The following is a 144179-nucleotide window of genomic DNA, read 5'->3' as shown; positions in this document are numbered from 1 at the left end:
TCTCAGACATGCCAGAACCACATGCCAATGACACCGGAAGCACCTGCCGAGCATGCCGGAAGCACCTGCTCGACTCGCCAGAACCACCTGTCGGACACGCCAAAATCACCTGCCGGCTACGCCACAGCCAGTTGGTGAACACTCCGGAAACACCTGCCGGGCTGGCTGGAACCACCTGCCAGTCACGCCAACATCACCTGCCAGCTACGCCAGAACCACTTGGCGGAGACTCCAGAAACACCTGTTGGGCCAGCCGGAACCACCTCTCAGACGTGCCAGAACCATGTGCCTGAGATGCTGGAACCACACCCCGAACAGACCGAAACCACCTGCCAGACCCAACTGAACCACCTGCCGAGCACGCAGGAACAACCTGCTCGACTCGCCGGAACCACCTGCCGGGCGCAGCGGAAGCACCTGCCGAGCGCGCCGGAGCCACCTGCTCGCCTCGCTGGAACCACCTGCCGGGCCCAGCGGAAGCACCTGCCGAGCGCGCCGGAGCCACCTGCTCGCCTCGCCGGAACCACCTGCCGGGCGCAGCGGAAGCACCTGCCGGGCGCGCCGGAGCCACCTGCTTGCCTCGCCGGAACCACCTGCCGGGCCCTAACCCTAACCCTAACCCTAACCCTATCCCCAAACTCTAACCCTAACCCTAACCCCTAACCCTAAGCCTAACCCTAAACCCTAACCCAACCGTAACCCTAACCCTAACCCTACCCCTAACCCTAACCCCTAACCCCAAACCCTAAACCCTAACCCTAACCGTAACCCTAACCCTATCCCTAACCCTAACCTGACGGACAGGCTGGAACCAGCTGCTCAACTCGCCGGAACCACCTGCCAGACATGCCAGAACCACCTGCCGAGCACGCCGGAGCCACCTGCTGGACTCACCAGAACCACCTGCCTGACAGGCCAAAATCAACAGCTGGCTATGAGAGAACCACCTGGCAGACAATCCGCAATAACCTGCCAGGCATGCAGGAACCACCTCTCAGACGTAAGAGAACCACGTGCCGGACACGCTGGAACCACGTCCTGGACAGACTGGAACCACCTGCCGGACATGCCTGGACCACCTGCCGAGCACGCCGGAACCACCTGCTCGACTCGCAGGACCCATGTGCCAGACACGCCAAAATGAACTGCCGGCTACACCAGAACCACTTACCGGACACTCCGGAATAACCTGCCCGGCATGCCAGAACCACCTCTCAGAAGTGCCAGAAGCACGTGCTGGACATGCCGGAACAACCTATCGGACAGAAAGGAACAACCTGCCGGACACACCAAAATCACCTGCGGGCTACGCCAGAACCACTTGGAGGACTCTCCGGGAAAACCTGCCGGGCATGCTGGAACCACCTCTCAGACGTGCCTGAACCACGTGGCGGACACTCCGGAAACGCATGTCGGGCCGGCCGGAACCACCTCTCAGACGTGCCAGAACCTCATGCCGGACACCCCAGAACCACCTGCTGGACAGACCGGAAACACCTGCCGGACACGCCGGAACCACATGTTCGACTCGCTGGAACCACATTCTGGACATGGCAAAATCACCTGCCGCCTATGCCAGAACCGCTTGGCGAACACTCCGGAATCACCTGTCAGGCATGCCGGAACCACCTCTCAGACATGCCAGAACCACATGCCAATGACACCGGAAGCACCTGCCGAGCATGCCGGAAGCACCTGCTCGACTCGCCAGAACCACCTGTCGGACACGCCAAAATCACCTGCCGGCTACGCCACAGCCAGTTGGTGAACACTCCGGAAACACCTGCCGGGCTGGCTGGAACCACCTGCCAGTCACGCCAACATCACCTGCCAGCTACGCCAGAACCACTTGGCGGAGACTCCAGAAACACCTGTTGGGCCAGCCGGAACCACCTCTCAGACGTGCCAGAACCATGTGCCTGAGATGCTGGAACCACACCCCGAACAGACCGAAACCACCTGCCAGACCCAACTGAACCACCTGCCGAGCACGCAGGAACAACCTGCTCGACTCGCCGGAACCACCTGCCGGGCGCAGCGGAAGCACCTGCCGAGCGCGCCGGAGCCACCTGCTCGCCTCGCTGGAACCACCTGCCGGGCCCAGCGGAAGCACCTGCCGAGCGCGCCGGAGCCACCTGCTCGCCTCGCCGGAACCACCTGCCGGGCGCAGCGGAAGCACCTGCCGGGCGCGCCGGAGCCACCTGCTTGCCTCGCCGGAACCACCTGCCGGGCCCTAACCCTAACCCTAACCCTAACCCTATCCCCAAACTCTAACCCTAACCCTAACCCCTAACCCTAAGCCTAACCCTAAACCCTAACCCAACCGTAACCCTAACCCTAACCCTACCCCTAACCCTAACCCCTAACCCCAAACCCTAAACCCTAACCCTAACCGTAACCCTAACCCTATCCCTAACCCTAACCTGACGGACAGGCTGGAACCAGCTGCTCAACTCGCCGGAACCACCTGCCAGACATGCCAGAACCACCTGCCGAGCACGCCGGAGCCACCTGCTGGACTCACCAGAACCACCTGCCTGACAGGCCAAAATCAACAGCTGGCTATGAGAGAACCACCTGGCAGACAATCCGCAATAACCTGCCAGGCATGCAGGAACCACCTCTCAGACGTAAGAGAACCACGTGCCGGACACGCTGGAACCACGTCCTGGACAGACTGGAACCACCTGCCGGACATGCCTGGACCACCTGCCGAGCATGCCGGAACCACCTGCTCGACTCGCAGGACCCATGTGCCAGACACGCCAAAATGAACTGCCGGCTACACCAGAACCACTTACCGGACACTCCGGAATAACCTGCCTGGCACGCCAGAACCACCTCTCAGAAGTGCCAGAAGCACGTGCTGGACATGCCGGAACAACCTATCGGACAGAACGGAACAACCTGCCGGACACACCAAAATCACCTGCGGGCTACGCCAGAACCACTTGGAGGACTCTCCGGGAAAACCTGCCGGGCATGCTGGAACCACCTCTCAGACGTGCCTGAACCACGTGGCGGACACTCCGGAAACGCATGTCGGGCCGGCCGGAACCACCTCTCAGACGTGCCAGAACCTCATGCCGGACACCCCAGAACCACCTGCTGGACAGACCGGAAACACCTGCCGGACACGCCGGAACCACATGTTCGACTCGCTGGAACCACATTCTGGACATGGCAAAATCACCTGTCGCCTATGCCAGAACCGCTTGGCGAACACTCCGGAATCACCTGTCAGGCATGCCGGAACCACCTCTCAGACATGCCAGAACCACATGCCAATGACACCGGAAGCACCTGCCGAGCATGCCGGAAGCACCTGCTCGACTCGCCAGAACCACCTGTCGGACACGCCAAAATCACCTGCCGGCTACGCCACAGCCAGTTGGTGAACACTCCGGAAACACCTGCCGGGCTGGCTGGAACCACCTGCCAGTCACGCCAACATCACCTGCCAGCTACGCCAGAACCAATTGGCGGAGACTCCAGAAACACCTGTTGGGCCAGCCGGAACCACCTCTCAGACGTGCCAGAACCATGTGCCTGAGATGCTGGAACCACACCCCGAACAGGCCGAAACTACCTGCCAGACCCAACTGGACCACCTGCCGAGCACGAAGGAACAACCTGCTCGCCTCGCCGGAACCACCTGCCGGGCGCAGCAGAAGCACCTGCCGAGCGCGCCGGAGCCACCTGCTCGCCTCGCCGGAACCACCTGCCCGGCGCGCCGGAGCCACCTGCTCGCCTCGCCGGAACCACCTGCCAGGCCCAGCGGAAGCACCTGCCGGGCGCGCCGGAGCCACCTGCTCGCCTCGCCGGAACCACCTGCCGGGCGCAGCGGAAGCACATGCCGGGCGCGCCAGAGCCACCTGCTCGGCTCGCCGGAACCACCTGCCGGGCCCTAACCCTAACCCTATCCCCAAACCCTAACCCTAACCCTAACCCGTAACCCTAAGCCTAACCCTAAACCCTAACCCAAGCGTAACCCTAACCCTAATCCTACCCCAACCCTAACCCCTAACCCCAAACCCTAAACCCTAACCCTAACCGTAACCCTAACCCTATCCCTAACCCTAACCTGACGGACAGGCTGGAACCAGCTGCTCAACTCGCCGGAACCACCTGCCACACATGCCAGAACCACCTGCCGAGCACGCCGGAGCCACCTGCTGGACTCACCAGAACCACCTGCCTGACAGGCCAAAATCAACAGCTGGCTATGAGAGAACCACCTGGCAGACAATCCGCAATAACCTGCCAGGCATGCAGGAACCACCTCTCAGACGTAAGAGAACCACGTGCCGGACACGCTGGAACCACGTCCTGGACAGACTGGAACCACCTGCCGGACATGCCTGGACCACCTGCCGAGCACGCCGGAACCACCTGCTCGACTCGCAGGACCCATGTGCCAGACACGCCAAAATGAACTGCCGGCTACACCAGAACCACTTACCGGACACTCCGGAATAACCTGCCCGGCATGCCAGAACCACCTCTCAGAAGTGCCAGAAGCACGTGCTGGACATGCCGGAACAACCTATCGGACAGAACGGAACAACCTGCCGGACACACCAAAATCACCTGCGGGCTACGCCAGAACCACTTGGAGGACTCTCCGGGAAAACCTGCCGGGCATGCTGGAACCACCTCTCAGACGTGCCTGAACCACGTGGCGGACACTCCGGAAACGCATGTCGGGCCGGCCGGAACCACCTCTCAGACGTGCCAGAACCTCATGCCGGACACCCCAGAACCACCTGCTGGACAGACCGGAAACACCTGCCGGACACGCCGGAACCACATGTTCGACTCGCTGGAACCACATTCTGGACATGGCAAAATCACCTGTCGCCTATGCCAGAACCGCTTGGCGAACACTCCGGAATCACCTGTCAGGCATGCCGGAACCACCTCTCAGACATGCCAGAACCACATGCCAATGACACCGGAAGCACCTGCCGAGCATGCCGGAAGCACCTGCTCGACTCCCCAGAACCACCTGTCGGACACGCCAAAATCACCTGCCGGCTACGCCACAGCCAGTTGGTGAACACTCCGGAAACACCTGCCGGGCTGGCTGGAACCACCTGCCAGTCACGCCAACATCACCTGCCAGCTACGCCAGAACCACTTGGCGGAGACTCCAGAAACACCTGTTGGGCCAGCCGGAACCACCTCTCAGACGTGCCAGAACCATGTGCCTGAGATGCTGGAACCACACCCCGAACAGACCGAAACCACCTGCCAGACCCAACTGAACCACCTGCCGAGCACGCAGGAACAACCTGCTCGACTCGCCGGAACCACCTGCCGGGCGCAGCGGAAGCACCTGCCGAGCGCGCCGGAGCCACCTGCTCGCCTCGCTGGAACCACCTGCCGGGCCCAGCGGAAGCACCTGCCGAGCGCGCCGGAGCCACCTGCTCGCCTCGCCGGAACCACCTGCCGGGCGCAGCGGAAGCACCTGCCGGGCGCGCCGGAGCCACCTGCTTGCCTCGCCGGAACCACCTGCCGGGCCCTAACCCTAACCCTAACCCTAACCCTATCCCCAAACTCTAACCCTAACCCTAACCCCTAACCCTAAGCCTAACCCTAAACCCTAACCCAACCGTAACCCTAACCCTAACCCTACCCCTAACCCTAACCCCTAACCCCAAACCCTAAACCCTAACCCTAACCGTAACCCTAACCCTATCCCTAACCCTAACCTGACGGACAGGCTGGAACCAGCTGCTCAACTCGCCGGAACCACCTGCCAGACATGCCAGAACCACCTGCCGAGCACGCCGGAGCCACCTGCTGGACTCACCAGAACCACCTGCCTGACAGGCCAAAATCAACAGCTGGCTATGAGAGAACCACCTGGCAGACAATCCGCAATAACCTGCCAGGCATGCAGGAACCACCTCTCAGACGTAAGAGAACCACGTGCCGGACACGCTGGAACCACGTCCTGGACAGACTGGAACCACCTGCCGGACATGCCTGGACCACCTGCCGAGCACGCCGGAACCACCTGCTCGACTCGCAGGACCCATGTGCCAGACACGCCAAAATGAACTGCCGGCTACACCAGAACCACTTACCGGACACTCCGGAATAACCTGCCCGGCATGCCAGAACCACCTCTCAGAAGTGCCAGAAGCACGTGCTGGACATGCCGGAACAACCTATCGGACAGAAAGGAACAACCTGCCGGACACACCAAAATCACCTGCGGGCTACGCCAGAACCACTTGGAGGACTCTCCGGGAAAACCTGCCGGGCATGCTGGAACCACCTCTCAGACGTGCCTGAACCACGTGGCGGACACTCCGGAAACGCATGTCGGGCCGGCCGGAACCACCTCTCAGACGTGCCAGAACCTCATGCCGGACACCCCAGAACCACCTGCTGGACAGACCGGAAACACCTGCCGGACACGCCGGAACCACATGTTCGACTCGCTGGAACCACATTCTGGACATGGCAAAATCACCTGCCGCCTATGCCAGAACCGCTTGGCGAACACTCCGGAATCACCTGTCAGGCATGCCGGAACCACCTCTCAGACATGCCAGAACCACATGCCAATGACACCGGAAGCACCTGCCGAGCATGCCGGAAGCACCTGCTCGACTCGCCAGAACCACCTGTCGGACACGCCAAAATCACCTGCCGGCTACGCCACAGCCAGTTGGTGAACACTCCGGAAACACCTGCCGGGCTGGCTGGAACCACCTGCCAGTCACGCCAACATCACCTGCCAGCTACGCCAGAACCACTTGGCGGAGACTCCAGAAACACCTGTTGGGCCAGCCGGAACCACCTCTCAGACGTGCCAGAACCATGTGCCTGAGATGCTGGAACCACACCCCGAACAGACCGAAACCACCTGCCAGACCCAACTGAACCACCTGCCGAGCACGCAGGAACAACCTGCTCGACTCGCCGGAACCACCTGCCGGGCGCAGCGGAAGCACCTGCCGAGCGCGCCGGAGCCACCTGCTCGCCTCGCTGGAACCACCTGCCGGGCCCAGCGGAAGCACCTGCCGAGCGCGCCGGAGCCACCTGCTCGCCTCGCCGGAACCACCTGCCGGGCGCAGCGGAAGCACCTGCCGGGCGCGCCGGAGCCACCTGCTTGCCTCGCCGGAACCACCTGCCGGGCCCTAACCCTAACCCTAACCCTAACCCTATCCCCAAACTCTAACCCTAACCCTAACCCCTAACCCTAAGCCTAACCCTAAACCCTAACCCAACCGTAACCCTAACCCTAACCCTACCCCTAACCCTAACCCCTAACCCCAAACCCTAAACCCTAACCCTAACCGTAACCCTAACCCTATCCCTAACCCTAACCTGACGGACAGGCTGGAACCAGCTGCTCAACTCGCCGGAACCACCTGCCAGACATGCCAGAACCACCTGCCGAGCACGCCGGAGCCACCTGCTGGACTCACCAGAACCACCTGCCTGACAGGCCAAAATCAACAGCTGGCTATGAGAGAACCACCTGGCAGACAATCCGCAATAACCTGCCAGGCATGCAGGAACCACCTCTCAGACGTAAGAGAACCACGTGCCGGACACGCTGGAACCACGTCCTGGACAGACTGGAACCACCTGCCGGACATGCCTGGACCACCTGCCGAGCATGCCGGAACCACCTGCTCGACTCGCAGGACCCATGTGCCAGACACGCCAAAATGAACTGCCGGCTACACCAGAACCACTTACCGGACACTCCGGAATAACCTGCCTGGCACGCCAGAACCACCTCTCAGAAGTGCCAGAAGCACGTGCTGGACATGCCGGAACAACCTATCGGACAGAACGGAACAACCTGCCGGACACACCAAAATCACCTGCGGGCTACGCCAGAACCACTTGGAGGACTCTCCGGGAAAACCTGCCGGGCATGCTGGAACCACCTCTCAGACGTGCCTGAACCACGTGGCGGACACTCCGGAAACGCATGTCGGGCCGGCCGGAACCACCTCTCAGACGTGCCAGAACCTCATGCCGGACACCCCAGAACCACCTGCTGGACAGACCGGAAACACCTGCCGGACACGCCGGAACCACATGTTCGACTCGCTGGAACCACATTCTGGACATGGCAAAATCACCTGTCGCCTATGCCAGAACCGCTTGGCGAACACTCCGGAATCACCTGTCAGGCATGCCGGAACCACCTCTCAGACATGCCAGAACCACATGCCAATGACACCGGAAGCACCTGCCGAGCATGCCGGAAGCACCTGCTCGACTCGCCAGAACCACCTGTCGGACACGCCAAAATCACCTGCCGGCTACGCCACAGCCAGTTGGTGAACACTCCGGAAACACCTGCCGGGCTGGCTGGAACCACCTGCCAGTCACGCCAACATCACCTGCCAGCTACGCCAGAACCAATTGGCGGAGACTCCAGAAACACCTGTTGGGCCAGCCGGAACCACCTCTCAGACGTGCCAGAACCATGTGCCTGAGATGCTGGAACCACACCCCGAACAGGCCGAAACTACCTGCCAGACCCAACTGGACCACCTGCCGAGCACGAAGGAACAACCTGCTCGCCTCGCCGGAACCACCTGCCGGGCGCAGCAGAAGCACCTGCCGAGCGCGCCGGAGCCACCTGCTCGCCTCGCCGGAACCACCTGCCCGGCGCGCCGGAGCCACCTGCTCGCCTCGCCGGAACCACCTGCCAGGCCCAGCGGAAGCACCTGCCGGGCGCGCCGGAGCCACCTGCTCGCCTCGCCGGAACCACCTGCCGGGCGCAGCGGAAGCACATGCCGGGCGCGCCAGAGCCACCTGCTCGGCTCGCCGGAACCACCTGCCGGGCCCTAACCCTAACCCTATCCCCAAACCCTAACCCTAACCCTAACCCGTAACCCTAAGCCTAACCCTAAACCCTAACCCAAGCGTAACCCTAACCCTAATCCTACCCCAACCCTAACCCCTAACCCCAAACCCTAAACCCTAACCCTAACCGTAACCCTAACCCTATCCCTAACCCTAACCTGACGGACAGGCTGGAACCAGCTGCTCAACTCGCCGGAACCACCTGCCACACATGCCAGAACCACCTGCCGAGCACGCCGGAGCCACCTGCTGGACTCACCAGAACCACCTGCCTGACAGGCCAAAATCAACAGCTGGCTATGAGAGAACCACCTGGCAGACAATCCGCAATAACCTGCCAGGCATGCAGGAACCACCTCTCAGACGTAAGAGAACCACGTGCCGGACACGCTGGAACCACGTCCTGGACAGACTGGAACCACCTGCCGGACATGCCTGGACCACCTGCCGAGCACGCCGGAACCACCTGCTCGACTCGCAGGACCCATGTGCCAGACACGCCAAAATGAACTGCCGGCTACACCAGAACCACTTACCGGACACTCCGGAATAACCTGCCCGGCATGCCAGAACCACCTCTCAGAAGTGCCAGAAGCACGTGCTGGACATGCCGGAACAACCTATCGGACAGAACGGAACAACCTGCCGGACACACCAAAATCACCTGCGGGCTACGCCAGAACCACTTGGAGGACTCTCCGGGAAAACCTGCCGGGCATGCTGGAACCACCTCTCAGACGTGCCTGAACCACGTGGCGGACACTCCGGAAACGCATGTCGGGCCGGCCGGAACCACCTCTCAGACGTGCCAGAACCTCATGCCGGACACCCCAGAACCACCTGCTGGACAGACCGGAAACACCTGCCGGACACGCCGGAACCACATGTTCGACTCGCTGGAACCACATTCTGGACATGGCAAAATCACCTGTCGCCTATGCCAGAACCGCTTGGCGAACACTCCGGAATCACCTGTCAGGCATGCCGGAACCACCTCTCAGACATGCCAGAACCACATGCCAATGACACCGGAAGCACCTGCCGAGCATGCCGGAAGCACCTGCTCGACTCCCCAGAACCACCTGTCGGACACGCCAAAATCACCTGCCGGCTACGCCACAGCCAGTTGGTGAACACTCCGGAAACACCTGCCGGGCTGGCTGGAACCACCTGCCAGTCACGCCAACATCACCTGCCAGCTACGCCAGAACCACTTGGCGGAGACTCCAGAAACACCTGTTGGGCCAGCCGGAACCACCTCTCAGACGTGCCAGAACCATGTGCCTGAGATGCTGGAACCACACCCCGAACAGACCGAAACCACCTGCCAGACCCAACTGAACCACCTGCCGAGCACGCAGGAACAACCTGCTCGACTCGCCGGAACCACCTGCCGGGCGCAGCGGAAGCACCTGCCGAGCGCGCCGGAGCCACCTGCTCGCCTCGCTGGAACCACCTGCCGGGCCCAGCGGAAGCACCTGCCGAGCGCGCCGGAGCCACCTGCTCGCCTCGCCGGAACCACCTGCCGGGCGCAGCGGAAGCACCTGCCGGGCGCGCCGGAGCCACCTGCTTGCCTCGCCGGAACCACCTGCCGGGCCCTAACCCTAACTCTAACCCTAACCCTATCCCCAAACCCTAACCCTAACCCTAACCCCTAACCCTAAGCCTAACCCTAAACCCTAACCCAACCGTAACCCTAACCCTAACCCTAACCCTACCCCTAACCCTAACCCCTAACCCCAAACCCTAAACCCTAACCCTAACCGTAACCCTAACCCTATCCCTAACCCTAACCTGACGGACAGGCTGGAACCAGCTGCTCAACTCGCCGGAACCACCTGCCAGACATGCCAGAACCACCTGCCGAGCACGCCGGAGCCACCTGCTGGACTCACCAGAACCACCTGCCTGACAGGCCAAAATCAACAGCTGGCTATGAGAGAACCACCTGGCAGACAATCCGCAATAACCTGCCAGGCATGCAGGAACCACCTCTCAGACGTAAGAGAACCACGTGCCGGACACGCTGGAACCACGTCCTGGACAGACTGGAACCACCTGCCGGACATGCCTGGACCACCTGCCGAGCACGCCGGAACCACCTGCTCGACTCGCAGGACCCATGTGCCAGACACGCCAAAATGAACTGCCGGCTACACCAGAACCACTTACCGGACACTCCGGAATAACCTGCCTGGCACGCCAGAACCACCTCTCAGAAGTGCCAGAAGCACGTGCTGGACATGCCGGAACAACCTATCGGACAGAACGGAACAACCTGCCGGACACACCAAAATCACCTGCGGGCTACGCCAGAACCACTTGGAGGACTCTCCGGGAAAACCTGCCGGGCATGCTGGAACCACCTCTCAGACGTGCCTGAACCACGTGGCGGACACTCCGGAAACGCATGTCGGGCCGGCCGGAACCACCTCTCAGACGTGCCAGAACCTCATGCCGGACACCCCAGAACCACCTGCTGGACAGACCGGAAACACCTGCCGGACACGCCGGAACCACATGTTCGACTCGCTGGAACCACATTCTGGACATGGCAAAATCACCTGTCGCCTATGCCAGAACCGCTTGGCGAACACTCCGGAATCACCTGTCAGGCATGCCGGAACCACCTCTCAGACATGCCAGAACCACCTGCCAATGACACCGGAAGCACCTGCCGAGCATGCCGGAAGCACCTGCTCGACTCCCCAGAACCACCTGTCGGACACGCCAAAATCACCTGCCGGCTACGCCACAGCCAGTTGGTGAACACTCCGGAAACACCTGCCGGGCTGGCTGGAACCACCTGCCAGTCACGCCAACATCACCTGCCAGCTACGCCAGAACCACTTGGCGGAGACTCCAGAAACACCTGTTGGGCCAGCCGGAACCACCTCTCAGACGTGCCAGAACCATGTGCCTGAGATGCTGGAACCACACCCCGAACAGACCGAAACCACCTGCCAGACCCAACTGAACCACCTGCCGAGCACGCAGGAACAACCTGCTCGACTCGCCGGAACCACCTGCCGGGCGCAGCGGAAGCACCTGCCGAGCGCGCCGGAGCCACCTGCTCGCCTCGCTGGAACCACCTGCCGGGCCCAGCGGAAGCACCTGCCGAGCGCGCCGGAGCCACCTGCTCGCCTCGCCGGAACCACCTGCCGGGCGCAGCGGAAGCACCTGCCGGGCGCGCCGGAGCCACCTGCTTGCCTCGCCGGAACCACCTGCCGGGCCCTAACCCTAACTCTAACCCTAACCCTATCCCCAAACCCTAACCCTAACCCTAACCCCTAACCCTAAGCCTAACCCTAAACCCTAACCCAACCGTAACCCTAACCCTAACCCTAACCCTACCCCTAACCCTAACCCCTAACCCCAAACCCTAAACCCTAACCCTAACCGTAACCCTAACCCTATCCCTAACCCTAACCTGACGGACAGGCTGGAACCAGCTGCTCAACTCGCCGGAACCACCTGCCAGACATGCCAGAACCACCTGCCGAGCACGCCGGAGCCACCTGCTGGACTCACCAGAACCACCTGCCTGACAGGCCAAAATCAACAGCTGGCTATGAGAGAACCACCTGGCAGACAATCCGCAATAACCTGCCAGGCATGCAGGAACCACCTCTCAGACGTAAGAGAACCACGTGCCGGACACGCTGGAACCACGTCCTGGACAGACTGGAACCACCTGCCGGACATGCCTGGACCACCTGCCGAGCACGCCGGAACCACCTGCTCGACTCGCAGGACCCATGTGCCAGACACGCCAAAATGAACTGCCGGCTACACCAGAACCACTTACCGGACACTCCGGAATAACCTGCCTGGCACGCCAGAACCACCTCTCAGAAGTGCCAGAAGCACGTGCTGGACATGCCGGAACAACCTATCGGACAGAACGGAACAACCTGCCGGACACACCAAAATCACCTGCGGGCTACGCCAGAACCACTTGGAGGACTCTCCGGGAAAACCTGCCGGGCATGCTGGAACCACCTCTCAGACGTGCCTGAACCACGTGGCGGACACTCCGGAAACGCATGTCGGGCCGGCCGGAACCACCTCTCAGACGTGCCAGAACCTCATGCCGGACACCCCAGAACCACCTGCTGGACAGACCGGAAACACCTGCCGGACACGCCGGAACCACATGTTCGACTCGCTGGAACCACATTCTGGACATGGCAAAATCACCTGTCGCCTATGCCAGAACCGCTTGGCGAACACTCCGGAATCACCTGTCAGGCATGCCGGAACCACCTCTCAGACATGCCAGAACCACCTGCCAATGACACCGGAAGCACCTGCCGAGCATGCCGGAAGCACCTGCTCGACTCCCCAGAACCACCTGTCGGACACGCCAAAATCACCTGCCGGCTACGCCACAGCCAGTTGGTGAACACTCCGGAAACACCTGCCGGGCTGGCTGGAACCACCTGCCAGTCACGCCAACATCACCTGCCAGCTACGCCAGAACCACTTGGCGGAGACTCCAGAAACACCTGTTGGGCCAGCCGGAACCACCTCTCAGACGTGCCAGAACCATGTGCCTGAGATGCTGGAACCACACCCCGAACAGACCGAAACCACCTGCCAGACCCAACTGAACCACCTGCCGAGCACGCAGGAACAACCTGCTCGACTCGCCGGAACCACCTGCCGGGCGCAGCGGAAGCACCTGCCGAGCGCGCCGGAGCCACCTGCTCGCCTCGCTGGAACCACCTGCCGGGCCCAGCGGAAGCACCTGCCGAGCGCGCCGGAGCCACCTGCTCGCCTCGCCGGAACCACCTGCCGGGCGCAGCGGAAGCACCTGCCGGGCGCGACGGAGCCACCTGCTTGCCTCGCCGGAACCACCTGCCGGGCCCTAACCCTAACCCTAACCCTAACCCTATCCCCAAACCCTAACCCTAACCCTAACCCCTAACCCTAAGCCTAACCCTAAACCCTAACCCAACCGTAACCCTAACCCTAACCCTACCCCTAACCCTAACCCCTAACCCCAAACCCTAAACCCTAACCCTAACCGTAACCCTAACCCTATCCCTAACCCTAACCTGACGGACAGGCTGGAACCAGCTGCTCAACTCGCCGGAACCACCTGCCAGACATGCCAGAACCACCTGCCGAGCACGCCGGAGCCACCTGCTGGACTCACCAGAACCACCTGCCTGACAGGCCAAAATCAACAGCTGGCTATGAGAGAACCACCTGGCAGACAATCCGCAATAACCTGCCAGGCATGCAGGAACCACCTCTCAGACGTAAGAGAACCACGTGCCGGACACGCTGGAACCACGTCCTGGACAGACTGGAACCACCTGCCGGACATGCCTGGACCACCTGCCGAGCACGCCGGAACCACCTGCTCGACTCGCAGGACCCATGTGCCAGACACGCCAAAATGAACTGCCGGCTACACCAGAACCACTTACCGGACACTCCGGAATAACCTGCCCGGCATGCCAGAACCACCTCTCAGAAGTGCCAGAAGCACGTGCTGGACATGCCGGAACAACCTATCGGACAGAAAGGAACAACCTGCCGGACACACCAAAATCACCTGCGGGCTACGCCAGAACCACTTGGAGGACTCTCCGGGAAAACCTGCCGGGCATGCTGGAACCACCTCTCAGACGTGCCTGAACCACGTGGCGGACACTCCGGAAACGCATGTCGGGCCGGCCGGAACCACCTCTCAGACGTGCCAGAACCTCATGCCGGACACCCCAGAACCACCTGCTGGACAGACCGGAAACACCTGCCGGACACGCCGGAACCACATGTTCGACTCGCTGGAACCACATTCTGGACATGGCAAAATCACCTGCCGCCTATGCCAGAACCGCTTGGCGAACACTCCGGAATCACCTGTCAGGCATGCCGGAACCACCTCTCAGACATGCCAGAACCACATGCCAATGACACCGGAAGCACCTGCCGAGCATGCCGGAAGCACCTGCTCGACTCGCCAGAACCACCTGTCGGACACGCCAAAATCACCTGCCGGCTACGCCACAGCCAGTTGGTGAACACTCCGGAAACACCTGCCGGGCTGGCTGGAACCACCTGCCAGTCACGCCAACATCACCTGCCAGCTACGCCAGAACCACTTGGCGGAGACTCCAGAAACACCTGTTGGGCCAGCCGGAACCACCTCTCAGACGTGCCAGAACCATGTGCCTGAGATGCTGGAACCACACCCCGAACAGACCGAAACCACCTGCCAGACCCAACTGAACCACCTGCCGAGCACGCAGGAACAACCTGCTCGACTCGCCGGAACCACCTGCCGGGCGCAGCGGAAGCACCTGCCGAGCGCGCCGGAGCCACCTGCTCGCCTCGCTGGAACCACCTGCCGGGCCCAGCGGAAGCACCTGCCGAGCGCGCCGGAGCCACCTGCTCGCCTCGCCGGAACCACCTGCCGGGCGCAGCGGAAGCACCTGCCGGGCGCGCCGGAGCCACCTGCTTGCCTCGCCGGAACCACCTGCCGGGCCCTAACCCTAACCCTAACCCTAACCCTATCCCCAAACTCTAACCCTAACCCTAACCCCTAACCCTAAGCCTAACCCTAAACCCTAACCCAACCGTAACCCTAACCCTAACCCTACCCCTAACCCTAACCCCTAACCCCAAACCCTAAACCCTAACCCTAACCGTAACCCTAACCCTATCCCTAACCCTAACCTGACGGACAGGCTGGAACCAGCTGCTCAACTCGCCGGAACCACCTGCCAGACATGCCAGAACCACCTGCCGAGCACGCCGGAGCCACCTGCTGGACTCACCAGAACCACCTGCCTGACAGGCCAAAATCAACAGCTGGCTATGAGAGAACCACCTGGCAGACAATCCGCAATAACCTGCCAGGCATGCAGGAACCACCTCTCAGACGTAAGAGAACCACGTGCCGGACACGCTGGAACCACGTCCTGGACAGACTGGAACCACCTGCCGGACATGCCTGGACCACCTGCCGAGCACGCCGGAACCACCTGCTCGACTCGCAGGACCCATGTGCCAGACACGCCAAAATGAACTGCCGGCTACACCAGAACCACTTACCGGACACTCCGGAATAACCTGCCCGGCATGCCAGAACCACCTCTCAGAAGTGCCAGAAGCACGTGCTGGACATGCCGGAACAACCTATCGGACAGAAAGGAACAACCTGCCGGACACACCAAAATCACCTGCGGGCTACGCCAGAACCACTTGGAGGACTCTCCGGGAAAACCTGCCGGGCATGCTGGAACCACCTCTCAGACGTGCCTGAACCACGTGGCGGACACTCCGCAAACGCATGTCGGGCCGGCCGGAACCACCTCTCAGACGTGCCAGAACCTCATGCCGGACACCCCAGAACCACCTGCTGGACAGACCGGAAACACCTGCCGGACACGCCGGAACCACATGTTCGACTCGCTGGAACCACATTCTGGACATGGCAAAATCACCTGCCGCCTATGCCAGAACCGCTTGGCGAACACTCCGGAATCACCTGTCAGGCATGCCGGAACCACCTCTCAGACATGCCAGAACCACATGCCAATGACACCGGAAGCACCTGCCGAGCATGCCGGAAGCACCTGCTCGACTCCCCAGAACCACCTGTCGGACACGCCAAAATCACCTGCCGGCTACGCCACAGCCAGTTGGTGAACACTCCGGAAACACCTGCCGGGCTGGCTGGAACCACCTGCCAGTCACGCCAACATCACCTGCCAGCTACGCCAGAACCACTTGGCGGAGACTCCAGAAACACCTGTTGGGCCAGCCGGAACCACCTCTCAGACGTGCCAGAACCATGTGCCTGAGATGCTGGAACCACACCCCGAACAGACCGAAACCACCTGCCAGACCCAACTGAACCACCTGCCGAGCACGCAGGAACAACCTGCTCGACTCGCCGGAACCACCTGCCGGGCGCAGCGGAAGCACCTGCCGAGCGCGCCGGAGCCACCTGCTCGCCTCGCTGGAACCACCTGCCGGGCCCAGCGGAAGCACCTGCCGAGCGCGCCGGAGCCACCTGCTCGCCTCGCCGGAACCACCTGCCGGGCGCAGCGGAAGCACCTGCCGGGCGCGACGGAGCCACCTGCTTGCCTCGCCGGAACCACCTGCCGGGCCCTAACCCTAACCCTAACCCTAACCCTATCCCCAAACCCTAACCCTAACCCTAACCCCTAACCCTAAGCCTAACCCTAAACCCTAACCCAACCGTAACCCTAACCCTAACCCTACCCCTAACCCTAACCCCTAACCCCAAACCCTAAACCCTAACCCTAACCGTAACCCTAACCCTATCCCTAACCCTAACCTGACGGACAGGCTGGAACCAGCTGCTCAACTCGCCGGAACCACCTGCCAGACATGCCAGAACCACCTGCCGAGCACGCCGGAGCCACCTGCTGGACTCACCAGAACCACCTGCCTGACAGGCCAAAATCAACAGCTGGCTATGAGAGAACCACCTGGCAGACAATCCGCAATAACCTGCCAGGCATGCAGGAACCACCTCTCAGACGTAAGAGAACCACGTGCCGGACACGCTGGAACCACGTCCTGGACAGACTGGAACCACCTGCCGGACATGCCTGGACCACCTGCCGAGCACGCCGGAACCACCTGCTCGACTCGCAGGACCCATGTGCCAGACACGCCAAAATGAACTGCCGGCTACACCAGAACCACTTACCGGACACTCCGGAATAACCTGCCCGGCATGCCAGAACCACCTCTCAGAAGTGCCAGAAGCACGTGCTGGACATGCCGGAACAACCTATCGGACAGAAAGGAACAACCTGCCGGACACACCAAAATCACCTGCGGGCTACGCCAGAACCACTTGGAGGACTCTCCGGGAAAACCTGCCGGGCATGCTGGAACCACCTCTCAGACGTGCCTGAACCACGTGGCGGACACTCCGCAAACGCATGTCGGGCCGGCCGGAACCACCTCTCAGACGTGCCAGAACCTCATGCCGGACACCCCAGAACCACCTGCTGGACAGACCGGAAACACCTGCCGGACACGCCGGAACCACATGTTCGACTCGCTGGAACCACATTCTGGACATGGCAAAATCACCTGCCGCCTATGCCAGAACCGCTTGGCGAACACTCCGGAATCACCTGTCAGGCATGCCGGAACCACCTCTCAGACATGCCAGAACCACATGCCAATGACACCGGAAGCACCTGCCGAGCATGCCGGAAGCACCTGCTCGACTCGCCAGAACCACCTGTCGGACACGCCAAAATCACCTGCCGGCTACGCCACAGCCAGTTGGTGAACACTCCGGAAACACCTGCCGGGCTGGCTGGAACCACCTGCCAGTCACGCCAACATCACCTGCCAGCTACGCCAGAACCACTTGGCGGAGACTCCAGAAACACCTGTTGGGCCAGCCGGAACCACCTCTCAGACGTGCCAGAACCATGTGCCTGAGATGCTGGAACCACACCCCGAACAGACCGAAACCACCTGCCAGACCCAACTGAACCACCTGCCGAGCACGCAGGAACAACCTGCTCGACTCGCCGGAACCACCTGCCGGGCGCAGCGGAAGCACCTGCCGAGCGCGCCGGAGCCACCTGCTCGCCTCGCTGGAACCACCTGCCGGGCCCAGCGGAAGCACCTGCCGAGCGCGCCGGAGCCACCTGCTCGCCTCGCCGGAACCACCTGCCGGGCGCAGCGGAAGCACCTGCCGGGCGCGCCGGAGCCACCTGCTTGCCTCGCCGGAACCACCTGCTGGGCCCTAACCCTAACCCTAACCCTAACCCTATCCCCAAACCCTAACCCTAACCCTAACCCCTAACCCTAAGCCTAACCCTAAACCCTAACCCAACCGTAACCCTAACCCTAACCCTACCCCTAACCCTAACCCCTAACCCCAAACCCTAAACCCTAACCCTAACCGTAACCCTAACCCTATCCCTAACCCTAACCTGACGGACAGGCTGGAACCAGCTGCTCAACTCGCCGGAACCACCTGCCAGACATGCCAGAACCACCTGCCGAGCACGCCGGAGCCACCTGCTGGACTCACCAGAACCACCTGCCTGACAGGCCAAAATCAACAGCTGGCTATGAGAGAACCACCTGGCAGACAATCCGCAATAACCTGCCAGGCATGCAGGAACCACCTCTCAGACGTAAGAGAACCACGTGCCGGACACGCTGGAACCACGTCCTGGACAGACTGGAACCACCTGCCGGACATGCCTGGACCACCTGCCGAGCATGCCGGAACCACCTGCTCGACTCGCAGGACCCATGTGCCAGACACGCCAAAATGAACTGCCGGCTACACCAGAACCACTTACCGGACACTCCGGAATAACCTGCCCGGCATGCCAGAACCACCTCTCAGAAGTGCCAGAAGCACGTGCTGGACATGCCGGAACAACCTATCGGACAGAACGGAACAACCTGCCGGACACACCAAAATCACCTGCGGGCTACGCCAGAACCACTTGGAGGACTCTCCGGGAAAACCTGCCGGGCATGCTGGAACCACCTCTCAGACGTGCCTGAACCACGTGGCGGACACTCCGGAAACGCATGTCGGGCCGGCCGGAACCACCTCTCAGACGTGCCAGAACCTCATGCCGGACACCCCAGAACCACCTGCTGGACAGACCGGAAACACCTGCCGGACACGCCGGAACCACATGTTCGACTCGCTGGAACCACATTCTGGACATGGCAAAATCACCTGCCGCCTATGCCAGAACCGCTTGGCGAACACTCCGGAATCACCTGTCAGGCATGCCGGAACCACCTCTCAGACAAGCCAGAACCACATGCCAATGACACCGGAAGCACCTGCCGAGCATGCCGGAAGCACCTGCTCGACTCGCCAGAACCACCTGTCGGACACGCCAAAATCACCTGCCGGCTACGCCACAGCCAGTTGGTGAACACTCCGGAAACACCTGCCGGGCTGGCTGGAACCACCTGCCAGTCACGCCAACATCACCTGCCAGCTACGCCAGAACCACTTGGTGGAGACTCCAGAAACACCTGTTGGGCCAGCCGGAACCACCTCTCAGACGTGCCAGAACCATGTGCCTGAGATGCTGGAACCACACCCCGAACAGACCGAAACCACCTGCCAGACCCAACAGAACCACCTGCCGAGCACGCAGGAACAACCTGCTCGACTCGCCGGAACCACCTGCCGGGCGCAGCGGAAGCACCTGCCGAGCGCGCCGGAGCCACCTGCTCGCCTCGCTGGAACCACCTGCCGGGCCCAGCGGAAGCACCTGCCGAGCGCGCCGGAGCCACCTGCTCGCCTCGCCGGAACCACCTGCCGGGCGCAGCGGAAGCACCTGCCGGGCGCGCCGGAGCCACCTGCTTGCCTCGCCGGAACCACCTGCCGGGCCCTAACCCTAACCCTAACCCTAACCCTATTCCCAAACTCTAACCCTAACCCTAACCCCTAACCCTAAGCCTAACCCTAAACCCTAACCCAACCGTAACCCTAACCCTAACCCTACCCCTAACCCTAACCCCTAACCCCAAACCCTAAACCCTAACCCTAACCGTAACCCTAACCCTATCCCTAACCCTAACCTGACGGACAGGCTGGAACCAGCTGCTCAACTCGCCGGAACCACCTGCCAGACATGCCAGAACCACCTGCCGAGCACGCCGGAGCCACCTGCTGGACTCACCAGAACCACCTGCCTGACAGGCCAAAATCAACAGCTGGCTATGAGAGAACCACCTGGCAGACAATCCGCAATAACCTGCCAGGCATGCAGGAACCACCTCTCAGACGTAAGAGAACCACGTGCCGGACACGCTGGAACCACGTCCTGGACAGACTGGAACCACCTGCCGGACATGCCTGGACCACCTGCCGAGCATGCCGGAACCACCTGCTCGACTCGCAGGACCCATGTGCCAGACACGCCAAAATGAACTGCCGGCTACACCAGAACCACTTACCGGACACTCCGGAATAACCTGCCTGGCATGCCAGAACCACCTCTCAGAAGTGCCAGAAGCACGTGCTGGACATGCCGGAACAACCTATCGGACAGAACGGAACAACCTGCCGGACACACCAAAATCACCTGCGGGCTACGCCAGAACCACTTGGAGGACTCTCCGGGAAAACCTGCCGGGCATGCTGGAACCACCTCTCAGACGTGCCTGAACCACGTGGCGGACACTCCGGAAACGCATGTCGGGCCGGCCGGAACCACCTCTCAGACGTGCCAGAACCTCATGCCGGACACCCCAGAACCACCTGCTGGACAGACCGGAAACACCTGCCGGACACGCCGGAACCACATGTTCGACTCGCTGGAACCACATTCTGGACATGGCAAAATCACCTGTCGCCTATGCCAGAACCGCTTGGCGAACACTCCGGAATCACCTGTCAGGCATGCCGGAACCACCTCTCAGACATGCCAGAACCACATGCCAATGACACCGGAAGCACCTGCCGAGCATGCCGGAAGCACCTGCTCGACTCCCCAGAACCACCTGTCGGACACGCCAAAATCACCTGCCGGCTACGCCACAGCCAGTTGGTGAACACTCCGGAAACACCTGCCGGGCTGGCTGGAACCACCTGCCAGTCACGCCAACATCACCTGCCAGCTACGCCAGAACCACTTGGCGGAGACTCCAGAAACACCTGTTGGGCCAGCCGGAACCACCTCTCAGACGTGCCAGAACCATGTGCCTGAGATGCTGGAACCACACCCCGAACAGACCGAAACCACCTGCCAGACCCAACTGAACCACCTGCCGAGCACGCAGGAACAACCTGCTCGACTCGCCGGAACCACCTGCCGGGCGCAGCGGAAGCACCTGCCGAGCGCGCCGGAGCCACCTGCTCGCCTCGCTGGAACCACCTGCCGGGCCCAGCGGAAGCACCTGCCGAGCGCGCCGGAGCCACCTGCTCGCCTCGCCGGAACCACCTGCCGGGCGCAGCGGAAGCACCTGCCGGGCGCGCCGGAGCCACCTGCTTGCCTCGCCGGAACCACCTGCCGGGCCCTAACCCTAACCCTAACCCTAACCCTATCCCCAAACCCTAACCCTAACCCTAACCCCTAACCCTAAGCCTAACCCTAAACCGTAACCCAACCGTAACCCTAACCCTAACCCTACCCCTAACCCTAACCCCTAACCCCAAACCCTAAACCCTAACCCTAACCGTAACCCTAACCCTATCCCTAACCCTAACCTGACGGACAGGCTGGAACCAGCTGCTCAACTCGCCGGAACCACCTGCCAGACATGCCAGAACCACCTGCCGAGCACGCCGGAGCCACCTGCTGGACTCACCAGAACCACCTGCCTGACAGGCCAAAATCAACAGCTGGCTATGAGAGAACCACCTGGCAGACAATCCGCAATAACCTGCCAGGCATGCAGGAACCACCTCTCAGACGTAAGAGAACCACGTGCCGGACACGCTGGAACCACGTCCTGGACAGACTGGAACCACCTGCCGGACATGCCTGGACCACCTGCCGAGCACGCCGGAACCACCTGCTCGACTCGCAGGACCCATGTGCCAGACACGCCAAAATGAACTGCCGGCTACACCAGAACCACTTACCGGACACTCCGGAATAACCTGCCTGGCACGCCAGAACCACCTCTCAGAAGTGCCAGAAGCACGTGCTGGACATGCCGGAACAACCTATCGGACAGAACGTAACAACCTGCCGGACACACCAAAATCACCTGCGGGCTACGCCAGAACCACTTGGAGGACTCTCCGGGAAAACCTGCCGGGCATGCTGGAACCACCTCTCAGACGTGCCTGAACCACGTGGCGGACACTCTGGAAACGCATGTCGGGCCGGCCGGAACCACCTCTCAGACGTGCCAGAACCTCATGCCGGACACCCCAGAACCACCTGCTGGACAGACCGGAAACACCTGCCGGACACGCCGGAACCACATGTTCGACTCGCTGGAACCACATTCTGGACATGGCAAAATCACCTGCCGCCTATGCCAGAACCGCTTGGCGAACACTCCGGAATCACCTGTCAGGCATGCCGGAACCACCTCTCAGACATGCCAGAACCACATGCCAATGACACTGGAAGCACCTGCCGAGCATGCCGGAAGCACCTGCTCGACTCGCCAGAACCACCTGTCGGACACGCCAAAATCACCTGCCGGCTACGCCGCAGCCAGTTGGTGAACACTCCGGAAACACCTGCCGGGCTGGCTGGAACCACCTGCCAGTCACGCCAACATCACCTGCCAGCTACGCCAGAACCACTTGGCGGAGACTCCAGAAACACCTGTTGGGCCAGCCGGAACCACCTCTCAGACGTGCCAGAACCATGTGCCTGAGATGCTGGAACCACACCCCGAACAGGCCGAAACTACCTGCCAGACCCAACTGGACCACCTGCCGAGCACGAAGGAACAACCTGCTCGCCTCGCCGGAACCACCTGCCGGGCGTAGCAGAAGCACCTGCCGAGCGCGCCGGAGCCACCTGCTCGCCTCGCCGGAACCACCTGCCCGGCGCGCCGGAGTCACCTGCTCGCCTCGCCGGAACCACCTGCCAGGCCCAGCGGAAGCACCTGCCGGGCGCGCCGGAGCCACCTGCTCGCCTCGCCGGAACCACCTGCCGGGCGCAGCGGAAGCACATGCCGGGCGCGCCAGAGCCACCTGCTCGGCTCGCCGGAACCACCTGCCGGGCCCTAACCCTAACCCTAACCCTAACCCTATCCCCAAACCCTAACCCTAACCCTAACCCCTAACCCTAAGCCTAACCCTAAACCCTAACCCAAGCGTAACCCTAACCCTAACCCTACCCCTAACCCTAACCCCTAACCCCAAACCCTAAACCCTAACCCTAACCGTAACCCTAACCCTATCCCTAACCCTAACCTGACGGACAGGCTGGAACCAGCTGCTCAACTCGCCGGAACCACCTGCCAGACATGCCAGAACCACCTGCCGAGCACGCCGGAGCCACCTGCTGGACTCACCAGAACCACCTGCCTGACAGGCCAAAATCAACAGCTGGCTATGAGAGAACCACCTGGCAGACAATCCGCAATAACCTGCCAGGCATGCAGGAACCACCTCTCAGACGTAAGAGAACCACGTGCCGGACACGCTGGAACCACGTCCTGGACAGACTGGAACCACCTGCCGGACATGCCTGGACCACCTGCCGAGCATGCCGGAACCACCTGCTCGACTCGCAGGACCCATGTGCCAGACACGCCAAAATGAACTGCCGGCTACACCAGAACCACTTACCGGACACTCCGGAATAACCTGCCTGGCATGCCAGAACCACCTCTCAGAAGTGCCAGAAGCACGTGCTGGACATGCCGGAACAACCTATCGGACAGAACGGAACAACCTGCCGGACACACCAAAATCACCTGCGGGCTACGCCAGAACCACTTGGAGGACTCTCCGGGAAAACCTGCCGGGCATGCTGGAACCACCTCTCAGACGTGCCTGAACCACGTGGCGGACACTCCGGAAACGCATGTCGGGCCGGCCGGAACCACCTCTCAGACGTGCCAGAACCTCATGCCGGACACCCCAGAACCACCTGCTGGACAGACCGGAAACACCTGCCGGACACGCCGGAACCACATGTTCGACTCGCTGGAACCACATTCTGGACATGGCAAAATCACCTGTCGCCTATGCCAGAACCGCTTGGCGAACACTCCGGAATCACCTGTCAGGCATGCCGGAACCACCTCTCAGACATGCCAGAACCACATGCCAATGACACCGGAAGCACCTGCCGAGCATGCCGGAAGCACCTGCTCGACTCCCCAGAACCACCTGTCGGACACGCCAAAATCACCTGCCGGCTACGCCACAGCCAGTTGGTGAACACTCCGGAAACACCTGCCGGGCTGGCTGGAACCACCTGCCAGTCACGCCAACATCACCTGCCAGCTACGCCAGAACCACTTGGCGGAGACTCCAGAAACACCTGTTGGGCCAGCCGGAACCACCTCTCAGACGTGCCAGAACCATGTGCCTGAGATGCTGGAACCACACCCCGAACAGACCGAAACCACCTGCCAGACCCAACTGAACCACCTGCCGAGCACGCAGGAACAACCTGCTCGACTCGCCGGAACCACCTGCCGGGCGCAGCGGAAGCACCTGCCGAGCGCGCCGGAGCCACCTGCTCGCCTCGCTGGAACCACCTGCCGGGCCCAGCGGAAGCACCTGCCGAGCGCGCCGGAGCCACCTGCTCGCCTCGCCGGAACCACCTGCCGGGCGCAGCGGAAGCACCTGCCGGGCGCGCCGGAGCCACCTGCTTGCCTCGCCGGAACCACCTGCCGGGCCCTAACCCTAACCCTAACCCTAACCCTATCCCCAAACCCTAACCCTAACCCTAACCCCTAACCCTAAGCCTAACCCTAAACCGTAACCCAACCGTAACCCTAACCCTAACCCTACCCCTAACCCTAACCCCTAACCCCAAACCCTAAACCCTAACCCTAACCGTAACCCTAACCCTATCCCTAACCCTAACCTGACGGACAGGCTGGAACCAGCTGCTCAACTCGCCGGAACCACCTGCCAGACATGCCAGAACCACCTGCCGAGCACGCCGGAGCCACCTGCTGGACTCACCAGAACCACCTGCCTGACAGGCCAAAATCAACAGCTGGCTATGAGAGAACCACCTGGCAGACAATCCGCAATAACCTGCCAGGCATGCAGGAACCACCTCTCAGACGTAAGAGAACCACGTGCCGGACACGCTGGAACCACGTCCTGGACAGACTGGAACCACCTGCCGGACATGCCTGGACCACCTGCCGAGCACGCCGGAACCACCTGCTCGACTCGCAGGACCCATGTGCCAGACACGCCAAAATGAACTGCCGGCTACACCAGAACCACTTACCGGACACTCCGGAATAACCTGCCTGGCACGCCAGAACCACCTCTCAGAAGTGCCAGAAGCACGTGCTGGACATGCCGGAACAACCTATCGGACAGAACGTAACAACCTGCCGGACACACCAAAATCACCTGCGGGCTACGCCAGAACCACTTGGAGGACTCTCCGGGAAAACCTGCCGGGCATGCTGGAACCACCTCTCAGACGTGCCTGAACCACGTGGCGGACACTCTGGAAACGCATGTCGGGCCGGCCGGAACCACCTCTCAGACGTGCCAGAACCTCATGCCGGACACCCCAGAACCACCTGCTGGACAGACCGGAAACACCTGCCGGACACGCCGGAACCACATGTTCGACTCGCTGGAACCACATTCTGGACATGGCAAAATCACCTGCCGCCTATGCCAGAACCGCTTGGCGAACACTCCGGAATCACCTGTCAGGCATGCCGGAACCACCTCTCAGACATGCCAGAACCACATGCCAATGACACTGGAAGCACCTGCCGAGCATGCCGGAAGCACCTGCTCGACTCGCCAGAACCACCTGTCGGACACGCCAAAATCACCTGCCGGCTACGCCGCAGCCAGTTGGTGAACACTCCGGAAACACCTGCCGGGCTGGCTGGAACCACCTGCCAGTCACGCCAACATCACCTGCCAGCTACGCCAGAACCACTTGGCGGAGACTCCAGAAACACCTGTTGGGCCAGCCGGAACCACCTCTCAGACGTGCCAGAACCATGTGCCTGAGATGCTGGAACCACACCCCGAACAGGCCGAAACTACCTGCCAGACCCAACTGGACCACCTGCCGAGCACGAAGGAACAACCTGCTCGCCTCGCCGGAACCACCTGCCGGGCGTAGCAGAAGCACCTGCCGAGCGCGCCGGAGCCACCTGCTCGCCTCGCCGGAACCACCTGCCCGGCGCGCCGGAGTCACCTGCTCGCCTCGCCGGAACCACCTGCCAGGCCCAGCGGAAGCACCTGCCGGGCGCGCCGGAGCCACCTGCTCGCCTCGCCGGAACCACCTGCCGGGCGCAGCGGAAGCACATGCCGGGCGCGCCAGAGCCACCTGCTCGGCTCGCCGGAACCACCTGCCGGGCCCTAACCCTAACCCTAACCCTAACCCTATCCCCAAACCCTAACCCTAACCCTAACCCCTAACCCTAAGCCTAACCCTAAACCCTAACCCAAGCGTAACCCTAACCCTAACCCTACCCCTAACCCTAACCCCTAACCCCAAACCCTAAACCCTAACCCTAACCGTAACCCTAACCCTATCCCTAACCCTAACCTGACGGACAGGCTGGAACCAGCTGCTCAACTCGCCGGAACCACCTGCCAGACATGCCAGAACCACCTGCCGAGCACGCCGGAGCCACCTGCTGGACTCACCAGAACCACCTGCCTGACAGGCCAAAATCAACAGCTGGCTATGAGAGAACCACCTGGCAGACAATCCGCAATAACCTGCCAGGCATGCAGGAACCACCTCTCAGACGTAAGAGAACCACGTGCCGGACACGCTGGAACCACGTCCTGGACAGACTGGAACCACCTGCCGGACATGCCTGGACCACCTGCCGAGCATGCCGGAACCACCTGCTCGACTCGCAGGACCCATGTGCCAGACACGCCAAAATGAACTGCCGGCTACACCAGAACCACTTACCGGACACTCCGGAATAACCTGCCTGGCATGCCAGAACCACCTCTCAGAAGTGCCAGAAGCACGTGCTGGACATGCCGGAACAACCTATCGGACAGAACGGAACAACCTGCCGGACACACCAAAATCACCTGCGGGCTACGCCAGAACCACTTGGAGGACTCTCCGGGAAAACCTGCCGGGCATGCTGGAACCACCTCTCAGACGTGCCTGAACCACGTGGCGGACACTCCGGAAACGCATGTCGGGCCGGCCGGAACCACCTCTCAGACGTGCCAGAACCTCATGCCGGACACCCCAGAACCACCTGCTGGACAGACCGGAAACACCTGCCGGACACGCCGGAACCACATGTTCGACTCGCTGGAACCACATTCTGGACATGGCAAAATCACCTGTCGCCTATGCCAGAACCGCTTGGCGAACACTCCGGAATCACCTGTCAGGCATGCCGGAACCACCTCTCAGACATGCCAGAACCACATGCCAATGACACTGGAAGCACCTGCCGAGCATGCCGGAAGCACCTGCTCGACTCGCCAGAACCACCTGTCGGACACGCCAAAATCACCTGCCGGCTACGCCGCAGCCAGTTGGTGAACACTCCGGAAACACCTGCCGGGCTGGCTGGAACCACCTGCCAGTCACGCCAACATCACCTGCCAGCTACGCCAGAACCACTTGGCGGAGACTCCAGAAACACCTGTTGGGCCAGCCGGAACCACCTCTCAGACGTGCCAGAACCATGTGCCTGAGATGCTGGAACCACACCCCGAACAGACCGAAACCACCTGCCAGACCCAACTGAACCACCTGCCGAGCACGCAGGAACAACCTGCTCGACTCGCCGGAACCACCTGCCGGGCGCAGCGGAAGCACCTGCCGAGCGCGCCGGAGCCACCTGCTCGCCTAGCTGGAACCACCTGCCGGGCCCAGCGGAAGCACCTGCCGAGCGCGCCGGAGCCACCTGCTCGCCTCGCCGGAACCACCTGCCGGGCGCAGCGGAAGCACCTGCCGGGCGCGCCGGAGCCACCTGCTTGCCTCGCCGGAACCACCTGCCGGGCCCTAACCCTAACCCTAACCCTAACCCTATCCCCAAACCCTAACCCTAACCCTAACCCCTAACCCTAAGCCTAACCCTAAACCGTAACCCAACCGTAACCCTAACCCTAACCCTACCCCTAACCCTAACCCCTAACCCCAAACCCTAAACCCTAACCCTAACCGTAACCCTAACCCTATCCCTAACCCTAACCTGACGGACAGGCTGGAACCAGCTGCTCAACTCGCCGGAACCACCTGCCAGACATGCCAGAACCACCTGCCGAGCACGCCGGAGCCACCTGCTGGACTCACCAGAACCACCTGCCTGACAGGCCAAAATCAACAGCTGGCTATGAGAGAACCACCTGGCAGACAATCCGCAATAACCTGCCAGGCATGCAGGAACCACCTCTCAGACGTAAGAGAACCACGTGCCGGACACGCTGGAACCACGTCCTGGACAGACTGGAACCACCTGCCGGACATGCCTGGACCACCTGCCGAGCACGCCGGAACCACCTGCTCGACTCGCAGGACCCATGTGCCAGACACGCCAAAATGAACTGCCGGCTACACCAGAACCACTTACCGGACACTCCGGAATAACCTGCCTGGCACGCCAGAACCACCTCTCAGAAGTGCCAGAAGCACGTGCTGGACATGCCGGAACAACCTATCGGACAGAACGTAACAACCTGCCGGACACACCAAAATCACCTGCGGGCTACGCCAGAACCACTTGGAGGACTCTCCGGGAAAACCTGCCGGGCATGCTGGAACCACCTCTCAGACGTGCCTGAACCACGTGGCGGACACTCTGGAAACGCATGTCGGGCCGGCCGGAACCACCTCTCAGACGTGCCAGAACCTCATGCCGGACACCCCAGAACCACCTGCTGGACAGACCGGAAACACCTGCCGGACACGCCGGAACCACATGTTCGACTCGCTGGAACCACATTCTGGACATGGCAAAATCACCTGCCGCCTATGCCAGAACCGCTTGGCGAACACTCCGGAATCACCTGTCAGGCATGCCGGAACCACCTCTCAGACATGCCAGAACCACATGCCAATGACACTGGAAGCACCTGCCGAGCATGCCGGAAGCACCTGCTCGACTCGCCAGAACCACCTGTCGGACACGCCAAAATCACCTGCCGGCTACGCCGCAGCCAGTTGGTGAACACTCCGGAAACACCTGCCGGGCTGGCTGGAACCACCTGCCAGTCACGCCAACATCACCTGCCAGCTACGCCAGAACCACTTGGCGGAGACTCCAGAAACACCTGTTGGGCCAGCCGGAACCACCTCTCAGACGTGCCAGAACCATGTGCCTGAGATGCTGGAACCACACCCCGAACAGGCCGAAACTACCTGCCAGACCCAACTGGACCACCTGCCGAGCACGAAGGAACAACCTGCTCGCCTCGCCGGAACCACCTGCCGGGCGTAGCAGAAGCACCTGCCGAGCGCGCCGGAGCCACCTGCTCGCCTCGCCGGAACCACCTGCCCGGCGCGCCGGAGCCACCTGCTCGCCTCGCCGGAACCACCTGCCAGGCCCAGCGGAAGCACCTGCCGGGCGCGCCGGAGCCACCTGCTCGCCTCGCCGAAACCACCTGCCGGGCGCAGCGGAAGCACATGCCGGGCGCGCCAGAGCCACCTGCTCGGCTCGCCGGAACCACCTGCCGGGCCCTAACCCTAACCCTAACCCTAACCCTATCCCCAAACCCTAACCCTAACCCTAACCCCTAACCCTAAGCCTAACCCTAAACCCTAACCCAAGCGTAACCCTAACCCTAACCCTACCCCTAACCCTAACCCCTAACCCCAAACCCTAAACCCTAACCCTAACCGTAACCCTAACCCTATCCCTAACCCTAACCTGACGGACAGGCTGGAACCAGCTGCTCAACTCGCCGGAACCACCTGCCAGACATGCCAGAACCACCTGCCGAGCACGCCGGAGCCACCTGCTGGACTCACCAGAACCACCTGCCTGACAGGCCAAAATCAACAGCTGGCTATGAGAGAACCACCTGGCAGACAATCCGCAATAACCTGCCAGGCATGCAGGAACCACCTCTCAGACGTAAGAGAACCACGTGCCGGACACGCTGGAACCACGTCCTGGACAGACTGGAACCACCTGCCGGACATGCCTGGACCACCTGCCGAGCACGCCGGAACCACCTGCTCGACTCGCAGGACCCATGTGCCAGACACGCCAAAATGAACTGCCGGCTACACCAGAACCACTTACCGGACACTCCGGAATAACCTGCCCGGCATGCCAGAACCACCTCTCAGAAGTGCCAGAAGCACGTGCTGGACATGCCGGAACAACCTATCGGACAGAACGGAACAACCTGCCGGACACACCAAAATCACCTGCGGGCTACGCCAGAACCACTTGGAGGACTCTCTGGGAAAACCTGCCGGGCATGCTGGAACCACCTCTCAGACGTGCCTGAACCACGTGGCGGACACTCCGGAAACGCATGTCGGGCCGGCCGGAACCACCTCTCAGACGTGCCAGAACCTCATGCCGGACACCCCAGAACCACCTGCTGGACAGACCGGAAACACCTGCCGGACACGCCGGAACCACATGTTCGACTCGCTGGAACCACATTCTGGACATGGCAAAATCACCTTCCGCCTATGCCAGAACCGCTTGGCGAACACTCCGGAATCACCTGTCAGGCATGCCGGAACCACCTCTCAGACATGCCAGAACCACATGCCAATGACACCGGAAGCACCTGCCGAGCATGCCGGAAGCACCTGCTCGACTCGCCAGAACCACCTGTCGGACACGCCAAAATCACCTGCCGGCTACGCCACAGCCAGTTGGTGAACACTCCGGAAACACCTGCCGGGCTGGCTGGAACCACCTGCCAGTCACGCCAACATCACCTGCCTGATACGCCAGAACCACTTGGCGGAGACTCCAGAAACACCTGTTGGGCCAGCCGGAACCACCTCTCAGACGTGCCAGAACCATGTGCCTGAGATGCTGGAACCACACCCCGAACAGACCGAAACCACCTGCCAGACCCAACTGAACCACCTGCCGAGCACGCAGGAACAACCTGCTCGCCTCGCCGGAACCACCTGCCGGGCGCAGCGGAAGCACCTGCCGAGCGCGCCGGAGCCACCTGCTCGCCTCGCCGGAACCACCTGCCAAGCCCAGCGGAAGCACCTGCCGGGCGCGCCGGAGCCACATGCTCGCCTCGCCAGAACCACCTGCCGGGCGCAGCGGAAGCACCTGCCGAGTGCACCGGAGCCACCAGGTCGCCTCGCCGGAACCACCTGCCGGGCGCAGCGGTAGCACCTGCCGAGTGCACCGGAGCCACCAGGTCGCCTCGCCGGAACCACCTGCCGGGCCCTAACCCTAACCCTAACCCTAACCCTATCCCCAAACCCTAACCCTACCCCTAACCCTAACCCCTAACCCCAAACCCTAAACCCTAACCCTAACCGTAACCCTAACCCTATCCCTAACCCTAACCTGACGGACAGGCTGGAACCAGCTGCTCAACTCGCCGGAACCACCTGCCAGACATGCCAGAACCACCTGCCGAGCACGCCGGAGCCACCTGCTGGACTCACCAGAACCACCTGCCTGACAGGCCAAAATCAACAGCTGGCTATGAGAGAACCACCTGGCAGACAATCCGCAATAACCTGCCAGGCATGCAGGAACCACCTCTCAGACGTAAGAGAACCACGTGCCGGACACGCTGGAACCACGTCCTGGACAGACTGGAACCACCTGCCGGACATGCCTGGACCACCTGCCGAGCACGCCGGAACCACCTGCTCGACTCGCAGGACCCATGTGCCAGACACGCCAAAATGAACTGCCGGCTACACCAGAACCACTTACCGGACACTCCGGAATAACCTGCCCGGCATGCCAGAACCACCTCTCAGAAGTGCCAGAAGCACGTGCTGGACATGCCGGAACAACCTATCGGACAGAACGGAACAACCTGCCGGACACACCAAAATCACCTGCGGGCTACGCCAGAACCACTTGGAGGACTCTCTGGGAAAACCTGCCGGGCATGCTGGAACCACCTCTCAGACGTGCCTGAACCACGTGGCGGACACTCCGGAAACGCATGTCGGGCCGGCCGGAACCACCTCTCAGACGTGCCAGAACCTCATGCCGGACACCCCAGAACCACCTGCTGGACAGACCGGAAACACCTGCCGGACACGCCGGAACCACATGTTCGACTCGCTGGAACCACATTCTGGACATGGCAAAATCACCTGCCGCCTATGCCAGAACCGCTTGGCGAACACTCCGGAATCACCTGTCAGGCATGCCGGAACCACCTCTCAGACATGCCAGAACCACATGCCAATGACACCGGAAGCACCTGCCGAGCATGCCGGAAGCACCTGCTCGACTCGCCAGAACCACCTGTCGGACACGCCAAAATCACCTGCCGGCTACGCCACAGCCAGTTGGTGAACACTCCGGAAACACCTGCCGGGCTGGCTGGAACCACCTGCCAGTCACGCCAACATCACCTGCCTGATACGCCAGAACCACTTGGCGGAGACTCCAGAAACACCTCTCAGACGTGCCAGAACCATGTGCCTGAGATGCTGGAACCACACCCCGAACAGACCGAAACCACCTGCCAGACCCAACTGAACCACCTGCCGAGCACGCAGGAACAACCTGCTCGCCTCGCCGGAACCACCTGCCGGGCGCAGCGGAAGCACCTGCCGAGCGCGCCGGAGCCACCTGCTCGCCTCGCCGGAACCACCTGCCAAGCCCAGCGGAAGCACCTGCCGGGCGCGCCGGAGCCACATGCTCGCCTCGCCGGAACCACCTGCCGGGCGCAGCGGAAGCACCTGCCGAGCGCGCCGGAGCCACCTGCTCGCCTCGCCGGAACCACCTGCCGGGCGCAGCGGTAGCACCTGCCGAGTGCACCGGAGCCACCAGGTCGCCTCGCCGGAACCACCTGCCGGGCCCTAACCCTAACCCTAACCCTAACCCTATCCCCAAACCCTAACCCTACCCCTAACCCTAACCCCTAACCCCAAACCCTAAACCCTAACCCTAACCGTAACCCTAACCCTATCCCTAACCCTAACCTGACGGACAGGCTGGAACCAGCTGCTCAACTCGCCGGAACCACCTGCCAGACATGCCAGAACCACCTGCCGAGCACGCCGGAGCCACCTGCTGGACTCACCAGAACCACCTGCCTGACAGGCCAAAATCAACAGCTGGCTATGAGAGAACCACCTGGCAGACAATCCGCAATAACCTGCCAGGCATGCAGGAACCACCTCTCAGACGTAAGAGAACCACGTGCCGGACACGCTGGAACCACGTCCTGGACAGACTGGAACCACCTGCCGGACATGCCTGGACCACCTGCCGAGCACGCCGGAACCACCTGCTCGACTCGCAGGACCCATGTGCCAGACACGCCAAAATGAACTGCCGGCTACACCAGAACCACTTACCGGACACTCCGGAATAACCTGCCCGGCACGCCAGAACCACCTCTCAGAAGTGCCAGAAGCACGTGCTGGACATGCCGGAACAACCTATCGGACAGAACGGAACAACCTGCCGGACACACCAAAATCACCTGCGGGCTACGCCAGAACCACTTGGAGGACTCTCCGGGAAAACCTGCCGGGCATGCTGGAACCACCTCTCAGACGTGCCTGAACCACGTGGCGGACACTCCGGAAACGCATGTCGGGCCGGCCGGAACCACCTCTCAGACGTGCCAGAACCTCATGCCGGACACCCCAGAACCACCTGCTGGACAGACCGGAAACACCTGCCGGACACGCCGGAACCACATGTTCGACTCGCTGGAACCACATTCTGGACATGGCAAAATCACCTGCCGCCTATGCCAGAACCGCTTGGCGAACACTCCGGAATCACCTGTCAGGCATGCCGGAACCACCTCTCAGACATGCCAGAACCACATGCCAATGACACCGGAAGCACCTGCCGAGCATGCCGGAAGCACCTGCTCGACTCGCCAGAACCACCTGTCGGACACGCCAAAATCACCTGCCGGCTACGCCACAGCCAGTTGGTGAACACTCCGGAAACACCTTCCGGGCTGGTTGGAACCACCTGCCAGTCACGCCAACATCACCTGCCAGCTACGCCAGAACCACTTGGCGGAGACTCCAGAAACACCTGTTGGGCCAGCCGGAACCACCTCTCAGACGTGCCAGAACCATGTGCCTGAGATGCTGGAACCACACCCCGAACAGACCGAAACCACCTGCCAGACCCAACTGAACCACCTGCCGAGCACGCAGGAACAACCTGCTCGCCTCGCCGGAACCACCTGCCGGGCGCAGCGGAAGCAGCTGCCGAGCGCGCCGGAGCCACCTGCTCGCCTCGCCGGAACCACCTGCACGGCACGCCGGAGCCACCTGCTCGCCTCGCCGGAACCACCTGCCAGGCCCAGCGGAAGCACCTGCCGGGCGCGCCGGAGCCACCTGCTCAGCTCGCCGGAACCACCTGCCGGGCCCTAACCCTAACCCTAACCCTAACCCTATCCCCAAACCCTAACCCTAACCCTAACCCCTAACCCTAAGCCTAACCCTAAACCTTAACCCAAGCGTAACCCTAACCCTAACACTACCCCTAACCCTAACCCCTAACCCCAAACCCTAAACCCTAACCCTAACCGTAACCCTAACCCTATCCCTAACCCTAACCTGACGGACAGGCTGGAACCAGCTGCTCAACTCGCCGGAACCACCTGCCAGACATGCCAGAACCACCTGCCGAGCACGCCGGAGCCACCTGCTGGACTCACCAGAACCACCTGCCTGACAGGCCAAAATCAACAGCTGGCTATGAGAGAACCACCTGGCAGACAATCCGCAATAACCTGCCAGGCATGCAGGAACCACCTCTCAGACGTAAGAGAACCACGTGCCGGACACGCTGGAACCACGTCCTGGACAGACTGGAACCACCTGCCGGACATGCCTGGACCACCTGCCGAGCACGCCGGAACCACCTGCTCGACTCGCAGGACCCATGTGCCAGACACGCCAAAATGAACTGCCGGCTACACCAGAACCACTTACCGGACACTCCGGAATAACCTGCCTGGCACGCCAGAACCACCTCTCAGAAGTGCCAGAAGCACGTGCTGGACATGCCGGAACAACCTATCGGACAGAACGGAACAACCTGCCGGACACACCAAAATCACCTGCGGCCTACGCCAGAACCACTTGGAGGACTCTCCGGGAAAACCTGCCGGGCATGCTGGAACCACCTCTCAGACGTGCCTGAACCACGTGGCGGACACTCCGGAAACGCATGTCGGGCCGGCCGGAACCACCTCTCAGACGTGCCAGAACCTCATGCCGGACACCCCAGAACCACCTGCTGGACAGACCGGAAACACCTGCCGGACACGCCGGAACCACATGTTCGACTCGCTGGAACCACATTCTGGACATGGCAAAATCACCTGCCGCCTATGCCAGAACCGCTTGGCGAACACTCCGGAATCACCTGTCAGGCATGCCGGAACCACCTCTCAGACATGCCAGAACCACATGCCAATGACACCGGAAGCACCTGCCGAGCATGCCGGAAGCACCTGCTCGACTCGCCAGAACCACCTGTCGGACACGCCAAAATCACCTGCCGGCTACGCCGCAGCCAGTTGGTGAACACTCCGGAAACACCTGCCGGGCTGGCTGGAACCACCTGCCAGTCACGCCAACATCACCTGCCAGCTACGCCAGAACCACTTGGCGGAGACTCCAGAAACACCTGTTGGGCCAGCCGGAACCACCTCTCAGACGTGCCAGAACCATGTGCCTGAGATGCTGGAACCACACCCCGAACAGGCCGAAACTACCTGCCAGGCCCAACTGGACCACCTGCCGAGCACGAAGGAACAACCTGCTCGCCTCGCCGGAACCACCTGCCGGGCGCAGCAGAAGCACCTGCCGAGCGCGCCGGAGCCACCTGCTCGCCTCGCCGGAACCACCTGCCCGGCGCGCCGGAGCCACCTGCTCGCCTCGCCGGAACCACCTGCCAGGCCCAGCGGAAGCACCTGCCGGGCGCGCCGGAGCCACCTGCTCGCCTCGCCGGAACCACCTGCCGGGCGCAGCGGAAGCACATGCCGGGCGCGCCAGAGCCACCTGCTCGGCTCGCCGGAACCACCTGCCGGGCCCTAACCCTAACCCTAACCCTAACCCTATCCCCAAACCCTAACCCTAACCCTAACCCCTAACCCTAAGCCTAACCCTAAACACTAACCCAAGCGTAACCCTAACCCTAACCCTACCCCTAACCCTAACCCCTAACCCCAAACCCTAAACCCTAACCCTAACCGTAACCCTAACCCTATCCCTAACCCTAACCTGACGGACAGGCTGGAACCAGCTGCTCAACTCGCCGGAACCACCTGCCACACATGCCAGAACCACCTGCCGAGCACGCCGGAGCCACCTGCTGGACTCACCAGAACCACCTGCCTGACAGGCCAAAATCAACAGCTGGCTATGAGAGAACCACCTGGCAGACAATCCACAATAACCTGCCAGGCATGCAGGAACCACCTCTCAGACGTAAGAGAACCACGTGCCGGACACGCTGGAACCACGTCCTGGACAGACTGGAACCACCTGCCGGACATGCCTGGACCACCTGCCGAGCACGCCGGAACCACCTGCTCGACTCGCAGGACCCATGTGCCAGACACGCCAAAATGAACTGCCGGCTACACCAGAACCACTTACCGGACACTCCGGAATAACCTGCCCGGCATGCCAGAACCACCTCTCAGAAGTGCCAGAAGCACGTGCTGGACATGCCGGAACAACCTATCGGACAGAAAGGAACAACCTGCCGGACACACCAAAATCACCTGCGGGCTACGCCAGAACCACTTGGAGGACTCTCTGGGAAAACCTGCCGGGCATGCTGGAACCACCTCTCAGACGTGCCTGAACCACGTGGCGGACACTCCGGAAACGCATGTCGGGCCGGCCGGAACCACCTCTCAGACGTGCCAGAACCTCATGCCGGACACCCCAGAACCACCTGCTGGACAGACCGGAAACACCTGCCGGACACGCCGGAACCACATGTTCGACTCGCTGGAACCACATTCTGGACATGGCAAAATCACCTTCCGCCTATGCCAGAACCGCTTGGCGAACACTCCGGAATCACCTGTCAGGCATGCCGGAACCACCTCTCAGACATGCCAGAACCACATGCCAATGACACCGGAAGCACCTGCCGAGCATGCCGGAAGCACCTGCTCGACTCGCCAGAACCACCTGTCGGACACGCCAAAATCACCTGCCGGCTACGCCACAGCCAGTTGGTGAACACTCCGGAAACACCTGCCGGGCTGGCTGGAACCACCTGCCAGTCACGCCAACATCACCTGCCTGATACGCCAGAACCACTTGGCGGAGACTCCAGAAACACCTGTTGGGCCAGCCGGAACCACCTCTCAGACGTGCCAGAACCATGTGCCTGAGATGCTGGAACCACACCCCGAACAGACCGAAACCACCTGCCAGACCCAACTGAACCACCTGCCGAGCACGCAGGAACAACCTGCTCGCCTCGCCGGAACCACCTGCCGGGCGCAGCGGAAGCACCTGCCGAGCGCGCCGGAGCCACCTGCTCGCCTCGCCGGAACCACCTGCCAAGCCCAGCGGAAGCACCTGCCGGGCGCGCCGGAGCCACATGCTCGCCTCGCCGGAACCACCTGCCGGGCGCAGCGGAAGCACCTGCCGAGCGCGCCGGAGCCACCTGCTCGCCTCGCCGGAACCACCTGCCGGGCGCAGCGGTAGCACCTGCCGAGTGCACCGGAGCCACCAGGTCGCCTCGCCGGAACCACCTGCCGGGCCCTAACCCTAACCCTAACCCTAACCCTATCCCCAAACCCTAACCCTACCCCTAACCCTAACCCCTAACCCCAAACCCTAAACCCTAACCCTAACCGTAACCCTAACCCTATCCCTAACCCTAACCTGACGGACAGGCTGGAACCAGCTGCTCAACTCGCCGGAACCACCTGCCAGACATGCCAGAACCACCTGCCGAGCACGCCGGAGCCACCTGCTGGACTCACCAGAACCACCCGCCTGACAGGCCAAAATCAACAGCTGGCTATGAGAGAACCACCTGGCAGACAATCCGCAATAACCTGCCAGGCATGCAGGAACCACCTCTCAGACGTAAGAGAACCACGTGCCGGACACGCTGGAACCACGTCCTGGACAGACTGGAACCACCTGCCGGACATGCCTGGACCACCTGCCGAGCACGCCGGAACCACCTGCTCGACTCGCAGGACCCATGTGCCAGACACGCCAAAATGAACTGCCGGCTACACCAGAACCACTTACCGGACACTCCGGAATAACCTGCCCGGCATGCCAGAACCACCTCTCAGAAGTGCCAGAAGCACGTGCTGGACATGCCGGAACAACCTATCGGACAGAAAGGAACAACCTGCCGGACACACCAAAATCACCTGCGGGCTACGCCAGAACCACTTGGAGGACTCTCCGGGAAAACCTGCCGGGCATGCTGGAACCACCTCTCAGACGTGCCTGAACCACGTGGCGGACACTCCGGAAACGCATGTCGGGCCGGCCGGAACCACCTCTCAGACGTGCCAGAACCTCATGCCGGACACCCCAGAACCACCTGCTGGACAGACCGGAAACACCTGCCGGACACGCCGGAACCACATGTTCGACTCGCTGGAACCACATTCTGGACATGGCAAAATCACCTGCCGCCTATGCCAGAACCGCTTGGCGAACACTCCGGAATCACCTGTCAGGCATGCCGGAACCACCTCTCAGACATGCCAGAACCACATGCCAATGACACCGGAAGCACCTGCCGAGCATGCCGGAAGCACCTGCTCGACTCGCCAGAACCACCTGTCGGACACGCCAAAATCACCTGCCGGCTACGCCACAGCCAGTTGGTGAACACTCCGGAAACACCTGCCGGGCTGGCTGGAACCACCTGCCAGCTACGCCAGAACCACTTGGCGGAGACTCCAGAAACACCTGTTGGGCCAGCCGGAACCACCTCTCAGACGTGCCAGAACCATGTGCCTGAGATGCTGGAACCACACCCCGAACAGGCCGAAACTACCTGCCAGACCCAACTGGACCACCTGCCGAGCACGAAGGAACAACCTGCTCGCCTCGCCGGAACCACCTGCCGGGCGTAGCAGAAGCACCTGCCGAGCGCGCCGGAGCCACCTGCTCGCCTCGCCGGAACCACCTGCCCGGCGCGCCGGAGTCACCTGCTCGCCTCGCCGGAACCACCTGCCAGGCCCAGCGGAAGCACCTGCCGGGCGCGCCGGAGCCACCTGCTCGCCTCGCCGGAACCACCTGCCGGGCGCAGCGGAAGCACATGCCGGGCGCGCCAGAGCCACCTGCTCGGCTCGCCGGAACCACCTGCCGGGCCCTAACCCTAACCCTAACCCTAACCCTATCCCCAAACCCTAACCCTAACCCTAACCCCTAACCCTAAGCCTAACCCTAAACCCTAACCCAAGCGTAACCCTAACCCTAACCCTACCCCTAACCCTAACCCCTAACCCCAAACCCTAAACCCTAACCCTAACCGTAACCCTAACCCTATCCCTAACCCTAACCTGACGGACAGGCTGGAACCAGCTGCTCAACTCGCCGGAACCACCTGCCAGACATGCCAGAACCACCTGCCGAGCACGCCGGAGCCACCTGCTGGACTCACCAGAACCACCTGCCTGACAGGCCAAAATCAACAGCTGGCTATGAGAGAACCACCTGGCAGACAATCCGCAATAACCTGCCAGGCATGCAGGAACCACCTCTCAGACGTAAGAGAACCACGTGCCGGACACGCTGGAACCACGTCCTGGACAGACTGGAACCACCTGCCGGACATGCCTGGACCACCTGCCGAGCATGCCGGAACCACCTGCTCGACTCGCAGGACCCATGTGCCAGACACGCCAAAATGAACTGCCGGCTACACCAGAACCACTTACCGGACACTCCGGAATAACCTGCCTGGCATGCCAGAACCACCTCTCAGAAGTGCCAGAAGCACGTGCTGGACATGCCGGAACAACCTATCGGACAGAACGGAACAACCTGCCGGACACACCAAAATCACCTGCGGGCTACGCCAGAACCACTTGGAGGACTCTCCGGGAAAACCTGCCGGGCATGCTGGAACCACCTCTCAGACGTGCCTGAACCACGTGGCGGACACTCCGGAAACGCATGTCGGGCCGGCCGGAACCACCTCTCAGACGTGCCAGAACCTCATGCCGGACACCCCAGAACCACCTGCTGGACAGACCGGAAACACCTGCCGGACACGCCGGAACCACATGTTCGACTCGCTGGAACCACATTCTGGACATGGCAAAATCACCTGTCGCCTATGCCAGAACCGCTTGGCGAACACTCCGGAATCACCTGTCAGGCATGCCGGAACCACCTCTCAGACATGCCAGAACCACATGCCAATGACACCGGAAGCACCTGCCGAGCATGCCGGAAGCACCTGCTCGACTCGCCAGAACCACCTGTCGGACACGCCAAAATCACCTGCCGGCTACGCCACAGCCAGTTGGTGAACACTCCGGAAACACCTGCCGGGCTGGCTGGAACCACCTGCCAGTCACGCCAACATCACCTGCCAGCTACGCCAGAACCACTTGGCGGAGACTCCAGAAACACCTGTTGGGCCAGCCGGAACCACCTCTCAGACGTGCCAGAACCATGTGCCTGAGATGCTGGAACCACACCCCGAACAGACCGAAACCACCTGCCAGACCCAACTGAACCACCTGCCGAGCACGCAGGAACAACCTGCTCGACTCGCCGGAACCACCTGCCGGGCGCAGCGGAAGCACCTGCCGAGCGCGCCGGAGCCACCTGCTCGCCTCGCTGGAACCACCTGCCGGGCCCAGCGGAAGCACCTGCCGAGCGCGCCGGAGCCACCTGCTCGCCTCGCCGGAACCACCTGCCGGGCGCAGCGGAAGCACCTGCCGGGCGCGCCGGAGCCACCTGCTTGCCTCGCCGGAACCACCTGCCGGGCCCTAACCCTAACCCTAACCCTAACCCTATCCCCAAACCCTAACCCTAACCCTAACCCCTAACCCTAAGCCTAACCCTAAACCGTAACCCAACCGTAACCCTAACCCTAACCCTACCCCTAACCCTAACCCCTAACCCCAAACCCTAAACCCTAACCCTAACCGTAACCCTAACCCTATCCCTAACCCTAACCTGACGGACAGGCTGGAACCAGCTGCTCAACTCGCCGGAACCACCTGCCAGACATGCCAGAACCACCTGCCGAGCACGCCAGAGCCACCTGCTGGACTCACCAGAACCACCTGCCTGACAGGCCAAAATCAACAGCTGGCTATGAGAGAACCACCTGGCAGACAATCCGCAATAACCTGCCAGGCATGCAGGAACCACCTCTCAGACGTAAGAGAACCACGTGCCGGACACGCTGGAACCACGTCCTGGACAGACTGGAACCACCTGCCGGACATGCCTGGACCACCTGCCGAGCACGCCGGAACCACCTGCTCGACTCGCAGGACCCATGTGCCAGACACGCCAAAATGAACTGCCGGCTACACCAGAACCACTTACCGGACACTCCGGAATAACCTGCCTGGCACGCCAGAACCACCTCTCAGAAGTGCCAGAAGCACGTGCTGGACATGCCGGAACAACCTATCGGACAGAACGTAACAACCTGCCGGACACACCAAAATCACCTGCGGGCTACGCCAGAACCACTTGGAGGACTCTCCGGGAAAACCTGCCGGGCATGCTGGAACCACCTCTCAGACGTGCCTGAACCACGTGGCGGACACTCTGGAAACGCATGTCGGGCCGGCCGGAACCACCTCTCAGACGTGCCAGAACCTCATGCCGGACACCCCAGAACCACCTGCTGGACAGACCGGAAACACCTGCCGGACACGCCGGAACCACATGTTCGACTCGCTGGAACCACATTCTGGACATGGCAAAATCACCTGCCGCCTATGCCAGAACCGCTTGGCGAACACTCCGGAATCACCTGTGAGGCATGCCGGAACCACCTCTCAGACATGCCAGAACCACATGCCAATGACACTGGAAGCACCTGCCGAGCATGCCGGAAGCACCTGCTCGACTCGCCAGAACCACCTGTCGGACACGCCAAAATCACCTGCCGGCTACGCCGCAGCCAGTTGGTGAACACTCCGGAAACACCTGCCGGGCTGGCTGGAACCACCTGCCAGTCACGCCAACATCACCTGCCAGCTACGCCAGAACCACTTGGCGGAGACTCCAGAAACACCTGTTGGGCCAGCCGGAACCACCTCTCAGACGTGCCAGAACCATGTGCCTGAGATGCTGGAACCACACCCCGAACAGGCCGAAACTACCTGCCAGACCCAACTGGACCACCTGCCGAGCACGAAGGAACAACCTGCTCGCCTCGCCGGAACCACCTGCCGGGCGTAGCAGAAGCACCTGCCGAGCGCGCCGGAGCCACCTGCTCGCCTCGCCGGAACCACCTGCCCGGCGCGCTGGAGCCACCTGCTCGCCTCGCCGGAACCACCTGCCAGGCCCAGCGGAAGCACCTGCCGGGCGCGCCGGAGCCACCTGCTCGCCTCGCCGAAACCACCTGCCGGGCGCAGCGGAAGCACATGCCGGGCGCGCCAGAGCCACCTGCTCGGCTCGCCGGAACCACCTGCCGGGCCCTAACCCTAACCCTAACCCTAACCCTATCCCCAAACCCTAACCCTAACCCTAACCCCTAACCCTAAGCCTAACCCTAAACCCTAACCCAAGCGTAACCCTAACCCTAACCCTACCCCTAACCCTAACCCCTAACCCCAAACCCTAAACCCTAACCCTAACCGTAACCCTAACCCTATCCCTAACCCTAACCTGACGGACAGGCTGGAACCAGCTGCTCAACTCGCCGGAACCACCTGCCAGACATGCCAGAACCACCTGCCGAGCACGCCGGAGCCACCTGCTGGACTCACCAGAACCACCTGCCTGACAGGCCAAAATCAACAGCTGGCTATGAGAGAACCACCTGGCAGACAATCCGCAATAACCTGCCAGGCATGCAGGAACCACCTCTCAGACGTAAGAGAACCACGTGCCGGACACGCTGGAACCACGTCCTGGACAGACTGGAACCACCTGCCGGACATGCCTGGACCACCTGCCGAGCACGCCGGAACCACCTGCTCGACTCGCAGGACCCATGTGCCAGACACGCCAAAATGAACTGCCGGCTACACCAGAACCACTTACCGGACACTCCGGAATAACCTGCCCGGCATGCCAGAACCACCTCTCAGAAGTGCCAGAAGCACGTGCTGGACATGCCGGAACAACCTATCGGACAGAACGGAACAACCTGCCGGACACACCAAAATCACCTGCGGGCTACGCCAGAACCACTTGGAGGACTCTCTGGGAAAACCTGCCGGGCATGCTGGAACCACCTCTCAGACGTGCCTGAACCACGTGGCGGACACTCCGGAAACGCATGTCGGGCCGGCCGGAACCACCTCTCAGACGTGCCAGAACCTCATGCCGGACACCCCAGAACCACCTGCTGGACAGACCGGAAACACCTGCCGGACACGCCGGAACCACATGTTCGACTCGCTGGAACCACATTCTGGACATGGCAAAATCACCTTCCGCCTATGCCAGAACCGCTTGGCGAACACTCCGGAATCACCTGTCAGGCATGCCGGAACCACCTCTCAGACATGCCAGAACCACATGCCAATGACACCGGAAGCACCTGCCGAGCATGCCGGAAGCACCTGCTCGACTCGCCAGAACCACCTGTCGGACACGCCAAAATCACCTGCCGGCTACGCCACAGCCAGTTGGTGAACACTCCGGAAACACCTGCCGGGCTGGCTGGAACCACCTGCCAGTCACGCCAACATCACCTGCCTGATACGCCAGAACCACTTGGCGGAGACTCCAGAAACACCTGTTGGGCCAGCCGGAACCACCTCTCAGACGTGCCAGAACCATGTGCCTGAGATGCTGGAACCACACCCCGAACAGACCGAAACCACCTGCCAGACCCAACTGAACCACCTGCCGAGCACGCAGGAACAACCTGCTCGCCTCGCCGGAACCACCTGCCGGGCGCAGCGGAAGCACCTGCCGAGCGCGCCGGAGCCACCTGCTCGCCTCGCCGGAACCACCTGCCAAGCCCAGCGGAAGCACCTGCCGGGCGCGCCGGATCCACATGCTCACCTCGCCAGAACCACCTGCCGGGCGCAGCGGAAGCACCTGCCGAGCGCGCCGGAGCCACCTGCTCGCCTCGCCGGAACCACCTGCCGGGCGCAGCGGTAGCACCTGCCGAGTGCACCGGAGCCACCAGGTCGCCTCGCCGGAACCACCTGCCGGGCCCTAACCCTAACCCTAACCCTAACCCTATCCCCAAACCCTAACCCTACCCCTAACCCTAACCCCTAACCCCAAACCCTAAACCCTAACCCTAACCGTAACCCTAACCCTATCCCTAACCCTAACCTGACGGACAGGCTGGAACCAGCTGCTCAACTCGCCGGAACCACCTGCCAGACATGCCAGAACCACCTGCCGAGCACGCCGGAGCCACCTGCTGGACTCACCAGAACCACCTGCCTGACAGGCCAAAATCAACAGCTGGCTATGAGAGAACCACCTGGCAGACAATCCGCAATAACCTGCCAGGCATGCAGGAACCACCTCTCAGACGTAAGAGAACCACGTGCCGGACACGCTGGAACCACGTCCTGGACAGACTGGAACCACCTGCCGGACATGCCTGGACCACCTGCCGAGCACGCCGGAACCACCTGCTCGACTCGCAGGACCCATGTGCCAGACACGCCAAAATGAACTGCCGGCTACACCAGAACCACTTACCGGACACTCCGGAATAACCTGCCCGGCATGCCAGAACCACCTCTCAGAAGTGCCAGAAGCACGTGCTGGACATGCCGGAACAACCTATCGGACAGAACGGAACAACCTGCCGGACACACCAAAATCACCTGCGGGCTACGCCAGAACCACTTGGAGGACTCTCTGGGAAAACCTGCCGGGCATGCTGGAACCACCTCTCAGACGTGCCTGAACCACGTGGCGGACACTCCGGAAACGCATGTCGGGCCGGCCGGAACCACCTCTCAGACGTGCCAGAACCTCATGCCGGACACCCCAGAACCACCTGCTGGACAGACCGGAAACACCTGCCGGACACGCCGGAACCACATGTTCGACTCGCTGGAACCACATTCTGGACATGGCAAAATCACCTGCCGCCTATGCCAGAACCGCTTGGCGAACACTCCGGAATCACCTGTCAGGCATGCCGGAACCACCTCTCAGACATGCCAGAACCACATGCCAATGACACCGGAAGCACCTGCCGAGCATGCCGGAAGCACCTGCTCGACTCGCCAGAACCACCTGTCGGACACGCCAAAATCACCTGCCGGCTACGCCACAGCCAGTTGGTGAACACTCCGGAAACACCTGCCGGGCTGGCTGGAACCACCTGCCAGTCACGCCAACATCACCTGCCTGATACGCCAGAACCACTTGGCGGAGACTCCAGAAACACCTCTCAGACGTGCCAGAACCATGTGCCTGAGATGCTGGAACCACACCCCGAACAGACCGAAACCACCTGCCAGACCCAACTGAACCACCTGCCGAGCACGCAGGAACAACCTGCTCGCCTCGCCGGAACCACCTGCCGGGCGCAGCGGAAGCACCTGCCGAGCGCGCCGGAGCCACCTGCTCGCCTCGCCGGAACCACCTGCCAAGCCCAGCGGAAGCACCTGCCGGGCGCGCCGGAGCCACATGCTCGCCTCGCCGGAACCACCTGCCGGGCGCAGCGGAAGCACCTGCCGAGCGCGCCGGAGCCACCTGCTCGCCTCGCCGGAACCACCTGCCGGGCGCAGCGGTAGCACCTGCCGAGTGCACCGGAGCCACCAGGTCGCCTCGCCGGAACCACCTGCCGGGCCCTAACCCTAACCCTAACCCTAACCCTATCCCCAAACCCTAACCCTACCCCTAACCCTAACCCCTAACCCCAAACCCTAAACCCTAACCCTAACCGTAACCCTAACCCTATCCCTAACCCTAACCTGACGGACAGGCTGGAACCAGCTGCTCAACTCGCCGGAACCACCTGCCAGACATGCCAGAACCACCTGCCGAGCACGCCGGAGCCACCTGCTGGACTCACCAGAACCACCTGCCTGACAGGCCAAAATCAACAGCTGGCTATGAGAGAACCACCTGGCAGACAATCCGCAATAACCTGCCAGGCATGCAGGAACCACCTCTCAGACGTAAGAGAACCACGTGCCGGACACGCTGGAACCACGTCCTGGACAGACTGGAACCACCTGCCGGACATGCCTGGACCACCTGCCGAGCACGCCGGAACCACCTGCTCGACTCGCAGGACCCATGTGCCAGACACGCCAAAATGAACTGCCGGCTACACCAGAACCACTTACCGGACACTCCGGAATAACCTGCCCGGCATGCCAGAACCACCTCTCAGAAGTGCCAGAAGCACGTGCTGGACATGCCGGAACAACCTATCGGACAGAACGGAACAACCTGCCGGACACACCAAAATCACCTGCGGGCTACGCCAGAACCACTTGGAGGACTCTCTGGGAAAACCTGCCGGGCATGCTGGAACCACCTCTCAGACGTGCCTGAACCACGTGGCGGACACTCCGGAAACGCATGTCGGGCCGGCCGGAACCACCTCTCAGACGTGCCAGAACCTCATGCCGGACACCCCAGAACCACCTGCTGGACAGACCGGAAACACCTGCCGGACACGCCGGAACCACATGTTCGACTCGCTGGAACCACATTCTGGACATGGCAAAATCACCTTCCGCCTATGCCAGAACCGCTTGGCGAACACTCCGGAATCACCTGTCAGGCATGCCGGAACCACCTCTCAGACATGCCAGAACCACATGCCAATGACACCGGAAGCACCTGCCGAGCATGCCGGAAGCACCTGCTCGACTCGCCAGAACCACCTGTCGGACACGCCAAAATCACCTGCCGGCTACGCCACAGCCAGTTGGTGAACACTCCGGAAACACCTGCCGGGCTGGCTGGAACCACCTGCCAGTCACGCCAACATCACCTGCCTGATACGCCAGAACCACTTGGCGGAGACTCCAGAAACACCTGTTGGGCCAGCCGGAACCACCTCTCAGACGTGCCAGAACCATGTGCCTGAGATGCTGGAACCACACCCCGAACAGACCGAAACCACCTGCCAGACCCAACTGAACCACCTGCCGAGCACGCAGGAACAACCTGCTCGCCTCGCCGGAACCACCTGCCGGGCGCAGCGGAAGCACCTGCCGAGCGCGCCGGAGCCACCTGCTCGCCTCGCCGGAACCACCTGCCAAGCCCAGCGGAAGCACCTGCCGGGCGCGCCGGAGCCACATGCTCACCTCGCCAGAACCACCTGCCGGGCGCAGCGGAAGCACCTGCCGAGCGCGCCGGAGCCACCTGCTCGCCTCGCCGGAACCACCTGCCGGGCGCAGCGGTAGCACCTGCCGAGTGCACCGGAGCCACCAGGTCGCCTCGCCGGAACCACCTGCCGGGCCCTAACCCTAACCCTAACCCTAACCCTATCCCCAAACCCTAACCCTACCCCTAACCCTAACCCCTAACCCCAAACCCTAAACCCTAACCCTAACCGTAACCCTAACCCTATCCCTAACCCTAACCTGACGGACAGGCTGGAACCAGCTGCTCAACTCGCCGGAACCACCTGCCAGACATGCCAGAACCACCTGCCGAGCACGCCGGAGCCACCTGCTGGACTCACCAGAACCACCTGCCTGACAGGCCAAAATCAACAGCTGGCTATGAGAGAACCACCTGGCAGACAATCCGCAATAACCTGCCAGGCATGCAGGAACCACCTCTCAGACGTAAGAGAACCACGTGCCGGACACGCTGGAACCACGTCCTGGACAGACTGGAACCACCTGCCGGACATGCCTGGACCACCTGCCGAGCACGCCGGAACCACCTGCTCGACTCGCAGGACCCATGTGCCAGACACGCCAAAATGAACTGCCGGCTACACCAGAACCACTTACCGGACACTCCGGAATAACCTGCCCGGCATGCCAGAACCACCTCTCAGAAGTGCCAGAAGCACGTGCTGGACATGCCGGAACAACCTATCGGACAGAACGGAACAACCTGCCGGACACACCAAAATCACCTGCGGGCTACGCCAGAACCACTTGGAGGACTCTCTGGGAAAACCTGCCGGGCATGCTGGAACCACCTCTCAGACGTGCCTGAACCACGTGGCGGACACTCCGGAAACGCATGTCGGGCCGGCCGGAACCACCTCTCAGACGTGCCAGAACCTCATGCCGGACACCCCAGAACCACCTGCTGGACAGACCGGAAACACCTGCCGGACACGCCGGAACCACATGTTCGACTCGCTGGAACCACATTCTGGACATGGCAAAATCACCTGCCGCCTATGCCAGAACCGCTTGGCGAACACTCCGGAATCACCTGTCAGGCATGCCGGAACCACCTCTCAGACATGCCAGAACCACATGCCAATGACACCGGAAGCACCTGCCGAGCATGCCGGAAGCACCTGCTCGACTCGCCAGAACCACCTGTCGGACACGCCAAAATCACCTGCCGGCTACGCCACAGCCAGTTGGTGAACACTCCGGAAACACCTGCCGGGCTGGCTGGAACCACCTGCCAGTCACGCCAACATCACCTGCCTGATACGCCAGAACCACTTGGCGGAGACTCCAGAAACACCTCTCAGACGTGCCAGAACCATGTGCCTGAGATGCTGGAACCACACCCCGAACAGACCGAAACCACCTGCCAGACCCAACTGAACCACCTGCCGAGCACGCAGGAACAACCTGCTCGCCTCGCCGGAACCACCTGCCGGGCGCAGCGGAAGCACCTGCCGAGCGCGCCGGAGCCACCTGCTCGCCTCGCCGGAACCACCTGCCAAGCCCAGCGGAAGCACCTGCCGGGCGCGCCGGAGCCACCTGCTCGCCTCGCCGGAACCACCTGCCGGGCGCAGCGGAAGCACCTGCCGAGCGCGCCGGAGCCACCTGCTCGCCTCGCCGGAACCACCTGCCGGGCGCAGCGGTAGCACCTGCCGAGTGCACCGGAGCCACCAGGTCGCCTCGCCGGAACCACCTGCCGGGCCCTAACCCTAACCCTAACCCTAACCCTATCCCCAAACCCTAACCCTACCCCTAACCCTAACCCCTAACCCCAAACCCTAAACCCTAACCCTAACCGTAACCCTAACCCTATCCCTAACCCTAACCTGACGGACAGGCTGGAACCAGCTGCTCAACTCGCCGGAACCACCTGCCAGACATGCCAGAACCACCTGCCGAGCACGCCGGAGCCACCTGCTGGACTCACCAGAACCACCTGCCTGACAGGCCAAAATCAACAGCTGGCTATGAGAGAACCACCTGGCAGACAATCCGCAATAACCTGCCAGGCATGCAGGAACCACCTCTCAGACGTAAGAGAACCACGTGCCGGACACGCTGGAACCACGTCCTGGACAGACTGGAACCACCTGCCGGACATGCCTGGACCACCTGCCGAGCACGCCGGAACCACCTGCTCGACTCGCAGGACCCATGTGCCAGACACACCAAAATGAACTGCCGGCTACACCAGAACCACTTACCGGACACTCCGGAATAACCTGCCCGGCACGCCAGAACCACCTCTCAGAAGTGCCAGAAGCACGTGCTGGACATGCCGGAACAACCTATCGGACAGAACGGAACAACCTGCCGGACACACCAAAATCACCTGCGGGCTACGCCAGAACCACTTGGAGGACTCTCCGGGAAAACCTGCCGGGCATGCTGGAACCACCTCTCAGACGTGCCTGAACCACGTGGCGGACACTCCGGAAACGCATGTCGGGCCGGCCGGAACCACCTCTCAGACGTGCCAGAACCTCATGCCGGACACCCCAGAACCACCTGCTGGACAGACCGGAAACACCTGCCGGACACGCCGGAACCACATGTTCGACTCGCTGGAACCACATTCTGGACATGGCAAAATCACCTGCCGCCTATGCCAGAACCGCTTGGCGAACACTCCGGAATCACCTGTCAGGCATGCCGGAACCACCTCTCAGACATGCCAGAACCACATGCCAATGACACCGGAAGCACCTGCCGAGCATGCCGGAAGCACCTGCTCGACTCGCCAGAACCACCTGTCGGACACGCCAAAATCACCTGCCGGCTACGCCACAGCCAGTTGGTGAACACTCCGGAAACACCTTCCGGGCTGGTTGGAACCACCTGCCAGTCACGCCAACATCACCTGCCAGCTACGCCAGAACCACTTGGCGGAGACTCCAGAAACACCTGTTGGGCCAGCCGGAACCACCTCTCAGACGTGCCAGAACCATGTGCCTGAGATGCTGGAACCACACCCCGAACAGACCGAAACCACCTGCCAGACCCAACTGAACCACCTGCCGAGCACGCAGGAACAACCTGCTCGCCTCGCCGGAACCACCTGCCGGGCGCAGCGGAAGCACCTGCCGAGCGCGCCGGAGCCACCTGCTCGCCTCGCCGGAACCACCTGCACGGCACGCCGGAGCCACCTGCTCGCCTCGCCGGAACCACCTGCCAGGCCCAGCGGAAGCACCTGCCGGGCGCACCGGAGCCACCTGCTCGGCTCGCCGGAACCACCTGCCGGGCCCTAACCCTAACCCTAACCCTAACCCTATCCCCAAACCCTAACCCTAACCCTAACCCCTAACCCTAAGCCTAACCCTAAACCTTAACCCAAGCGTAACCCTAACCCTAACACTACCCCTAACCCTAACCCCTAACCCCAAACCCTAAACCCTAACCCTAACCGTAACCCTAACCCTATCCCTAACCCTAACCTGACGGACAGGCTGGAACCAGCTGCTCAACTCGCCGGAACCACCTGCCAGACATGCCAGAACCACCTGCCGAGCACGCCGGAGCCACCTGCTGGACTCACCAGAACCACCTGCCTGACAGGCCAAAATCAACAGCTGGCTATGAGAGAACCACCTGGCAGACAATCCGCAATAACCTGCCAGGCATGCAGGAACCACCTCTCAGACGTAAGAGAACCACGTGCCGGACACGCTGGAACCACGTCCTGGACAGACTGGAACCACCTGCCGGACATGCCTGGACCACCTGCCGAGCACGCCGGAACCACCTGCTCGACTCGCAGGACCCATGTGCCAGACACGCCAAAATGAACTGCCGGCTACACCAGAACCACTTACCGGACACTCCGGAATAACCTGCCCGGCACGCCAGAACCACCTCTCAGAAGTGCCAGAAGCACGTGCTGGACATGCCGGAACAACCTATCGGACAGAACGGAACAACCTGCCGGACACACCAAAATCACCTGCGGGCTACGCCAGAACCACTTGGAGGACTCTCCGGGAAAACCTGCCGGGCATGCTGGAACCACCTCTCAGACGTGCCTGAACCACGTGGCGGACACTCCGGAAACGCATGTCGGGCCGGCCGGAACCACCTCTCAGACGTGCCAGAACCTCATGCCGGACACCCCAGAACCACCTGCTGGACAGACCGGAAACACCTGCCGGACACGCCGGAACCACATGTTCGACTCGCTGGAACCACATTCTGGACATGGCAAAATCACCTGCCGCCTATGCCAGAACCGCTTGGCGAACACTCCGGAATCACCTGTCAGGCATGCCGGAACCACCTCTCAGACATGCCAGAACCACATGCCAATGACACCGGAAGCACCTGCCGAGCATGCCGGAAGCACCTGCTCGACTCGCCAGAACCACCTGTCGGACACGCCAAAATCACCTGCCGGCTACGCCACAGCCAGTTGGTGAACACTCCGGAAACACCTTCCGGGCTGGTTGGAACCACCTGCCAGTCACGCCAACATCACCTGCCAGCTACGCCAGAACCACTTGGCGGAGACTCCAGAAACACCTGTTGGGCCAGCCGGAACCACCTCTCAGACGTGCCAGAACCATGTGCCTGAGATGCTGGAACCACACCCCGAACAGACCGAAACCACCTGCCAGACCCAACTGAACCACCTGCCGAGCACGCAGGAACAACCTGCTCGCCTCGCCGGAACCACCTGCCGGGCGCAGCGGAAGCACCTGCCGAGCGCGCCGGAGCCACCTGCTCGCCTCGCCGGAACCACCTGCACGGCACGCCGGAGCCACCTGCTCGCCTCGCCGGAACCACCTGCCAGGCCCAGCGGAAGCACCTGCCGGGCGCGCCGGAGCCACCTGCTCGGCTCGCCGGAACCACCTGCCGGGCCCTAACCCTAACCCTAACCCTAACCCTATCCCCAAACCCTAACCCTAACCCTAACCCCTAACCCTAAGCCTAACCCTAAACCTTAACCCAAGCGTAACCCTAACCCTAACACTACCCCTAACCCTAACCCCTAACCCCAAACCCTAAACCCTAACCCTAACCGTAACCCTAACCCTATCCCTAACCCTAACCTGACGGACAGGCTGGAACCAGCTGCTCAACTCGCCGGAACCACCTGCCAGACATGCCAGAACCACCTGCCGAGCACGCCGGAGCCACCTGCTGGACTCACCAGAACCACCTGCCTGACAGGCCAAAATCAACAGCTGGCTATGAGAGAACCACCTGGCAGACAATCCGCAATAATCTGCCAGGCATGCAGGAACCACCTCTCAGACGTAAGAGAACCACGTGCCGGACACGCTGGAACCACGTCCTGGACAGACTGGAACCACCTGCCGGACATGCCTGGACCACCTGCCGAGCACGCCGGAACCACCTGCTCGACTCGCAGGACCCATGTGCCAGACACGCCAAAATGAACTGCCGGCTACACCAGAACCACTTACCGGACACTCCGGAATAACCTGCCTGGCACGCCAGAACCACCTCTCAGAAGTGCCAGAAGCACGTGCTGGACATGCCGGAACAACCTATCGGACAGAACGGAACAACCTGCCGGACACACCAAAATCACCTGCGGGCTACGCCAGAACCACTTGGAGGACTCTCCGGGAAAACCTGCCGGGCATGCTGGAACCACCTCTCAGACGTGCCTGAACCACGTGGCGGACACTCCGGAAACGCATGTCGGGCCGGCCGGAACCACCTCTCAGACGTGCCAGAACCTCATGCCGGACACCCCAGAACCACCTGCTGGACAGACCGGAAACACCTGCCGGACACGCCGGAACCACATGTTCGACTCGCTGGAACCACATTCTGGACATGGCAAAATCACCTGCCGCCTATGCCAGAACCGCTTGGCGAACACTCCGGAATCACCTGTCAGGCATGCCGGAACCACCTCTCAGACATGCCAGAACCACATGCCAATGACACCGGAAGCACCTGCCGAGCATGCCGGAAGCACCTGCTCGACTCGCCAGAACCACCTGTCGGACACGCCAAAATCACCTGCCGGCTACGCCACAGCCAGTTGGTGAACACTCCGGAAACACCTGCCGGGCTGGCTGGAACCACCTGCCAGTCACGCCAACATCACCTGCCAGCTACGCCAGAACCACTTGGCGGAGACTCCAGAAACACCTGTTGGGCCAGCCGGAACCACCTCTCAGACGTGCCAGAACCATGTGCCTGAGATGCTGGAACCACACCCCGAACAGGCCGAAACTACCTGCCAGGCCCAACTGGATCACCTGCCGAGCACGAAGGAACAACCTGCTCGCCTCGCCGGAACCACCTGCCGGGCGCAGCAGAAGCACCTGCCGAGCGCGCCGGAGCCACCTGCTCGCCTCGCCGGAACCACCTGCCCGGCGCGCCGGAGCCACCTGCTCGCCTCGCCGGAACCACCTGCCAGGCCCAGCGGAAGCACCTGCCGGGCGCGCCGGAGCCACCTGCTCGCCTCGCCGGAACCACCTGCCGGGCGCAGCGGAAGCACATGCCGGGCGCGACAGAGCCACCTGCTCGGCTCGCCGGAACCACCTGCCGGGCCCTAACCCTAACCCTAACCCTAACCCTATCCCCAAACCCTAACCCTAACCCTAACCCCTAACCCTAAGCCTAACCCTAAACCCTAACCCAAGCGTAACCCTAACCCTAACCCTACCCCTAACCCTAACCCCTAACCCCAAACCCTAAACCCTAACCCTAACCGTAACCCTAACCCTATCCCTAACCCTAACCTGACGGACAGGCTGGAACCAGCTGCTCAACTCGCCGGAACCACCTGCCAGACATGCCAGAACCACCTGCCGAGCACGCCGGAGCCACCTGCTGGACTCACCAGAACCACCTGCCTGACAGGCCAAAATCAACAGCTGGCTATGAGAGAACCACCTGGCAGACAATCCACAATAACCTGCCAGGCATGCAGGAACCACCTCTCAGACGTAAGAGAACCACGTGCCGGACACGCTGGAACCACGTCCTGGACAGACTGGAACCACCTGCCGGACATGCCTGGACCACCTGCCGAGCACGCCGGAACCACCTGCTCGACTCGCAGGACCCATGTGCCAGACACGCCAAAATGAACTGCCGGCTACACCAGAACCACTTACCGGACACTCCGGAATAACCTGCCCGGCATGCCAGAACCACCTCTCAGAAGTGCCAGAAGCACGTGCTGGACATGCCGGAACAACCTATCGGACAGAACGGAACAACCTGCCGGACACACCAAAATCACCTGCGGGCTACGCCAGAACCACTTGGAGGACTCTCTGGGAAAACCTGCCGGGCATGCTGGAACCACCTCTCAGACGTGCCTGAACCACGTGGCGGACACTCCGGAAACGCATGTCGGGCCGGCCGGAACCACCTCTCAGACGTGCCAGAACCTCATGCCGGACACCCCAGAACCACCTGCTGGACAGACCGGAAACACCTGCCGGACACGCCGGAACCACATGTTCGACTCGCTGGAACCACATTCTGGACATGGCAAAATCACCTTCCGCCTATGCCAGAACCGCTTGGCGAACACTCCGGAATCACCTGTCAGGCATGCCGGAACCACCTCTCAGACATGCCAGAACCACATGCCAATGACACCGGAAGCACCTGCCGAGCATGCCGGAAGCACCTGCTCGACTCGCCAGAACCACCTGTCGGACACGCCAAAATCACCTGCCGGCTACGCCACAGCCAGTTGGTGAACACTCCGGAAACACCTGCCGGGCTGGCTGGAACCACCTGCCAGTCACGCCAACATCACCTGCCTGATACGCCAGAACCACTTGGCGGAGACTCCAGAAACACCTGTTGGGCCAGCCGGAACCACCTCTCAGACGTGCCAGAACCATGTGCCTGAGATGCTGGAACCACACCCCGAACAGACCGAAACCACCTGCCAGACCCAACTGAACCACCTGCCGAGCACGCAGGAACAACCTGCTCGCCTCGCCGGAACCACCTGCCGGGCGCAGCGGAAGCACCTGCCGAGCGCGCCGGAGCCACCTGCTCGCCTCGCCGGAACCACCTGCCAAGCCCAGCGGAAGCACCTGCCGGGCGCGCCGGAGCCACATGCTCGCCTCGCCGGAACCACCTGCCGGGCGCAGCGGAAGCACCTGCCGAGCGCGCCGGAGCCACCTGCTCGCCTCGCCGGAACCACCTGCCGGGCGCAGCGGTAGCACCTGCCGAGTGCACCGGAGCCACCAGGTCGCCTCGCCGGAACCACCTGCCGGGCCCTAACCCTAACCCTAACCCTAACCCTATCCCCAAACCCTAACCCTACCCCTAACCCTAACCCCTAACCCCAAACCCTAAACCCTAACCCTAACCGTAACCCTAACCCTATCCCTAACCCTAACCTGACGGACAGGCTGGAACCAGCTGCTCAACTCGCCGGAACCACCTGCCACACATGCCAGAACCACCTGCCGAGCACGCCGGAGCCACCTGCTGGACTCACCAGAACCACCTGCCTGACAGGCCAAAATCAACAGCTGGCTATGAGAGAACCACCTGGCAGACAATCCGCAATAACCTGCCAGGCATGCAGGAACCACCTCTCAGACGTAAGAGAACCACGTGCCGGACACGCTGGAACCACGTCCTGGACAGACTGGAACCACCTGCCGGACATGCCTGGACCACCTGCCGAGCACGCCGGAACCACCTGCTCGACTCGCAGGACCCATGTGCCAGACACGCCAAAATGAACTGCCGGCTACACCAGAACCACTTACCGGACACTCCGGAATAACCTGCCCGGCATGCCAGAACCACCTCTCAGAAGTGCCAGAAGCACGTGCTGGACATGCCGGAACAACCTATCGGACAGAACGGAACAACCTGCCGGACACACCAAAATCACCTGCGGGCTACGCCAGAACCACTTGGAGGACTCTCTGGGAAAACCTGCCGGGCATGCTGGAACCACCTCTCAGACGTGCCTGAACCACGTGGCGGACACTCCGGAAACGCATGTCGGGCCGGCCGGAACCACCTCTCAGACGTGCCAGAACCTCATGCCGGACACCCCAGAACCACCTGCTGGACAGACCGGAAACACCTGCCGGACACGCCGGAACCACATGTTCGACTCGCTGGAACCACATTCTGGACATGGCAAAATCACCTGCCGCCTATGCCAGAACCGCTTGGCGAACACTCCGGAATCACCTGTCAGGCATGCCGGAACCACCTCTCAGACATGCCAGAACCACATGCCAATGACACCGGAAGCACCTGCCGAGCATGCCGGAAGCACCTGCTCGACTCGCCAGAACCACCTGTCGGACACGCCAAAATCACCTGCCGGCTACGCCACAGCCAGTTGGTGAACACTCCGGAAACACCTGCCGGGCTGGCTGGAACCACCTGCCAGTCACGCCAACATCACCTGCCTGATACGCCAGAACCACTTGGCGGAGACTCCAGAAACACCTCTCAGACGTGCCAGAACCATGTGCCTGAGATGCTGGAACCACACCCCGAACAGACCGAAACCACCTGCCAGACCCAACTGAACCACCTGCCGAGCACGCAGGAACAACCTGCTCGCCTCGCCGGAACCACCTGCCGGGCGCAGCGGAAGCACCTGCCGAGCGCGCCGGAGCCACCTGCTCGCCTCGCCGGAACCACCTGCCAAGCCCAGCGGAAGCACCTGCCGGGCGCGCCGGAGCCACATGCTCGCCTCGCCGGAACCACCTGCCGGGCGCAGCGGAAGCACCTGCCGAGCGCGCCGGAGCCACCTGCTCGCCTCGCCGGAACCACCTGCCGGGCGCAGCGGAAGCACCTGCCGAGCGCACCGGAGCCACCAGGTCGCCTCGCCGGAACCACCTGCCGGGCCCTAACCCTAACCCTAACCCTAACCCTATCCCCAAACCCTAACCCTACCCCTAACCCTAACCCCTAACCCCAAACCCTAAACCCTAACCCTAACCGTAACCCTAACCCTATCCCTAACCCTAACCTGACGGACAGGCTGGAACCAGCTGCTCAACTCGCCGGAACCACCTGCCAGACATGCCAGAACCACCTGCCGAGCACGCCGGAGCCACCTGCTGGACTCACTAGAACCACCTGCCTGACAGGCCAAAATCAACAGCTGGCTATGAGAGAACCACCTGGCAGACAATCCGCAATAACCTGCCAGGCATGCAGGAACCACCTCTCAGACGTAAGAGAACCACGTGCCGGACACGCTGGAACCACGTCCTGGACAGACTGGAACCACCTGCCGGACATGCCTGGACCACCTGCCGAGCACGCCGGAACCACCTGCTCGACTCGCAGGACCCATGTGCCAGACACGCCAAAATGAACTGCCGGCTACACCAGAACCACTTACCGGACACTCCGGAATAACCTGCCCGGCATGCCAGAACCACCTCTCAGAAGTGCCAGAAGCACGTGCTGGACATGCCGGAACAACCTATCGGACAGAACGGAACAACCTGCCGGACACACCAAAATCACCTGCGGGCTACGCCAGAACCACTTGGAGGACTCTCCGGGAAAACCTGCCGGGCATGCTGGAACCACCTCTCAGACGTGCCTGAACCACGTGGCGAACACTCCGGAAACGCATGTCGGGCCGGCCGGAACCACCTCTCAGACGTGCCAGAACCTCATGCCGGACACCCCAGAACCACCTGCTGGACAGACCGGAAACACCTGCCGGACACGCCGGAACCACATGTTCGACTCGCTGGAACCACATTCTGGACATGGCAAAATCACCTGCCGCCTATGCCAGAACCGCTTGGCGAACACTCCGGAATCACCTGTCAGGCATGCCGGAACCACCTCTCAGACATGCCAGAACCACATGCCAATGACACCGGAAGCACCTGCCGAGCATGCCGGAAGCACCTGCTCGACTCGCCAGAACCACCTGTCGGACACGCCAAAATCACCTGCCGGCTACGCCACAGCCAGTTGGTGAACACTCCGGAAACACCTTCCGGGCTGGTTGGAACCACCTGCCAGTCACGCCAACATCACCTGCCAGCTACGCCAGAACCACTTGGCGGAGACTCCAGAAACACCTGTTGGGCCAGCCGGAACCACCTCTCAGACGTGCCAGAACCATGTGCCTGAGATGCTGGAACCACACCCCGAACAGACCGAAACCACCTGCCAGACCCAACTGAACCACCTGCCGAGCACGCAGGAACAACCTGCTCGCCTCGCCGGAACCACCTGCCGGGCGCAGCGGAAGCACCTGCCGAGCGCGCCGGAGCCACCTGCTCGCCTCGCCGGAACCACCTGCCCAGCACGCCGGAGCCACCTGCTCGCCTCGCCGGAACCACCTGCCAGGCCCAGCGGAAGCACCTGCCGGGCGCGCCGGAGCCACCTGCTCGGCTCGCCGGAACCACCTGCCGGGCCCTAACCCTAACCCTAACCCTAACCCTATCCCCAAACCCTAACCCTAACCCTAACCCCTAACCCTAAGCCTAACCCTAAACCTTAACCCAAGCGTAACCCTAACCCTAACACTACCCCTAACCCTAACCCCTAACCCCAAACCCTAAACCCTAACCCTAACCGTAACCCTAACCCTATCCCTAACCCTAACCTGACGGACAGGCTGGAACCAGCTGCTCAACTCGCCGGAACCAACTGCCACACATGCCAGAACCACCTGCCGAGCACGCCGGAGCCACCTGCTGGACTCACCAGAACCACCTGCCTGACAGGCCAAAATCAACAGCTGGCTATGAGAGAACCACCTGGCAGACAATCCGCAATAACCTGCCAGGCATGCAGGAACCACCTCTCAGACGTAAGAGAACCACGTGCCGGACACACTGGAACCACGTCCTGGACAGACTGGAACCACCTGCCGGACATGCCTGGACCACCTGCCGAGCACGCCGGAACCACCTGCTCGACTCGCAGGACCCATGTGCCAGACACGCCAAAATGAACTGCCGGCTACACCAGAACCACTTACCGGACACTCCGGAATAACCTGCCCGGCATGCCAGAACCACCTCTCAGAAGTGCCAGAAGCACGTGCTGGACATGCCGGAACAACCTATCGGACAGAACGGAACAACCTGCCGGACACACCAAAATCACCTGCGGGCTACGCCAGAACCACTTGGAGGACTCTCCGGGAAAACCTGCCGGGCATGCTGGAACCACCTCTCAGACGTGCCTGAAACACGTGGCGGATACTCCGGAAACGCATGTCGGGCCGGCCGGAACCACCTCTCAGACGTGCCAGAACCTCATGCCGGACACCCCAGAACCACCTGCTGGACAGACCGGAAACACCTGCCGGACACGCCGGAACCACATGTTCGACTCGCTGGAACCACATTCTGGACATGGCAAAATCACCTGTCGCCTATGCCAGAACCGCTTGGCGAACACTCCGGAATCACCTGTCAGGCATGCCGGAACCACCTCTCAGACATGCCAGAACCACATGCCAATGACACCGGAAGCACCTGCCGAGCATGCCGGAAGCACCTGCTCGACATGCCAGAACCACCTGTCGGACACGCCAAAATCACCTGCCGGCTACGCCACAGCCAGTTGGTGAACACTCCGGAAACACCTGCCGGGCTGGCTGGAACCACCTGCCAGTCACGCCAACATCACCTGCCAGCTACGCCAGAACCACTTGGCGGAGACTCCAGAAACACCTGTTGGGCCAGCCGGAACCACCTCACAGACGTGCCAGAACCATGTGCCTGAGATGCTGGAACCACACCCCGAACAGACCGAAACCACCTGCCAGACCCAACTGAACCACCTGCCGAGCACGCAGGAACAACCTGCTCGCCTCGCCGGAACCACCTGCCGGGCGCAGCGGAAGCAGCTGCCGAGCGCGCCGGAGCCACCTGCTCGCCTCGCCGGAACCACCTGCCGGGCCCTAACCCTAACCCTAACCCTAACCCTATCCCCAAACCCTAACCCTAACCCTAACCCCTAACCCTAAGCCTAACCCTAAACCTTAACCCAAGCGTAACCCTAACCCTAACACTACCCCTAACCCTAACCCCTAACCCCAAACCCTAAACCCTAACCCTAACCGTAACCCTAACCCTATCCCTAACCCTAACCTGACGGACAGGCTGGAACCAGCTGCTCAACTCGCCGGAACCAACTGCCACACATGCCAGAACCACCTGCCGAGCACGCCGGAGCCACCTGCTGGACTCACCAGAACCACCTGCCTGACAGGCCAAAATCAACAGCTGGCTATGAGAGAACCACCTGGCAGACAATCCGCAATAACCTGCCAGGCATGCAGGAACCACCTCTCAGACGTAAGAGAACCACGTGCCGGACACACTGGAACCACGTCCTGGACAGACTGGAACCACCTGCCGGACATGCCTGGACCACCTGCCGAGCACGCCGGAACCACCTGCTCGACTCGCAGGACCCATGTGCCAGACACGCCAAAATGAACTGCCGGCTACACCAGAACCACTTACCGGACACTCCGGAATAACCTGCCCGGCATGCCAGAACCACCTCTCAGAAGTGCCAGAAGCACGTGCTGGACATGCCGGAACAACCTATCGGACAGAACGGAACAACCTGCCGGACACACCAAAATCACCTGCGGGCTACGCCAGAACCACTTGGAGGACTCTCCGGGAAAACCTGCCGGGCATGCTGGAACCACCTCTCAGACGTGCCTGAAACACGTGGCGGATACTCCGGAAACGCATGTCGGGCCGGCCGGAACCACCTCTCAGACGTGCCAGAACCTCATGCCGGACACCCCAGAACCACCTGCTGGACAGACCGGAAACACCTGCCGGACACGCCGGAACCACATGTTCGACTCGCTGGAACCACATTCTGGACATGGCAAAATCACCTGTCGCCTATGCCAGAACCGCTTGGCGAACACTCCGGAATCACCTGTCAGGCATGCCGGAACCACCTCTCAGACATGCCAGAACCACATGCCAATGACACCGGAAGCACCTGCCGAGCATGCCGGAAGCACCTGCTCGACATGCCAGAACCACCTGTCGGACACGCCAAAATCACCTGCCGGCTACGCCACAGCCAGTTGGTGAACACTCCGGAAACACCTGCCGGGCTGGCTGGAACCACCTGCCAGTCACGCCAACATCACCTGCCAGCTACGCCAGAACCACTTGGCGGAGACTCCAGAAACACCTGTTGGGCCAGCCGGAACCACCTCACAGACGTGCCAGAACCATGTGCCTGAGATGCTGGAACCACACCCCGAACAGACCGAAACCACCTGCCAGACCCAACTGAACCACCTGCCGAGCACGCAGGAACAACCTGCTCGACTCGCCGGAACCACCTGCCGGGCGCAGCGGAAGCACCTGCCGAGCGCGCCGGAGCCACCTGCTCGCCTCGCCGGAACCACCTGCCGGGCGCAGCGGAAGCACCTGCCGGGCGCGCCGGAGCCACCTGCTTGCCTCGCCGGAACCACCTGCCGGGCCCTAACCCTAACCCTAACCCTAACCCTATCCCCAAACCCTAACCCTAACCCTAACCCCTAACCCTAAGCCTAACCCTAAACCCTAACCCAACCGTAACCCTAACCCTAACCCTACCCCTAACCCTAACCCCTAACCCCAAACCCTAAACCCTAACCCTAACCGTAACCCTAACCCTATCCCTAACCCTAACCTGACGGACAGGCTGGAACCAGCTGCTCAACTCGCCGGAACCACCTGCCAGACATGCCAGAACCACCTGCCGAGCACGCCGGAGCCACCTGCTGGACTCACCAGAACCACCTGCCTGACAGGCCAAAATCAACAGCTGGCTATGAGAGAACCACCTGGCAGACAATCCGCAATAACCTGCCAGGCATGCAGGAACCACCTCTCAGACGTAAGAGAACCACGTGCCGGACACGCTGGAACCACGTCCTGGACAGACTGGAACCACCTGCCGGACATGCCTGGACCACCTGCCGAGCACGCCGGAACCACCTGCTCGACTCGCAGGACCCATGTGCCAGACACGCCAAAATGAACTGCCGGCTACACCAGAACCACTTACCGGACACTCCGGAATAACCTGCCCGGCGTGCCAGAACCACCTCTCAGAAGTGCCAGAAGCACGTTCTGGACATGCCGGAACAACCTATCGGACAGAACGGAACAACCTGCCGGACACACCAAAATCACCTGCGGGCTACGCCAGAACCACTTGGAGGACTCTCCGGGAAAACCTGCCGGGCATGCTGGAACCACCTCTCAGACGTGCCTGAACCACGTGGCGGACACTCCGGAAACGCATGTCGGGCCGGCCGGAACCACCTCTCAGACGTGCCAGAACCTCATGCCGGACACCCCAGAACCACCTGCTGGACAGACCGGAAACACCTGCCGGACACGCCGGAACCACATGTTCGACTCGCTGGAACCACATTCTGGACATGGCAAAATCACCTGCCGCCTATGTCAGAACCGCTTGGCGAACACTCCGGAATCACCTGTCAGGCATGCCGGAACCACCTCTCAGACATGCCAGAACCACATGCCAATGACACTGGAAGCACCTGCCGAGCATGCCGGAAGCACCTGCTCGACTCGCCAGAACCACCTGTCGGACACGCCAAAATCACCTGCCGGCTACGCCGCAGCCAGTTGGTGAACACTCCGGAAACACCTGCCGGGCTGGCTGGAACCACCTGCCAGTCACGCCAACATCACCTGCCAGCTACGCCAGAACCACTTGGCGGAGACTCCAGAAACACCTGTTGGGCCAGCCGGAACCACCTCTCAGACGTGCCAGAACCATGTGCCTGAGATGCTGGAACCACACCCCGAACAGGCCGAAACTACCTGCCAGACCCAACTGGACCACCTGCCGAGCACGAAGGAACAACCTGCTCGCCTCGCCGGAACCACCTGCCGGGCGCAGCAGAAGCACCTGCCGAGCGCGCCGGAGCCACCTGCTCGCCTCGCCGGAACCACCTGCCCGGCGCGCCGGAGCCACCTGCTCGCCTCGCCGGAACCACCTGCCAGGCCCAGCGGAAGCACCTGCCGGGCGCGCCGGAGCCACCTGCTCGCCTCGCCGGAACCACCTGCCGGGCGCAGCGGAAGCACATGCCGGGCGCGCCAGAGCCACCTGCTCGGCTCGCCGGAACCACCTGCCGGGCCCTAACCCTAACCCTAACCCTAACCCTATCCCCAAACCCTAACCCTAACCCTAACCCCTAACCCTAAGCCTAACCCTAAACCCTAACCCAAGCGTAACCCTAACCCTAACCCTACCCCTAACCCTAACCCCTAACCCCAAACCCTAAACCCTAACCCTAACCGTAACCCTAACCCTATCCCTAACCCTAACCTGACGGACAGGCTGGAACCAGCTGCTCAACTCGCCGGAACCACCTGCCAGACATGCCAGAACCACCTGCCGAGCACGCCGGAGCCACCTGCTGGACTCACCAGAACCACCTGCCTGACAGGCCAAAATCAACAGCTGGCTATGAGAGAACCACCTGGCAGACAATCCGCAATAACCTGCCAGGCATGCAGGAACCACCTCTCAGACGTAAGAGAACCACGTGCCGGACACGCTGGAACCACGTCCTGGACAGACTGGAACCACCTGCCGGACATGCCTGGACCACCTGCCGAGCACGCCGGAACCACCTGCTCGACTCGCAGGACCCATGTGCCAGACACGCCAAAATGAACTGCCGGCTACACCAGAACCACTTACCGGACACTCCGGAATAACCTGCCCGGCATGCCAGAACCACCTCTCAGAAGTGCCAGAAGCACGTGCTGGACATGCCGGAACAACCTATCGGACAGAACGGAACAACCTGCCGGACACACCAAAATCACCTGCGGGCTACGCCAGAACCACTTGGAGGACTCTCCGGGAAAACCTGCCGGGCATGCTGGAACCACCTCTCAGACGTGCCTGAACCACGTGGCGGACACTCCGGAAACGCATGTCGGGCCGGCCGGAACCACCTCTCAGACGTGCCAGAACCTCATGCCGGACACCCCAGAACCACCTGCTGGACAGACCGGAAACACCTGCCGGACACGCCGGAACCACATGTTCGACTCGCTGGAACCACATTCTGGACATGGCAAAATCACCTGCCGCCTATGCCAGAACCGCTTGGCGAACACTCCGGAATCACCTGTCAGGCATGCCGGAACCACCTCTCAGACATGCCAGAACCACATGCCAATGACACCGGAAGCACCTGCCGAGCATGCCGGAAGCACCTGCTCGACTCGCCAGAACCACCTGTCGGACACGCCAAAATCACCTGCCGGCTACGCCACAGCCAGTTGGTGAACACTCCGGAAACACCTGCCGGGCTGGCTGGAACCACCTGCCAGTCACGCCAACATCACCTGCCAGCTACGCCAGAACCACTTGGCGGAGACTCCAGAAACACCTGTTGGGCCAGCCGGAACCACCTCTCAGACGTGCCAGAACCATGTGCCTGAGATGCTGGAACCACACCCCGAACAGACCGAAACCACCTGCCAGACCCAACTGAACCACCTGCCGAGCACGCAGGAACAACCTGCTCGACTCGCCGGAACCACCTGCCGGGCGCAGCGGAAGCACCTGCCGAGCGCGCCGGAGCCACCTGCTCGCCTCGCCGGAACCACCTGCCGGGCGCAGCGGTAGCACCTGCCGAGTGCACCGGAGCCACCAGGTCGCCTCGCCGGAACCACCTGCCGGGCCCTAACCCTAACCCTAACCCTAACCCTATCCCCAAACACTAACCCTACCCCTAACCCTAACCCCTAACCCCAAACCCTAAACCCTAACCCTAACCGTAACCCTAACCCTATCCCTAACCCTAACCTGACGGACAGGCTGGAACCAGCTGCTCAACTCGCCGGAACCACCTGCCAGACATGCCAGAACCACCTGCCGAGCACGCCGGAGCCACCTGCTGGACTCACCAGAACCACCTGCCTGACAGGCCAAAATCAACAGCTGGCTATGAGAGAACCACCTGGCAGACAATCCGCAATAACCTGCCAGGCATGCAGGAACCACCTCTCAGACGTAAGAGAACCACGTGCCGGACACGGTGGAACCACGTCCTGGACAGACTGGAACCACCTGCCGGACATGCCTGGACCACCTGCCGAGCACGCCGGAACCACCTGCTCGACTCGCAGGACCCATGTGCCAGACACGCCAAAATGAACTGCCGGCTACACCAGAACCACTTACCGGACACTCCGGAATAACCTGCCCGGCGTGCCAGAACCACCTCTCAGAAGTGCCAGAAGCACGTTCTGGACATGCCGGAACAACCTATCGGACAGAACGGAACAACCTGCCGGACACACCAAAATCACCTGCGGGCTACGCCAGAACCACTTGGAGGACTCTCCGGGAAAACCTGCCGGGCATGCTGGAACCACCTCTCAGACGTGCCTGAACCACGTGGCGGACACTCCGGAAACGCATGTCGGGCCGGCCGGAACCACCTCTCAGACGTGCCAGAACCTCATGCCGGACACCCCAGAACCACCTGCTGGACAGACCGGAAACACCTGCCGGACACGCCGGAACCACATGTTCGACTCGCTGGAACCACATTCTGGACATGGCAAAATCACCTGCCGCCTATGTCAGAACCGCTTGGCGAACACTCCGGAATCACCTGTCAGGCATGCCGGAACCACCTCTCAGACATGCCAGAACCACATGCCAATGACACTGGAAGCACCTGCCGAGCATGCCGGAAGCACCTGCTCGACTCGCCAGAACCACCTGTCGGACACGCCAAAATCACCTGCCGGCTACGCCGCAGCCAGTTGGTGAACACTCCGGAAACACCTGCCGGGCTGGCTGGAACCACCTGCCAGTCACGCCAACATCACCTGCCAGCTACGCCAGAACCACTTGGCGGAGACTCCAGAAACACCTGTTGGGCCAGCCGGAACCACCTCTCAGACGTGCCAGAACCATGTGCCTGAGATGCTGGAACCACACCCCGAACAGGCCGAAACTACCTGCCAGACCCAACTGGACCACCTGCCGAGCACGAAGGAACAACCTGCTCGCCTCGCCGGAACCACCTGCCGGGCGCAGCAGAAGCACCTGCCGAGCGCGCCGGAGCCACCTGCTCGCCTCGCCGGAACCACCTGCCCGGCGCGCCGGAGCCACCTGCTCGCCTCGCCGGAACCACCTGCCAGGCCCAGCGGAAGCACCTGCCGGGCGCGCCGGAGCCACCTGCTCGCCTCGCCGGAACCACCTGCCGGGCGCAGCGGAAGCACATGCCGGGCGCGCCAGAGCCACCTGCTCGGCTCGCCGGAACCACCTGCCGGGCCCTAACCCTAACCCTAACCCTAACCCTATCCCCAAACCCTAACCCTAACCCTAACCCCTAACCCTAAGCCTAACCCTAAACCCTAACCCAAGCGTAACCCTAACCCTAACCCTACCCCTAACCCTAACCCCTAACCCCAAACCCTAAACCCTAACCCTAACCGTAACCCTAACCCTATCCCTAACCCTAACCTGACGGACAGGCTGGAACCAGCTGCTCAACTCGCCGGAACCACCTGCCAGACATGCCAGAACCACCTGCCGAGCACGCCGGAGCCACCTGCTGGACTCACCAGAACCACCTGCCTGACAGGCCAAAATCAACAGCTGGCTATGAGAGAACCACCTGGCAGACAATCCGCAATAACCTGCCAGGCATGCAGGAACCACCTCTCAGACGTAAGAGAACCACGTGCCGGACACGCTGGAACCACGTCCTGGACAGACTGGAACCACCTGCCGGACATGCCTGGACCACCTGCCGAGCACGCCGGAACCACCTGCTCGACTCGCAGGACCCATGTGCCAGACACGCCAAAATGAACTGCCGGCTACACCAGAACCACTTACCGGACACTCCGGAATAACCTGCCCGGCATGCCAGAACCACCTCTCAGAAGTGCCAGAAGCACGTGCTGGACATGCCGGAACAACCTATCGGACAGAACGGAACAACCTGCCGGACACACCAAAATCACCTGCGGGCTACGCCAGAACCACTTGGAGGACTCTCCGGGAAAACCTGCCGGGCATGCTGGAACCACCTCTCAGACGTGCCTGAACCACGTGGCGGACACTCCGGAAACGCATGTCGGGCCGGCCGGAACCACCTCTCAGACGTGCCAGAACCTCATGCCGGACACCCCAGAACCACCTGCTGGACAGACCGGAAACACCTGCCGGACACGCCGGAACCACATGTTCGACTCGCTGGAACCACATTCTGGACATGGCAAAATCACCTGCCGCCTATGCCAGAACCGCTTGGCGAACACTCCGGAATCACCTGTCAGGCATGCCGGAACCACCTCTCAGACATGCCAGAACCACATGCCAATGACACCGGAAGCACCTGCCGAGCATGCCGGAAGCACCTGCTCGACTCGCCAGAACCACCTGTCGGACACGCCAAAATCACCTGCCGGCTACGCCACAGCCAGTTGGTGAACACTCCGGAAACACCTGCCGGGCTGGCTGGAACCACCTGCCAGTCACGCCAACATCACCTGCCAGCTACGCCAGAACCACTTGGCGGAGACTCCAGAAACACCTGTTGGGCCAGCCGGAACCACCTCTCAGACGTGCCAGAACCATGTGCCTGAGATGCTGGAACCACACCCCGAACAGACCGAAACCACCTGCCAGACCCAACTGAACCACCTGCCGAGCACGCAGGAACAACCTGCTCGACTCGCCGGAACCACCTGCCGGGCGCAGCGGAAGCACCTGCCGAGCGCGCCGGAGCCACCTGCTCGCCTCGCCGGAACCACCTGCCGGGCGCAGCGGTAGCACCTGCCGAGTGCACCGGAGCCACCAGGTCGCCTCGCCGGAACCACCTGCCGGGCCCTAACCCTAACCCTAACCCTAACCCTATCCCCAAACACTAACCCTACCCCTAACCCTAACCCCTAACCCCAAACCCTAAACCCTAACCCTAACCGTAACCCTAACCCTATCCCTAACCCTAACCTGACGGACAGGCTGGAACCAGCTGCTCAACTCGCCGGAACCACCTGCCAGACATGCCAGAACCACCTGCCGAGCACGCCGGAGCCACCTGCTGGACTCACCAGAACCACCTGCCTGACAGGCCAAAATCAACAGCTGGCTATGAGAGAACCACCTGGCAGACAATCCGCAATAACCTGCCAGGCATGCAGGAACCACCTCTCAGACGTAAGAGAACCACGTGCCGGACACGGTGGAACCACGTCCTGGACAGACTGGAACCACCTGCCGGACATGCCTGGACCACCTGCCGAGCACGCCGGAACCACCTGCTCGACTCGCAGGACCCATGTGCCAGACACGCCAAAATGAACTGCCGGCTACACCAGAACCACTTACCGGACACTCCGGAATAACCTGCCCGGCATGCCAGAACCACCTCTCAGAAGTGCCAGAAGCACGTGCTGGACATGCCGGAACAACCTATCGGACAGAACGGAACAACCTGCCGGACACACCAAAATCACCTGCGGGCTACGCCAGAACCACTTGGAGGACTCTCCGGGAAAACCTGCCGGGCATGCTGGAACCACCTCTCAGACGTGCCTGAAACACGTGGCGGATACTCCGGAAACGCATGTCGGGCCGGCCGGAACCACCTCTCAGACGTGCCAGAACCTCATGCCGGACACCCCAGAACCACCTGCTGGACAGACCGGAAACACCTGCCGGACACGCCGGAACCACATGTTCGACTCGCTGGAACCACATTCTGGACATGGCAAAATCACCTGTCGCCTATGCCAGAACCGCTTGGCGAACACTCCGGAATCACCTGTCAGGCATGCCGGAACCACCTCTCAGACATGCCAGAACCACATGCCAATGACACCGGAAGCACCTGCCGAGCATGCCGGAAGCACCTGCTCGACATGCCAGAACCACCTGTCGGACACGCCAAAATCACCTGCCGGCTACGCCACAGCCAGTTGGTGAACACTCCGGAAACACCTGCCGGGCTGGCTGGAACCACCTGCCAGTCACGCCAACATCACCTGCCAGCTACGCCAGAACCACTTGGCGGAGACTCCAGAAACACCTGTTGGGCCAGCCGGAACCACCTCACAGACGTGCCAGAACCATGTGCCTGAGATGCTGGAACCACACCCCGAACAGACCGAAACCACCTGCCAGACCCAACTGAACCACCTGCCGAGCACGCAGGAACAACCTGCTCGACTCGCCGGAACCACCTGCCGGGCGCAGCGGAAGCACCTGCCGAGCGCGCCGGAGCCACCTGCTCGCCTCGCCGGAACCACCTGCCGGGCGCAGCGGAAGCACCTGCCGGGCGCGCCGGAGCCACCTGCTTGCCTCGCCGGAACCACCTGCCGGGCCCTAACCCTAACCCTAACCCTAACCCTATCCCCAAACCCTAACCCTAACCCTAACCCCTAACCCTAAGCCTAACCCTAAACCCTAACCCAACCGTAACCCTAACCCTAACCCTACCCCTAACCCTAACCCCTAACCCCAAACCCTAAACCCTAACCCTAACCGTAACCCTAACCCTATCCCTAACCCTAACCTGACGGACAGGCTGGAACCAGCTGCTCAACTCGCCGGAACCACCTGCCAGACATGCCAGAACCACCTGCCGAGCACGCCGGAGCCACCTGCTGGACTCACCAGAACCACCTGCCTGACAGGCCAAAATCAACAGCTGGCTATGAGAGAACCACCTGGCAGACAATCCGCAATAACCTGCCAGGCATGCAGGAACCACCTCTCAGACGTAAGAGAACCACGTGCCGGACACGCTGGAACCACGTCCTGGACAGACTGGAACCACCTGCCGGACATGCCTGGACCACCTGCCGAGCACGCCGGAACCACCTGCTCGACTCGCAGGACCCATGTGCCAGACACGCCAAAATGAACTGCCGGCTACACCAGAACCACTTACCGGACACTCCGGAATAACCTGCCCGGCGTGCCAGAACCACCTCTCAGAAGTGCCAGAAGCACGTTCTGGACATGCCGGAACAACCTATCGGACAGAACGGAACAACCTGCCGGACACACCAAAATCACCTGCGGGCTACGCCAGAACCACTTGGAGGACTCTCCGGGAAAACCTGCCGGGCATGCTGGAACCACCTCTCAGACGTGCCTGAACCACGTGGCGGACACTCCGGAAACGCATGTCGGGCCGGCCGGAACCACCTCTCAGACGTGCCAGAACCTCATGCCGGACACCCCAGAACCACCTGCTGGACAGACCGGAAACACCTGCCGGACACGCCGGAACCACATGTTCGACTCGCTGGAACCACATTCTGGACATGGCAAAATCACCTGCCGCCTATGCCAGAACCGCTTGGCGAACACTCCGGAATCACCTGTCAGGCATGCCGGAACCACCTCTCAGACATGCCAGAACCACATGCCAATGACACTGGAAGCACCTGCCGAGCATGCCGGAAGCACCTGCTCGACTCGCCAGAACCACCTGTCGGACACGCCAAAATCACCTGCCGGCTACGCCGCAGCCAGTTGGTGAACACTCCGGAAACACCTGCCGGGCTGGCTGGAACCACCTGCCAGTCACGCCAACATCACCTGCCAGCTACGCCAGAACCACTTGGCGGAGACTCCAGAAACACCTGTTGGGCCAGCCGGAACCACCTCTCAGACGTGCCAGAACCATGTGCCTGAGATGCTGGAACCACACCCCGAACAGGCCGAAACTACCTGCCAGACCCAACTGGACCACCTGCCGAGCACGAAGGAACAACCTGCTCGCCTCGCCGGAACCACCTGCCCGGCGCGCCGGAGCCACCTGCTCGCCTCGCCGGAACCACCTGCCAGGCCCAGCGGAAGCACCTGCCGGGCGCGCCGGAGCCACCTGCTCGCCTCGCCGGAACCACCTGCCGGGCGCAGCGGAAGCACATGCCGGGCGCGCCAGAGCCACCTGCTCGGCTCGCCGGAACCACCTGCCGGGCCATAACCCTAACCCTAACCCTAACCCTATCCCCAAACCCTAACCCTAACCCTAACCCCTAACCCTAAGCCTAACCCTAAACCCTAACCCAAGCGTAACCCTAACCCTAACCCTACCCCTAACCCTAACCCCTAACCCCAAACCCTAAACCCTAACCCTAACCGTAACCCTAACCCTATCCCTAACCCTAACCTGACGGACAGGCTGGAACCAGCTGCTCAACTCGCCGGAACCACCTGCCAGACATGCCAGAACCACCTGCCGAGCACGCCGGAGCCACCTGCTGGACTCACCAGAACCACCTGCCTGACAGGCCAAAATCAACAGCTGGCTATGAGAGAACCACCTGGCAGACAATCCGCAATAACCTGCCAGGCATGCAGGAACCACCTCTCAGACGTAAGAGAACCACGTGCCGGACACGCTGGAACCACGTCCTGGACAGACTGGAACCACCTGCCGGACATGCCTGGACCACCTGCCGAGCACGCCGGAACCACCTGCTCGACTCGCAGGACCCATGTGCCAGACACGCCAAAATGAACTGCCGGCTACACCAGAACCACTTACCGGACACTCCGGAATAACCTGCCCGGCATGCCAGAACCACCTCTCAGAAGTGCCAGAAGCACGTGCTGGACATGCCGGAACAACCTATCGGACAGAACGGAACAACCTGCCGGACACACCAAAATCACCTGCGGGCTACGCCAGAACCACTTGGAGGACTCTCCGGGAAAACCTGCCGGGCATGCCGGAACCACCTCTCAGACGTGCCAGAACCTCATGCCGGACACCCCAGAACCACCTGCTGGACAGACCGGAAACACCTGCCGGACACGCCGGAACCACATGTTCGACTCGCTGGAACCACATTCTGGACATGGCAAAATCACCTGCCGCCTATGCCAGAACCGCTTGGCGAACACTCCGGAATCACCTGTCAGGCATGCCGGAACCACCTCTCAGACATGCCAGAACCACATGCCAATGACACCGGAAGCACCTGCCGAGCATGCCGGAAGCACCTGCTCGACTCGCCAGAACCACCTGTCGGACACGCCAAAATCACCTGCCGGCTACGCCACAGCCAGTTGGTGAACACTCCGGAAACACCTGCCGGGCTGGCTGGAACCACCTGCCAGTCACGCCAACATCACCTGCCAGCTACGCCAGAACCACTTGGCGGAGACTCCAGAAACACCTGTTGGGCCAGCCGGAACCACCTCTCAGACGTGCCAGAACCATGTGCCTGAGATGCTGGAACCACACCCCGAACAGACCGAAACCACCTGCCAGACCCAACTGAACCACCTGCCGAGCACGCAGGAACAACCTGCTCGACTCGCCGGAACCACCTGCCGGGCGCAGCGGAAGCACCTGCCGAGCGCGCCGGAGCCACCTGCTCGCCTCGCCGGAACCACCTGCCGGGCGCAGCGGTAGCACCTGCCGAGTGCACCGGAGCCACCAGGTCGCCTCGCCGGAACCACCTGCCGGGCCCTAACCCTAACCCTAACCCTAACCCTATCCCCAAACACTAACCCTACCCCTAACCCTAACCCCTAACCCCAAACCCTAAACCCTAACCCTAACCGTAACCCTAACCCTATCCCTAACCCTAACCTGACGGACAGGCTGGAACCAGCTGCTCAACTCGCCGGAACCACCTGCCAGACATGCCAGAACCACCTGCCGAGCACGCCGGAGCCACCTGCTGGACTCACCAGAACCACCTGCCTGACAGGCCAAAATCAACAGCTGGCTATGAGAGAACCACCTGGCAGACAATCCGCAATAACCTGCCAGGCATGCAGGAACCACCTCTCAGACGTAAGAGAACCACGTGCCGGACACGCTGGAACCACGTCCTGGACAGACTGGAACCACCTGCCGGACATGCCTGGACCACCTGCCGAGCACGCCGGAACCACCTGCTCGACTCGCAGGACCCATGTGCCAGACACGCCAAAATGAACTGCCGGCTACACCAGAACCACTTACCGGACACTCCGGAATAACCTGCCCGGCATGCCAGAACCACCTCTCAGAAGTGCCAGAAGCACGTGCTGGACATGCCGGAACAACCTATCGGACAGAACGGAACAACCTGCCGGACACACCAAAATCACCTGCGGGCTACGCCAGAACCACTTGGAGGACTCTCCGGGAAAACCTGCCGGGCATGCTGGAACCACCTCTCAGACGTGCCTGAACCACGTGGCGGACACTCCGGAAACGCATGTCGGGCCGGCCGGAACCACCTCTCAGACGTGCCAGAACCTCATGCCGGACACCCCAGAACCACCTGCTGGACAGACCGGAAACACCTGCCGGACACGCCGGAACCACATGTTCGACTCGCTGGAACCACATTCTGGACATGGCAAAATCACCTGCCGCCTATGCCAGAACCGCTTGGCGAACACTCCGGAATCACCTGTCAGGCATGCCGGAACCACCTCTCAGACATGCCAGAACCACATGCCAATGACACCGGAAGCACCTGCCGAGCATGCCGGAAGCACCTGCTCGACTCGCCAGAACCACCTGTCGGACACGCCAAAATCACCTGCCGGCTACGCCACAGCCAGTTGGTGAACACTCCGGAAACACCTGCCGGGCTGGCTGGAACCACCTGCCAGTCACGCCAACATCACCTGCCTGATACGCCAGAACCACTTGGCGGAGACTCCAGAAACACCTGTTGGGCCAGCCGGAACCACCTCTCAGACGTGCCAGAACCATGTGCCTGAGATGCTGGAACCACACCCCGAACAGACCGAAACCACCTGCCAGACCCAACTGAACCACCTGCCGAGCACGCAGGAACAACCTGCTCGCCTCGCCGGAACCACCTGCCAAGCCCAGCGGAAGCACCTGCCGGGCGCGCCGGAGCCACATGCTCGCCTCGCCGGAACCACCTGCCGGGCGCAGCGGAAGCACCTGCCGAGCGCGCCGGAGCCACCTGCTCGCCTCGCCGGAACCACCTGCCGGGCGCAGCTGTAGCACCTGCCGAGTGCACCGGAGCCACCAGGTCGCCTCGCCGGAACCACCTGCCGGGCCCTAACCCTAAGCCTAACCCTAACCCTATCCCCAAACCCTAACCCTACCCCTAACCCTAACCCCTAACCCCAAACCCTAAACCCTAACCCTAATCGTAACCCTAACCCTATCCCTAACCCTAACCTGACGGACAGGCTGGAACCAGCTGCTCAACTCGCCGGAACCACCTGCCAGACATGCCAGAACCACCTGCCGAGCACGCCGGAGCCACCTGCTGGACTCACTAGAACCACCTGCCTGACAGGCCAAAATCAACAGCTGGCTATGAGAGAACCACCTGGCAGACAATCCGCAATAACCTGCCAGGCATGCAGGAACCACCTCTCAGACGTAAGAGAACCACGTGCCGGACACGCTGGAACCACGTCCTGGACAGACTGGAACCACCTGCCGGACATGCCTGGACCACCTGCCGAGCACGCCGGAACCACCTGCTCGACTCGCAGGACCCATGTGCCAGACACGCCAAAATGAACTGCCGGCTACACCAGAACCACTTACCGGACACTCCGGAATAACCTGCCCGGCATGCCAGAACCACCTCTCAGAAGTGCCAGAAGCACGTGCTGGACATGCCGGAACAACCTATCGGACAGAACGGAACAACCTGCCGGACACACCAAAATCACCTGCGGGCTACGCCAGAACCACTTGGAGGACTCTCCGGGAAAACCTGCCGGGCATGCTGGAACCACCTCTCAGACGTGCCTGAACCACGTGGCGGACACTCCGGAAACGCATGTCGGGCCGGCCGGAACCACCTCTCAGACGTGCCAGAACCTCATGCCGGACACCCCAGAACCACCTGCTGGACAGACCGGAAACACCTGCCGGACACGCCGGAACCACATGTTCGACTCGCTGGAACCACATTCTGGACATGGCAAAATCACCTGCCGCCTATGCCAGAACCGCTTGGCGAACACTCCGGAATCACCTGTCAGGCATGCCGGAACCACCTCTCAGACATGCCAGAACCACATGCCAATGACACCGGAAGCACCTGCCGAGCATGCCGGAAGCACCTGCTCGACTCGCCAGAACCACCTGTCGGACACGCCAAAATCACCTGCCGGCTACGCCACAGCCAGTTGGTGAACACTCCGGAAACACCTTCCGGGCTGGTTGGAACCACCTGCCAGTCACGCCAACATCACCTGCCAGCTACGCCAGAACCACTTGGCGGAGACTCCAGAAACACCTGTTGGGCCAGCCGGAACCACCTCTCAGACGTGCCAGAACCATGTGCCTGAGATGCTGGAACCACACCCCGAACAGACCGAAACCACCTGCCAGACCCAACTGAACCACCTGCCGAGCACGCAGGAACAACCTGCTCGCCTCGCCGGAACCACCTGCCGGGCGCAGCGGAAGCACCTGCCGAGCGCGCCGGAGCCACCTGCTCGCCTCGCCGGAACCACCTGCCGGGCGCAGCGGAAGCACCTGCCGAGCGCGCCGGAGCCACCTGCTCGCCTCGCCGGAACCACCTGCCGGGCGCAGCGGTAGCACCTGCCGAGTGCACCGGAGCCACCTGCTCGCCTCGCCGGAACCACCTGCCGGGCCCTAACCCTAACCCTAACCCTAACCCTATCCCCAAACCCTAACCCTACCCCTAACCCTAACCCCTAACCCCAAACCCTAAACCCTAACCCTAACCGTAACCCTAACCCTATCCCTAACCCTAACCTGACGGACAGGCTGGAACCAGCTGCTCAACTCGCCGGAACCACCTGCCAGACATGCCAGAACCACCTGCCGAGCACGCCGGAGCCACCTGCTGGACTCACCAGAACCACCCGCCTGACAGGCCAAAATCAACAGCTGGCTATGAGAGAACCACCTGGCAGACAATCCGCAATAACCTGCCAGGCATGCAGGAACCACCTCTCAGACGTAAGAGAACCACGTGCCGGACACGCTGGAACCACGTCCTGGACAGACTGGAACCACCTGCCGGACATGCCTGGACCACCTGCCGAGCACGCCGGAACCACCTGCTCGACTCGCAGGACCCATGTGCCAGACACGCCAAAATGAACTGCCGGCTACACCAGAACCACTTACCGGACACTCCGGAATAACCTGCCCGGCATGCCAGAACCACCTCTCAGAAGTGCCAGAAGCACGTGCTGGACATGCCGGAACAACCTATCGGACAGAACGGAACAACCTGCCGGACACACCAAAATCACCTGCGGGCTACGCCAGAACCACTTGGAGGACTCTCCGGGAAAACCTGCCGGGCATGCTGGAACCACCTCTCAGACGTGCCTGAACCACGTGGCGGACACTCCGGAAACGCATGTCGGGCCGGCCGGAACCACCTCTCAGACGTGCCAGAACCTCATGCCGGACACCCCAGAACCACCTGCTGGACAGACCGGAAACACCTGCCGGACACGCCGGAACCACATGTTCGACTCGCTGGAACCACATTCTGGACATGGCAAAATCACCTTCCGCCTATGCCAGAACCGCTTGGCGAACACTCCGGAATCACCTGTCAGGCATGCCGGAACCACCTCTCAGACATGCCAGAACCACATGCCAATGACACCGGAAGCACCTGCCGAGCATGCCGGAAGCACCTGCTCGACTCGCCAGAACCACCTGTCGGACACGCCAAAATCACCTGCCGGCTACGCCACAGCCAGTTGGTGAACACTCCGGAAACACCTGCCGGGCTGGCTGGAACCACCTGCCAGTCACGCCAACATCACCTGCCTGATACGCCAGAACCACTTGGCGGAGACTCCAGAAACACCTGTTGGGCCAGCCGGAACCACCTCTCAGACGTGCCAGAACCATGTGCCTGAGATGCTGGAACCACACCCCGAACAGACCGAAACCACCTGCCAGACCCAACTGAACCACCTGCCGAGCACGCAGGAACAACCTGCTCGCCTCGCCGGAACCACCTGCCGGGCGCAGCGGAAGCACCTGCCGAGCGCGCCGGAGCCACCTGCTCGCCTCGCCGGAACCACCTGCCAAGCCCAGCGGAAGCACCTGCCGGGCGCGCCGGAGCCACATGCTCGCCTCGCCGGAACCACCTGCCGGGCGCAGCGGAAGCACCTGCCGAGCGCGCCGGAGCCACCTGCTCGCCTCGCCGGAACCACCTGCCGGGCGCAGCGGTAGCACCTGCCGAGTGCACCGGAGCCACCAGGTCGCCTCGCCGGAACCACCTGCCGGGCCCTAACCCTAACCCTAACCCTAACCCTATCCCCAAACACTAACCCTACCCCTAATCCTAACCCCTAACCCCAAACCCTAAACCCTAACCCTAACCGTAACCCTAACCCTATCCCTAACCCTAACCTGACGGACAGGCTGGAACCAGCTGCTCAACTCGCCGGAACCACCTGCCAGACATGCCAGAACCACCTGCCGAGCACGCCGGAGCCACCTGCTGGACTCACCAGAACCACCTGCCTGACAGGCCAAAATCAACAGCTGGCTATGAGAGAACCACCTGGCAGACAATCCGCAATAACCTGCCAGGCATGCAGGAACCACCTCTCAGACGTAAGAGAACCACGTGCCGGACACGCTGGAACCACGTCCTGGACAGACTGGAACCACCTGCCGGACATGCCTGGACCACCTGCCGAGCACGCCGGAACCACCTGCTCGACTCGCAGGACCCATGTGCCAGACACGCCAAAATGAACTCCCGGCTACACCAGAACCACTTACCGGACACTCCGGAATAACCTGCCCGGCGTGCCAGAACCACCTCTCAGAAGTGCCAGAAGCACGTGCTGGACATGCCGGAACAACCTATCGGACAGAACGGAACAACCTGCCGGACACACCAAAATCACCTGCGGGCTACGCCAGAACCACTTGGAGGACTCTCTGGGAAAACCTGCCGGGCATGCTGGAACCACCTCTCAGACGTGCCTGAACCACGTGGCGGACACTCCGGAAACGCATGTCGGGCCGGCCGGAACCACCTCTCAGACGTGCCAGAACCTCATGCCGGACACCCCAGAACCACCTGCTGGACAGACCGGAAACACCTGCCGGACACGCCGGAACCACATGTTCGACTCGCTGGAACCACATTCTGGACATGGCAAAATCACCTGCCGCCTATGCCAGAACCGCTTGGCGAACACTCCGGAATCACCTGTCAGGCATGCCGGAACCACCTCTCAGACATGCCAGAACCACATGCCAATGACACTGGAAGCACCTGCCGAGCATGCCGGAAGCACCTGCTCGACTCGCCAGAACCACCTGTCGGACACGCCAAAATCACCTGCCGGCTACGCCGCAGCCAGTTGGTGAACACTCCGGAAACACCTGCCGGGCTGGCTGGAACCACCTGCCAGTCACGCCAACATCACCTGCCAGCTACGCCAGAACCACTTGGCGGAGACTCCAGAAACACCTGTTGGGCCAGCCGGAACCACCTCTCAGACGTGCCAGAACCATGTGCCTGAGATGCTGGAACCACACCCCGAACAGGCCGAAACTACCTGCCAGACCCAACTGGACCACCTGCCGAGCACGAAGGAACAACCTGCTCGCCTCGCCGGAACCACCTGCCGGGCGCAGCAGAAGCACCTGCCGAGCGCGCCGGAGCCACCTGCTCGCCTCGCCGGAACCACCTGCCCGGCGCGCCGGAGCCACCTGCTCGCCTCGCCGGAACCACCTGCCAGGCCCAGCGGAAGCACCTGCCGGGCGCGCCGGAGCCACCTGCTCGCCTCGCCGGAACCACCTGCCGGGCGCAGCGGAAGCACATGCCGGGCGCGCCAGAGCCACCTGCTCGGCTCGCCGGAACCACCTGCCGGGCCCTAACCCTAACCCTAACCCTAACCCTATCCCCAAACCCTAACCCTAACCCTAACCCCTAACCCTAAGCCTAACCCTAAACCCTAACCCAAGCGTAACCCTAACCCTAACCCTACCCCTAACCCTAACCCCTAACCCCAAACCCTAAACCCTAACCCTAACCGTAACCCTAACCCTATCCCTAACCCTAACCTGACGGACAGGCTGGAACCAGCTGCTCAACTCGCCGGAACCACCTGCCAGACATGCCAGAACCACCTGCCGAGCACGCCGGAGCCACCTGCTGGACTCACCAGAACCACCTGCCTGACAGGCCAAAATCAACAGCTGGCTATGAGAGAACCACCTGGCAGACAATCCGCAATAACCTGCCAGGCATGCAGGAACCACCTCTCAGACGTAAGAGAACCACGTGCCGGACACGCTGGAACCACGTCCTGGACAGACTGGAACCACCTGCCGGACATGCCTGGACCACCTGCCGAGCACGCCGGAACCACCTGCTCGACTCGCAGGACCCATGTGCCAGACACGCCAAAATGAACTGCCGGCTACACCAGAACCACTTACCGGACACTCCGGAATAACCTGCCCGGCATGCCAGAACCACCTCTCAGAAGTGCCAGAAGCACGTGCTGGACATGCCGGAACAACCTATCGGACAGAACGGAACAACCTGCCGGACACACCAAAATCACCTGCGGGCTACGCCAGAACCACTTGGAGGACTCTCCGGGAAAACCTGCCGGGCATGCTGGAACCACCTCTCAGACGTGCCTGAACCACGTGGCGGACACTCCGGAAACGCATGTCGGGCCGGCCGGAACCACCTCTCAGACGTGCCAGAACCTCATGCCGGACACCCCAGAACCACCTGCTGGACAGACCGGAAACACCTGCCGGACACGCCGGAACCACATGTTCGACTCGCTGGAACCACATTCTGGACATGGCAAAATCACCTGCCGCCTATGCCAGAACCGCTTGGCGAACACTCCGGAATCACCTGTCAGGCATGCCGGAACCACCTCTCAGACATGCCAGAACCACATGCCAATGACACCGGAAGCACCTGCCGAGCATGCCGGAAGCACCTGCTCGACTCGCCAGAACCACCTGTCGGACACGCCAAAATCACCTGCCGGCTACGCCACAGCCAGTTGGTGAACACTCCGGAAACACCTGCCGGGCTGGCTGGAACCACCTGCCAGTCACGCCAACATCACCTGCCTGATACGCCAGAACCACTTGGCGGAGACTCCAGAAACACCTGTTGGGCCAGCCGGAACCACCTCTCAGACGTGCCAGAACCATGTGCCTGAGATGCTGGAACCACACCCCGAACAGACCGAAACCACCTGCCAGACCCAACTGAACCACCTGCCGAGCACGCAGGAACAACCTGCTCGACTCGCCGGAACCACCTGCCGGGCGCAGCGGAAGCACCTGCCGAGCGCGCCGGAGCCACCTGCTCGCCTCGCCGGAACCACCTGCCGGGCGCAGCGGTAGCACCTGCCGAGTGCACCGGAGCCACCAGGTCGCCTCGCCGGAACCACCTGCCGGGCCCTAACCCTAACCCTAACCCTAACCCTATCCCCAAACACTAACCCTACCCCTAACCCTAACCCCTAACCCCAAACCCTAAACCCTAACCCTAACCGTAACCCTAACCCTATCCCTAACCCTAACCTGACGGACAGGCTGGAACCAGCTGCTCAACTCGCCGGAACCACCTGCCAGACATGCCAGAACCACCTGCCGAGCACGCCGGAGCCACCTGCTGGACTCACCAGAACCACCTGCCTGACAGGCCAAAATCAACAGCTGGCTATGAGAGAACCACCTGGCAGACAATCCGCAATAACCTGCCAGGCATGCAGGAACCACCTCTCAGACGTAAGAGAACCACGTGCCGGACACGCTGGAACCACGTCCTGGACAGACTGGAACCACCTGCCGGACATGCCTGGACCACCTGCCGAGCACGCCGGAACCACCTGCTCGACTCGCAGGACCCATGTGCCAGACACGCCAAAATGAACTCCCGGCTACACCAGAACCACTTACCGGACACTCCGGAATAACCTGCCCGGCATGCCAGAACCACCTCTCAGAAGTGCCAGAAGCACGTGCTGGACATGCCGGAACAACCTATCGGACAGAACGGAACAACCTGCCGGACACACCAAAATCACCTGCGGGCTACGCCAGAACCACTTGGAGGACTCTCTGGGAAAACCTGCCGGGCATGCTGGAACCACCTCTCAGACGTGCCTGAACCACGTGGCGGACACTCCGGAAACGCATGTCGGGCCGGCCGGAACCACCTCTCAGACGTGCCAGAACCTCATGCCGGACACCCCAGAACCACCTGCTGGACAGACCGGAAACACCTGCCGGACACGCCGGAACCACATGTTCGACTCGCTGGAACCACATTCTGGACATGGCAAAATCACCTGCCGCCTATGCCAGAACCGCTTGGCGAACACTCCGGAATCACCTGTCAGGCATGCCGGAACCACCTCTCAGACCTGCCAGAACCACATGCCAATGACACCGGAAGCACCTGCCGAGCATGCCGGAAGCACCTGCTCGACTCGCCAGAACCACCTGTCGGACACGCCAAAATCACCTGCCGGCTACGCCACAGCCAGTTGGTGAACACTCCGGAAACACCTGCCGGGCTGGCTGGAACCACCTGCCAGTCACGCCAACATCACCTGCCTGATACGCCAGAACCACTTGGCGGAGACTCCAGAAACACCTGTTGGGCCAGCCGGAACCACCTCTCAGACGTGCCAGAACCATGTGCCTGAGATGCTGGAACCACACCCCGAACAGACCGAAACCACCTGCCAGACCCAACTGAACCACCTGCCGAGCACGCAGGAACAACCTGCTCGCCTCGCCGGAACCACCTGCCGGGCGCAGCGGAAGCAGCTGCCGAGCGCGCCGGAGCCACCTGCTCGCCTCGCCGGAACCACCTGCCAAGCCCAGCGGAAGCACCTGCCGGGCGCGCCGGAGCCACATGCTCGCCTCGCCGGAAACACCTGCCGGGCGCAGCGGAAGCACCTGCCGAGCGCGCCGGAGCCACCTGCTCGCCTCGCCGGAACCACCTGCCGGGCGCAGCGGTAGCACCTGCCGAGTGCACCGGAGCCACCAGGTCGCCTCGCCGGAACCACCTGCCGGGCCCTAACCCTAACCCTAACCCTAACCCTATCCCCAAACCCTAACCCTACCCCTAACCCTAACCCCTAACCCCAAACCCTAAACCCTAACCCTAACCGTAACCCTAACCCTATCCCTAACCCTAACCTGACGGACAGGCTGGAACCAGCTGCTCAACTCGCCGGAACCACCTGCCAGACATGCCAGAACCACCTGCCGAGCACGCCGGAGCCACCTGCTGGACTCACTAGAACCACCTGCCTGACAGGCCAAAATCAACAGCTGGCTATGAGAGAACCACCTGGCAGACAATCCGCAATAACCTGCCAGGCATGCAGGAACCACCTCTCAGACGTAAGAGAACCACGTGCCGGACACGCTGGAACCACGTCCTGGACAGACTGGAACCACCTGCCGGACATGCCTGGACCACCTGCCGAGCACGCCGGAACCACCTGCTCGACTCGCAGGACCCATGTGCCAGACACGCCAAAATGAACTGCCGGCTACACCAGAACCACTTACCGGACACTCCGGAATAACCTGCCCGGCATGCCAGAACCACCTCTCAGAAGTGCCAGAAGCACGTGCTGGACATGCCGGAACAACCTATCGGACAGAACGGAACAACCTGCCGGACACACCAAAATCACCTGCGGGCTACGCCAGAACCACTTGGAGGACTCTCCGGGAAAACCTGCCGGGCATGCTGGAACCACCTCTCAGACGTGCCTGAACCACGTGGCGGACACTCCGGAAACGCATGTCGGGCCGGCCGGAACCACCTCTCAGACGTGCCAGAACCTCATGCCGGACACCCCAGAACCACCTGCTGGACAGACCGGAAACACCTGCCGGACACGCCGGAACCACATGTTCGACTCGCTGGAACCACATTCTGGACATGGCAAAATCACCTGCCGCCTATGCCAGAACCGCTTGGCGAACACTCCGGAATCACCTGTCAGGCATGCCGGAACCACCTCTCAGACATGCCAGAACCACATGCCAATGACACTGGAAGCACCTGCCGAGCATGCCGGAAGCACCTGCTCGACTCGCCAGAACCACCTGTCGGACACGCCAAAATCACCTGCCGGCTACGCCGCAGCCAGTTGGTGAACACTCCGGAAACACCTGCCGGGCTGGCTGGAACCACCTGCCAGTCACGCCAACATCACCTGCCAGCTACGCCAGAACCACTTGGCGGAGACTCCAGAAACACCTGTTGGGCCAGCCGGAACCACCTCTCAGACGTGCCAGAACCATGTGCCTGAGATGCTGGAACCACACCCCGAACAGGCCGAAACTACCTGCCAGACCCAACTGGACCACCTGCCGAGCACGAAGGAACAACCTGCTCGCCTCGCCGGAACCACCTGCCGGGCGCAGCAGAAGCACCTGCCGAGCGCGCCGGAGCCACCTGCTCGCCTCGCCGGAACCACCTGCCCGGCGCGCCGGAGCCACCTGCTCGCCTCGCCGGAACCACCTGCCAGGCCCAGCGGAAGCACCTGCCGGGCGCGCCGGAGCCACCTGCTCGCCTCGCCGGAACCACCTGCCGGGCGCAGCGGAAGCACATGCCGGGCGCGCCAGAGCCACCTGCTCGGCTCGCCGGAACCACCTGCCGGGCCCTAACCCTAACCCTAACCCTAACCCTATCCCCAAACCCTAACCCTAACCCTAACCCCTAACCCTAAGCCTAACCCTAAACCCTAACCCAAGCGTAACCCTAACCCTAACCCTACCCCTAACCCTAACCCCTAACCCCAAACCCTAAACCCTAACCCTAACCGTAACCCTAACCCTATCCCTAACCCTAACCTGACGGACAGGCTGGAACCAGCTGCTCAACTCGCCGGAACCACCTGCCACACATGCCAGAACCACCTGCCGAGCACGCCGGAGCCACCTGCTGGACTCACCAGAACCACCTGCCTGACAGGCCAAAATCAACAGCTGGCTATGAGAGAACCACCTGGCAGACAATCCGCAATAACCTGCCAGGCATGCAGGAACCACCTCTCAGACGTAAGAGAACCACGTGCCGGACACGCTGGAACCACGTCCTGGACAGACTGGAACCACCTGCCGGACATGCCTGGACCACCTGCCGAGCACGCCGGAACCACCTGCTCGACTCGCAGGACCCATGTGCCAGACACGCCAAAATGAACTCCCGGCTACACCAGAACCACTTACCGGACACTCCGGAATAACCTGCCCGGCATGCCAGAACCACCTCTCAGAAGTGCCAGAAGCACGTGCTGGACATGCCGGAACAACCTATCGGACAGAACGGAACAACCTGCCGGACACACCAAAATCACCTGCGGGCTACGCCAGAACCACTTGGAGGACTCTCCGGGAAAACCTGCCGGGCATGCTGGAACCACCTCTCAGACGTGCCTGAACCACGTGGCGGACACTCCGGAAACGCATGTCGGGCCGGCCGGAACCACCTCTCAGACGTGCCAGAACCTCATGCCGGACACCCCAGAACCACCTGCTGGACAGACCGGAAACACCTGCCGGACACGCCGGAACCACATGTTCGACTCGCTGGAACCACATTCTGGACATGGCAAAATCACCTGCCGCCTATGCCAGAACCGCTTGGCGAACACTCCGGAATCACCTGTCAGGCATGCCGGAACCACCTCTCAGACATGCCAGAACCACATGCCAATGACACCGGAAGCACCTGCCGAGCATGCCGGAAGCACCTGCTCGACTCGCCAGAACCACCTGTCGGACACGCCAAAATCACCTGCCGGCTACGCCACAGCCAGTTGGTGAACACTCCGGAAACACCTGCCGGGCTGGCTGGAACCACCTGCCAGTCACGCCAACATCACCTGCCTGATACGCCAGAACCACTTGGCGGAGACTCCAGAAACACCTGTTGGGCCAGCCGGAACCACCTCTCAGACGTGCCAGAACCATGTGCCTGAGATGCTGGAACCACACCCCGAACAGACCGAAACCACCTGCCAGACCCAACTGAACCACCTGCCGAGCACGCAGGAACAACCTGCTCGACTCGCCGGAACCACCTGCCGGGCGCAGCGGAAGCACCTGCCGAGCGCGCCGGAGCCACCTGCTCGCCTCGCCGGAACCACCTGCCGGGCGCAGCGGTAGCACCTGCCGAGTGCACCGGAGCCACCAGGTCGCCTCGCCGGAACCACCTGCCGGGCCCTAACCCTAACCCTAACCCTAACCCTATCCCCAAACACTAACCCTACCCCTAACCCTAACCCCTAACCCCAAACCCTAAACCCTAACCCTAACCGTAACCCTAACCCTATCCCTAACCCTAACCTGACGGACAGGCTGGAACCAGCTGCTCAACTCGCCGGAACCACCTGCCAGACATGCCAGAACCACCTGCCGAGCACGCCGGAGCCACCTGCTGGACTCACCAGAACCACCTGCCTGACAGGCCAAAATCAACAGCTGGCTATGAGAGAACCACCTGGCAGACAATCCGCAATAACCTGCCAGGCATGCAGGAACCACCTCTCAGACGTAAGAGAACCACGTGCCGGACACGCTGGAACCACGTCCTGGACAGACTGGAACCACCTGCCGGACATGCCTGGACCACCTGCCGAGCACGCCGGAACCACCTGCTCGACTCGCAGGACCCATGTGCCAGACACGCCAAAATGAACTGCCGGCTACACCAGAACCACTTACCGGACACTCCGGAATAACCTGCCCGGCATGCCAGAACCACCTCTCAGAAGTGCCAGAAGCACGTGCTGGACATGCCGGAACAACCTATCGGACAGAACGGAACAACCTGCCGGACACACCAAAATCACCTGCGGGCTACGCCAGAACCACTTGGAGGACTCTCTGGGAAAACCTGCCGGGCATGCTGGAACCACCTCTCAGACGTGCCTGAACCACGTGGCGGACACTCCGGAAACGCATGTCGGGCCGGCCGGAACCACCTCTCAGACGTGCCAGAACCTCATGCCGGACACCCCAGAACCACCTGCTGGACAGACCGGAAACACCTGCCGGACACGCCGGAACCACATGTTCGACTCGCTGGAACCACATTCTGGACATGGCAAAATCACCTGCCGCCTATGCCAGAACCGCTTGGCGAACACTCCGGAATCACCTGTCAGGCATGCCGGAACCACCTCTCAGACCTGCCAGAACCACATGCCAATGACACCGGAAGCACCTGCCGAGCATGCCGGAAGCACCTGCTCGACTCGCCAGAACCACCTGTCGGACACGCCAAAATCACCTGCCGGCTACGCCACAGCCAGTTGGTGAACACTCCGGAAACACCTGCCGGGCTGGCTGGAACCACCTGCCAGTCACGCCAACATCACCTGCCAGCTACGCCAGAACCACTTGGCGGAGACTCCAGAAACACCTGTTGGGCCAGCCGGAACCACCTCTCAGACGTGCCAGAACCATGTGCCTGAGATGCTGGAACCACACCCCGAACAGACCGAAACCACCTGCCAGACCCAACTGAACCACCTGCCGAGCACGCAGGAACAACCTGCTCGACTCGCCGGAACCACCTGCCGGGCGCAGCGGAAGCACCTGCCGAGCGCGCCGGAGCCACCTGCTCGCCTCGCCGGAACCACCTGCCGGGCGCAGCGGTAGCACCTGCCGAGTGCACCGGAGCCACCAGGTCGCCTCGCCGGAACCACCTGCCGGGCCCTAACCCTAACCCTAACCCTAACCCTATCCCCAAACACTAACCCTACCCCTAACCCTAACCCCTAACCCCAAACCCTAAACCCTAACCCTAACCGTAACCCTAACCCTATCCCTAACCCTAACCTGACGGACAGGCTGGAACCAGCTGCTCAACTCGCCGGAACCACCTGCCAGACATGCCAGAACCACCTGCCGAGCACGCCGGAGCCACCTGCTGGACTCACCAGAACCACCTGCCTGACAGGCCAAAATCAACAGCTGGCTATGAGAGAACCACCTGGCAGACAATCCGCAATAACCTGCCAGGCATGCAGGAACCACCTCTCAGACGTAAGAGAACCACGTGCCGGACACGCTGGAACCACGTCCTGGACAGACTGGAACCACCTGCCGGACATGCCTGGACCACCTGCCGAGCACGCCGGAACCACCTGCTCGACTCGCAGGACCCATGTGCCAGACACGCCAAAATGAACTGCCGGCTACACCAGAACCACTTACCGGACACTCCGGAATAACCTGCCCGGCATGCCAGAACCACCTCTCAGAAGTGCCAGAAGCACGTGCTGGACATGCCGGAACAACCTATCGGACAGAACGGAACAACCTGCCGGACACACCAAAATCACCTGCGGGCTACGCCAGAACCACTTGGAGGACTCTCTGGGAAAACCTGCCGGGCATGCTGGAACCACCTCTCAGACGTGCCTGAACCACGTGGCGGACACTCCGGAAACGCATGTCGGGCCGGCCGGAACCACCTCTCAGACGTGCCAGAACCTCATGCCGGACACCCCAGAACCACCTGCTGGACAGACCGGAAACACCTGCCGGACACGCCGGAACCACATGTTCGACTCGCTGGAACCACATTCTGGACATGGCAAAATCACCTGCCGCCTATGCCAGAACCGCTTGGCGAACACTCCGGAATCACCTGTCAGGCATGCCGGAACCACCTCTCAGACCTGCCAGAACCACATGCCAATGACACCGGAAGCACCTGCCGAGCATGCCGGAAGCACCTGCTCGACTCGCCAGAACCACCTGTCGGACACGCCAAAATCACCTGCCGGCTACGCCACAGCCAGTTGGTGAACACTCCGGAAACACCTGCCGGGCTGGCTGGAACCACCTGCCAGTCACGCCAACATCACCTGCCTGATACGCCAGAACCACTTGGCGGAGACTCCAGAAACACCTGTTGGGCCAGCCGGAACCACCTCTCAGACGTGCCAGAACCATGTGCCTGAGATGCTGGAACCACACCCCGAACAGACCGAAACCACCTGCCAGACCCAACTGAACCACCTGCCGAGCACTCAGGAACAACCTGCTCGCCTCGCCGGAACCACCTGCCGGGCGCAGCGGAAGCAGCTGCCGAGCGCGCCGGAGCCACCTGCTCGCCTCGCCGGAACCACCTGCCAAGCCCAGCGGAAGCACCTGCCGGGCGCGCCGGAGCCACATGCTCGCCTCGCCGGAACCACCTGCCGGGCGCAGCGGAAGCACCTGCCGAGCGCGCCGGAGCCACCTGCTCGCCTCGCCGGAACCACCTGCCGGGCGCAGCGGTAGCACCTGCCGAGTGCACCGGAGCCACCAGGTCGCCTCGCCGGAACCACCTGCCGGGCCCTAACCCTAACCGTAACCCTAACCCTATCCCCAAACCCTAACCCTACCCCTAACCCTAACCCCTAACCCCAAACCCTAAACCCTAACCCTAACCGTAACCCTAACCCTATCCCTAACCCTAACCTGACGGACAGGCTGGAACCAGCTGCTCAACTCGCCGGAACCACCTGCCAGACATGCCAGAACCACCTGCCGAGCACGCCGGAGCCACCTGCTGGACTCACCAGAACCACCTGCCTGACAGGCCAAAATCAACAGCTGGCTATGAGAGAACCACCTGGCAGACAATCCGCAATAACCTGCCAGGCATGCAGGAACCACCTCTCAGACGTAAGAGAACCACGTGCCGGACACGCTGGAACCACGTCCTGGACAGACTGGAACCACCTGCCGGACATGCCTGGACCACCTGCCGAGCACGCCGGAACCACCTGCTCGACTCGCAGGACCCATGTGCCAGACACGCCAAAATGAACTGCCGGCTACACCAGAACCACTTACCGGACACTCCGGAATAACCTGCCCGGCATGCCAGAACCACCTCTCAGAAGTGCCAGAAGCACGTGCTGGACATGCCGGAACAACCTATCGGACAGAACGGAACAACCTGCCGGACACACCAAAATCACCTGCGGGCTACGCCAGAACCACTTGGAGGACTCTCCGGGAAAACCTGCCGGGCATGCTGGAACCACCTCTCAGACGTGCCTGAACCACGTGGCGGACACTCCGGAAACGCATGTCGGGCCGGCCGGAACCACCTCTCAGACGTGCCAGAACCTCATGCCGGACACCCCAGAACCACCTGCTGGACAGACCGGAAACACCTGCCGGACACGCCGGAACCACATGTTCGACTCGCTGGAACCACATTCTGGACATGGCAAAATCACCTGCCGCCTATGCCAGAACCGCTTGGCGAACACTCCGGAATCACCTGTCAGGCATGCCGGAACCACCTCTCAGACATGCCAGAACCACATGCCAATGACACCGGAAGCACCTGCCGAGCATGCCGGAAGCACCTGCTCGACTCGCCAGAACCACCTGTCGGACACGCCAAAATCACCTGCCGGCTACGCCACAGCCAGTTGGTGAACACTCCGGAAACACCTTCCGGGCTGGTTGGAACCACCTGCCAGTCACGCCAACATCACCTGCCAGCTACGCCAGAACCACTTGGCGGAGACTCCAGAAACACCTGTTGGGCCAGCCGGAACCACCTCTCAGACGTGCCAGAACCATGTGCCTGAGATGCTGGAACCACACCCCGAACAGACCGAAACCACCTGCCAGACCCAACTGAACCACCTGCCGAGCACGCAGGAACAACCTGCTCGACTCGCCGGAACCACCTGCCGGGCGCAGCGGAAGCACCTGCCGAGCGCGCCGGAGCCACCTGCTCGCCTCGCCGGAACCACCTGCCGGGCGCAGCGGTAGCACCTGCCGAGTGCACCGGAGCCACCAGGTCGCCTCGCCGGAACCACCTGCCGGGCCCTAACCCTAACCCTAACCCTAACCCTATCCCCAAACACTAACCCTACCCCTAACCCTAACCCCTAACCCCAAACCCTAAACCCTAACCCTAACCGTAACCCTAACCCTATCCCTAACCCTAACCTGACGGACAGGCTGGAACCAGCTGCTCAACTCGCCGGAACCACCTGCCAGACATGCCAGAACCACCTGCCGAGCACGCCGGAGCCACCTGCTGGACTCACCAGAACCACCTGCCTGACAGGCCAAAATCAACAGCTGGCTATGAGAGAACCACCTGGCAGACAATCCGCAATAACCTGCCAGGCATGCAGGAACCACCTCTCAGACGTAAGAGAACCACGTGCCGGACACGCTGGAACCACGTCCTGGACAGACTGGAACCACCTGCCGGACATGCCTGGACCACCTGCCGAGCACGCCGGAACCACCTGCTCGACTCGCAGGACCCATGTGCCAGACACGCCAAAATGAACTGCCGGCTACACCAGAACCACTTACCGGACACTCCGGAATAACCTGCCCGGCATGCCAGAACCACCTCTCAGAAGTGCCAGAAGCACGTGCTGGACATGCCGGAACAACCTATCGGACAGAACGGAACAACCTGCCGGACACACCAAAATCACCTGCGGGCTACGCCAGAACCACTTGGAGGACTCTCTGGGAAAACCTGCCGGGCATGCTGGAACCACCTCTCAGACGTGCCTGAACCACGTGGCGGACACTCCGGAAACGCATGTCGGGCCGGCCGGAACCACCTCTCAGACGTGCCAGAACCTCATGCCGGACACCCCAGAACCACCTGCTGGACAGACCGGAAACACCTGCCGGACACGCCGGAACCACATGTTCGACTCGCTGGAACCACATTCTGGACATGGCAAAATCACCTGCCGCCTATGCCAGAACCGCTTGGCGAACACTCCGGAATCACCTGTCAGGCATGCCGGAACCACCTCTCAGACCTGCCAGAACCACATGCCAATGACACCGGAAGCACCTGCCGAGCATGCCGGAAGCACCTGCTCGACTCGCCAGAACCACCTGTCGGACACGCCAAAATCACCTGCCGGCTACGCCACAGCCAGTTGGTGAACACTCCGGAAACACCTGCCGGGCTGGCTGGAACCACCTGCCAGTCACGCCAACATCACCTGCCTGATACGCCAGAACCACTTGGCGGAGACTCCAGAAACACCTGTTGGGCCAGCCGGAACCACCTCTCAGACGTGCCAGAACCATGTGCCTGAGATGCTGGAACCACACCCCGAACAGACCGAAACCACCTGCCAGACCCAACTGAACCACCTGCCGAGCACTCAGGAACAACCTGCTCGCCTCGCCGGAACCACCTGCCGGGCGCAGCGGAAGCAGCTGCCGAGCGCGCCGGAGCCACCTGCTCGCCTCGCCGGAACCACCTGCCAAGCCCAGCGGAAGCACCTGCCGGGCGCGCCGGAGCCACATGCTCGCCTCGCCGGAACCACCTGCCGGGCGCAGCGGAAGCACCTGCCGAGCGCGCCGGAGCCACCTGCTCGCCTCGCCGGAACCACCTGCCGGGCGCAGCGGTAGCACCTGCCGAGTGCACCGGAGCCACCAGGTCGCCTCGCCGGAACCACCTGCCGGGCCCTAACCCTAACCGTAACCCTAACCCTATCCCCAAACCCTAACCCTACCCCTAACCCTAACCCCTAACCCCAAACCCTAAACCCTAACCCTAACCGTAACCCTAACCCTATCCCTAACCCTAACCTGACGGACAGGCTGGAACCAGCTGCTCAACTCGCCGGAACCACCTGCCAGACATGCCAGAACCACCTGCCGAGCACGCCGGAGCCACCTGCTGGACTCACTAGAACCACCTGCCTGACAGGCCAAAATCAACAGCTGGCTATGAGAGAACCACCTGGCAGACAATCCGCAATAACCTGCCAGGCATGCAGGAACCACCTCTCAGACGTAAGAGAACCACGTGCCGGACACGCTGGAACCACGTCCTGGACAGACTGGAACCACCTGCCGGACATGCCTGGACCACCTGCCGAGCACGCCGGAACCACCTGCTCGACTCGCAGGACCCATGTGCCAGACACGCCAAAATGAACTGCCGGCTACACCAGAACCACTTACCGGACACTCCGGAATAACCTGCCCGGCATGCCAGAACCACCTCTCAGAAGTGCCAGAAGCACGTGCTGGACATGCCGGAACAACCTATCGGACAGAACGGAACAACCTGCCGGACACACCAAAATCACCTGCGGGCTACGCCAGAACCACTTGGAGGACTCTCCGGGAAAACCTGCCGGGCATGCTGGAACCACCTCTCAGACGTGCCTGAACCACGTGGCGGACACTCCGGAAACGCATGTCGGGCCGGCCGGAACCACCTCTCAGACGTGCCAGAACCTCATGCCGGACACCCCAGAACCACCTGCTGGACAGACCGGAAACACCTGCCGGACACGCCGGAACCACATGTTCGACTCGCTGGAACCACATTCTGGACATGGCAAAATCACCTGCCGCCTATGCCAGAACCGCTTGGCGAACACTCCGGAATCACCTGTCAGGCATGCCGGAACCACCTCTCAGACATGCCAGAACCACATGCCAATGACACCGGAAGCACCTGCCGAGCATGCCGGAAGCACCTGCTCGACTCGCCAGAACCACCTGTCGGACACGCCAAAATCACCTGCCGGCTACGCCACAGCCAGTTGGTGAACACTCCGGAAACACCTTCCGGGCTGGTTGGAACCACCTGCCAGTCACGCCAACATCACCTGCCAGCTACGCCAGAACCACTTGGCGGAGACTCCAGAAACACCTGTTGGGCCAGCCGGAACCACCTCTCAGACGTGCCAGAACCATGTGCCTGAGATGCTGGAACCACACCCCGAACAGACCGAAACCACCTGCCAGACCCAACTGAACCACCTGCCGAGCACGCAGGAACAACCTGCTCGCCTCGCCGGAACCACCTGCCGGGCGCAGCGGAAGCACCTGCCGAGCGCGCCGGAGCCACCTGCTCGCCTCGCCGGAACCACCTGCCCGGCACGCCGGAGCCACCTGCTCGCCTCGCCGGAACCACCTGCCAGGCCCAGCGGAAGCACCTGCCGGGCGCGCCGGAGCCACCTGCTCGGCTCGCCGGAACCACCTGCCGGGCCCTAACCCTAACACTAACCCTAACCCTATCCCCAAACCCTAACCCTAACCCTAACCCCTAACCCTAAGCCTAACCCTAAACCTTAACCCAAGCGTAACCCTAACCCTAACACTACCCCTAACCCTAACCCCTAACCCCAAACCCTAAACCCTAACCCTAACCGTAACCCTAACCCTATCCCTAACCCTAACCTGACGGACAGGCTGGAACCAGCTGCTCAACTCGCCGGAACCACCTGCCAGACATGCCAGAACCACCTGCCGAGCACGCCGGAGCCACCTGCTGGACTCACTAGAACCACCTGCCTGACAGGCCAAAATCAACAGCTGGCTATGAGAGAACCACCTGGCAGACAATCCGCAATAACCTGCCAGGCATGCAGGAACCACCTCTCAGACGTAAGAGAACCACGTGCCGGACACGCTGGAACCACGTCCTGGACAGACTGGAACCACCTGCCGGACATGCCTGGACCACCTGCCGAGCACGCCGGAACCACCTGCTCGACTCGCAGGACCCATGTGCCAGACACGCCAAAATGAACTGCCGGCTACACCAGAACCACTTACCGGACACTCCGGAATAACCTGCCCGGCATGCCAGAACCACCTCTCAGAAGTGCCAGAAGCACGTGCTGGACATGCCGGAACAACCTATCGGACAGAACGGAACAACCTGCCGGACACACCAAAATCACCTGCGGGCTACGCCAGAACCACTTGGAGGACTCTCCGGGAAAACCTGCCGGGCATGCTGGAACCACCTCTCAGACGTGCCTGAACCACGTGGCGGACACTCCGGAAACGCATGTCGGGCCGGCCGGAACCACCTCTCAGACGTGCCAGAACCTCATGCCGGACACCCCAGAACCACCTGCTGGACAGACCGGAAACACCTGCCGGACACGCCGGAACCACATGTTCGACTCGCTGGAACCACATTCTGGACATGGCAAAATCACCTGCCGCCTATGCCAGAACCGCTTGGCGAACACTCCGGAATCACCTGTCAGGCATGCCGGAACCACCTCTCAGACATGCCAGAACCACATGCCAATGACACCGGAAGCACCTGCCGAGCATGCCGGAAGCACCTGCTCGACTCGCCAGAACCACCTGTCGGACACGCCAAAATCACCTGCCGGCTACGCCACAGCCAGTTGGTGAACACTCCGGAAACACCTTCCGGGCTGGTTGGAACCACCTGCCAGTCACGCCAACATCACCTGCCAGCTACGCCAGAACCACTTGGCGGAGACTCCAGAAACACCTGTTGGGCCAGCCGGAACCACCTCTCAGACGTGCCAGAACCATGTGCCTGAGATGCTGGAACCACACCCCGAACAGACCGAAACCACCTGCCAGACCCAACTGAACCACCTGCCGAGCACGCAGGAACAACCTGCTCGCCTCGCCGGAACCACCTGCCGGGCGCAGCGGAAGCACCTGCCGAGCGCGCCGGAGCCACCTGCTCGCCTCGCCGGAACCACCTGCCCGGCACGCCGGAGCCACCTGCTCGCCTCGCCGGAACCACCTGCCAGGCCCAGCGGAAGCACCTGCCGGGCGCGCCGGAGCCACCTGCTCGGCTCGCCGGAACCACCTGCCGGGCCCTAACCCTAACACTAACCCTAACCCTATCCCCAAACCCTAACCCTAACCCTAACCCCTAACCCTAAGCCTAACCCTAAACCTTAACCCAAGCGTAACCCTAACCCTAACACTACCCCTAACCCTAACCCCTAACCCCAAACCCTAAACCCTAACCCTAACCGTAACCCTAACCCTATCCCTAACCCTAACCTGACGGACAGGCTGGAACCAGCTGCTCAACTCGCCGGAACCAACTGCCACACATGCCAGAACCACCTGCCGAGCACGCCGGAGCCACCTGCTGGACTCACCAGAACCACCTGCCTGACAGGCCAAAATCAACAGCTGGCTATGAGAGAACCACCTGGCAGACAATCCGCAATAACCTGCCAGGCATGCAGGAACCACCTCTCAGACGTAAGAGAACCACGTGCCGGACACGCTGGAACCACGTCCTGGACAGACTGGAACCACCTGCCGGACATGCCTGGACCACCTGCCGAGCACGCCGGAACCACCTGCTCGACTCGCAGGACCCATGTGCCAGACACGCCAAAATGAACTGCCGGCTACACCAGAACCACTTACCGGACACTCCGGAATAACCTGCCCGGCATGCCAGAACCACCTCTCAGAAGTGCCAGAAGCACGTGCTGGACATGCCGGAACAACCTATCGGACAGAACGGAACAACCTGCCGGACACACCAAAATCACCTGCGGGCTACGCCAGAACCACTTGGAGGACTCTCCGGGAAAACCTGCCGGGCATGCTGGAACCACCTCTCAGACGTGCCTGAACCACGTGGCGGACACTCCGGAAACGCATGTCGGGCCGGCCGGAACCACCTCTCAGACGTGCCAGAACCTCATGCCGGACACCCCAGAACCACCTGCTGGACAGACCGGAAACACCTGCCGGACACGCCGGAACCACATGTTCGACTCGCTGGAACCACATTCTGGACATGGCAAAATCACCTGCCGCCTATGCCAGAACCGCTTGGCGAACACTCCGGAATCACCTGTCAGGCATGCCGGAACCACCTCTCAGACATGCCAGAACCACATGCCAATGACACTGGAAGCACCTGCCGAGCATGCCGGAAGCACCTGCTCGACTCGCCAGAACCACCTGTCGGACACGCCAAAATCACCTGCCGGCTACGCCGCAGCCAGTTGGTGAACACTCCGGAAACACCTGCCGGGCTGGCTGGAACCACCTGCCAGTCACGCCAACATCACCTGCCAGCTACGCCAGAACCACTTGGCGGAGACTCCAGAAACACCTGTTGGGCCAGCCGGAACCACCTCGCAGACGTGCCAGAACCATGTGCCTGAGATGCTGGAACCACACCCCGAACAGGCCGAAACTACCTGCCAGACCCAACTGGACCACCTGCCGAGCACGAAGGAACAACCTGCTCGCCTCGCCGGAACCACCTGCCGGGCGCAGCAGAAGCACCTGCCGAGCGCGCCGGAGCCACCTGCTCGCCTCGCCGGAACCACCTGCCCGGCGCGCCGGAGCCACCTGCTCGCCTCGCCGGAACCACCTGCCCGGCGCGCCGGAGCCACCTGCTCGCCTCGCCGGAACCACCTGCCGGGCGCAGCGGAAGCACATGCCGGGCGCGCCAGAGCCACCTGCTCGGCTCGCCGGAACCACCTGCCGGGCCCTAACCCTAACCGTAACCCTAACCCTATCCCCAAACCCTAACCCTAACCCTAACCCCTAACCCTAAGCCTAACCCTAAACCCTAACCCAAGCGTAACCCTAACCCTAACCCTACCCCTAACCCTAACCCCTAACCCCAAACCCTAAACCCTAACCCTAACCGTAACCCTAACCCTATCCCTAACCCTAACCTGACGGACAGGCTGGAACCAGCTGCTCAACTCGCCGGAACCACCTGCCAGACATGCCAGAACCACCTGCCGAGCACGCCGGAGCCACCTGCTGGACTCACCAGAACCACCTGCCTGACAGGCCAAAATCAACAGCTGGCTATGAGAGAACCACCTGGCAGACAATCCGCAATAACCTGCCAGGCATGCAGGAACCACCTCTCAGACGTAAGAGAACCACGTGCCGGACACGCTGGAACCACGTCCTGGACAGACTGGAACCACCTGCCGGACATGCCTGGACCACCTGCCGAGCACGCCGGAACCACCTGCTCGACTCGCAGGACCCATGTGCCAGACACGCCAAAATGAACTGCCGGCTACACCAGAACCACTTACCGGACACTCCGGAATAACCTGCCCGGCATGCCAGAACCACCTCTCAGAAGTGCCAGAAGCACGTGCTGGACATGCCGGAACAACCTATCGGACAGAACGGAACAACCTGCCGGACACACCAAAATCACCTGCGGGCTACGCCAGAACCACTTGGAGGACTCTCCGGGAAAACCTGCCGGGCATGCTGGAACCACCTCTCAGACGTGCCTGAACCACGTGGCGGACACTCCGGAAACGCATGTCGGGCCGGCCGGAACCACCTCTCAGACGTGCCAGAACCTCATGCCGGACACCCCAGAACCACCTGCTGGACAGACCGGAAACACCTGCCGGACACGCCGGAACCACATGTTCGACTCGCTGGAACCACATTCTGGACATGGCAAAATCACCTGCTGCCTATGCCAGAACCGCTTGGCGAACACTCCGGAATCACCTGTCAGGCATGCCGGAACCACCTCTCAGACATGCCAGAACCACATGCCAATGACACCGGAAGCACCTGCCGAGCATGCCGGAAGCACCTGCTCGACTCGCCAGAACCACCTGTCGGACACGCCAAAATCACCTGCCGGCTACGCCACAGCCAGTTGGTGAACACTCCGGAAACACCTTCCGGGCTGGTTGGAACCACCTGCCAGTCACGCCAACATCACCTGCCAGCTACGCCAGAACCACTTGGCGGAGACTCCAGAAACACCTGTTGGGCCAGCCGGAACCACCTCTCAGACGTGCCAGAACCATGTGCCTGAGATGCTGGAACCACACCCCGAACAGACCGAAACCACCTGCCAGACCCAACTGAACCACCTGCCGAGCACGCAGGAACAACCTGCTCGCCTCGCCGGAACCACCTGCCGGGCGCAGCGGAAGCACCTGCCGAGCGCGCCGGAGCCACCTGCTCGCCTCGCCGGAACCACCTGCCCGGCACGCCGGAGCCACCTGCTCGCCTCGCCGGAACCACCTGCCAGGCCCAGCGGAAGCACCTGCCGGGCGCGCCGGAGCCACCTGCTCGGCTCGCCGGAACCACCTGCCGGGCCCTAACCCTAACCCTAACCCTAACCCTATCCCCAAACCCTAACCCTAACCCTAACCCCTAACCCTAAGCCTAACCCTAAACCTTAACCCAAGCGTAACCCTAACCCTAACACTACCCCTAACCCTAACCCCTAACCCCAAACCCTAAACCCTAACCCTAACCGTAACCCTAACCCTATCCCTAACCCTAACCTGACGGACAGGCTGGAACCAGCTGCTCAACTCGCCGGAACCAACTGCCACACATGCCAGAACCACCTGCCGAGCACGCCGGAGCCACCTGCTGGACTCACCAGAACCACCTGCCTGACAGGCCAAAATCAACAGCTGGCTATGAGAGAACCACCTGGCAGACAATCCGCAATAACCTGCCAGGCATGCAGGAACCACCTCTCAGACGTAAGAGAACCACGTGCCGGACACGCTGGAACCACGTCCTGGACAGACTGGAACCACCTGCCGGACATGCCTGGACCACCTGCCGAGCACGCCGGAACCACCTGCTCGACTCGCAGGACCCATGTGCCAGACACGCCAAAATGAACTGCCGGCTACACCAGAACCACTTACCGGACACTCCGGAATAACCTGCCCGGCATGCCAGAACCACCTCTCAGAAGTGCCAGAAGCACGTGCTGGACATGCCGGAACAACCTATCGGACAGAACGGAACAACCTGCCGGACACACCAAAATCACCTGCGGGCTACGCCAGAACCACTTGGAGGACTCTCCGGGAAAACCTGCCGGGCATGCTGGAACCACCTCTCAGACGTGCCTGAACCACGTGGTGGATACTCCGGAAACGCATGTCGGGCCGGCCGGAACCACCTCTCAGACGTGCCAGAACCTCATGCCGGACACCCCAGAACCACCTGCTGGACAGACCGGAAACACCTGCCGGACACGCCGGAACCACATGTTCGACTCGCTGGAACCACATTCTGGACATGGCAAAATCACCTGCCGCCTATGCCAGAACCGCTTGGCGAACACTCCGGAATCACCTGTCAGGCATGCCGGAACCACCTCTCAGACATGCCAGAACCACATGCCAATGACACCGGAAGCACCTGCCGAGCATGCCGGAAGCACCTGCTCGACTCGCCAGAACCACCTGTCGGACACGCCAAAATCACCTGCCGGCTACGCCACAGCCAGTTGGTGAACACTCCGGAAACACCTTCCGGGCTGGTTGGAACCACCTGCCAGTCACGCCAACATCACCTGCCAGCTACGCCAGAACCACTTGGCGGAGACTCCAGAAACACCTGTTGGGCCAGCCGGAACCACCTCTCAGACGTGCCAGAACCATGTGCCTGAGATGCTGGAACCACACCCCGAACAGACCGAAACCACCTGCCAGACCCAACTGAACCACCTGCCGAGCACGCAGGAACAACCTGCTCGCCTCGCCGGAACCACCTGCCGGGCGCAGCGGAAGCACCTGCCGAGCGCGCCGGAGCCACCTGCTCGCCTCGCCGGAACCACCTGCCCGGCACGCCGGAGCCACCTGCTCGCCTCGCCGGAACCACCTGCCAGGCCCAGCGGAAGCACCTGCCGGGCGCGCCGGAGCCACCTGCTCGGCTCGCCGGAACCACCTGCCGGGCCCTAACCCTAACCCTAACCCTAACCCTATCCCCAAACCCTAACCCTAACCCTAACCCCTAACCCTAAGCCTAACCCTAAACCTTAACCCAAGCGTAACCCTAACCCTAACACTACCCCTAACCCTAACCCCTAACCCCAAACCCTAAACCCTAACCCTAACCGTAACCCTAACCCTATCCCTAACCCTAACCTGACGGACAGGCTGGAACCAGCTGCTCAACTCGCCGGAACCAACTGCCACACATGCCAGAACCACCTGCCGAGCACGCCGGAGCCACCTGCTGGACTCACCAGAACCACCTGCCTGACAGGCCAAAATCAACAGCTGGCTATGAGAGAACCACCTGGCAGACAATCCGCAATAACCTGCCAGGCATGCAGGAACCACCTCTCAGACGTAAGAGAACCACGTGCCGGACACGCTGGAACCACGTCCTGGACAGACTGGAACCACCTGCCGGACATGCCTGGACCACCTGCCGAGCACGCCGGAACCACCTGCTCGACTCGCAGGACCCATGTGCCAGACACGCCAAAATGAACTGCCGGCTACACCAGAACCACTTACCGGACACTCCGGAATAACCTGCCCGGCATGCCAGAACCACCTCTCAGAAGTGCCAGAAGCACGTGCTGGACATGCCGGAACAACCTATCGGACAGAACGGAACAACCTGCCGGACACACCAAAATCACCTGCGGGCTACGCCAGAACCACTTGGAGGACTCTCCGGGAAAACCTGCCGGGCATGCTGGAACCACCTCTCAGACGTGCCTGAACCACGTGGCGGACACTCCGGAAACGCATGTCGGGCCGGCCGGAACCACCTCTCAGACGTGCCAGAACCTCATGCCGGACACCCCAGAACCACCTGCTGGACAGACCGGAAACACCTGCCGGACACGCCGGAACCACATGTTCGACTCGCTGGAACCACATTCTGGACATGGCAAAATCACCTGCCGCCTATGCCAGAACCGCTTGGCGAACACTCCGGAATCACCTGTCAGGCATGCCGGAACCACCTCTCAGACATGCCAGAACCACATGCCAATGACACCGGAAGCACCTGCCGAGCATGCCGGAAGCACCTGCTCGACTCGCCAGAACCACCTGTCGGACACGCCAAAATCACCTGCCGGCTACGCCACAGCCAGTTGGTGAACACTCCGGAAACACCTGCCGGGCTGGCTGGAACCACCTGCCAGTCACGCCAACATCACCTGCCTGATACGCCAGAACCACTTGGCGGAGACTCCAGAAACACCTGTTGGGCCAGCCGGAACCACCTCTCAGACGTGCCAGAACCATGTGCCTGAGATGCTGGAACCACACCCCGAACAGACCGAAACCACCTGCCAGACCCAACTGAACCACCTGCCGAGCACGCAGGAACAACCTGCTCGCCTCGCCGGAACCACCTGCCGGGCGCAGCGGAAGCAGCTGCCGAGCGCGCCGGAGCCACCTGCTCGCCTCGCCGGAACCACCTGCCAAGCCCAGCGGAAGCACCTGCCGGGCGCGCCGGAGCCACATGCTCGCCTCGCCGGAACCACCTGCCGGGCGCAGCGGAAGCACCTGCCGAGCGCGCCGGAGCCACCTGCTCGCCTCGCCGGAACCACCTGCCGGGCGCAGCGGTAGCACCTGCCGAGTGCACCGGAGCCACCTGCTCGCCTCGCCGGAACCACCTGCCGGGCCCTAACCCTAACCCTAACCCTAACCCTATCCCCAAACCCTAACCCTACCCCTAACCCTAACCCCTAACCCCAAACCCTAAACCCTAACCCTAACCGTAACCCTAACCCTATCCCTAACCCTAACCTGACGGACAGGCTGGAACCAGCTGCTCAACTCGCCGGAACCACCTGCCAGACATGCCAGAACCACCTGCCGAGCACGCCGGAGCCACCTGCTGGACTTACCAGAACCACCCGCCTGACAGGCCAAAATCAACAGCTGGCTATGAGAGAACCACCTGGCAGACAATCCGCAATAACCTGCCAGGCATGCAGGAACCACCTCTCAGACGTAAGAGGACCACGTGCCGGACACGCTGGAACCACGTCCTGGACAAACTGGAACCACCTGCCGGACATGCCTGGACCACCTGCCGAGCACGCCGGAACCACCTGCTCGACTCGCAGGACCCATGTGCCAGACACGCCAAAATGAACTGCCGGCTACACCAGAACCACTTACCGGACACTCCGGAATAACCTGCCCGGCATGCCAGAACCACCTCTGAGAAGTGCCAGAAGCACGTGCTGGACATGCCGGAACAACCTATCGGACAGAATGGAACAACCTGCCGGACACACCAAAATCACCTGCGGGCTACGCCAGAACCACTTGGAGGACTCTCCGGGAAAACCTGCCGGGCATGCTGGAACCACCTCTCAGACGTGCCTGAACCACGTGGCGGACACTCCGGAAACGCATGTCGGGCCGGCCGGAACCACCTCTCAGACGTGCCAGAACCTCATGCCGGACACCCCAGAACCACCTGCTGGACAGACCGGAAACACCTGCCGGACACGCCGGAACCACATGTTCGACTCGCTGGAACCACATTCTGGACATGGCAAAATCACCTTCCGCCTATGCCAGAACCGCTTGGCGAACACTCCGGAATCACCTGTCAGGCATGCCGGAACCACCTCTCAGACATGCCAGAACCACATGCCAATGACACCGGAAGCACCTGCCGAGCATGCCGGAAGCACCTGCTCGACTCGCCAGAACCACCTGTCGGACACGCCAAAATCACCTGCCGGCTACGCCACAGCCAGTTGGTGAACACTCCGGAAACACCTGCCGGGCTGGCTGGAACCACCTGCCAGTCACGCCAACATCACCTGCCTGATACGCCAGAACCACTTGGCGGAGACTCCAGAAACACCTGTTGGGCCAGCCGGAACCACCTCTCAGACGTGCCAGAACCATGTGCCTGAGATGCTGGAACCACACCCCGAACAGACCGAAACCACCTGCCAGACCCAACTGAACCACCTGCCGAGCACGCAGGAACAACCTGCTCGCCTCGCCGGAACCACCTGCCGGGCGCAGCGGAAGCACCTGCCGAGCGCGCCGGAGCCACCTGCTCGCCTCGCCGGAACCACCTGCCAAGCCCAGCGGAAGCACCTGCCGGGCGCGCCGGAGCCACATGCTCGCCTCGCCGGAACCACCTGCCGGGCGCAGCGGAAGCACCTGCCGAGCGCGCCGGAGCCACCTGCTCGCCTCGCCGGAACCACCTGCCGGGCGCAGCGGAAGCACATGCCGGGCGCGCCAGAGCCACCTGCTCGGCTCGCCGGAACCACCTGCCGGGCCCTAACCCTAACCATAACCCTAACCCTATCCCCAAACCCTAACCCTAACCCTAACCCCTAACCCTAAGCCTAACCCTAAACCCTAACCCAAGCGTAACCCTAACCCTAACCCTACCCCTAACCCTAACCCCTAACCCCAAACCCTAAACCCTAACCCTAACCGTAACCCTAACCCTATCCCTAACCCTAACCTGACGGACAGGCTGGAACCAGCTGCTCAACTCGCCGGAACCACCTGCCAGACATGCCAGAACCACCTGCCGAGCACGCCGGAGCCACCTGCTGGACTCACCAGAACCACCTGCCTGACAGGCCAAAATCAACAGCTGGCTATGAGAGAACCACCTGGCAGACAATCCGCAATAACCTGCCAGGCATGCAGGAACCACCTCTCAGACGTAAGAGAACCACGTGCCGGACACGCTGGAACCACGTCCTGGACAGACTGGAACCACCTGCCGGACATGCCTGGACCACCTGCCGAGCACGCCGGAACCACCTGCTCGACTCGCAGGACCCATGTGCCAGACACGCCAAAATGAACTGCTGGCTACACCAGAACCACTTACCGGACACTCCGGAATAACCTGCCCGGCATGCCAGAACCACCTCTCAGAAGTGCCAGAAGCACGTGCTGGACATGCCGGAACAACCTATCGGACAGAACGGAACAACCTGCCGGACACACCAAAATCACCTGCGGGCTACGCCAGAACCACTTGGAGGACTCTCCGGGAAAACCTGCCGGGCATGCTGGAACCACCTCTCAGACGTGCCTGAACCACGTGGCGGACACTCCGGAAACGCATGTCGGGCCGGCCGGAACCACCTCTCAGACGTGCCAGAACCTCATGCCGGACACCCCAGAACCACCTGCTGGACAGACCGGAAACACCTGCCGGACACGCCGGAACCACATGTTCGACTCGCTGGAACCACATTCTGGACATGGCAAAATCACCTGCCGCCTATGCCAGAACCGCTTGGCGAACACTCCGGAATCACCTGTCAGGTATGCCGGAACCACCTCTCAGACATGCCAGAACCACATGCCAATGACACCGGAAGCACCTGCCGAGCATGCCGGAAGCACCTGCTCGACTCGCCAGAACCACCTGTCGGACACGCCAAAATCACCTGCCGGCTACGCCACAGCCAGTTGGTGAACACTCCGGAAACACCTGCCGGGCTGGCTGGAACCACCTGCCAGTCACGCCAACATCACCTGCCTGATACGCCAGAACCACTTGGCGGAGACTCCAGAAACACCTGTTGGGCCAGCCGGAACCACCTCTCAGACGTGCCAGAACCATGTGCCTGAGATGCTGGAACCACACCCCGAACAGACCGAAACCACCTGCCAGACCCAACTGAACCACCTGCCGAGCACGCAGGAACAACCTGCTCGCCTCGCCGGAACCACCTGCCGGGCGCAGCGGAAGCACCTGCCGAGCGCGCCGGAGCCACCTGCTCGCCTCGCCGGAACCACCTGCCAAGCCCAGCGGAAGCACCTGCCGGGCGCGCCGGAGCCACATGCTCGCCTCGCCGGAACCACCTGCCGGGCGCAGCGGAAGCACCTGCCGAGCGCGCCGGAGCCACCTGCTCGCCTCGCCGGAACCACCTGCCGGGCGCAGCGGTAGCACCTGCCGAGTGCACCGGAGCCACCAGGTCGCCTCGCCGGAACCACCTGCCGGGCCCTAACCCTAACCCTAACCCTAACCCTATCCCCAAACACTAACCCTACCCCTAACCCTAACCCCTAACCCCAAACCCTAAACCCTAACCCTAACCGTAACCCTAACCCTATCCCTAACCCTAACCTGACGGACAGGCTGGAACCAGCTGCTCAACTCGCCGGAACCACCTGCCAGACATGCCAGAACCACCTGCCGAGCACGCCGGAGCCACCTGCTGGACTCACCAGAACCACCTGCCTGACAGGCCAAAATCAACAGCTGGCTATGAGAGAACCACCTGGCAGACAATCCGCAATAACCTGCCAGGCATGCAGGAACCACCTCTCAGACGTAAGAGAACCACGTGCCGGACACGCTGGAACCACGTCCTGGACAGACTGGAACCACCTGCCGGACATGCCTGGACCACCTGCCGAGCACGCCGGAACCACCTGCTCGACTCGCAGGACCCATGTGCCAGACACGCCAAAATGAACTGCCGGCTACACCAGAACCACTTACCGGACACTCCGGAATAACCTGCCCGGCATGCCAGAACCACCTCTCAGAAGTGCCAGAAGCACGTGCTGGACATGCCGGAACAACCTATCGGACAGAACGGAACAACCTGCCGGACACACCAAAATCACCTGCGGGCTACGCCAGAACCACTTGGAGGACTCTCCGGGAAAACCTGCCGGGCATGCTGGAACCACCTCTCAGACGTGCCTGAACCACGTGGCGGACACTCCGGAAACGCATGTCGGGCCGGCCGGAACCACCTCTCAGACGTGCCAGAACCTCATGCCGGACACCCCAGAACCACCTGCTGGACAGACCGGAAACACCTGCCGGACAAGCCGGAACCACATGTTCGACTCGCTGGAACCACATTCTGGACATGGCAAAATCACCTGCCGCCTATGCCAGAACCGCTTGGCGAACACTCCGGAATCACCTGTCAGGCATGCCGGAACCACCTCTCAGACATGCCAGAACCACATGCCAATGACACCGGAAGCACCTGCCGAGCATGCCGGAAGCACCTGCTCGACTCGCCAGAACCACCTGTCGGACACGCCAAAATCACCTGCCGGCTACGCCACAGCCAGTTGGTGAACACTCCGGAAACACCTTCCGGGCTGGCTGGAACCACCTGCCAGTCACGCCAACATCACCTGCCAGCTACGCCAGAACCACTTGGCGGAGACTCCAGAAACACCTGTTGGGCCAGCCGGAACCACCTCTCAGACGTGCCAGAACCATGTGCCTGAGATGCTGGAACCGCACCCCGAACAGACCGAAACCACCTGCCAGACCCAACTGAACCACCTGCCGAGCACGCAGGAACAACCTGCTCGCCTCGCCGGAACCACCTGCCGGGCGCAGCGGAAGCACCTGCCGAGCGCGCCGGAGCCACCTGCTCGCCTCGCCGGAACCACCTGCCCGGCACGCCGGAGCCACCTGCTCGCCTCGCCGGAACCACCTGCCAGGCCCAGCGGAAGCACCTGCCGGGCGCGCCGGAGCCACCTGCTCGCCTCGCCGGAACCACCTGCCGGGCGCAGCGGAAGCACATGCCGGGCGCGCCAGAGCCACCTGCTCGGCTCGCTGGAACCACCTGCCGGGCCCTAACCCTAACCCTAACCCTAACCCTATCCCCAAACCCTAACCCTAACCCTAACCCCTAACCCTAAGCCTAACCCTAAACCCTAACCCAACCGTAACCCTAACCCTATCCCTAACCCTAACCTGACGGACAGGCTGGAACCAGCTGCTCAACTCGCCGGAACCACCTGCCAGACATGCCAGAACCACCTGCCGAGCACGCCGGAGCCACCTGCTGGACTCACTAGAACCACCTGCCTGACAGGCCAAAATCAACAGCTGGCTATGAGAGAACCACCTGGCAGACAATCCGCAATAACCTGCCAGGCATGCAGGAACCACCTCTCAGACGTAAGAGAACCACGTGCCGGACACGCTGGAACCACGTCCTGGACAGACTGGAACCACCTGCCGGACATGCCTGGACCACCTGCCGAGCACGCCGGAACCACCTGCTCGACTCGCAGGACCCATGTGCCAGACACGCCAAAATGAACTGCCGGCTACACCAGAACCACTTACCGGACACTCCGGAATAACCTGCCCGGCATGCCAGAACCACCTCTCAGAAGTGCCAGAAGCACGTGCTGGACATGCCGGAACAACCTATCGGACAGAACGGAACAACCTGCCGGACACACCAAAATCACCTGCGGGCTACGCCAGAACCACTTGGAGGACTCTCCGGGAAAACCTGCCGGGCATGCTGGAACCACCTCTCAGACGTGCCTGAACCACGTGGCGGACACTCCGGAAACGCATGTCGGGCCGGCCGGAACCACCTCTCAGACGTGCCAGAACCTCATGCCGGACACCCCAGAACCACCTGCTGGACAGACCGGAAACACCTGCCGGACACGCCGGAACCACATGTTCGACTCGCTGGAACCACATTCTGGACATGGCAAAATCACCTTCCGCCTATGCCAGAACCGCTTGGCGAACATTCCGGAATCACCTGTCAGGCATGCCGGAACCACCTCTCAGACATGCCAGAACCACATGCCAATGACACCGGAAGCACCTGCCGAGCATGCCGGAAGCACCTGCTCGACTCGCCAGAACCACCTGTCGGACACGCCAAAATCACCTGCCGGCTACGCCACAGCCAGTTGGTGAACACTCCGGAAACACCTTCCGGTCTGGTTGGAACCACCTGCCAGTCACGCCAACATCACCTGCCAGCTACGCCAGAACCACTTGGCGGAGACTCCAGAAACACCTGTTGGGCCAGCCGGAACCACCTCTCAGACGTGCCAGAACCATGTGCCTGAGAGGCTGGAACCACACCCCGAACAGACCGAAACCACCTGCCAGACCCAACTGAACCACCTGCCGAGCACGCAGGAACAACCTGCTCGCCTCGCCGGAACCACCTGCCGGGCGCAGCGGAAGCAGCTGCCGAGCGCGCCGGAGCCACCTGCTCGCCTCGCCGGAACCACCTCCCAAGCCCAGCGGAAGCACCTGCCGGGCGCGCCGGAGCCACCTGCTCGCCTCGCCGGAACCACCTGCCGGGCGCAGCGGAAGCACCTGCCGAGCGCGCCGGAGCCACCTGCTCGCCTCGCCTGAACCACCTGCCGGGCGCAGCGGTAGCACCTGCCGAGTGCACCGGAGCCACCAGGTCGCCTCGCCGGAACCACCTGCCGGGCCCTAACCCTAACCCTAACCCTAACCCTATCCCCAAACCCTAACCCTACCCCTAACCCTAACCCCTAACCCCAAACCCTAAACCCTAACCCTAACCGTAACCCTAACCCTATCCCTAACCCTAACCTGACGGACAGGCTGGAACCAGCTGCTCAACTCGCCGGAACCACCTGCCAGACATGCCAGAACCACCTGCCGAGCACGCCGGAGCCACCTGCTGGACTCACCAGAACCACCTGCCTGACAGGCCAAAATCAACAGCTGGCTATGAGAGAACCACCTGGCAGACAATCCGCAATAACCTGCCAGGCATGCAGGAACCACCTCTCAGACGTAAGAGAACCACGTGCCGGACACGCTGGAACCACGTCCTGGACAGACTGGAACCACCTGCCGGACATGCCTGGACCACCTGCCGAGCACGCCGGAACCACCTGCTCGACTCGCAGGACCCATGTGCCAGACACGCCAAAATGAACTGCCGGCTACACCAGAACCACTTACCGGACACTCCGGAATAACCTGCCCGGCATGCCAGAACCACCTCTCAGAAGTGCCAGAAGCACGTGCTGGACATGCCGGAACAACCTATCGGACAGAACGGAACAACCTGCCGGACACACCAAAATCACCTGCGGGCTACGCCAGAACCACTTGGAGGACTCTCCGGGAAAACCTGCCGGGCATGCTGGAACCACCTCTCAGACGTGCCTGAACCACGTGGCGGACACTCCGGAAACGCATGTCGGGCCGGCCGGAACCACCTCTCAGACGTGCCAGAACCTCATGCCGGACACCCCAGAACCACCTGCTGGACAGACCGGAAACACCTGCCGGACACGCCGGAACCACATGTTCGACTCGCTGGAACCACATTCTGGACATGGCAAAATCACCTGCCGCCTATGCCAGAACCGCTTGGCGAACACTCCGGAATCACCTGTCAGGCATGCCGGAACCACCTCTCAGACCTGCCAGAACCACATGCCAATGACACCGGAAGCACCTGCCGAGCATGCCGGAAGCACCTGCTCGACTCGCCAGAACCACCTGTCGGACACGCCAAAATCACCTGCCGGCTACGCCACAGCCAGTTGGTGAACACTCCGGAAACACCTTCCGGTCTGGTTGGAACCACCTGCCAGTCACGCCAACATCACCTGCCAGCTACGCCAGAACCACTTGGCGGAGACTCCAGAAACACCTGTTGGGCCAGCCGGAACCACCTCTCAGACGTGCCAGAACCATGTGCCTGAGAGGCTGGAACCACACCCCGAACAGACCGAAACCACCTGCCAGACCCAACTGAACCACCTGCCGAGCACGCAGGAACAACCTGCTCGCCTCGCCGGAACCACCTGCCGGGCGCAGCGGAAGCACCTGCCGAGCGCGCCGGAGCCACCTGCTCGCCTCGCCGGAACCACCTGCCCGGCACGCCGGAGCCACCTGCTCGCCTCGCCGGAACCACCTGCCAGGCCCAGCGGAAGCACCTGCCGGGCGCGCCGGAGCCACCTGCTCGGCTCGCCGGAACCACCTGCCGGGCCCTAACCCTAACCCTAACCCTAACCCTATCCCCAAACCCTAACCCTAACCCTAACCCCTAACCCTAAGCCTAACCCTAAACCCTAACCCAACCGTAACCCTAACCCGAACCCTACCCCTAACCCTAACCCCTAACCCCAAACCCTAAACCCTAACCCTAACCGTAACCCTAACCCTATCCCTAACACTAACCTGACGGACAGGCTGGAACCAGCTGCTCAACTCGCCGGAACCACCTGCCACACATGCCAGAACCACCTGCCGAGCACGCCGGAGCCACCTGCTGGACTCACCAGAACCACCCGCCTGACAGGCCAAAATCAACAGCTGGCTATGAGAGAACCACCTGGCAGACAATCCGCAATAACCTGCCAGGCATGCAGGAACCACCTCTCAGACGTAAGAGAACCACGTGCCGGACACGCTGGAACCACGTCCTGGACAGACTGGAACCACCTGCCGGACATGCCTGGACCACCTGCCGAGCACGCCGGAACCACCTGCTCGACTCGCAGGACCCATGTGCCAGACACGCCAAAATGAACTGCCGGCTACACCAGAACCACTTACCGGACACTCCGGAATAACCTGCCCGGCATGCCAGAACCACCTCTCAGAAGTGCCAGAAGCACGTGCTGGACATGCCGGAACAACCTATCGGACAGAACGGAACAACCTGCCGGACACACCAAAATCACCTGCGGGCTACGCCAGAACCACTTGGAGGACTCTCCGGGAAAACCTGCCGGGCATGCTGGAACCACCTCTCAGACGTGCCTGAACCACGTGGCGGATACTCCGGAAACGCATGTCGGGCCGGCCGGAACCACCTCTCAGACGTGCCAGAACCTCATGCCGGACACCCCAGAACCACCTGCTGGACAGACCGGAAACACCTGCCGGACACGCCGGAACCACATGTTCGACTCGCTGGAACCACATTCTGGACATGGCAAAATCACCTTCCGCCTATGCCAGAACCGCTTGGCGAACACTCCGGAATCACCTGTCAGGCATGCCGGAACCACCTCTCAGACATGCCAGAACCACATGCCAATGACACCGGAAGCACCGGCTGAGCATGCCGGAAGCACCTGCTCGACATGCCAGAACCACCTGTCGGACACGCCAAAATCACCTGCCGGCTACGCCACAGCCAGTTGGTGAACACTCCGGAAACACCTGCCGGGCTGGCTGGAACCACCTGCCAGTCACGCCAACATCACCTGCCAGCTACGCCAGAAGCACTTGGCGGAGACTCCAGAAACACCTGTTGGGCCAGCCGGAACCACCTCTCAGACGTGCCAGAACCATGTGCCTGAGATGCTGGAACCACACCCCGAACAGACCGAAACCACCTGCCAGACCCAACTGAACCACCTGCCGAGCACGCAGGAACAACCTGCTCGCCTCGCCGGAACCACCTGCCGGGCGCAGCGGAAGCAGCTGCCGAGCGCGCCGGAGCCACCTGCTCGCCTCGCCGGAACCACCTGCCAAGCCCAGCGGAAGCACCTGCCGGGCGCGCCGGAGCCACATGCTCGCCTCGCCGGAACCACCTGCCGGGCGCAGCGGAAGCACCTGCCGAGCGCGCCGGAGCCACCTGCTCGCCTCGCCTGAACCACCTGCCGGGCGCAGCGGTAGCACCTGCCGAGTGCACCGGAGCCACCAGGTCGCCTCGCCGGAACCACCTGCCGGGCCCTAACCCTAACCCTAACCCTAACCCTATCCCCAAACCCTAACCCTACCCCTAACCCTAACCCCTAACCCCAAACCCTAAACCCTAACCCTAACCGTAACCCTAACCCTATCCCTAACCCTAACCTGACGGACAGGCTGGAACCAGCTGCTCAACTCGCCGGAACCACCTGCCAGACATGCCAGAACCACCTGCCGAGCACGCCGGAGCCACCTGCTGGACTCACCAGAACCACCCGCCTGACAGGCCAAAATCAACAGCTGGCTATGAGAGAACCACCTGGCAGACAATCCGCAATAACCTGCCAGGCATGCAGGAACCACCTCTCAGACGTAAGAGAACCACGTGCCGGACACGCTGGAACCACGTCCTGGACAGACTGGAACCACCTGCCGGACATGCCTGGACCACCTGCCGAGCACGCCGGAACCACCTGCTCGACTCGCAGGACCCATGTGCCAGACACGCCAAAATGAACTGCCGGCTACACCAGAACCACTTACCGGACACTCTGGAATAACCTGCCCGGCATGCCAGAACCACCTCTCAGAAGTGCCAGAAGCACGTGCTGGACATGCCGGAACAACCTATCGGACAGAACGGAACAACCTGCCGGACACACCAAAATCACCTGCGGGCTACGCCAGAACCACTTGGAGGACTCTCCGGGAAAACCTGCCGGGCATGCTGGAACCACCTCTCAGACGTGCCTGAACCACGTGGCGGACACTCCGGAAACGCATGTCGGGCCGGCCGGAACCACCTCTCAGACGTGCCAGAACCTCATGCCGGACACCCCAGAACCACCTGCTGGACAGACCGGAAACACCTGCCGGACACGCCGGAACCACATGTTCGACTCGCTGGAACCACATTCTGGACATGGCAAAATCACCTTCCGCCTATGCCAGAACCGCTTGGCGAACACTCCGGAATCACCTGTCAGGCATGCCGGAACCACCTCTCAGACATGCCAGAACCACATGCCAATGACACCGGAAGCACCTGCCGAGCATGCCGGAAGCACCTGCTCGACTCGCCAGAACCACCTGTCGGACACGCCAAAATCACCTGCCGGCTACGCCACAGCCAGTTGGTGAACACTCCGGAAACACCTTCCGGGCTGGTTGGAACCACCTGCCAGTCACGCCAACATCACCTGCCAGCTACGCCAGAACCACTTGGCGGAGACTCCAGAAACACCTGTTGGGCCAGCCGGAACCACCTCTCAGACGTGCCAGAACCATGTGCCTGAGAGGCTGGAACCACACACCGAACAGACCGAAACCACCTGCCAGACCCAACTGAACCACCTGCCGAGCACGCAGGAACAACCTGCTCGCCTCGCCGGAACCACCTGCCGGGCGCAGCGGAAGCAGCTGCCGAGCGCGCCGGAGCCACCTGCTCGCCTCGCCGGAACCACCTGCCAAGCCCAGCGGAAGCACCTACCGGGCGCGCCGGAGCCACATGCTCGCCTCGCCGGAACCACCTGCCGGGCGCAGCGGAAGCACCTGCCGAGCGCGCCGGAGCCACCTGCTCGCCTCGCCTGAACCACCTGCCGGGCGCAGCGGTAGCACCTGCCGAGTGCACCGGAGCCACCAGGTCGCCTCGCCGGAACCACCTGCCGGGCCCTAACCCTAACCCTAACCCTAACCCTATCCCCAAACCCTAACCCTACCCCTAACCCTAACCCCTAACCCCAAACCCTAAACCCTAACCCTAACCGTAACCCTAACCCTATCCCTAACCCTAACCTGACGGACAGGCTGGAACCAGCTGCTCAACTCGCCGGAACCACCTGCCAGACATGCCAGAACCACCTGCCGAGCACGCCGGAGCCACCTGCTGGACTCACCAGAACCACCTGCCTGACAGGCCCAAATCAACAGCTGGCTATGAGAGAACCACCTGGCAGACAATCCGCAATAACCTGCCAGGCATGCAGGAACCACCTCTCAGACGTAAGAGAACCACGTGCCGGACACGCTGGAACCACGTCCTGGACAGACTGGAACCACCTGCCGGACATGCCTGGACCACCTGCCGAGCACGCCGGAACCACCTGCTCGACTCGCAGGACCCATGTGCCAGACACGCCAAAATGAACTGCCGGCTACACCAGAACCACTTACCGGACACTCCGGAATAACCTGCCCGGCATGCCAGAACCACCTCTCAGAAGTGCCAGAAGCACGTGCTGGACATGCCGGAACAACCTATCGGACAGAACGGAACAACCTGCCGGACACACCAAAATCACCTGCGGGCTACGCCAGAACCACTTGGAGGACTCTCCGGGAAAACCTGCCGGGCATGCTGGAACCACCTCTCAGACGTGCCTGAACCACGTGGCGGACACTCCGGAAACGCATGTCGGGCCGGCCGGAACCACCTCTCAGACGTGCCAGAACCTCATGCCGGACACCCCAGAACCACCTGCTGGACAGACCGGAAACACCTGCCGGACACGCCGGAACCACATGTTCGACTCGCTGGAACCACATTCTGGACATGGCAAAATCACCTGCCGCCTATGCCAGAACTGCTTGGCGAACACTCCGGAATCACCTGTCAGGCATGCCGGAACCACCTCTCAGACATGCCAGAACCACATGCCAATGACACCGGAAGCACCTGCCGAGCATGCCGGAAGCACCTGCTCGACTCGCCAGAACCACCTGTCGGACACGCCAAAATCACCTGCCGGCTACGCCACAGCCAGTTGGTGAACACTCCGGAAACACCTTCCGGTCTGGTTGGAACCACCTGCCAGTCACGCCAACATCACATGCCAGCTACGCCAGAACCACTTGGCGGAGACTCCAGAAACACCTGTTGGGCCAGCCGGAACCACCTCTCAGACGTGCCAGAACCATGTGCCTGAGAGGCTGGAACCACACCCCGAACAGACCGAAACCACCTGCCAGACCCAACTGAACCACCTGCCGAGCACGCAGGAACAACCTGCTCGCCTCGCCGGAACCACCTGCCGGGCGCAGCGGAAGCACCTGCCGAGCGCGCCGGAGCCACCTGCTCGCCTCGCCGGAACCACCTGCCCGGCACGCCGGAGCCACCTGCTCGCCTCGCCGGAACCACCTGCCAGGCCCAGCGGAAGCACCTGCCGGGCGCGCCGGAGCCACCTGCTCGGCTCGCCGGAACCACCTGCCGGGCCCTAACCCTAACCCTAACCCTAACCCTATCCCCAAACCCTAACCCTAACCCTAACCCCTAACCCTAAGCCTAACCCTAAACCCTAACCCAAGCGTAACCCTAACCCTAACCCTACCCCTAACCCTAACCCCTAACCCCAAACCCTAAACCCTAACCCTAACCGTAACCCTAACCCTATCCCTAACCCTAACCTGACGGACAGGCTGGAACCAGCTGCTCAACTCGCCGGAACCACCTGCCACACATGCCAGAACCACCTGCCGAGCACGCCGGAGCCACCTGCTGGACTCACCAGAACCACCTGCCTGACAGGCCAAAATCAACAGCTGGCTATGAGAGAACCACCTGGCAGACAATCCGCAATAACCTGCCAGGCATGCAGGAACCACCTCTCAGACGTAAGAGAACCACGTGCCGGACACGCTGGAACCACGTCCTGGACAGACTGGAACCACCTGCCGGACATGCCTGGACCACCTGCCGAGCACGCCGGAACCACCTGCTCGACTCGCAGGACCCATGTGCCAGACACGCCAAAATGAACTGCCGGCTACACCAGAACCACTTACCGGACACTCCGGAATAACCTGCCCGGCATGCCAGAACCACCTCTCAGAAGTGCCAGAAGCACGTGCTGGACATGCCGGAACAACCTATCGGACAGAACGGAACAACCTGCCGGACACACCAAAATCACCTGCGGGCTACGCCAGAACCACTTGGAGGACTCTCCGGGAAAACCTGCCGGGCATGCTGGAACCACCTCTCAGACGTGCCTGAACCACGTGGCGGATACTCCGGAAACGCATGTCGGGCCGGCCGGAACCACCTCTCAGACGTGCCAGAACCTCATGCCGGACACCCCAGAACCACCTGCTGGACAGACCGGAAACACCTGCCGGACACGCCGGAACCACATGTTCGACTCGCTGGAACCACATTCTGGACATGGCAAAATCACCTGCCGCCTATGCCAGAACCGCTTGGCGAACACTCCGGAATCACCTGTCAGGCATGCCGGAACCACCTCTCAGACATGCCAGAACCACATGCCAATGACACCGGAAGCACCGGCCGAGCATGCCGGAAGCACCTGCTCGACATGCCAGAACCACCTGTCGGACACGCCAAAATCACCTGCCGGCTACGCCACAGCCAGTTGGTGAACACTCCGGAAACACCTGCCGGGCTGGCTGGAACCACCTGCCAGTCACGCCAACATCACCTGCCTGATACGCCAGAACCACTTGGCGGAGACTCCAGAAACACCTGTTGGGCCAGCCGGAACCACCTCTCAGACGTGCCAGAACCATGTGCCTGAGATGCTGGAACCACACCCCGAACAGACCGAAACCACCTGCCAGACCCAACTGAACCACCTGCCGAGCACGCAGGAACAACCTGCTCGCCTCGCCGGAACCACCTGCCGGGCGCAGCGGAAGCACCTGCCGAGCGCGCCGGAACCACCTGCTCGCCTCGCCGGAACCACCTGCCAAGCCCCGCGGAAGCACCTGCCGGGCGCGCCGGAGCCACATGCTCGCCTCGCCGGAACCACCTGCCGGGCGCAGCGGAAGCACCTGCCGAGCGCGCCGGAGCCACCTGCTCGCCTCGCCGGAACCACCTGCCGGGCGCAGCGGTAGCACCTTCCGAGTGCACCGGAGCCACCAGGTCGCATCGCCGGAACCACCTGCCGGGCCCTAACCCTAACCCTAACCCTAACCCTATCCCCAAACCCTAACCCTACCCCTAACCCTAACCCCTAACCCCAAACCCTAAACCCTAACCCTAACCGTAACCCTAACCCTATCCCTAACACTAACCTGACGGACAGGCTGGAACAAGCTGCTCAACTCACCGGAACCACCTGCCAGACATGCCAGAACCACCTGCCGAGCACGCCGGAGCCACCTGCTGGACTCACCAGAACCACCCGCCTGACAGGCCAAAATCAACAGCTGGCTATGAGAGAACCACCTGGCAGACAATCCGCAATAACCTGCCAGGCATGCAGGAACCACCTCTCAGACGTAAGAGAACCACGTGCCGGACACGCTGGAACCACGTCCTGGACAGACTGGAACCACCTGCCGGACATGCCTGGACCACCTGCCGAGCACGCCGGAACCACCTGCTCGACTCGCAGGACCCATGTGCCAGACACGCCAAAATGAACTGCCGGCTACACCAGAACCACTTACCGGACACTCCGGAATAACCTGCCCGGCATGCCAGAACCACCTCTCAGAAGTGCCAGAAGCACGTGCTGGACATGCCGGAACAACCTATCGGACAGAACGGAACAACCTGCCGGACACACCAAAATCACCTGCGGGCTACGCCAGAACCACTTGGAGGACTCTCCGGGAAAACCTGCCGGGCATGCTGGAACCACCTCTCAGACGTGCCTGAACCACGTGGCGGATACTCCGGAAACGCATGTCGGGCCGGCCGGAACCACCTCTCAGACGTGCCAGAACCTCATGCCGGACACCCCAGAACCACCTGCTGGACAGACCGGAAACACCTGCCGGACACGCCGGAACCACATGTTCGACTCGCTGGAACCACATTCTGGACATGGCAAAATCACCTGCCGCCTATGCCAGAACCGCTTGGCGAACACTCCGGAATCACCTGTCAGGCATGCCGGAACCACCTCTCAGACATGCCAGAACCACATGCCAATGACACCGGAAGCACCGGCCGAGCATGCCGGAAGCACCTGCTCGACATGCCAGAACCACCTGTCGGACACGCCAAAATCACCTGCCGGCTACGCCACAGCCAGTTGGTGAACACTCCGGAAACACCTGCCGGGCTGGCTGGAACCACCTGCCAGTCACGCCAACATCACCTGCCTGATACGCCAGAACCACTTGGCGGAGACTCCAGAAACACCTGTTGGGCCAGCCGGAACCACCTCTCAGACGTGCCAGAACCATGTGCCTGAGATGCTGGAACCACACCCCGAACAGACCGAAACCACCTGCCAGACCCAACTGAACCACCTGCCGAGCACGCAGGAACAACCTGCTCGCCTCGCCGGAACCACCTGCCGGGCGCAGCGGAAGCACCTGCCGAGCGCGCCGGAGCCACCTGCTCGCCTCGCCGGAACCACCTGCCAAGCCCAGCGGAAGCACCTGCCGAGCGCGCCGGAGCCACCTGCTCGCCTCGCCGGAACCACCTGCCGGGCGCAGCGGTAGCACCTGCCGAGTGCACCGGAGCCACCAGGTGGCCTCGCCGGAACCACCTGCCGGGCCCTAACCCTAACACTAACCCTAACCCTATCCCCAAACCCTAACCCTACCCCTAACCCTAACCCCTAACCCCAAACCCTAAACCCTAACCCTAACCGTAACCCTAACCCTATCCCTAACCCTAACCTGACGGACAGGCTGGAACCAGCTGCTCAACTCGCCGGAACCACCTGCCAGACATGCCAGAACCACCTGCCGAGCACGCCGGAGCCACCTGCTGGACTCACCAGAACCACCCGCCTGACAGGCCAAAATCAACAGCTGGCTATGAGAGAACCACCTGGCAGACAATCCGCAATAACCTGCCAGGCATGCAGGAACCACCTCTCAGACGTAAGAGAACCACGTGCCGGACACGCTGGAACCACGTCCTGGACAGACTGGAACCACCTGCCGGACATGCCTGGACCACCTGCCGAGCACGCCGGAACCACCTGCTCGACTCGCAGGACCCATGTGCCAGACACGCCAAAATGAACTGCCGGCTACACCAGAACCACTTACCGGACACTCCGGAATAACCTGCCCGGCATGCCAGAACCACCTCTCAGAAGTGCCAGAAGCACGTGCTGGACATGCCGGAACAACCTATCGGACAGAACGGAACAACCTGCCGGACACACCAAAATCACCTGCGGGCTACGCCAGAACCACTTGGAGGACTCTCTGGGAAAACCTGCCGGGCATGCTGGAACCACCTCTCAGACGTGCCTGAACCACGTGGCGGACACTCCGGAAACGCATGTCGGGCCGGCCGGAACCACCTCTCAGACGTGCCAGAACCTCATGCCGGACACCCCAGAACCACCTGCTGGACAGACCGGAAACACCTGCCGGACACGCCGGAACCACATGTTCGACTCGCTGGAACCACATTCTGGACATGGCAAAATCACCTTCCGCCTATGCCAGAACCGCTTGGCGAACACTCCGGAATCACCAGTCAGGCATGCCGGAACCACCTCTCAGACATGCCAGAACCACATGCCAATGACACCGGAAGCACCTGCCGAGCATGCCGGAAGCACCTGCTCGACTCGCCAGAACCACCTGTCGGACACGCCAAAATCACCTGCCGGCTACGCCACAGCCAGTTGGTGAACACTCCGGAAACACCTGCCGGGCTGGCTGGAACCACCTGCCAGTCACGCCAACATCACCTGCCTGATACGCCAGAACCACTTGGCGGAGACTCCAGAAACACCTGTTGGGCCAGCCGGAACCACCTCTCAGACGTGCCAGAACCATGTGCCTGAGATGCTGGAACCACACCCCGAACAGACCGAAACCACCTGCCAGACCCAACTGAACCACCTGCCGAGCACGCAGGAACAACCTGCTCGCCTCGCCGGAACCACCTGCCGGGCGCAGCGGAAGCACCTGCCGAGCGCGCCGGAGCCACCTGCTCGCCTCGCCGGAACCACCTGCCCGGCACGCCGGAGCCACCTGCTCGCCTCGCCGGAACCACCTGCCAGGCCCAGCGGAAGCACCTGCCGGGCGCGCCGGAGCCACCTGCTCGGCTCGCCGGAACCACCTGCCGGGCCCTAACCCTAACCCTAACCCTAACCCTATCCCCAAACCCTAACCCTAACCCTAACCCCTAACCCTAAGCCTAACCCTAAACCCTAACCCAAGCGTAACCCTAACCCTAACCCTACCCCTAACCCTAACCCCTAACCCCAAACCCTAAACCCTAACCCTAACCGTTACCCTAACCCTATCCCTAACCCTAACCTGACGGACAGGCTGGAACCAGCTGCTCAACTCGCCGGAACCACCTGCCACACATGCCAGAACCACCTGCCGAGCACGCCGGAGCCACCTGCTGGACTCACCAGAACCACCTGCCTGACAGGCCAAAATCAACAGCTGGCTATGAGAGAACCACCTGGCAGACAATCCGCAATAACCTGCCAGGCATGCAGGAACCACCTCTCAGACGTAAGAGAACCACGTGCCGGACACGCTGGAACCACGTCCTGGACAGACTGGAACCACCTGCCGGACATGCCTGGACCACCTGCCGAGCACGCCGGAACCACCTGCTCGACTCGCAGGACCCATGTGCCAGACACGCCAAAATGAACTGCCGGCTACACCAGAACCACTTACCGGACACTCCGGAATAACCTGCCCGGCATGCCAGAACCACCTCTCAGAAGTGCCAGAAGCACGTGCTGGACATGCCGGAACAACCTATCGGACAGAACGGAACAACCTGCCGGACACACCAAAATCACCTGCGGGCTACGCCAGAACCACTTGGAGGACTCTCCGGGAAAACCTGCCGGGCATGCTGGAACCACCTCTCAGACGTGCCTGAACCACGTGGCGGACACTCCGGAAACGCATGTCGGGCCGGCCGGAACCACCTCTCAGACGTGCCAGAACCTCATGCCGGACACCCCAGAACCACCTGCTGGACAGACCGGAAACACCTGCCGGACACGCCGGAACCACATGTTCGACTCGCTGGAACCACATTCTGGACATGGCAAAATCACCTGCCGCCTATGCCAGAACCGCTTGGCGAACACTCCGGAATCACCTGTCAGGCATGCCGGAACCACCTCTCAGACATGCCAGAACCACATGCCAATGACACCGGAAGCACCTGCCGAGCATGCCGGAAGCACCTGCTCGACTCGCCAGAACCACCTGTCGGACACGCCAAAATCACCTGCCGGCTACGCCACAGCCAGTTGGTGAACACTCCGGAAACACCTGCCGGGCTGGCTGGAACCACCTGCCAGTCACGCCAACATCACCTGCCAGCTACGCCAGAACCACTTGGCGGAGACTCCAGAAACACCTGTTGGGCCAGCCGGAACCACCTCTCAGACGTGCCAGAACCATGTGCCTGAGATGCTGGAACCACACCCCGAACAGACCGAAACCACCTGCCAGACCCAACTGAACCACCTGCCGAGCACGCAGGAACAACCTGCTCGCCTCGCCGGAACCACCTGCCAGGCGCAGCGGAAGCACCTGCCGAGCGCGCCGGAGCCACCTGCTCGCCTCGCCGGAACCACCTGCCGGGCGCAGCGGAAGCACCTGCCGGGCGCGCCGGAGCCACCTGCTCGCCTCGCCGGAACCACCTGCCCGGCACGCCGGACCCACCTGCTCGCCTCGCCGGAACCACCTGCCATTCCCAGCGGAAGCACCTGCCGGGCGCGCCGGAGTCACCTGCTCGCCTCGCCGGAACCACCTGCCGGGCGCAGCGGAAGCACCTGCCGGGCGCGCCGGAGCCACCTGCTCGGCTCACCGGAACCACCTGCCGGGCCCTAACCCTAACCCTAACCCTAACCCTATCCCCAAACCCTAACCCTAACCCTAACCCCTAACCCTAAGCCTAACCCTAAACCCTAACCCAAGCGTAACCCTAACCCTAACCCTACCCCTAACCCTAACCCCTAACCCCAAACCCTAAACCCTAACCCTAACCGTAACCCTAACCCTATCCCTAACCCTAACCTGACGGACAGTCTGGAACCAGCTGCTCAACTCGCCGGAACCACCTGCCACACATGCCAGAACCACCTGCCGAGCACGCCGGAGCCACCTGCTGGACTCACCAGAACCACCTGCCTGACAGGCCAAAATCAACAGCTGGCTATGAGAGAACCACCTGGCAGACAATCCGCAATAACCTGCCAGGCATGCAGGAACCACCTCTCAGACGTAAGAGAACCACGTGCCGGACACACTGGAACCACGTCCTGGACAGACTGGAACCACCTGCCGGACATGCCTGGACCACCTGCCGAGCACGCCGGAACCACCTGCTCGACTCGCAGGACCCATGTGCCAGACACGCCAAAATGAACTGCCGGCTACACCAGAACCACTTACCGGACACTCCGGAATAACCTGCCCGGCATGCCAGAACCACCTCTCAGAAGTGCCAGAAGCACGTGCTGGACATGCCGGAACAACCTATCGGACAGAACGGAACAACCTGCCGGACACACCAAAATCACCTGCGGGCTACGCCAGAACCACTTGGAGGACTCTCCGGGAAAACCTGCCGGGCATGCTGGAACCACCTCTCAGACGTGCCTGAACCACGTGGCGGACACTCCGGAAACGCATGTCGGGCCGGCCGGAACCACCTCTCAGACGTGCCAGAACCTCATGCCGGACACCCCAGAACCACCTGCTGGACAGACCGGAAACACCTGCCGGACACGCCGGAACCACATGTTCGACTCGCTGGAACCACATTCTGGACATGGCAAAATCACCTGCCGCCTATGCCAGAACCGCTTGGCGAACACTCCGGAATCACCTGTCAGGCATGCCGGAACCACCTCTCAGACATGCCAGAACCACATGCCAATGACACCGGAAGCACCTGCCGAGCATGCCGGAAGCACCTGCTCGACTCGCCAGAACCACCTGTCGGACACGCCAAAATCACCTGCCGGCTACGCCACAGCCAGTTGGTGAACACTCCGGAAACACCTTCCGGGCTGGCTGGAACCACCTGCCAGTCACGCCAACATCACCTGCCAGCTACGCCAGAACCACTTGGCGGAGACTCCAGAAACACCTGTTGGGCCAGCCGGAACCACCTCTCACACGTGCCAGAACCATGTGCCTGAGATGCTGGAACCACACCCCGAACAGTCCGAAACCACCTGCCAGACCCAACTGAACCACCTGCCGAGCACGCAGGAACAACCTGCTCGCCTCGCCGGAACCACCTGCCGGGCGCAGCGGAAGCACCTGCCGAGCGCGCCGGAGCCACCTGCTCGCCTCGCCGGAACCACCTGCCCGGCACGCCGGAGCCACCTGCTCGCCTCGCCGGAACCACCTGCCAGGCCCAGCGGAAGCACCTGCCGGGCGCGCCGGAGCCACCTGCTCGGCTCGCCGGAACCACCTGCCGGGCCCTAACCCTAACCCTAAACCTAACCCTATCCCCAAACCCTAACCCTAACCCTAACCCCTAACCCTAAGCCTAACCCTAAACCCTAACCCAACCGTAACCCTAACCCTAACCCTACCCCTAACCCTAACCCCTAACCCCAAACCCTAAACCCTAACCCTAACCGTAACCCTAACCCTATCCCTAACCCTAACCTGACGGACAGGCTGGAACCAGGTGCTCAACTCGCCGGAACCACCTGCCACACATGCCAGAACCACCTGCCGAGCACGCCGGAGCCACCTGCTGGACTCACCAGAACCACCTGCCTGACAGGCCAAAATCAACAGCTGGCTATGAGAGAACCACCTGGCAGACAATCCGCAATAACCTGCCAGGCATGCAGGAACCACCTCTCAGACATAAGAGAACCACGTGCCGGACACGCTGGAACCACGTCCTGGACAGACTGGAACCACCTGCCGGACATGCCTGGACCACCTGCCGAGCACGCCGGAACCACCTGCTCGACTCGCAGGACCCATGTGCCAGACACGCCAAAATGAACTGCCGGCTACACCAGAACCACTTACCGGACACTCCGGAATAACCTGCCCGGCATGCCAGAACCACCTCTCAGAAGTGCCAGAAGCACGTGCTGGACATGCCGGAACAACCTATCGGACAGAACGGAACAACCTGCCGGACACACCAAAATCACCTGCGGGCTACGCCAGAACCACTTGGAGGACTCTCCGGGAAAACCTGCCGGGCATGCTGGAACCACCTCTCAGACGTGCCTGAACCACGTGGCGGACACTCCGGAAACGCATGTCGGGCCGGCCGGAACCAACTCTCAGACGTGCCAGAACCTCATGCCGGACACCCCAGAACCACCTGCTGGACAGACCGGAAACACCTGCCGGACACGCCGGAACCACATGTTCGACTCGCTGGAACCACATTCTGGACATGGCAAAATCACCTGCCGCCTATGCCAGAACCGCTTGGCGAACACTCCGGAATCACCTGTCAGGCATGCCGGAACCACCTCTCAGACATGCCAGAACCACATGCCAATGACACCGGAAGCACCTGCCGAGCATGCCGGAAGCACCTGCTCGACTCGCCAGAACCACCTGTCGGACACGCCAAAATCACCTGCCGGCTACGCCACAGCCAGTTGGTGAACACTCCGGAAACACCTGCCGGGCTGGCTGGAACCACCTGCCAGTCACGCCAACATCACCTGCCAGCTACGCCAGAACCACTTGGCGGAGACTCCAGAAACACCTGTTGGGCCAGCCGGAACCACCTCTCAGACGTGCCAGAACCATGTGCCTGAGATGCTGGAACCACACCCCGAACAGACCGAAACCACCTGCCAGACCCAACTGAACCACCTGCCGAGCACGCAGGAACAACCTGCTCGCCTCGCCGGAACCACCTGCCGGGCGCAGCGGAAGCACCTGCCGAGCGCGCCGGAGCCACCTGCTCGCCTCGCCGGAACCACCTGCCCGGCACGCCGGAGCCACCTGCTCGCCTCGCCGGAACCACCTGCCAGGCCCAGCGGAAGCACCTGCCGGGCGCGCCGGAGCCACCTGCTCGGCTCGCCGGAACCACCTGCCGGGCCCTAACCCTAACCCTAAACCTAACCCTATCCCCAAACCCTAACCCTAACCCTAACCCCTAACCCTAAGCCTAACCCTAAACCCTAACCCAACCGTAACCCTAACCCTAACCCTACCCCTAACCCTAACCCCTAACCCCAAACCCTAAACCCTAACCCTAACCGTAACCCTAACCCTATCCCTAACCCTAACCTGACGGACAGTCTGGAACCAGCTGCTCAACTCGCCGGAACCACCTGCCACACATGCCAGAACCACCTGCCGAGCACGCCGGAGCCACCTGCTGGACTCACCAGAACCACCTGCCTGACAGGCCAAAATCAACAGCTGGCTATGAGAGAACCACCTGGCAGACAATCCGCAATAACCTGCCAGGCATGCAGGAACCACCTCTCAGACGTAAGAGAACCACGTGCCGGACACACTGGAACCACGTCCTGGACAGACTGGAACCACCTGCCGGACATGCCTGGACCACCTGCCGAGCACGCCGGAACCACCTGCTCGACTCGCAGGACCCATGTGCCAGACACGCCAAAATGAACTGCCGGCTACACCAGAACCACTTACCGGACACTCCGGAATAACCTGCCCGGCATGCCAGAACCACCTCTCAGAAGTGCCAGAAGCACGTGCTGGACATGCCGGAACAACCTATCGGACAGAACGGAACAACCTGCCGGACACACCAAAATCACCTGCGGGCTACGCCAGAACCACTTGGAGGACTCTCCGGGAAAACCTGCCGGGCATGCTGGAACCACCTCTCAGACGTGCCTGAACCACGTGGCGGACACTCCGGAAACGCATGTCGGGCCGGCCGGAACCACCTCTCAGACGTGCCAGAACCTCATGCCGGACACCCCAGAACCACCTGCTGGACAGACCGGAAACACCTGCCGGACACGCCGGAACCACATGTTCGACTCGCTGGAACCACATTCTGGACATGGCAAAATCACCTGCCGCCTATGCCAGAACCGCTTGGCGAACACTCCGGAATCACCTGTCAGGCATGCCGGAACCACCTCTCAGACATGCCAGAACCACATGCCAATGACACCGGAAGCACCTGCCGAGCATGCCGGAAGCACCTGCTCGACTCGCCAGAACCACCTGTCGGACACGCCAAAATCACCTGCCGGCTACGCCACAGCCAGTTGGTGAACACTCCGGAAACACCTTCCGGGCTGGCTGGAACCACCTGCCAGTCACGCCAACATCACCTGCCAGCTACGCCAGAACCACTTGGCGGAGACTCCAGAAACACCTGTTGGGCCAGCCGGAACCACCTCTCACACGTGCCAGAACCATGTGCCTGAGATGCTGGAACCACACCCCGAACAGTCCGAAACCACCTGCCAGACCCAACTGAACCACCTGCCGAGCACGCAGGAACAACCTGCTCGCCTCGCCGGAACCACCTGCCGGGCGCAGCGGAAGCACCTGCCGAGCGCGCCGGAGCCACCTGCTCGCCTCGCCGGAACCACCTGCCCGGCACGCCGGAGCCACCTGCTCGCCTCGCCGGAACCACCTGCCAGGCCCAGCGGAAGCACCTGCCGGGCGCGCCGGAGCCACCTGCTCGGCTCGCCGGAACCACCTGCCGGGCCCTAACCCTAACCCTAAACCTAACCCTATCCCCAAACCCTAACCCTAACCCTAACCCCTAACCCTAAGCCTAACCCTAAACCCTAACCCAACCGTAACCCTAACCCTAACCCTACCCCTAACCCTAACCCCTAACCCCAAACCCTAAACCCTAACCCTAACCGTAACCCTAACCCTATCCCTAACCCTAACCTGACGGACAGGCTGGAACCAGGTGCTCAACTCGCCGGAACCACCTGCCACACATGCCAGAACCACCTGCCGAGCACGCCGGAGCCACCTGCTGGACTCACCAGAACCACCTGCCTGACAGGCCAAAATCAACAGCTGGCTATGAGAGAACCACCTGGCAGACAATCCGCAATAACCTGCCAGGCATGCAGGAACCACCTCTCAGACATAAGAGAACCACGTGCCGGACACGCTGGAACCACGTCCTGGACAGACTGGAACCACCTGCCGGACATGCCTGGACCACCTGCCGAGCACGCCGGAACCACCTGCTCGACTCGCAGGACCCATGTGCCAGACACGCCAAAATGAACTGCCGGCTACACCAGAACCACTTACCGGACACTCCGGAATAACCTGCCCGGCATGCCAGAACCACCTCTCAGAAGTGCCAGAAGCACGTGCTGGACATGCCGGAACAACCTATCGGACAGAACGGAACAACCTGCCGGACACACCAAAATCACCTGCGGGCTACGCCAGAACCACTTGGAGGACTCTCCGGGAAAACCTGCCGGGCATGCTGGAACCACCTCTCAGACGTGCCTGAACCACGTGGCGGACACTCCGGAAACGCATGTCGGGCCGGCCGGAACCAACTCTCAGACGTGCCAGAACCTCATGCCGGACACCCCAGAACCACCTGCTGGACAGACCGGAAACACCTGCCGGACACGCCGGAACCACATGTTCGACTCGCTGGAACCACATTCTGGACATGGCAAAATCACCTGCCGCCTATGCCAGAACCGCTTGGCGAACACTCCGGAATCACCTGTCAGGCATGCCGGAACCACCTCTCAGACATGCCAGAACCACATGCCAATGACACCGGAAGCACCTGCCGAGCATGCCGGAAGCACCTGCTCGACTCGCCAGAACCACCTGTCGGACACGCCAAAATCACCTGCCGGCTACGCCACAGCCAGTTGGTGAACACTCCGGAAACACCTGCCGGGCTGGCTTGAACCACCTGCCAGTCACGCCAACATCACCTGCCAGCTACGCCAGAACCACTTGGCGGAGACTCCAGAAACACCTGTTGGGCCAGCCGGAACCACCTCTCAGACGTGCCAGAACCATGTGCCTGAGATGCTGGAACCACACCCCGAACAGACCGAAACCACCTGCCAGACCCAACTGAACCACCTGCCGAGCACGCAGGAACAACCTGCTCGCCTCGCCGGAACCACCTGCCAGGCGCAGCGGAAGCACCTGCCGAGCGCGCCGGAGCCACCTGCTCGCCTCGCCGGAACCACCTGCCGGGCGCAGCGGAAGCACCTGCCGGGCGCGCCGGAGCCACCTGCTCGCCTCGCCGGAACCACCTGCCCGGCACGCCGGACCCACCTGCTCGCCTCGCCGGAACCACCTGCCAGTCCCAGCGGAAGCACCTGCCGGGCGCGCCGGAGTCACCTGCTCGCCTCGCCGGAACCACCTGCCGGGCGCAGCGGAAGCACCTGCCGGGCGCGCCGGAGCCACCTGCTCGGCTCACCGGAACCACCTGCCGGGCCCTAACCCTAACCCTAACCCTAACCCTATCCCCAAACCCTAACCCTAACCCTAACCCCTAACCCTAAGCCTAACCCTAAACCCTAACCCAACCGTAACCCTAACCCTAACCCTACCCCTAACCCTAACCCCTAACCCCAAACCCTAAACCCTAACCCTAACCGTAACCCTAACCCTATCCCTAACCCTAACCTGACGGACAGGCTGGAACCAGCTGCTCAACTCGCCGGAACCACCTGCCACACATGCCAGAACCACCTGCCGAGCACGCCGGAGCCACCTGCTGGACTCACCAGAACCACCCGCCTGACAGGCCAAAATCAACAGCTGGCTATGAGAGAACCACCTGGCAGACAATCCGCAATAACCTGCCAGGCATGCAGGAACCACCTCTCAGACGTAAGAGAACCACGTGCCGGACACGCTGGAACCACGTCCTGGACAGACTGGAACCACCTGCCGGACATGCCTGGACCACCTGCCGAGCACGCCGGAACCACCTGCTCGACTCGCAGGACCCATGTGCCAGACACGCCAAAATGAACTGCCGGCTACACCAGAACCACTTACCGGACACTCCGGAATAACCTGCCCGGCATGCCAGAACCACCTCTCAGAAGTGCCAGAAGCACGTGCTGGACATGCCAGAACAACCTATCGGACAGAACGGAACAACCTGCCGGACACACCAAAATCACCTGCGGGCTACGCCAGAACCACTTGGAGGACTCTCCGGGAAAACCTGCCGGGCATGCTGGAACCACCTCTCAGACGTGCCTGAACCACGTGGCGGACACTCCGGAAACGCATGTCGGGCCGGCCGGAACCACCTCTCAGACGTGCCAGAACCTCATGCCGGACACCCCAGAACCACCTGCTGGACAGACCGGAAACACCTGCCGGACACGCCGGAACCACATGTTCGACTCGCTGGAACCACATTCTGGACATGGCAAAATCACCTGCCGCCTATGCCAGAACCGCTTGGCGAACACTCCGGAATCACCTGTCAGGCATGCCGGAACCACCTCTCAGACATGCCAGAACCACATGCCAATGACACCGGAAGCACCTGCCGAGCATGCCGGAAGCACCTGCTCGACTCGCCAGAACCACCTGTCGGACACGCCAAAATCACCTGCCGGCTACGCCACAGCCAGTTGGTGAACACTCCGGAAACACCTTCCGGGCTGGTTGGAACCACCTGCCAGTCACGCCAACATCACCTGCCAGCTACGCCAGAACCACTTGGCGGAGACTCCAGAAACACCTGTTGGGCCAGCCGGAACCACCTCTCAGACGTGCCAGAACCATGTGCCTGAGATGCTGGAACCACACCCCGAACAGACCGAAACCACCTGCCAGACCCAACTGAACCACCTGCCGAGCACGCAGGAACAACCTGCTCGCCTCGCCGGAACCACCTGCCAGTCCCAGCGGAAGCACCTGCCGGGCGCGCCGGAGTCACCTGCTCGCCTCGCCGGAACCACCTGCCGGGCGCAGCGGAAGCACCTGCCGGGCGCGCCGGAGCCACCTGCTCGGCTCACCGGAACCACCTGCCGGGCCCTAACCCTAACCCTAACCCTAACCCTATCCCCAAACCCTAACCCTAACCCTAACCCCTAACCCTAAGCCTAACCCTAAACCCTAACCCAACCGTAACCCTAACCCTAACCCTACCCCTAACCCTAACCCCTAACCCCAAACCCTAAACCCTAACCCTAACCGTAACCCTAACCCTATCCCTAACCCTAACCTGACGGACAGGCTGGAACCAGCTGCTCAACTCGCCGGAACCACCTGCCACACATGCCAGAACCACCTGCCGAGCACGCCGGAGCCACCTGCTGGACTCACCAGAACCACCCGCCTGACAGGCCAAAATCAACAGCTGGCTATGAGAGAACCACCTGGCAGACAATCCGCAATAACCTGCCAGGCATGCAGGAACCACCTCTCAGACGTAAGAGAACCACGTGCCGGACACGCTGGAACCACGTCCTGGACAGACTGGAACCACCTGCCGGACATGCCTGGACCACCTGCCGAGCACGCCGGAACCACCTGCTCGACTCGCAGGACCCATGTGCCAGACACGCCAAAATGAACTGCCGGCTACACCAGAACCACTTACCGGACACTCCGGAATAACCTGCCCGGCATGCCAGAACCACCTCTCAGAAGTGCCAGAAGCACGTGCTGGACATGCCAGAACAACCTATCGGACAGAACGGAACAACCTGCCGGACACACCAAAATCACCTGCGGGCTACGCCAGAACCACTTGGAGGACTCTCCGGGAAAACCTGCCGGGCATGCTGGAACCACCTCTCAGACGTGCCTGAACCACGTGGCGGACACTCCGGAAACGCATGTCGGGCCGGCCGGAACCACCTCTCAGACGTGCCAGAACCTCATGCCGGACACCCCAGAACCACCTGCTGGACAGACCGGAAACACCTGCCGGACACGCCGGAACCACATGTTCGACTCGCTGGAACCACATTCTGGACATGGCAAAATCACCTGCCGCCTATGCCAGAACCGCTTGGCGAACACTCCGGAATCACCTGTCAGGCATGCCGGAACCACCTCTCAGACATGCCAGAACCACATGCCAATGACACCGGAAGCACCTGCCGAGCATGCCGGAAGCACCTGCTCGACTCGCCAGAACCACCTGTCGGACACGCCAAAATCACCTGCCGGCTACGCCACAGCCAGTTGGTGAACACTCCGGAAACACCTTCCGGGCTGGTTGGAACCACCTGCCAGTCACGCCAACATCACCTGCCAGCTACGCCAGAACCACTTGGCGGAGACTCCAGAAACACCTGTTGGGCCAGCCGGAACCACCTCTCAGACGTGCCAGAACCATGTGCCTGAGATGCTGGAACCACACCCCGAACAGACCGAAACCACCTGCCAGACCCAACTGAACCACCTGCCGAGCACGCAGGAACAACCTGCTCGCCTCGCCGGAACCACCTGCCAGTCCCAGCGGAAGCACCTGCCGGGCGCGCCGGAGTCACCTGCTCGCCTCGCCGGAACCACCTGCCGGGCGCAGCGGAAGCACCTGCCGGGCGCGCCGGAGCCACCTGCTCGGCTCACCGGAACCACCTGCCGGGCCCTAACCCTAACCCTAACCCTAACCCTATCCCCAAACCCTAACCCTAACCCTAACCCCTAACCCTAAGCCTAACCCTAAACCCTAACCCAACCGTAACCCTAACCCTAACCCTACCCCTAACCCTAACCCCTAACCCCAAACCCTAAACCCTAACCCTAACCGTAACCCTAACCCTATCCCTAACCCTAACCTGACGGACAGGCTGGAACCAGCTGCTCAACTCGCCGGAACCACCTGCCACACATGCCAGAACCACCTGCCGAGCACGCCGGAGCCACCTGCTGGACTCACCAGAACCACCCGCCTGACAGGCCAAAATCAACAGCTGGCTATGAGAGAACCACCTGGCAGACAATCCGCAATAACCTGCCAGGCATGCAGGAACCACCTCTCAGACGTAAGAGAACCACGTGCCGGACACGCTGGAACCACGTCCTGGACAGACTGGAACCACCTGCCGGACATGCCTGGACCACCTGCCGAGCACGCCGGAACCACCTGCTCGACTCGCAGGACCCATGTGCCAGACACGCCAAAATGAACTGCCGGCTACACCAGAACCACTTACCGGACACTCCGGAATAACCTGCCCGGCATGCCAGAACCACCTCTCAGAAGTGCCAGAAGCACGTGCTGGACATGCCAGAACAACCTATCGGACAGAACGGAACAACCTGCCGGACACACCAAAATCACCTGCGGGCTACGCCAGAACCACTTGGAGGACTCTCCGGGAAAACCTGCCGGGCATGCTGGAACCACCTCTCAGACGTGCCTGAACCACGTGGCGGACACTCCGGAAACGCATGTCGGGCCGGCCGGAACCACCTCTCAGACGTGCCAGAACCTCATGCCGGACACCCCAGAACCACCTGCTGGACAGACCGGAAACACCTGCCGGACACGCCGGAACCACATGTTCGACTCGCTGGAACCACATTCTGGACATGGCAAAATCACCTGCCGCCTATGCCAGAACCGCTTGGCGAACACTCCGGAATCACCTGTCAGGCATGCCGGAACCACCTCTCAGACATGCCAGAACCACATGCCAATGACACCGGAAGCACCTGCCGAGCATGCCGGAAGCACCTGCTCGACTCGCCAGAACCACCTGTTGGACACGCCAAAATCACCTGCCGGCTACGCCACAGCCAGTTGGTGAACACTCCGGAAACACCTTCCGGGCTGGCTGGAACCACCTGCCAGTCACGCCAACATCACCTGCCAGCTACGCCAGAACCACTTGGCGGAGACTCCAGAAACACCTGTTGGGCCAGCCGGAACCACCTCTCAGACGTGCCAGAACCATGTGCCTGAGATGCTGGAACCACACCCCGAACAGACCGAAACCACCTGCCAGACCCAACTGAACCACCTGCCGAGCACGCAGGAACAACCTGCTCGCCTCGCCGGAACCACCTGCCGGGCGCAGCGGAAGCACCTGCCGAGCGCGCCGGAGCCACCTGCTCGCCTCGCCGGAACCACCTGCCCGGCACGCCGGAGCCACCTGCTCGCCTCGCCGGAACCACCTGCCAGGCCCAGCGGAAGCACCTCCCGGGCGCGCCGGAGCCACCTGCTCGGCTCGCCGGAACCACCTGCCGGGCCCTAACCCTAACCCTAAACCTAACCCTATCCCCAAACCCTAACCCTAACCCTAACCCCTAACCCTAAGCCTAACCCTAAACCCTAACCCAACCGTAACCCTAACCCTAACCCTACCCCTAACCCTAACCCCTAACCCCAAACCCTAAACCCTAACCCTAACCGTAACCCTAACCCTATCCCTAACCCTAACCTGACGGACAGGCTGGAACCAGCTGCTCAACTCGCCGGAACCACCTGCCACACATGCCAGAACCACCTGCCGAGCACGCCGGAGCCACCTGCTGGACTCACCAGAACCACCTGCCTGACAGGCCAAAATCAACAGCTGGCTATGAGAGAACCACCTGGCAGACAATCCGCAATAACCTGCCAGGCATGCAGGAACCACCTCTCAGACGTAAGAGAACCACGTGCCGGACACGCTGGAACCACGTCCTGGACAGACTGGAACCACCTGCCGGACATGCCTGGACCACCTGCCGAGCACGCCGGAACCACCTGCTCGACTCGCAGGACCCATGTGCCAGACACGCCAAAATGAACTGCCGGCTACACCAGAACCACTTACCGGACACTCCGGAATAACCTGCCCGGCATGCCAGAACCACCTCTGAGAAGTGCCAGAAGCACGTGCTGGACATGCCGGAACAACCTATCGGACAGAACGGAACAACCTGCCGGACACACCAAAATCACCTGCGGGCTACGCCAGAACCACTTGGAGGACTCTCCGGGAAAACCTGCCGGGCATGCTGGAACCACCTCTCAGACGTGCCTGAACCACGTGGCGGACACTCCGGAAACGCATGTCGGGCCGGCCGGAACCACCTCTCAGACGTGCCAGAACCTCATGCCGGACACCCCAGAACCACCTCCTGGACAGACCGGAAACACCTGCCGGACACGCCGGAACCACATGTTCGACTCGCTGGAACCACATTCTGGACATGGCAAAATCACCTGCCGCCTATGCCAGAACCGCTTGGCGAACACTCCGGAATCACCTGTCAGGCATGCCGGAACCACCTCTCAGACATGCCAGAACCACATGCCAATGACACCGGAAGCACCTGCCGAGCATGCCGGAAGCACCTGCTCGACTCGCCAGAACCACCTGTCGGACACGCCAAAATCACCTGCCGGCTACGCCACAGCCAGTTGGTGAACACTCCGGAAACACCTGCCGGGCTGGCTGGAACCACCTGCCAGTCACGCCAACATCACCTGCCAGCTACGCCAGAACCACTTGGCGGAGACTCCAGAAACACCTGTTGGGCCAGCCGGAACCACCTCTCAGACGTGCCAGAACCATGTGTCTGAGATGCTGGAACCACACCCCGAACAGACCGAAACCACCTGCCAGACCCAACTGAACCACCTGCCGAGCACGCAGGAACAACCTGCTCGCCTCGCCGGAACCACCTGCCAGGCGCAGCGGAAGCACCTGCCGAGCGCGCCGGAGCCACCTGCTCGCCTCGCCGGAACCACCTGCTGGGCGCAGCGGAAGCACCTGCCGGGCGCGCCGGAGCCACCTGCTCGCCTCGCCGGAACCACCTGCCCGGCACGCCGGACCCACCTGCTCGCCTCGCCGGAACCACCTGCCAGTCCCAGCGGAAGCACCTGCCGGGCGCGCCGGAGTCACCTGCTCGCCTCGCCGGAACCACCTGCCGGGCGCAGCGGAAGCACCTGCCGAGCGCGCCGGAGCCACCTGCTCGCCTCGCCGGAACCACCTGCCCGGCGCGCCGGAGCCACCTGCTCGCCTCGCCGGAACCACCTGCCAGGCCCAGCGGAAGCACCTGCCGAGCGCGCCGGAGCCACCTGCTCGCCTCACCGGAACCACCTGCCGGGCGCAGCGGAAGCACCTGCCGGGCACGCCGGAGCCACCTGCTCGCCTCGCCGGAACCACCTGCCGGGCGCAGCGGAAGCACCTGCCGAGCGCGCCGGAGCCACCTGCTCGCCTCGCCGGAACCACCTGCCGGGCGCAGCGGAAGCACCTGCCGAGCGCGCCGGAGCCACCTGATCGGCTCGCCGAAACCACCTGCCGGGCCCTAACCCTAACCCTATCCCTAACCCTATCCCTAACCCTATCCCCAAACCCTAACCCTAACCCTAACCCCTAACCCTAAGCCTAACCCTAAACCCTAACCCAAGCGTAACCCTAACCCTAACCCTACCCCTAACCCTAACCCCTAACCCCAAACCCTAAACCCTAACCCTAACCGTAACCCTAACCCTATCCCTAACCCTAACCTGACGGACAGGCTGGAACCAGCTGCTCAACTCGCTGGAACCACCTGCCACACATGCCAGAACCACCTGCCGAGCACGCCGGAGCCACCTGCTGGACTCACCAGAACCACCTGCCTGACAGGCCAAAATCAACAGCTGGCTATGAGAGAACCACCTGGCAGACAATCCGCAATAACCTGCCAGGCATGCAGGAACCACCTCTCAGACGTAAGAGATCCACGTGCCGGACACGCTGGAACCACGTCCTGGACAGACTGGAACCACCTGCCGGACATGCCTGGACCACCTGCCGAGCACGCCGGAACCACCTGCTCGACTCGCAGGACCCATGTGCCAGACACGCCAAAATGAACTCCCGGCTACACCAGAACCACTTACCGGACACTCCGGAATAACCTGCCCGGCATGCCAGAACCACCTCTCAGAAGTGCCAGAAGCACGTGCTGGACATGCCGGAACAACCTATCGGACAGAACGGAACAACCTGCCGGACACACCAAAATCACCTGCGGGCTACGCCAGAACCACTTGGAGGACTCTCCGGGAAAACCTGCCGGGCATGCTGGAACCACCTCTCAGACGTGCCTGAACCACGTGGCGGACACTCCGGAAACGCATGTCGGGCCGGCCGGAACCACCTCTCAGACGTGCCAGAACCTCATGCCGGACACCCCAGAACCACCTGCTGGACAGACCGGAAACACCTGCCGGACACGCCGGAACCACATGTTCGACTCGCTGGAACCACATTCTGGACATGGCAAAATCACCTGCCGCCTATGCCAGAACCGCTTGGCGAACACTCCGGAATCACCTGTCAGGTATGCCGGAACCACCTCTCAGACCTGCCAGAACCACATGCCAATGACACCGGAAGCACCTGCCGAGCATGCCGGAAGCACCTGCTCGACTCGCCAGAACCACCTGTCGGACACGCCAAAATCACCTGCCGGCTACGCCACAGCCAGTTGGTGAACACTCCGGAAACACCTGCCGGGCTGGCTGGAACCACCTGCCAGTCACGCCAACATCACCTGCCAGCTACGCCAGAACCACTTGGCGGAGACTCCAGAAACACCTGTTGGGCCAGCCGGAACCACCTCTCAGACGTGCCAGAACCATGTGCTTGAGATGCTGGAACCACACCCCGAACAGACCGAAACCACCTGCCAGACCCAACTGAACCACCTGCCGAGCACGCAGGAACAACCTGCTCGACTCGCCGGAACCACCTGCTGGGCGCAGCGGAAGCACCTGCCGAGCGCGCCGGAGCCACCTGCTCGCCTCGCTGGAACCACCTGCCGGGCCCAGCGGAAGCACCTGCCGAGCACGCCGGAGCCACCTGCTCGCCTCGCCGGAACCACCTGCCGGGCGCAGCGGAAGCACCTGCCGGGCGCGCCGGAGCCACCTGCTCGCCTCGCCGGAACCACCTGCCCGGCACGCCGGAGCCACCTGCTCGCCTCGCCGGAACCACCTGCCAGGGCCAGCGGAAGCACCTGCCGGGCGCGCCTGAGCCACCTGCTCGCCTCGCCGGAACCACCTGCCCAGCGCGCCGGAGCCACCAGCTCGCCTCGCCGGAACCACCTGCCGGGACCAGCGGAAGCACCTGCCGAGCGCACCGGAGCCACCTGCTCGCATCGCCGGAACCAGCTGCCGGGCGCAGCGGAAGCACCTGCCGAGCGCGCCGGAGCCACCTGCTCGCCTCGCCGGAACCACCTGCCAGGCGCAGCGGAAGCACCTGCCGAGCGCGCCGGAGCCACCTGATCGCCTCGCCGGAACCACCTGCCAGGCCCAGTGGAAGCAATTGCCGAGCGCGCCGGAGCCACCTGCTCGCCTCGCCGGAACCACCTGCCGGGCCCAGCGGAAGCACTTGCCGAGCGCGCCGGAGCCACCTGCTCGCCTTGCCGGAACCACCTGCCGGGCAAAGCGGAAGCATCTGCCGGGCGCGCCGGAGCAACCTGCTCGGCTCGCCGGAACCACCTGCCGGGCCCTAACCCTAACCCTAACCCTAACCCTATCCCCAAACCCTAACCCTAACCCTAACCCCTAACCCTAAGCCTAACCCTAAACCCTAACCCAACCGTAACCCTAACCCGAACCCTACCCCTAACCCTAACCCCTAACCCCAAACCCTAAACCCTAACCCTAACCGTAACCCTAACCCTATCCCTAACCCTAACCTGACGGACAGGCTGGAACCAGCTGCTCAACTCGCCGGAACCACCTGCCAGACATGCCAGAACCACCTGCCGAGCACGCCGGAGCCACCTGCTGGACTCACCAGAACCACCTGCCTGACGGGCCAAAATCAACAGCTGGCTATGAGAGAACCACCTGGCAGACAATCCGCAATAACCTGCCAGGCATGCAGGAACCACCTCTCAGACGTAAGAGAACCACGTGCCGGACACGCTGGAACCACGTCCTGGACAGACTGGAACCACCTGCCGGACATGCCTGGACCACCTGCCGAGCACGCCGGAACCACCTGCTCGACTCGCAGGACCCATGTGCCAGACACGCCAAAATGAACTGCCGGCTACACCAGAACCACTTACCGGACACTCCGGAATAACCTGCCCGGCATGCCAGAACCACCTCTCAGAAGTGCCAGAAGCACGTGCTGGACATGCCGGAACAACCTATCGGACAGAACGGAACAACCTGCCGGACACACCAAAATCACCTGCGGGCTACGCCAGAACCACTTGGAGGACTCTCCGGGAAAACCTGCCGGGCATGCTGGAACCACCTCTCAGACGTGCCTGAACCACGTGGCGGACACTCCGGAAACGCATGTCGGGCCGGCCGGAACCACCTCTCAGACGTGCCAGAACCTCATGCCGGACACCCCAGAACCACCTGCTGGACAGACCGGAAACACCTGCCGGACACGCCGGAACCACATGTTCGACTCGCTGGAACCACATTCTGGACATGGCAAAATCACCTGCCGCCTATGCCAGAACCGCTTGGCGAACACTCCGGAATCACCTGTCAGGCGTGCCGGAACCACCTCTCAGACATGCCAGAACCACATGCCAATGACACCGGAAGCACCTGCTCGACTCGCCAGAACCACCTGTCGGACACGCCAAAATCACCTGCCGGCTACGCCACAGCCAGTTGGTGAACACTCCGGAAACACCTGCCGGGCTGGCTGGAACCACCTGCCAGCTACGCCAGAACCACTTGGCGGAGACTCCAGAAACACCTGTTGGGCCAGCCGGAACCACCTCTCAGACGTGCCAGAACCATGTGCCTGAGATGCTGGAACCACACCCCGAACAGACCGAAACCACCTGCCAGACCCAACTGAACCACGTGCCGAGCACGCAGGAACAACCTGCTCGCCTCGCCGGAACCACCTGCCGGGCCCAGCGGAAGCACGTGCCGAGCGCGCCGGAGCCACCTGCTCGCCTCGCCGGAACCACCTGCCGGGCCCAGCGGAAGCACCTGCCGAGCGCGCCGGAGCCACCTGCTCGCCGCGCGGGAACCACGTGCCGGGCCCTAACCCTAACCCTAACCCTAACCCTATCCCCAAACCCTAACCCTAACCCTAACCCCTAACCCTAAGCCTAACCCTAAACCCTAACCCAACCGTAACCCTAACCCTAACCCTACCCCTAACCCTAACCCCTAACCCCAAACCCTAAACCCTAACCCTAACCGTAACCCTAACCCTATCCCTAACCCTAACCTGACGGACAGGCTGGAACCAGCTGCTCAACTCGCCGGAACCACCTGCCAGACATGCCAGAACCACCTGCCGAGCACGCCGGAGCCACCTGCTGGACTCACCAGAACCACCCGCCTGACAGGCCAAAATCAACAGCTGGCTATGAGAGAACCACCTGGCAGACAATCCGCAATAACCTGCCAGGCATGCAGGAACCACCTCTCAGACGTAAGAGAACCACGTGCCGGACACGCTGGAACCACGTCCTGGACAGACTGGAACCACCTGCCGGACATGCCTGGACCACCTGCCGAGCACGCCGGAACCACCTGCTCGACTCGCAGGACCCATGTGCCAGACACGCCAAAATGAACTGCCGGCTACACCAGAACCACTTACTGGACACTCCGGAATAACCTGCCCGGCATGCCAGAACCACCTCTCAGAAGTGCCAGAAGCACGTGCTGGACATGCCGGAACAACCTATCGGACAGAAAGGAACAACCTGCCGGACACACCAAAATCACCTGCGGGCTACGCCAGAACCACTTGGAGGACTCTCCGGGAAAACCTGCCGGGCATGCTGGAACCACCTCTCAGACGTGCCTGAACCACGTGGCGGACACTCCGCAAACGCATGTCGGGCCGGCCGGAACCACCTCTCAGACGTGCCAGAACCTCATGCCGGACACCCCAGAACCACCTGCTGGACAGACCGGAAACACCTGCCGGACACGCCGGAACCACATGTTCGACTCGCTGGAACCACATTCTGGACATGGCAAAATCACCTGCCGCCTATGCCAGAACCGCTTGGCGAACACTCCGGAATCACCTGTCAGGCATGCCGGAACCACCTCTCAGACCTGCCAGAACCACATGCCAATGACACCGGAAGCACCTGCCGAGCATGCCGGAAGCACCTGCTCGACTCGCCAGAACCACCTGTCGGACACGCCAAAATCACCTGCCGGCTACGCCACAGCCAGTTGGTGAACACTCCGGAAACACCTGCCGGGCTGGCTGGAACCACCTGCCAGCTACGCCAGAACCACTTGGCGGAGACTCCAGAAACACCTGTTGGGACAGCCGGAACCACCTCTCAGACGTGCCAGAACCATGTGCCTGAGATGCTGGAACCACACCCCGAACAGACCGAAACCACCTGCCAGACCCAACTGAACCACGTGCCGAGCACGCAGGAACAACCTGCTCGCCTCGCCGGAACCACCTGCCGGGCGCAGCGGAAGCACCTGCCGAGCGCGCCGGAGCCACCTGCTCGCCTCGCCGGAACCACCTGCCAGGGCCAGCGGAAGCACCTGCCGGGCGCGCCGGAGCCACCTGCTCGCCTCGCCGGAACCACCTGCCCAGCGCGCCGGAGCCACCTGCTCGCCTCGCCGGAACCACCTGCCGGGACCAGCGGAAGCACCTGCCGAGCGCACCGGAGCCACCTGCTCGCATCGCCGGAACCAGCTGCCGGGCGCAGCGGAAGCACCTGCCGAGCGCGCCGGAGCCACCTGCTCGCCTCGCCGGAACCACCTGCCAGGCGCAGCGGAAGCACCTGCCGAGCGCGCCGGAGCCACCTGATCGCCTCGCCGGAACCACCTGCCAGGCCCAGCGGAAGCAATTGCCGAGCGCGCCGGAGCCACCTGCTCGCCTCGCCGGAACCACCTGCCGGGCCCAGCGGAAGCACTTGCCGAGCGCGCCGGAGCCACCTGCTCGCCTTGCCGGAACCACCTGCCGGGCAAAGCGGAAGCACCTGCCGGGCGCGCCGGAGCCACCTGCTCGGCTCGCCGGAACCACCTGCCGGGCCCTAACCCTAACCCTAACCCTAACCCTATCCCCAAACCCTAACCCTAACCCTAACCCCTAACCCTAAGCCTAACCCTAAACCCTAACCCAACCGTAACCCTAACCCGAACCCTACCCCTAACCCTAACCCCTAACCCCAAACCCTAAACCCTAACCCTAACCGTAACCCTAACCCTATCCCTAACCCTAACCTGACGGACAGGCTGGAACCAGCTGCTCAACTCGCCGGAACCACCTGCCAGACATGCCAGAACCACCTGCCGAGCACGCCGGAGCCACCTGCTGGACTCACCAGAACCACCTGCCTGACGGGCCAAAATCAACAGCTGGCTATGAGAGAACCACCTGGCAGACAATCCGCAATAACCTGCCAGGCATGCAGGAACCACCTCTCAGACGTAAGAGAACCACGTGCCGGACACGCTGGAACCACGTCCTGGACAGACTGGAACCACCTGCCGGACATGCCTGGACCACCTGCCGAGCACGCCGGAACCACCTGCTCGACTCGCAGGACCCATGTGCCAGACACGCCAAAATGAACTGCCGGCTACACCAGAACCACTTACCGGACACTCCGGAATAACCTGCCCGGCATGCCAGAACCACCTCTCAGAAGTGCCAGAAGCACGTGCTGGACATGCCGGAACAACCTATCGGACAGAACGGAACAACCTGCCGGACACACCAAAATCACCTGCGGGCTACGCCAGAACCACTTGGAGGACTCTCCGGGAAAACCTGCCGGGCATGCTGGAACCACCTCTCAGACGTGCCTGAACCACGTGGCGGACACTCCGGAAACGCATGTCGGGCCGGCCGGAACCACCTCTCAGACGTGCCAGAACCTCATGCCGGACACCCCAGAACCACCTGCTGGACAGACCGGAAACACCTGCCGGACACGCCGGAACCACATGTTCGACTCGCTGGAACCACATTCTGGACATGGCAAAATCACCTGCCGCCTATGCCAGAACCGCTTGGCGAACACTCCGGAATCACCTGTCAGGCGTGCCGGAACCACCTCTCAGACATGCCAGAACCACATGCCAATGACACCGGAAGCACCTGCCGAGCATGCCGGAAGCACCTGCTCGACTCGCCAGAACCACCTGTCGGACACGCCAAAATCACCTGCCGGCTACGCCACAGCCAGTTGGTGAACACTCCGGAAACACCTGCCGGGCTGGCTGGAACCACCTGCCAGCTACGCCAGAACCACTTGGCGGAGACTCCAGAAACACCTGTTGGGCCAGCCGGAACCACCTCTCAGACGTGCCAGAACCATGTGCCTGAGATGCTGGAACCACACCCCGAACAGACCGAAACCACCTGCCAGACCCAACTGAACCACGTGCCGAGCACGCAGGAACAACCTGCTCGCCTCGCCGGAACCACCTGCCGGGCCCAGCGGAAGCACGTGCCGAGCGCGCCGGAGCCACCTGCTCGCCTCGCCGGAACCACCTGCCGGGCCCAGCGGAAGCACCTGCCGAGCGCACCGGAGCCACCTGCTCGCCGCGCGGGAACCACGTGCCGGGCCCTAACCCTAACCCTAACCCTAACCCTATCCCCAAACCCTAACCCTAACCCTAACCCCTAACCCTAAGCCTAACCCTAAACCCTAACCCAACCGTAACCCTAACCCTAACCCTACCCCTAACCCTAACCCCTAACCCCAAACCCTAAACCCTAACCCTAACCGTAACCCTAACCCTATCCCTAACCCTAACCTGACGGACAGGCTGGAACCAGCTGCTCAACTCGCCGGAACCACCTGCCAGACATGCCAGAACCACCTGCCGAGCACGCCGGAGCCACCTGCTGGACTCACCAGAACCACCCGCCTGACAGGCCAAAATCAACAGCTGGCTATGAGAGAACCACCTGGCAGACAATCCGCAATAACCTGCCAGGCATGCAGGAACCACCTCTCAGACGTAAGAGAACCACGTGCCGGACACGCTGGAACCACGTCCTGGACAGACTGGAACCACCTGCCGGACATGCCTGGACCACCTGCCGAGCACGCCGGAACCACCTGCTCGACTCGCAGGACCCATGTGCCAGACACGCCAAAATGAACTGCCGGCTACACCAGAACCACTTACTGGACACTCCGGAATAACCTGCCCGGCATGCCAGAACCACCTCTCAGAAGTGCCAGAAGCACGTGCTGGACATGCCGGAACAACCTATCGGACAGAAAGGAACAACCTGCCGGACACACCAAAATCACCTGCGGGCTACGCCAGAACCACTTGGAGGACTCTCCGGGAAAACCTGCCGGGCATGCTGGAACCACCTCTCAGACGTGCCTGAACCACGTGGCGGACACTCCGCAAACGCATGTCGGGCCGGCCGGAACCACCTCTCAGACGTGCCAGAACCTCATGCCGGACACCCCAGAACCACCTGCTGGACAGACCGGAAACACCTGCCGGACACGCCGGAACCACATGTTCGACTCGCTGGAACCACATTCTGGACATGGCAAAATCACCTGCCGCCTATGCCAGAACCGCTTGGCGAACACTCCGGAATCACCTGTCAGGCATGCCGGAACCACCTCTCAGACCTGCCAGAACCACATGCCAATGACACCGGAAGCACCTGCCGAGCATGCCGGAAGCACCTGCTCGACTCGCCAGAACCACCTGTCGGACACGCCAAAATCACCTGCCGGCTACGCCACAGCCAGTTGGTGAACACTCCGGAAACACCTGCCGGGCTGGCTGGAACCACCTGCCAGCTACGCCAGAACCACTTGGCGGAGACTCCAGAAACACCTGTTGGGACAGCCGGAACCACCTCTCAGACGTGCCAGAACCATGTGCCTGAGATGCTGGAACCACACCCCGAACAGACCGAAACCACCTGCCAGACCCAACTGAACCACGTGCCGAGCACGCAGGAACAACCTGCTCGCCTCGCCGGAACCACCTGCCGGGCGCAGCGGAAGCACCTGCCGAGCGCGCCGGAGCCACCTGCTCGCCTCGCCGGAACCACCTGCCGGGCCCAGCGGAAGCACGTGCCGAGCGCGCCGGAGCCACCTGCTCGCCTCGCCGGAACCACCTGCCGGGCCCAGCGGAAGCACCTGCCGAGCGCGCCGGAGCCACCTGCTCGCCTCGCCGGAACCACGTGCCGGGCCCTAACCCTAACACTAACCCTAACCCTATCCCCAAACCCTAACCCTAACCCTAACCCCTAACCCTAAGCCTAACCCTAAACCCTAACCCAACCGTAACCCTAACCCTAACCCTACCCCTAACCCTAACCCCTAACCCCAAACCCTAAACCCTAACCCTAACCGTAACCCTAACCCTATCCCTAACCCTAACCTGACGGACAGGCTGGAACCAGCTGCTCAACTCGCCGGAACCACCTGCCAGACATGCCAGAACCACCT

The sequence above is a fragment of the Equus asinus genome, chromosome 30, assembly GCF_041296235.1.
Source record: "Equus asinus isolate D_3611 breed Donkey chromosome 30, EquAss-T2T_v2, whole genome shotgun sequence".
Taxonomy (NCBI): domain Eukaryota; kingdom Metazoa; phylum Chordata; class Mammalia; order Perissodactyla; family Equidae; genus Equus; species Equus asinus.
This window is presented reverse-complemented; position numbering follows the sequence as displayed.